Source organism: Athene noctua, chromosome 1 (genome assembly GCF_965140245.1).
Source record: "Athene noctua chromosome 1, bAthNoc1.hap1.1, whole genome shotgun sequence".
Taxonomy (NCBI): domain Eukaryota; kingdom Metazoa; phylum Chordata; class Aves; order Strigiformes; family Strigidae; genus Athene; species Athene noctua.
In genome coordinates, this window is record NC_134037.1 from 22,038,625 (window position 1) to 22,177,686 (window position 139,062).

Below are 139,062 nucleotides of genomic sequence, written 5' to 3' on the forward strand. Positions count from 1 at the left end.
AGTCAACTGAGGACATCACAGCAAGAAGAAGGAAGATAATTTGTACATGACATTGTGCATACAAAATGTGATATATATTTTTTGTAGGTAAGACAGGCAACATTTCAGAAAATCTGATCTCCCTTTTTAGCATCGCATGTAAAATTTTATTCTTAATAATTCATATATGTCCAGATCTATTCTGTTTCTTGTTAGGCTTTTGGCATTGTGATCATGTACTGCCATAGGTGTTTTTTCATGTTAGAACTCGATTCTTCATACTGTGAGACTTTTTCTGAAAGAAACACAACAAAATAACAAAGTTTAAAAAAATAATGAGAAACTGCAAGCAGTGAACAGATTAAAAAAAAGTGAACATGTTTTGGAGGATAGCTGTATTTTTTTTCTTATCTCTAGCAAACAGTAATCCAAAGCATGAGGCCTAAACATACATATATAGGAGACTATTTTGCTACATATATCCACAATATGGGTTATTTTATTGGTATCAGAGTTATGTTAAAGAAAATTAGGAGAACAAGAGAATCTCGAGGCCATGATATGAAGGGAAAATGAAAGAAATTCTGAGAACATTTGAATATGAAAGTACTTCTACACACGCAAAAGAACATTTACAGCCATTCAAAGACATTGCAAACTTTATCACCAGAGGAAGGAACCTACAACAGTCTGGTGACATTAATACCAAATGAAATAATATCATACGGGAGAGAATTGGCAAGCAATTCTCAAATTTTTTTGAGATCTGGAACAGTCAGAATTCAGCTTTTTGTGACAGATGGGCAACAGGTCAAATATGTTTGCATCCTTGCTTTTGGAACCAATAAATCCTCGCTTTTGGAACCAATAAATAAGAAAAAACCTACTCAAATGGAAAGTGAACACAGAAAAGTAATTCAAGATTTCAGTCATGGCAGCTTGTCTGATTTGTCATTCCACTCGCCCCCTCTCTAAAAACCACTTGTTATGTAGAAATTTCTGTACTGGATCAAGATGGTGATCTCCACACCATGGTGCAGTAACCTACCTGGGACAATGGCCAGGGTCAGTCTCTTTGCAGAAAAAGCCACAAACTGCTTACAAAGCAGCTGAGGGATAACATTCCTAAAGAGAAGTTTCCCTCTGAATCTCAATAGATAGTGCTGGCTGGGAAACATAAATACTACAAATCACTTCTTAAGCTGTGATTTTGTATTATTTTATGTATTTATTAGTAAATAATACATAATACATAATTTATTAGTAAAATTCTAGATTTTTCTATGCCCAGATATTTTCAGTCATAGTGTCATTTAGTAGCTCTCATGAGAAAGTCAACAATACATTTTTGCACCACATATACATATATTATTTATAAAATTATTTCTGATACCAGTTCTGAGTACCAGAGCTTTTACTATTAATGCATGACGTGTTCTTGTAATATGAAGAAACATTCGTATGCAGTCCAGAGCTATGGGACAGAAGGATTAAATATTGCAGTGTTTAATCCTGGTAAGCAGGCAAATTGCTCTACATCAAATATAAATAATATATTTACCTGTAAATATAAGCCTTCAATTTTGTCCCTTCATCTCCAGTAAAATGGATCACTATGACCAGACAACAGGTAGATCCACCTAGACCTGACTGAATATGCCAGTGAGCTAGTATGATGCTGAGTATATAAAACCATTGTGTTCTCTACATTATTAGTCATCTGATCAGCGGTAGCTGAAGTAGTTAATGCCCACTCCCCGCTTCCCGCTTCTGTTTCCTGCCAACATTAGTAATTCTTCTGAGAAATCCTTTTGCCAAAGGATCTAAGCCAACTCCTCTGCTCCTCTAAGACTATTTTTCCACTGTTATGATCAACGGGCCCTTCTCTGTGCCTGTGGACTTAATCCTTCTTGAACTTTGACTTAATCCTTCTTGAGACTACTGTTTCTTAACTACCTCTCATGGACTGTTAGGAATGATTTGTGGATTCTCCGGGCTCCACTGACTACATTGAAAATCACTCCTCTCACAAATGCTTCCGAAGAGCACGATAAGCCAAACTGTCTGTGGAAAGGATCAAAACAGAAGAATAAAAAGCTGCAGAACTTGTACACAGAATCAGTAAAAAGTAAAAGAAACAGGACAGAGTCAGACCATCAAAAATGCAGGCATATAAAACAGAGAAAGTTACAAAAAAGATAGGAACCCTTGTTCTGTGATTTCACAACTCTTCCAAGATGAAAAAGGATGCACAATATAGTGGAGCTGAAGGATGCAGGCACGCCCAGGGAAAGTTGCTCAAAAGCTATTTTGGGTTTTCTGAGATTCATGTATTAGCACCTGCACTTATTCCTTGTTTCTGCATTAGTCTCTGGGCCTGCCCTGACTGGAAGTTTTGCTCCTTTTGCTACATGATTGAGGCTGTCAGTGAGAGAAACTTTAATTGTAAATTAGCTTCAGATATGTCCTGCCTTTATGATCTGAAAATAAGAAATTCTTAACATTGAAAAGTCAAACAATGCTTCACTGAAAAAAACCCAACATTCTGTCTCCTACTGCACACCAAAAGTTAGGGTTGCACTTCCCATTGAACACATCTGAGGAGCAACCAACTGTATTGTTGGCATTAGTAATCAAGTTTCTTTTTCCAGCCCTGAAACAGTGTGTGTGGCATGATCTGCATTTGTGGGCACCCATAATTTGCTCAAGCACCCAATATTAATTTGACACTTAAAGGAAGAGTGAGTATCCCCCTGAATAACAGAGCCCTGGGCTAGAGTATCTTTGTCAGATCTTGTAGTCCCACATGAGGATGTGCCTTGCTCCTGACTCCTCTGGTGATGCTTGTCCTGCTATGCCTCACTGATAGCCAGCAGCTGCAGCAGAGGGGTCACTGGGGTGATGACAGTACTAACTGCTTCAAATTACACTTTAGAGAAAACTCTTAGTGTATGGTTATTTGCCATGAAAATGTGACATTAATTTATATGCAGCAATTACTTATAATGGGAACAGTGCAAGTAGCCGCATGTTTTTTTCCATTTTTGAGGTGAACATGAGCTGGCTGTGGTTATTTTAAAACTATTTTGTTACTTGAAATAATGTAAGTAAACGTGTTATATTCAATAGGATCTAAGCAGTGTGCTGTTAGCAAATAATATGGTTTACAAAGAATGAGGTATTCAGTGACCCTCTTAACATGCAGAATTGCTTATACTCCATTCTTCACTGACCACGGCTTTAGTAAAGAGAGAGCAGAAATGCACAAGTTATTACTGGATTTACACATAAAAGAGATGTAGCAAGATGAAAACTATTTTTGAGATTTTCGCATATTTAAATCTTTCTCTGTATGGGCCATGTTGTCCTTGCCTGAGACATCATTCCTAAAGAGATTTATTATCCACATGCATGAAACTTTAGATTTATTTTTTTCTTGTAACATTAGCATAAAAGACTAGTGTGTACATACAGGCACATAATCTTAACTTGCAAAGTGTGCTGCCTCACAAAATCCCTGGCCATGGCCCAGAGCCCTCAGGCTCTGCCTGGGTGGATGCCCAAGATGTGTGAGCCACAGTCAGACCAATATTAACACCTCCACCAATAGACGTGTTTAAGCCTAGGTCTCCACTCTGATATAATATCTAACCTTTATTGCTAAAATAGATGACTCAGCTCTTTTGAATAGACATGAAACCATACCTATTCACGTCTCATGTCTATGTACCCAGACAGATTTTTAGAGTTAATCTCCTCTGATTAAAAATGCTGATACCCCAAAACTTCATGTTTCCTAGGAAAAGATGGATCAGGAGAGCCTTTCTGTGGTATGCTTCTTGGACCAAGGAAGAACTTTATCTTTTAGCTCACATTTCACTAACACTTTCAGTAAACTGCAAAAAGTTCACAGTAAAATCTGCTGCTCCCCACAGGAAACTAGCATGCCAATAGTAATAGAAGCAAATCTAACTGAAGCCTGTTCAGGACAAACTTATTTCTGTCAGGTGTCAATTTTTCTTATTCTCACCTCCTCAGTTATATGTAACTTTCTTAAGAAAAAAAAAAATAATTTTGAAGTTCACTTTCAGTTATTCTTCTCTTTCTCATTTGCACCATCTATGGTTATCAGAATGCATGAGGACAACTTCTGAAAATCACATAAACTGAATTTCCATCCCAGGAGGCAGGTCTGGAATACACTGGAAGACTAACTCATTCCAGGAGAAAGAAAGGAGTGATCTTTTTAAGCAACTGCATTTACTGTAGGACAACTGATGCAAATATTTAAAATTAAGAACAAAATTGTGGTATGTCTAAAACCAGATATCGCATGATTAGCTGAACTGCCATGATTTTGTAGTCATAACTTGTATGACTGCCTACGATTATAAGCAGTTTGGACCTGACTGGGATAAAAAGAGAATCTTTTTCAGGGTAGGTGGGTAAATAAGCAAGAAGCGATAGCAAATATTCATGGCAAAGGTTGTGCCTCTAATCAGACATGCTGATTCAGGTAAGGCTGCTAGCATTGCACATGATGTGACTTTATCTATAGATAGGGATCATGCAAACCATCCCATGGTGCATCTTGCCTACACATGCTCAGAGGCTGTCTGAACAGAGGTGCTCGGCGCTCTGGAAAATTATTGTTCTTTGGTGCGTATTGGCAATAAAAATAGTTTCATTTTTCAGTGAGGACCAAAGACATGAGTTAAAGTTTTGAATTGAAATATGATATATCTTTACTACAAAACATTTCAAATGAATGGAACATTTTAATTGCACTGGATTTTTTAAATATTTGGGGTTTTGATAAAACAAAAAACTAAGTTTAAATAAAACCTTCCTCCCTCATCCTTATTACTGACAGCGGTTTTTAGCTGTTGTCACTTTGCTAGAAGAAAAAGGCAGTGAGTAGAATAGAATGAGAACTGACAGTAAAAGAAAAACAAAACTAGAAAAATCAACAGAAAAAAGAGTAAAATCTGATAATTTTCTGAAATTCTTCCAACTAAATAAAGTTTTGAATGATAAGGACAAATAATAGAACCTTAACACATATAACCCAGCTATATTTTAAAGATATCATCACTTCCAGTCAGAAATGGATGGGATTAAGTTTGCTTTTCACAGGCTGTGCAAAAAGTAACAAAGAAGACCACACCAACCAAAAGTTCGTTTTGTGGATGAGTGTAGGACAGAATGATTAGTAGAAGAGAGTGGAGGATGCACAACAAGGATCGTTGAGAATATAATTACTGTCTGTGCAACTGAAGAGAACTGTACATTACATTGATTTTCATGCTAAAAGTACCAGTATTGCCACAGGGTTTTTCTCCACTTGTTTCTTAAGCAGACTCTGTTATTCTTATCTAAACCTTGCATCTGGAGAGGCTGTTTTCCTCTCTGACAAGTCATTCTAAAATTCAAGGGTCAATAAGAAGAGAGCATATATGGCAGACATGAAATTCTGGTCATGATACAATAACCTGAGTTACAAATGAATACCCCTGATTTCACTGCTACTGTAACTCAGGGTTGGCCACCTGGAACGAAGAACACATTTGTGTTTTGTTCTCTTTCTAGCACTTATTTGTCTGTATTCCCCTCTGCAGGAACATTTTACTGTCTAAAATGACTTAATCCTAACCAGAGATCTGGTAACAAACAAAACCAGAAAGAACATCAAAGGTGACTAAAGGAGGAGGATCAAACAGGAATTAGGCAATCCAGGGAGCAATCAGAGGACATCAAAACTACCCTGAGGGAGAGAACAGGACTGAGCTAGCCCACCCTAGTTGAACAGTCCTATAGACTTTGATCAGCCCAGGAGAACATGGATGAGTCGAGGGAGGTCTGTTTATAGCCCAAATCTCAGACAACCTTAGCTGAACACAGCCTCTTGCTCTAGTGCACTTTGGTATTTGACTTGAAAGTTTGAGGAACTGTATATTTCTAGTTCATTATTTTTAAACACAAAAATTTATGTGGAAAAAAATTTTTTTTTCTTCTGAATGTCCTGTTAAAGTATCACATCACATCTGTTTTTTCAAAGACCTTTGTTTAATTAATCAAACTATGATAAATTGACTGTGCTTCAGAAGCACTGTTGCATTTCACTGGAAGCTAAGGCCATGATGACTAGAGCAGACGATTCCCGTCCCAGATCATGTCAAAGTTGCTCATGACTCACCTTTTAGGCTGGTGAGGCACCTTGCCCAAGCTAGTCACGTAGGCTCACACTATCCTTAATAGCATGATGGGCATTTCCAAAGGGCAAGTCAGCTGATGACAAAACCACAAGAGATGTTGGTTGAGGGAGATGTCTGAAGGCCTCTTGGCCAGACTCCTTCTCAGACAGACTATTGCCAGCACTATCATATCAGCCATGGCTTTGTCTAATCGAATCTTGAGAATCATAGAATAGAATCATAGAAACCTTCAGGTCGGAAAAGACCCTTGGGATCATCAAGTCCAACCACCAGCCCTACTCTACAAAGCTCTCCCCTACACCATATCCCCCAGCCTCTCATCTAAACAACCCTTAAACACATACAGGGATGGTGACTCCACCACCTCCCTGGGCAGCATATTCCCCTGTCTAACCATTCTTTCTATGATTTTTTTTTTTTAATGTCCTAAACCTCCCCTGTTGGAGTTTAAAGCCATTCCCCCTTGTTCTGTCACCAATCACCTGTGAGAAGAGACCAGCACCAACCTCTCTACAATGTCCTTTCAGGTAGCTGTAGAGAGTGATGAGGTCTCCCCTCAGCCTTCTCCTCCTCAAACTAAACAGTCCTAGCTCCTTCAATCGCTCCTCATAGGATTTATTCTCCAGGCCCTTCACCAGCTTCGTTGCCCTCCTCTGGACTCGCTCCAGCACCTCGATATCTCTCTTGTATTGAGGTGCCCAAAACTGGACACAATACTCCAGGTGTGGCCTCACCAGTGCAGAGCACAGGGGGACTATCACCTCCCTACTTCTGCTGGTCACACTATGGCTGACACAAGCCAGGATGCCATTGGCTTTCTTGGCCACCCGGACACACTGCTGCCTCATGTCCAGCTGCTCGTCAATTAGAACCCCCAGATCCTTCTCTTCCAGACAGCTCTCCAGCCACACCTCCCTAAGCCTGTAGCCATGCAGGGGGTTGTTGTGGCCCAAGTGCAGGACCTGGCACTTGCCCTTGTTGAAGCTCATCCCATTAATGTTGTCCCACCGATCCAATCTATCCAAGCCTCCCTGTAGAGCCTCCCTATCCTCATGCAGATCAACATTTCTGCTTAACTTGGTGTCATCTGTGAATTTACTGATGATACACTCTATGTCCTTATCAAGGTCATCAATAAAGATGTTGAACAGAAATGGTGCCAACACCGAGCCCTGAGGAACACCACTTGTGACTGTCCACCAGATGGATTTAGCTCCATTGACCACCACTCTGGGACCGTCCATCCAGCCAGTGCTTGACCCAGCATACCATTCGCTCATCCAGGCCTTGGGCAGCCAGTTCTTCTATGAGAATTCTGTGGGGAACTGTGTCAAATGCTTTTTGGAAATCCAGGTAGTTAATATTGACAGCGTTTCCCTCATCCAATAGTCGGGTCATCTTGTCATAGAAGGAGATCAGGTTTGTTAGGCAGGACCTGCCTTTCACAAACACATGCTGACTAGGCTGCATCCCCTGGTTGTCCGTTATATGACTTTTAATGGCACTTGAGATGACCTGCTCCATGACCTTGCCGGGCACTGAAGTCAGACTGACAGGTCTATAGTTTCCTGGATCGTCCTTTCTGCCTTTCTTGTAGATGGGTGTCACATTTGCCACCCTCCAGTCCAATGGGCCCTCCCCAGTTAGCCATGACTTCAGGTAAATCATGGAAAGCGTCTTGGCGAGAACATCTGCCAAATCCCTCAGCACCCTTGGGTGTAACCCATCTGGTCCCACAGACTTGTATGCATCCAAGTGGTGCAGCAGGTCTCTGACCACCTCCTCTTCAACTGTGCTGACCTCAGTCTGCTGCCCCTACCCATCTCCCAGCTCATGAGCTGGGTGTCCAGGGAACAGCCAGTTCCACTGCTAAACACTGAGGCAAAGTAGGCGTTTTCCTCATCCTTAGTTGACATGTTTCCCTCTGCATCCAGTAAAGGAGGGAGATTTTCCCTAATTCTCCTTTTGCTGTTAATGAATTTATAGAAACACTTTTTATTATCCTTAAAGCTGTAGCCAGGTTGAGCTCTAGCTGTGCCTTGGCTCTCCTAATGTTCTCCCTGCATAACTTCACTACATCTTTATAGTCTTCATGAGAGACCTGGCCCCTCTTCCAAAGGCAATAGATTCTCCTTTTGTTCTTGAGATCCAGCCAAAGGTGCCTGTTTAACCAGGCCAGTCTTCTTTCCCGCCTGCTTGTTTTTCAGCACATGGGAACAGCCTGCTCCTGTGCCTTTAGAACTTCTCTCTTGAAGCATGTCCAGCCTTCCTGGACTCCATATCCTTCAAGGCAGCCTCCCAAGGGATTTTGTTAATCAGTCCTTTGAGCAGGTCAAAGTTAGCCCTGCGGAAGTCTCAGGTGGCAGTTTTACTAACCCCTCTCTTTGTTTCTCCAAGGATCAAAATCTCAATCATCTCACGATCACTGCACCCTAGATGGCCTCCACCCTTTACCTCCCCCACAAGCTCTTCCCTGTTCACAAGCAGCAGGTCCAGGAGGGCACCTTCCCTGGTCGGCTCACTCACCAGCTGTGTGAGGAAGTTATCCTCCACACGTTCCGGGTACCTCCTGGATTGTTCCCTCTCTGCTGTGCTGTGACCCCAGCAGATACCCGGGAGGTTAAAGTCCCCCACAAGAACAATGGCAAGTGACAGTGAGATTTCTCCCAGCTGTTTGCAGAAGGCTACATCCACCTCACTGCTTTGGTTGGGGGATCTATAGCAGACTCTCACAGCAAGATCTGCTTTATTGGCCCTTAACCTAATCCACACACTCTCAACTCCATTATCACTACACTTGATTTCTGAGCTGTCACAGCATTCTCTTACATACAGGGCCACTCCACTGCCTCTCCTTCCCTGTCTATCCCTCCTGAAGAGCCTGTAGCCATTGATTTCAGCACTCCAGTCGTGTGAGGCATCCCACCACGTTTCTGTTATAGCTACTATGTCACAGTTCTCATGCTGCATCATGGCTTCAAGCTCCCCCTGTTTGTTGCTCATACTGCGGGCATTGGTATAGAGATGAGCTAATGAATCCAACACCTTTTTGTGAGTGTGGGCCCCATTCTCTACCAGACCCTTCTCAGGTGCTTCCACTGTTCCTAAACATCTTTCCCTTCTCTCAAATGAAGTGGCAGATGGAGAGCCCTCACCAGTCCACCATCCTTCCAGCTTTGGCATGCTTCCCCTTGAGCTTGTTCCTAACAGGCCCAGTTATCTCCCCGTCCCCCCTCATATCTAGTTTAAAGCCCTGTCAATAAGCTCTGCTAACTCCTGCCCCAGAATCCTTTTCCCCCTCTGGGATAACTGCAGCCAACCTGTCTCATTTGTTGCCATCAGGCCAGGTGCCTTATAAATCTCGCCATGATCAAAGAACCCAAAATTCTGACAGTGGCACCAGTCTCTGAGCCACGTGTTAATCACATATGTTTTCCACCCTCTTCAGTGGTATTCCCTTCCACTTGAGGGATTGATGAAAACACGACCTGAGCTCCTGAACCTTCAATTAGCCACCCCAGTGCCTTGAAGTCCTTGAGAATCTCTCAGAAAGAGGATTCCCAGCATTCCGGCGTAACCCATGGCAGTGCCACACTACCATCCTGTTAAAAAAAATACTTTTATGCAATATCCAACCTAAACTTTTCAAGTCACTTTATTTACAGCCATTGCACTTTGCTATATATATCATCTGCCACTGCGAATAATTGCTTTGCTTTATCAGTTTTTGTAGTTTCTCTTCAAGGTGTTATAGGTTGCTGTCAGACCATAACCTTTTTCGCACTTCACCAGATGAAACAAGCCCAGATCCCTCAGCCTATGCTCATAGGTCATGTACTCAAGGCCCTTGGGCATCTTAGTGGTCCCCATTCCAGTTTCTCATCATTGTCTTTGATCTGGAGAGCCCAGAATGGGATGTGTCCTCCCAGGTGGGACCTCACATGCACCAGCTGAGAAGGAAAGCATCTTCACTTGATTTGCTGACTATGCTTTGCCTGATGATGCTCATTCTTTTAAAATTAAGAATAGAAAACATATACATTGCTCTGCAGAGTTTAGCAGAGCTTGTTCAACACTGCCTCTAGGACCCTTCCTAGGATTTGGTATCCTCATGGCCAGAAGTGGCAGGGGCTCCCTGGGATGGCAGGGCAGGGCCTGGCAGCCAGGGCCTGGCAGCCAGGGCCTGTTCCACCCTGCAGCCAGGAGAAGGAGAGCTGGGGGGCACTGGGGTAGCCCCAGCCCTGGGCATTAGACATCTCCCTGGGGACTGGGAGGAGCCAAGACTGGGACAGGATTTTGAACCATGGGTTTGGATTGGAATCAGGCCCACTGGGGGAACTGGTGTCAGACACAGCCCCAGGATGGCTGGGCAGGGCCCTGGGTATGGGTCTGAGCTGAGGCCAGGCTGGAAATGGAAGTTAGCTTAAAAGCAGGGCTCTTGCCCTCACAGTAGGGCCTGGCTTTCCCCACAGCAGCTCCCTCTCTTACAGGGCCATCTCCGCTCTTTCTGGGCTGGCCCTGTACCCCGGTGGTGAGACCTAGGCTCAAGGTGTTCAGGATCCTGACAGTTCCTATCTGGGAAATGGGCACAGTCCTACTTCATTTGTCTGCCTTCAGAGAAGGCACTGTTTTTTATTTATGTCTGTAAAACATATCTGGGTGGCTTTGATCCTGTCTGAGTCCTCCAGGCACAACTGTAGTACAAATAATAGCCTGGAATCTCTTCTGAGTGAGGTATTTTCTCAGTGTAGGCAAGGGATTAAATTACTAACACCCAATTTCCCGTTATGCTGATATTAAGGAAAAGTACTCTATGGGAAACCAGGAGCTAATTGGTTCAACTACATTTTCCTTTGGTAAAGTCTCTTCAGGGAAGTTTTCTTATTTTCCTTTATCATTACAGGCCAAGTCTTCCACTAGATATGTCAGCCAGCTATTGAGTAAAGGCCTATGTTTTCCTATGTTTTAAGCATCTTGCCAAAGCAGATCTTAATATTATTTTTCATTTTTATTTAATGTTTTTTCTTTGCATATCATTTACAAAAATGGAAGGATAAAAAGCAGGTTATCCTATTGCTATCTACTTTTCAAGCCTTACTTCACTAGCCAATGTAGGTTGATAAGTGTTCAACTCCCACTGTGTTACCTGTGATAGTTTTGTGGGATAAAAAAAATAAAAAGGCAATTAGATCTAATAGATCCATATTGCACAGGCAAGCAGATATCAAAAATGCTTGAATGCTCATGGTCAGAGAATAAATTATATTGACTCTGACTGATCTGACTGAAGAAGCATGAGGTATGTCAAGAAGTATGTATCTGAGTATAGCATAAGCTTTCCTGAATAGTTGAGAAAAGCCTATGAACAAGCATTTACGATGTTAAATAATTTACATAGCTGGTACCCTCAGTCTAGCACATTAGATAACATGCCATCTAGCTACCCCATGACATTCAATTTGCATATCTAATAGAAATAAAAGGAAAGATTATATGCTTTCAAAACCAGTCTAAGTTTTGCTTCTGCCTTTAAAAAATTAAAGTTATGTTTAAGTTTTGGAGTCCTGCATTGATATATTCTAATAAAAACACTTAAAATATGAGTTTCTATGTTGCTTTTTCATCAGTTATTTTGATAATCTGTTCCTCTTAACTGTTACCGCTATTGGCGACCAAAATGGTCCTAAATAATAAACTAGGTCATGGTTCTGTGCTTGCCAAAGTCAATGCAAAGCATTTCCATTGTCAGGTGTCTGAAGACATACTGAAATATCTTGAATGTCTCATTTTATATCCAGAGATAGAATGTTAACATGGAGATATAAACCAAACTGAAGAGGATTTGAGCTTATATTTCTTATATCTGGATTTTTAGCAGAACAAAAGATAAAGGTATTAACTATTTGATCTTTTAGAAAGTGGTTTTTTTATTCCTTCAACACAGCAAGTGCTATAACACTAAATTACTGGTATGGAATAAAACCAGCAAGTGGCAGTATTTGACAAAAATCTGAGAGGAAAGTAGGAAACTTTTAAAAGCAAATGAAGAATTACACTATAACTAACGATAAGGTAAGCACTTCTCCTAGCATTCAAAAAGAAAGATATCTCATTTCCAGCATAAATATCTTAAATTTTTGTTAGGCCAACTGCTCAACTAGAGAAATTAGGGAAGACAGATTTCCCATGGATATTTATATGCAGGGCCAACAAAAATAACCCTACACATTTTATAAAAATTTTTCTATAAAAGAAACTGGCTAAGAATAGAAAGATATATTTAAACCATTTGAAAATCTTATTTATCAGAAACCTTCCCTACCACCAATTTAGAATAGCATGCAATAAACATTAAAATCATAGAATCATAGAGTCATAGAATCGTTTAGATTGGAAAAGACCTTTACAGTCATAGAGTCCAACCATAAACCTAGCACCTCATACTCTACTGGATTCCACGGGGCATGAAAAAAGTCTAACTTTAATGACTTATGAGGCATTAATAATATATTAACCAAGAGCCTGGAGGTTACATGCAATTTAAAGTAAAGGGCAAGAATGCTATACAGCATGTTAAAGTTAAATTGCCCAATTAGAGTGAAAATACCTATGCACTTTTAATCCCACTCAGAATTGCATATGTACAGCATAGATATTTCTAATACACAGTAGTCTAGTAAGTCCCCAAATCCTAAATACTTTTCAGAACAATTTTGATTTCCTATAGAAAACATAACCAATTTTGACTATGTATATTATTTTTAAAGAATCATCATAAAGCACCAAAATGACACAAACTGCCATCATATGTTCCTAAATGCTACTAATATCCCAATTTAGTGATATCTCTGTATTAATGTTTAATTATCTGACCTCAGATGTTCTGCTGCTTGTAGCATGGGTGCTGCAGGATGATAGATTTATAACCACCAAGATACTCTAACATGAGTGGCATTTCCAGGACAAAAACTTATTTGTGCCAACCTTCCATTTTGTAGGTCAAAAGTGCCCAAGCTTTTGCTGGACCAGGAAACAAAACTAATTTTCAGATTAAGACATGCATATATTTCAACACTGACTACAAATGCAGGGAAGGTGATACACATAACAGATGTTTAATAAATCAAAATTGAGGTGATGAACATTTTAACCTGTTTCTTCTCTAAACAATCTTTTACTTCAGACTGGTGTCCTCCAGGGTAAACCAGCTGATGGGTAGGTTTATGAGTTTCTGAGCAACTTAAGTGTGTTGAAATAGCAGACTAAGACCAGATATGCAACAGTATTTAGAAATGTACCCAATTTAGAAGTGTATCTAAATGGTAACAGTCTTATAGGAGTCTCTGACTACAGTAGAAACTCGGTAATCATACTACTGATGGCATGTCAGTAAGCATCCCCTATCTCCAGACACAGACTGAGCCTGCAGCTCCCAGTCAGGCAGCCTCCAGCTCACTGGGAGGTTGAAGGATGTTTTGGAGGATTCAGGACTCCTTAGGACAAGAAAAACACTCCTATACTTCCATGATCTAACTCCTTTTTAAGATATAAGCAGTCATGTCTCACTTTAGAGAAGAGAGACATAGTGATTCAGGAAAAACATAGTCAAATAGCACTTCTGCAGAAAGAAAGTTACAGAGGATGACTCATCTCAGCATATTTTGATTCTGGGCCCATCAGTGAATTCCAGCACTCGTAGCACACTCCCAGGCTCTGATTTCCTACACGAGGTGTTTCACTTGGTGTTTTTTAAAAGAAAAAAGAAAAAAGACATTCCTGACTCGTGCTAAAACCAAGTCTACCCAGGGAGATTCGGAGTAAGAATTACTGTGGTTAAGTTTTAGGCAGTTATGACCTCTACATTGTTCCCTTAAGAAAAAGGCATGCAGGCAACCCTGCAGAAATGCCATGGCTTATTTCTGGGATGGAACTGGGGGTGCTGGCACCCATCATTTGCAAGAGAATATGTTGTTGCTCCACTTAATAGGTTAGTTATGATCACTGTTACTGTCATCATAGAAATAACATTCCAAAGTTTTCACCTGGGACAGTCAAAGTATGGAGAGGGCTGGAGAAAGAGTATATATTAGTTGATAGCTACTTTGGATCTGACATCACTTAAGAAGGACAACATATTCAGGGCAATGTTAGAAATCGCAAACGTAATCAAGTTTTGTGTTCTCACACAAGATTTGTTTTCAGAAAGTGTTGAGATCATGGGAGCTAAGGCTGTGACCATTATTCTTGTAAGGACAGTTAGATTCTGGTGGTCCTCTTACACTTGCCAGTGTACACACCTACCCAAAACCTTCAGCTGAATGTAACTCAGGGCAAATCCGACAGATTTTCCTGGTCCAGCTGAGAAAGTTGCATCACAAAGAGGGGGTAGTCCAAGAGCTGTGGAAGTGAGTCTTTCAGACCAGGGCAGAAACGAGGCTTAGTTTGTTGAACTTGCTTCTTCTTTCCGCTTCCTTTCCCCTTCTTTTCCTTTCTCCACTCCTCTCACTTCCCTGCCTTTCCCCTTCCTTCGCTCCTCTCCCGAGCTGCACGCTCTCGTCCGTCTCTGGGGGTACCTTCGCCCCTTTCCCTTCCCGGGGACGGTAGGCGAGGGCCGGGGAGGCGCTGCGAGCGGGGGGCGGCGGCCGGGCCCCTCTCCCCGGGGCGCGGTGCGTGCGCAGGGCGGCGCGGAGCCCCCGCGGCGGGGCGGCCGCCCAGCCCGCCGCCGGCCGGGGCGGGCCCACCGCCGTCCCCTCCTCCAGCCTGCGCGGGGGGACGGGATCGCCCCGCCGCCGAGCAGAGCGGCAGCCGCGGCCGGGGAGCGGAGCGGACTGCCGGAGCCCCTCTCCTCCTCCTCCTCCTCCTCCTCCTCCTCCTCCTGCCCCGCAGCATGGCCCGGCGCGGAGCGGCGGCCACCCCCGGCCTCTGCCTCCTGCTCCTGCTGCTGCTCCGCAGCGGGGGGCTCGCCCCCCCCGCCGCCGCGCAGCCGCCGCCGCCGCCGCAGCAGCGCGGGAGCGTGTGGTGCCCCAGCCGCTGCCTCTGCTTCCGCACCACGGTGCGCTGCATGCATCTGATGCTGGAGAGCGTCCCCGCCGTGTCCCCCCAGACCACCATCCTGTGAGTAGCCGGGCGGGGGCTGGCGCGGCGCGGCGAGCGGCGGCCCGGCGGGCGGGGAGGGCCGAGCAGGAGGAGGAGATACCTGGGGTGGGAGGCACTTTGGGTGGCGGCGGAGCCTCAGCCCTTTGTCTGCGGCCGGGGGAGGGGGGCTGGACCCGCGGCGGGGGCTCTGCGCGGGCGCCCCCCCCCCCGCAGCTGCTGGCGGGGATCCTCGGTGAGCGGCGCGGCGGGGCGGACCGGGGCTGCCCGCGGCTCGGCGGGGCTGAGCTGGTCTCGCCGCCCCCCGGCCCCGCTGCCCGCTCGGCCCCGCGGCCGGTGCCGGGGGTGGCGGTGCCCCCCGGGCCGTGCCCGGCGTTGGGGGCGGGTGGGGCCTGGCCGGTGCCCCGAGGTCTGCGGGGACGGCCAGGGGTGGATGTGCCGGTGAACCTGCGGGCACTGTGTCCCGGCTTAATCGTCCCTCGAAGGGTTTTGCTGCTCCCTTAGGGCCCTTCTGGAAAGCGTACTCGGTTGGCAGCAGGACCAGCAGGGCTAACAGATGTAGCACTCTGTTCAGGCACGGTGGGCATGCATGAGCAAACCGGGACCCAAAACCTGGACCCACCGAACCCGGTTCCTGCAAAGGACCGAGGACATGTGACTTTACAGGTCTCTGCGCTATTTTTAAATTCAGGCACTAGTGTGTCAGTTGAAGTGCCCGGCCTTTAGGCTGGACCCCGTATATAGGGTCCAGTCACTATTTTGAGTAGGATTGTGTTGGTAATGAAATTCAGTATTGACAAGGATTAAAATTTATTGCATTCACATTGATTTTCCTGAAACAATTACTGTTCTAGCCATAATTGCCTGTAATAAGTGCAAAGATCTAAACGAACATCACACGCTATTTTGTTTCAAGGCTTGCTGTGAGCAAAGGATTTGTTCCACTGACCTGCTTATATGTTACTTGGGCTCAGAATGCTCTTGGCACTAGCCCTGTCCTTCCCTTTACACACACGCAGCCATGGAAGCTGAGCAGAGCTTGAACCTGGGAATTTTCTGCGGGGCCTCCTGTAATAAATTGACTTGTGACTTTGTCAGGTATTTTCGAAAGGGATCTATAAAGCCTTGGTGTGTTTCAGCTTCCAAGTATTATTTAATGTGAAGAGTACAGTCATTTAACATTAACTGAGTCCCTCTTTGGCAAGAAGCGCAGCCCTTTGGCAGAATGGGGTTAGTCCTGCAGTACTTGTAAACCTTTTAGGGAACAATACAGGAAGTGGGTGGTTAATGTTTCTTACATCTGCAACAAAGTACATTTACAGAACACCTTTTGCCTTGACATTACAGGAAACTGTGAAAAGCTAGTTTTGTGAATCGTCTTAAATGTAAAAAAAATAAATAAATCTTTAGAGTATGGTCAAGTCTTAATGGTTGGTTTCATGTTAAAGGTAGAAGGGCCTGCAACAGCAGAAAGAATCAGATTAAACCTAGCCTGGGTGGAGCTCCCCTTATGGTGGGTATTTATAATCTTGCAGTGAGTCAGAGGAGAATGTGTGAACAATGCATCCATTATACTCGTCTAACCCCACTAATATATCAAATTGTCTAGTATCCCAAATCTGAATTATCATTCTGGTATAACAGAAGCTACCATGCACCAGAAGTAATGCAAAAGAAGTTAAAAAACATTTTTTTAGCTTCATTGAGAACAGTAATTCTCAAAATACGCCTGCAGATGACCAGCATTCTTCAAAATAACAGTGGCCTTACTTGTCATCTGGTAATGCATATCCTTGTTCTTCACCAACCAGCTAGGGGAGGACTGTTATAAATAAAAAAAAAATAATTCTATGTCTGTATCTGTAAATGCAGTTACTCCTGCTACAGTTCTGCTGAATGGCTATGAATGGGGAGGAGATGGGCCAGAAGATAGTCAGGCAGTATGAATCTATGGGACAAAGAACAATGGTACAGTTTATTTAGTAATCAGTAGGTTGAAGGTACCAATTACACATAAATATCTTACCTGTTGCATATGAATTGCTTACCTTTAGCTGCAGGATGTACTTTCAGAATAATTATTACATGTCTTGAGGTACTCCTTGAATTACCAGAGGGTTTACCACTGATTCTTTTTTTACTTTACTGCTATGTAGAACTGCAGTTCTTTTTAGGCATGAAAATACAGAGTTATTTAATCTCTGGTTTGACTCTCACAGTTTGTCCTTCATGAGGAGCCTATATATTAAATGTATTTTCTTTAGTAGTAGTGTTGATAACTAGATAATTAGAAATAATGAATTCATTTCAGTTGAACTCCTTCCCCTTTAAAACATGGATTTATTAGATCCTGCAGAGTATGTTGCTGATGGGTTAAGCCCATTTTCACCAGCATTGGTAAATTCCACATTCTTGTCTGTTTTATTTCTTCCTTAGGACACAGATTGACCGTGCAGAGTAATTTTGTAAAAAACCATCACTGTAAGTTCTTTGTTATTTACAAGTATGCAGTTACATTAGTTTTCTGCTGAGCACTGGTTCTGAAAACTGTCCCATTTTGGAAGCTGAGTTGACTTTGCTCTACTTCACATATAATTTGTTACATGGATTAAAACAGCATGGGGCCCAGATCAACAGTGCAGCCAAATGTTTTTCCCCACATATCAAAAATGTCTACTCCTAATCTCAGGCTCTCTTTTGAGAACTGTTCATAACACTGCTAGTTGCTGACCTTGCCAGTGCTACTTCTGGCTGTACATTTTCTCACTCTCTCCTGCTTCCCCCACTTTTTGGCACTTCCTCCTTCCCTGCTGCAGGCTGGGATCCACAGCTTGCATTTCTTCTGCACGGTGGATTCTGCCAGCTTTGAAAGTGCTTGTGGAGCCTTATGTAAACACGTGGTTTTACCCAGTGAGATTATTGCCCAGGGTCTTTGTGAGACTAGGGCATGCATCCCGGTCAGCAGGTCCTGTGCTGACTTCCCTTAAGAATGGACACCCACCTCCAAAGCAGTTTGCAAACCACTTCATGCTTTAAGTACAGTCCTGGAAGTTTCCTTTCATCTCTGACTAAATATAGAGTGCTCATGTATTCACGGAAATTGCTGAAACATAGTTATATTAGACCATTTAAATGGCTGAGGAATGTAAAATTCTGGATGCAGTACTATTGCTCTCCTCTCTTCCCTGAATTGTATCCTCTCTTACATTTATTTAGGGGATTTCTGTGTTTTAAGGCCACTTCAGTTCATGGTGTTTGTAATTCTGACACAGGTCCATTGAGTATTGATGCAATATGTTGCTATTTGTATCTTGCATAAACATGATCAAAATCCAAACCTGTCTACGGAACTAGTTACACATACTCAGACCAATACTAAAATTTGTTCAAAGTTTTTCTTGGCAGCACCTGGATGCTCTCTGACTTTTTGCTAGCTGTACAAGTGTAATTGTACTCACTACTATTGGGTCTCACAGTCTGAATAAGAATATAAACTAAATTTCTGTTATAAGCAGAAAAGGTAAAAATTGTAAAAAAAAAAAAAAATCACAAAAGAAAGTGGACTTGGTTTGCACTAAGAATTACATACCAGTTACTGAGGAAAATAATTATTTTTAAATGTCTCTTGTACTAATATTTGCTATGGGTAGTTATTACTTTGACTCTCCTGGATATCAGTTATGAATAAAACACCTTTTCAATACATGAGTATAAGTTTAAGTGATCAGATCTTAATGGGATTTTTTAAATTACCATCATTCCTGGTGAGTAACTTCTAAAGATAGTCATTGAAATTAAATTGAAGGCAACAGTCTCAGTATTGCTGGTTATGACTTTTGTTTATATGTTTCCAACATATTCTACAAATTGGGTAGTGTACACTGCATACCTATTTATTTATTTATTTTAATTTCTGATTTGTAGTGTAAATGTCAGGGATCCATCCAAAGGGAAAGGGGAAAGCCTTAGTTATCCATGGTGACTTTCTAGACAGCTGTATAAGAAGTACTTGGGAGAACTTTGTAGAGTAGGGGTGATGTTTGAGCTCGATGATCCCAAGCGTCTCTTCCAACCTGAATGATTCTATGATTCTTACAATTTTTTCATAATTCCATAAGAATTATTGTGGAATCTGATGTACACTGCCAGTGCCAGTAAAAAGCATGACTGATGCATTTCAAGAGCATCTATCTTAATACAATTAAAAAAAAAAAAAAGTGAATTACACAAATCACACATCTGTTTGGAGTATACGTGAATTACCAAAGAGAGAGGGGCAATGGAAACATAATGACATTTTACATTTCAGTGTTGATTTGTGATAAAATTATGCCTCTTTACAGAGGCATTTAGGGAAAATAAATGGGTGGTATGTATGAATTCTGTCAGTGCAGGAGTCTCTGGGCTGTCATAGCAGAAGGATGCATGATATTTGCAGATCTGTTTGCAAACGATGCATTATCGGTCAGCAAACCACCAGCTGATTCTCATCTGAAAAAAACAGGATCCTTGCTGTTGATCAGATCTTTGAAACCCTTTTAGAAAACTTTCAGTAGATTAAACAATTAAGACAGCAAATTAATACACCTCGACACAATGAAGGACAAAGGATTGTAGTCTCAAATCTGGACTGTGAGTAAGCTCGATCACTGCTAGGCATCAATTTACATATAGGAGATAGCTGAGAGATATGATACTGATACAAGGTTTTAGTTAAGTTAGAGATTTGTATATACTTAGTGTTCAAAAAAGAACAGATGCTGAAGGTTTACTTGAACTGTTTGAGAATAACTGAATACAGACACAGATCTTGACAGACTCATGGCTGAGCAACAGACCACATTAGATATTTCCCTGCATTACACAAAGCAGGGGGAAAGCATAAGATTATTTAAATAAAAATTATTTTAGGTCTTCCTTCATGGAAATTTTATGACCAAGTGCAGAATTCAATTTAAAATTAAACTACCTACATTTAGGTCTCTATGCACCAGAGTCTACCACCATGTTTTGTGTCTGATCTTCCCTTCTAGTGAGTATCAACTTGCTCCCAACAGATGTCTCAGATAGCCTAGGACACCTAAACCAACAGCAAGCACCACTGTTTGGACAACTGAATTAAGCCGCTACTGTTTGGGAAGTTTATTCGTCCTCCTGCCTTCTCCAGCAGAGTGTGTTGACTAGTCTTCTGTTGACAATGAAAGAAGTTTAAACATCTTTACGTAGATGTTGATATTTGTCTAAACAAAAGCCTAAAATATTTTTCAGAATATAATGTTTTCGTAGTATTTTCGATGGAAAGAAGTTACTTGCAAAAATTGGGCTAAGGAGTCACACACAATACAGAAAGTAACTTTAAAGCATGTTAACTGTTGCTACAAGGAGAGTATTTCTTCTACATTAAGCCCTATTCTCTGAGTACCAACAAATCAAATGGATACTGCAAATGATACCAAACCTCCTCAGCAAAGAAGTGGTGGAGGGTGTGTAGGATGTGGACATTGCTAAAGCCCCATGATGGAATGAGCCAGGACCAAGGTATGAATGTGTAAGGACGCATTTGTAGAGCTTGCAGAATATGCTTGGTTGTTAGCAGGAGGCAGAAGGGCACAATATTGACAAATTGTTTGACATTTAGCAGGAGACATTAGGCAAAGCTGCTGAGGAATGCAGCAGAAGGCCCAAATGAGTCTTCGTTTCAAAGAATGTATCTGCAAGTCACTAGATCCACTAGTGGGAAAGTATTTTTGTTATCTCAGCTGCAAGTTAACCCTCATCATATTCTTTGTTGAAGAATGGGAAAACATGTGGGGCAAAATCATACCCATCCTTTCCTGCAAGTATTGTATCTTACATTCATCAGAGGAATACATTATCTTATGTTTCATTTAATAAATATAATTTCTGGTTTTCATCTTTTTTACTAAGATGTATTTTTGATCAGTAAATACTTAACATTTGAGTGTTAAAATGCTAAATATGTATTTATTTACGGAAAGATGTTTGTAATGCTTAAACCAAAGATCCATTTGACCTAATATCTGTTCTTTGAGGGTGACTGAAAGGGCAGTTTATAAACAAGTAGACAGCATAGAGCAGTAAATAATGGTTCATCTCCATAATAATTTGCATCTGAGGGATTTTGTGGACTAAAGATTATTTCTATATTATATGTAAATCTTGATGGATTTCTCTTCCACATATTGTTTAACCTATCTTTTTCAACTAATTTAGCTGTAACTTACACTGATAACTTTTGGTGACAAGGAGTACCACACAAACTACGTGGTGTAAATTGCTCTCTTCTTTTGTTTGAAGCCTGGAAGTTGCTAGCTTCACTCGGTGTCACCTATTGCTTCTGTTGGAAGAGACAGTGAATATTCGATCCTTCTCTGTCATCTCAATGCCTGCCATGATTTTATGACCTTTGATCCTAAGCTTCTCCATTCATTTCTTTTTAAAGCTGAGGATTTTTCCCACTGAAAGGTTGATGTTCTTAACTTCTCATCATCTGAACTACTCCTTCCTCACTCTGCTGTGTTTTGAGGTGAGGGAATTATAATTTTCCCTAGTATTTACATGGACAGGTGTGGTATGTGGGCTAACTGGGAATTTATACAGCAGTGTTAGGATCATTTCTGTTTTGTTTTTTTTTTTTTTTCTGTTCCTATCCTAATAATTCCCAATATCATATTTTCTTCTCTTGAACTGTTGTTTTACTGGAATTATCAAGGGTAGCTTAAGATCCTGTCCATAAGTAGTAACGATCAGTTCTAGGCCTACCATTTTATTTGTAAAATTTGTTTTTCTCCATATACATTACTTGGTATTGCTATCATAGAATGGTTTGGGTTGGAAGGGACCTTAAATATCATCTAGTTCCAACCCCCCTGCCATGGGCAGGGACACCTTCCACTAGCCCAGGTTGCTCAAAGCCCCGCCCAACCTGGCCTTGAACACTGCCAGGGAGGGGGCAGCCACAGCTTCTCTGGGAAACCTGTGCCAGTGCCTCACCACCCTCACAGTAAACAATTTCTTCCTTATAGCTAATCTAAATTTACCTTCTTTCAGTTTTAAACCATTATTCCTCATCCTGTCACTACACTCCTTGATAAAGGTTCCTCCCCGTCTTTCCTGTAGCCCCCTTTAAGTACTGGAAGGCCGCTATAAGGTCTCCCCAGAGCCTTTTCTTCTCCAGGCTGAACAATCTCAATTCTGAGCCTGTCCTCATATGGGAGGTACTCTAGGCCTCTGATCAACCTTGTGGCCTCCTCTGGACTTGCTCCAACAGGTCCGTGTCCTCCCTATGTTGGGGGCCCCAGAGCTGAACACAGTACTCCAGGTGGGGTCTCACAAGAACGGAGCAGACGGCGAGAATCACCTCCCTTGCATTAGGTCTGCATTTTAATAGCCATTCATGGACTGTTGACAGGTCTTTCTGCTGTTCTTCCTAGTCAGACTTTGTTAAAATAGATTAATATCATAAGCAAAACTTTGTTCTCTCTGTTGTTCATCTCTATTCAATGTATGAATAAATTGAACAACCTCTGTGAAACTACTGGTGACCTTTACCCTCTATGAAAATTTGCCATTTACTACCAACATCTCTTTATATGCTCATCTGGGCTGTGTAGGATATTTGCTCTCTAACTGTTTCAAAAGACAGCTAATTCCCAAAACTGGGAGTATGGGCTGTGGTCAGCACAAGATATTTTCATTTGTTCTACTGAAATGTTTTAGAAAGCTATGAAGATTATATAAGTCAGTGGATCGCTTGGTATTGTTGTCTAGGCCCTCAGTTGAAAATCATAGTTTTAAACATGTTTTTGCCTTCCTGGTTATACTAACAGATAACTCCAGTGCCTCTACTGTTACTCCGTTTTCCCAAACAACAGCAAAATTAAAAGTGACAAGTTATGTCAATTTTCATTGTTACTTTGGGGGATTTAGGGGCATAAGAGACATCAGTTAAGGGATTTCTGAGTAGCAGAGAGAAACATGGGATTACTCACTGGACAGAGTAAGAAGTAGATGCTTGGACATGGGTAAATAAACTTTCTCTCCTAAATCCCATAGAAGGCTGGTGAAAAACTCATCAGGGAGACACCTATCCCTTGCATCATCAGGAGGTTCTGGATCTGAGACACAAGGAGAAGGGTGACTGTCTCATCTAACATTGTGGTAAACACATGCATGCTTAAGAGAAAAATAAGACTAATAAATATTTCAACTCCTCCATTTTTCTGAGTAGCTCTTACTGACCTCTCTCCCAGGTGAGGTCAGTGCTCATTAAGAGATGAGGTGGGGATGTCATTAACCAGCAGAAAACTTGGTCGTTTAGATATTAAATGTTAGGCTGCCAATGTGTAGTTATAGATTGGCTTATAAGTAAACTAAATTAAAAGGCTGAAAGTCCAGCAGAAAAGAAAAATAGAAAGTATAGCCAGAAGAGGACAGAGCTCAGGGTAAAGATAGAAGGAAGCTGTGGGAAGAAAACAAGCTAATAAAATGGAAGAAATTTCTATTGCTATTACGACATGAAAAAATAGCAGACAACTATTCAGAAAATAACAAAAGAACAGAAATAGTGCATGATGTGTAAAAATTGCATAATATTTAATTTTTTTAATCAAAAAAATCCTTTTACAGGAATATTTTTGCCATGTATAATGGGTAAAATGAAAATGCTAGATGAATGTTTTCAGGCCCCAATTCTGTTTTGAACAATTGAAAAACAAAGTGTAAATTTTCACCCATTTTGATTTATCTCTCAAAATGGTGGGTTTTTTCAGTTATTTCCTTCTGGATTCATATTTCTGAGACTTTCAAAGCTTATTGTAGCTTGTTTACAGTATTCTTCCCCACTTCATATATTATTTTGTGATCGAATACTTTGTACACTCTAGATCTCAACTCGCAAATGTGAACTTACACTCAGCTTTGTATACATGAGTAATTCCCAGGCTTATGATTCTTCCCGGGCTTGGACATTTGCTGCGTCCCTTTCCAGCAAGCCAGAGTGTTTATAGCCTTATAGGCTAACACTTCGCTTACGGAAAAGCTCCATTTATAAAGGTGACATTTAAACTCTATATCACATAAGCTAAATATTTATAGTTGCTTGTTCTTTTGGAAAAGTTTATGGATAAAAATAAGGTAATATTTTAAATACTTGTGTGAATGTCTGTATTTATATACACACGCATGCTATACATATTTTGTGTGTGTCTGTGTGTGTGTATACAGTAAAATGGAAACAGAGCCAAATTCTCTTTATCATTTGTTCCATTTGGATTCGATGAAAAAAACCAAAACCAAAACAAAAATAGCTTTACAGGCGTTATTATTGCAAACATGGGCAGAGTTTCAAGACAATCCAAAGAGATGGTGCAATGAGAGCTGGCCGAGATGCAATGGAATGACTCAAATGTTTCCTTTTCCTTCTTATCAGGCTGCCAAATTTCACTTCTTTTTGGTAGGGAATTATTATTGTTGCTATGAGAGTCGAGCAATTATTTTAAAAAGAAAACTGAATGAATGTTTAATTTATTGCAAATAACAAGGATTTTCAAACTTCTTGAGAAAGACACATGAAGGAGAGACCAGTGTAGGATCTCAGTTTCCTGTCTTTTTGCTAATCTGTGTAAATACAGATTAAATAAAAATTAGGACATTGAAGAGTTTGTGCACCAACTGGCACGGTGTCTTGAACCTTGTGAAAGTTTGTAGACTCAAAACTGTGAAGTCTGGTGCAATGTAGTGTTCTCTCTTGTTTTTTTCCCTGTATTTTTTCTGTTTTTCTAAGCAAAATGATGAGCATACGTATTTAACTCTAAAATTAGTTTTAATGACTGTGACATTGCTCCCTTTTCTGTTGTGCTCTGTTGTTCGAACTTTCAGATCTTTTATTCTCTTACCAACTGCCACTCCCCATATCTTTCAGAAACATTTTCTCTCAGCATTCTTTCCCCTTAAATCACTTACTACAACAGTCTGCTCATTGCCTGGCTGGTCTGTGAAAGGAAAAGAATATTACTTTTTACACAGGATTACCTTAACTAGTGACTGGTTTTGGTAAACAGGATGATGACTGCTAAGTGTCAAGTTACTTGCATTGTATTGGCCAGACTGATGGATTTAATAGCCTTTTATTAGCCATATGTCTGCTGGTTTCCTTCCTAGGAGGAAGAATCTAGAAAAAGTGAGTCCATGCTTGCTTTGACTTATCTCCAGGCAATGTGAAGCATAGTTGGGGCAGCATGAAATTCAATACAGACTGCTCAAGAGGAGTTGAATTCTGAGGCATATAGCCTCTGTCCAAGGTCCACTGCACTCTACAGAAGCAGAATGTTTTGTTTTTACATGGTTTTGATTGTCCACTTTGATATAAAATCTCACTCTGATATCTCATGGTTGTTTCTATTTAATGACTGCTTATCATGATAAGCAGATAAATTTAATGATAATCAGATGAAATCTGTCCTCAATATTCAAACCTTTAAAGGGTGTCTGCATCGAAGTCTTACAAGGTTTTAATGGTCGATGAGGAAAGCTTTTTTAAAATTTTTTAAAAATATTTTTGAAAATACATGGGGCAGCATGTGGTCTGATGCACAGGTAACTAGTGAGCCATTCAAATCTCATAATAAATACACATATAGGCCGCTTTACATGCTAAGATAATGTAAACAGCTGGAGCAGCAGTTTGATGGAGTGGCATATAAAAATACACAGTGATTCATTTGCTGCTGGGAAGCTGCCTATCAAAGCAGGATGCCTTCTAAGGGATATTTTGTCTCTCTTCGGGATAATAACTAACTTGGAGTCAAGAAAAAAGTTTTGGTTTGACAGCATTTTGATGAACTGAGAAATTTGAGAGGTTGGGTGTATTTTAAGTTATTTTTTAAAGACATAAACTGAATCATAAAATTCAGATCTTTGACTGAGATAACAGTCTCCAGTAAAAAAGGCCCAGGTGTTTGGTTTAAAGTGCCAGGGAAAGAACAGACTTTCATCAGGCAGGAAGAGCAGCAGAGCTGCAACAGGGCTGCAAAAGCCGATGAGAGCAATTTGATTATGTGAGTAGGTGGTTTGCTCTGGCCAGATTCAAGTCATTAACTTTCTGATTTAATTTTATAGGTCTGGGCAAAGCTTTAGTAAGTGTAATAGTGCCTATGTAGGGGGTAGAATCAGCTACAGTAAATCAATTAATATGTTCGCTAGTTAGCCTTTTATGTATAAATAGAGCATGTTTTATGTGTAGATTGAAGACATAGCTGTCAGGAGTGTAAATAATTGGTACCAGGCAATTATTAAAGATCTGTAAAGACCTTTCTTAGTATAGAAACACCTCCTATACTTTAAAGCAATTTTTAAAACCTAGGCTATTCCTTTTCCCAGGTGCTCAATGAATAAGCTAAATAAAATACCAGAAATAAAATGTCCATTCAGCTCAGCCTTATCTTTAGCCTTATAGTTTAGACATGGGAACGATTTGTCCCCCCTGAGACAAGAGCAAGTGTATAATCTCTGAGAAGAGATTTCAGCCATGACACTACTCTAGTAACCCAACATCTGATGTCTGAGGAAACTTTTACCAGTAGAAATTTATGCACTTAAGAGGTTAAGTGCTGGGTTTGTGTCTTGCACTCCTCCGCTTCTTACATTCTGCTTAAGGTGTCTTAAGTATTTGTGGAAATCCCAGCCATAAATTGGCCTCTGGATCAGAGGGTATATTTGTACTTCTGACCATTCTTACAGCAATGATAGTTTAGTTGTGTGTCCAAGAGGATTCTTTTTCAGGTGAACTTAAAATTTAGTGAATAATATTTATAGGAAAGAGTTTTTTCACTGGCTTTTAAGCCATATATATGACAGTGTTCTTAGTCAAGTGGAATATTCATAGTTTATACATTTCCAAGACATGTAAATATGTATTTTGGGGTAGTAGAAACATTCTAAGAATATGTTATTTAAAGCTGAAAAGTACTTGGTGGATGTATCTGCTTATTGAAATTAAGGTGTTTTTTTTTTTTAACTTCTGACTACAGATAGTACTCCAACTTTTTTTTTTTTTATGACTATTTATACTGAATATTACAAGAAAATGGTAAGTAATGTATATAAGTAGCTGGTTTATTCCGTATATTAATGCTAATATGTAACTACTTGTTTCAATTTTCTGTTTTAATTTCCAAAACAAAGATTGTACCCCTTTGCCGTTAAGAAAAACCCAACTCAGGAACACCCTGTGAGTGGTACTTGGGTTTCTTAGGGCTGCTGGGTGCCAACGGTAGTGGCTTGTTCCTGCCCTGGGTCTTCTCAGTCAGTTCTCAGAGTTAGCTGAAAAATAAACTAGGGAAAATCATTTGGTTTCACTTGAATCATGTCCCTGATTTTGTGGTCTGTGGCCACTCGTGTTAGCGATGGTGAGAACCGTGGCCTGGCAGAAGGGGGGGAACTGCTTCCTGAGGGAACCTGTTAACCTGCCCCTGGGGCCTCACTGAAATAGGTCTGCCCTCAGGGAAATCCTTAAAAATCAGCCGAGCTTGTGATACAATTTAAAGGGCCAGGTTCTGCACACACACAGGACTGTAAATGCCTTCACTGAGACCTCCCTGCAGAAACCCTTCCATTTTCCCTCCTCGCCAGGGAAGCATGAGCCACCTGCCCCCTGCTCTGTGCTTCCCCAGGCATGCTGCTCCTGCCCGGCAGCAAAAGCAAATGTCTGCCTTTGGAAACGTTTAGAATTTGAATTAATTTTTAATTAATCTCACATGTATTGAGTAGTCATGCTAAATATTTATTTTAAAACATCTGATTTCCTAAAAGGCAGGTTTATTTTTTATTTAAAGTTTTAGAGATATTTTTAATATTATTTTTCATTCTACTTTGGCAAGACAAATCAAGTATTTTAACTTTTCCCCATTTTTTGTATACACACGTGGTTGAAAGCATTTTCCTTTCTGTTTGAACACTAGGGAAGTCCCCTTGAGAGTCCATGTTAGGGGTAATGCGTTACTGGGGAGCCTGTGCAATTGCTCTCCACATGGCCCAAAAGGTATTTATATGGCCTGAGTGACAGCTAGTTTGCAACTGATAAGGGGTGATGGAAACAAGGATGTAAGTTGAAATGTGTTCAAAATGGAAAAAACAGATTGAATAATTACTTTTAAAATGTCATTAAACTGTGAAGACTTAGGTAGTACAGAATTGTCTTTGTTTATACTCAGAAATGAACTTTTTGGTCTTAGGAACAACATGTAAGTGTCTAAAAGCGTTTCAGTGCTTCTTTCTGGTATTTTTAGTACTTTGTTAATGTGATGAAGTAGTTACAGAGATAGTAAAAAGTGCTTTCTAATGAATTGTTGACTTAATACTGCTAGGAAGAGGGTGAATGACTTAAAGCAAAGTAGATGTGATGTCCTGAGGCCACTGGAATTTTAAACAACTAACAAACACACAAGACTAGTAACACTTATCTGGAAATTTCAGACACATCCATAATTCACATCAATCCGGTTTTCCAAGCTGTTTTATCTCTCTTTATCCAGATTTACTTTGAGTAAATAAAGAAGAAAATAAATATGCAGGGAAAGAAGTTGTAGGCATTTTATTCAGTTTGGTCCTAGTTTCGGCATGTGAGGTAAAACAAGATGGTTGTTGATTGAATCTACATGTTGTTGGATTATTTTCCCTAATGAGTAGGAATCAGGAGTGGGAAATGAGTAGTAGCTCTAAAATAGCTTTAATTGTTTATTGTTTATAGTTTTGATATTGATGTTAGGATGGAAATAGCAAGAAGAAAAAGGAAGGTTTACTCTCTGCTCCCAGAGATTCCCTTCACTGAAAGTCATTCAGTTGGGTACTTTAAGGTTGAATTTCTTCTTCTAGTGGCAGCTTCCACTGCTCTTTGTAGGCAGAAAGCAGCTTCTCTTCTCCCAGGAGACAGGAACACATAGATGCCTGTCCTAAGGCTGTCTGCACCGCTACGGAATGAGGAGATAAATATCGGAGGAGTCCTAGTGCAGCCCTGTCACTCCAGTTCTGGTTCTGAGTTTGCTTTGCCAGGAGCAGGAGTAGCCGGAGGCAGAGCAAGAAAATAGCTAATTTATCTGCTCTGGCAGCCTGCTGTTAACCTCAGGAAGCAGAAAATACAAGTCCATGAGCTGCAGCCTTTTCAGTGAGATGACCTGGGATTTTCCATAAAGTGGAAGGAAGAGTTGTCATTTTGTCTGAAACCAGGAAGCTGGTCTGCAGCCAAGTGATGGACTACCTGAATTTTTGTTTTTAGTCTTTATGCCAGTCAAGAGCACTTTCCATATTAATAGTAAAATGTCCTCGGCATTCTGTAAGAACAAATATCTAGATAAATTCTACAGACACCTCTGAGTCTGTTTGAATCTAATATGGCAATCTCTGTATTGGAAATAGCTGGGAAGTACATAATGGTTGGAAATACGTTCCGATAAAATCCGCCTAGTAGAGGGGGAAGAGTGACGCATAGATTTACAATGAATAAATGCTTTTGAGTCAAATTTAGATGTTATTTTTAGATGCAGCAATTCCTTCAATTTTCCACATCCTTTGGCTTGTTGTTGATCTTGTACTGTGAGACTTCTTTTTGAACTGAAGGAGACAAAATGGGCATTCTTTAGTAAGGTCATTGCATTGCTAGATGTTATTTACTGGTATAATAAATATAATGCAAGCTTACATGCACTGTATCAATGAGGCTTCTTGCCTCAAGGAAAAAAAAAGCCCCCAGAACTGCACTGATGGAGAAATCACACTTCCGTACTAGTATACTGGTTTACCGGCCCAGTCTGTTATTTCTTTTCCAGCACTCACATTCCTGATTTCAGCTGTAGGATCTTCTGCAGCTGAGAGTTCATTGCCCTCAGCTCTGTGCTGATACTCACCCAGTGTAGGCTGTACGCAGCAGCTGGGTACTCCTGTGGGGGAGACGGGCTGAAGTGTCAGAGCTGGAAGGAGGCTTAGGAAGGGATGTGGTCTCTGTCAGTCCGGCAAAACACAGGTGACTCTTCTGTATCAGTGTGTATTTTCTTTTATGAATATGCACACTCATTTGCTTGCACTGCACCTTCATCCATTTTCCTGACAGTAGAGAAAGGAAGAACTAATCTGCCATAGAACAAAATCAGAAAAATTACAAAGAATTAGCAGTATATTTTTCTTCCCACCCATGTTCGAAGTTTTAGGATTTATGTATTTATTTATTTTTAAATCTTTAAGAACTGCTGCAAAAGAAAATCATGTTTGAACTTCAGTGCATAGCTCCTCTGGATCTATTTTAAGAAAAATGGTCAGTACTACTCACTTAGAGTCATTTACTTCTAGTGATCAGAAACTGAAGATAAACACGCTCAGCCTGGAAGCAGGGTGGAACTATTCCATTTTAACAGTGAATATAGTTAACTACTAGAATGACTAGCAAATAATTTTGTTTTGGTTGATTCGTGGTCTTTCTGAATCTCAGTTTTATGTATCTCTCAAAGGGATGGTTCAGCTCTGACAGCAATAATTACCTTAACAGGAACTTCTCTACTGTTGTGTGACTTGTCCTGTGTGGGAGGTCAGGGGATGATAATGTTTCTTTCTGGCATTCAGTTCTTTCCTCTGAGAATATCAATATTTCCTGGATATAGAGTTTAGACTTAAGCATCCCTGTGAGACAGAGAAGTGCAGAAACATTATTTATTTTGCAAAATGGTAGATAGGGGGGGAAAAGACTAATTTATGGGTATAGCATAAAACCAGTGTTTCTCTGGAGTTTTCACATTAGTAATTCGCATGACTATTAACTACAAAACCAAATAAAACTGTTACTGCAGTTTTAGTGGTTCATGATATGCCATAAACTAGTCAGCTCCCCATTTTGGTGTCTTCTTTAGTCTACTGTAGAGGAGAAACACTTTTTTGATTGAAAAGTACAGTTGAAACCATATTATTGAGAAGAAAACCAAGAAGAGGTTGCACCTCCAACTGTTGCTAATACTTTAAATATTTTGATGTATCAGTGGGTCTTTACAATACAGAATGTGCTAACCATTAGTTCACTCTTTGCTTCATCCAATACGTTAACCATGATGTGTTTGTGTTAGCACAGCACTCATGCACAGCTACCATGACGTATTTTATTGGGCATGGCACAAATGCAGGACAAAAAAGCAGCTCTTTCCCAAGGATGTTTCTGTCAAAAACAATCAGTAATAAATTATATGACCGTACTGTCAACAACCTTTTAATTGTTTGGGTTTAGAAATATATCCCCGAGAGGATTAAAGACAGATTTTGCATTCTCTTGTTATTTTTCAGACTGCACAAATAGCATTATGTCTCTTATAAATCTACCCATACTCTTAAAAGGAGGGGTTTTTGGTTGTGTGTTTTGGTTTTTTTTTCCTGTTAGTTTTCTTTTTTTGTTTGTTTTTGGTTTTGTTATGATAGCATGAAAATTAGAATCAATCATAAAATAAAATTTCTAATTTCAAAATACAGTATTTCTATAGGGGATCGATTTTGGAAGACTCTCAAAGTGGATGAGACAAAGAGCCATGTTCATGCCAGAGTAAAATTTCCATGTGTAATTCTTGACAATTAAGTCTCCATGACTAAAACTGTGAACCAGCAAATCCCGCTCGAGTCTTATTAATGGCACTGCATAGCTGGTTGGAAAAATTGGCAACAAGGGCAGCAGAGGGATCTACAGACTTAGTAAGACAATACTGTATTGCTTTTCATTGAGTTCACATTTAAATGTTTTCCTTTCAACTCTAATGGCAAAATAATTGTTAGTTAAAACAAATCCTTAGCTCTTGGAGAAAGCTATATCATAAGCTTTCCATTCATCAAAGCTGTACCTGATAAATATAATTTTTTAAAGACTTATAAAATCAAAGTCCCTTTTAACAAATCTTACATATTTGTGCAAATCAGTTATTACTTTAATTAGATAAGTGATTAATAGATTTAATTCTCTATATTTTTATAAGCATGGTTTTATGATCAAGGTGAGTACTGCCAAATATTCTGCATCCTGTTCTACAGATGTCAATATTTTTGTGATCCTACCATTTACTTCTTTTAATAAAATTATGGTGTACTAAATATTATTGACTATGATACCATGTAAGAATTATGTTATATTTTCCCATCTAAAAATGCAGTGGTTTCATTTTATATGCTGATGTACAGATAATAAAAATCTCTCAATGTAAATTTGGGAAAATTGCATATTGTATCTAGTAATTAGACTGGGCAAGAATTAATTGGCAAGAAAATTAATTGCCAAGAAAAAGAAAAATGTGATTTTGTTTGTAAAAGAATCACTAGGGCTAAATCTTAAAACTAGTCAAAAAAACCCCCCTCTTGGTTCCTCTGGTATTCTAGAAAATGTTAACGCTGCTAGCAGTGAGGATTACTATAAGTAGTTCTATAGCTGAAAGTGGGGTTTGGTTTTATTTTTTTAAAGTGGTGGCCTTCTCTTTGTTCAACAAAGTGACACATTTTTTTACAGAGCAGTAGTTAAAGCAGCATTAAAGTGCCATTGACATCATCCAGTTACTGCACTGACTTGATTATATAACCTCTTTTGTGCAATTTTCATGCTCTGCTCTGTTTGAATGTTTTTACTATGCTGATGGCTGTTTTTCATTTCCTGCTGGGATGACCTTGAATAAAAAAAGAATAAGAATAAAGTAGACATAAGCAATGTAGTCTTGCTGGCATTTGCAGATCTTTTGTTCTGTGTTGAGAAACATAGTAGTTTGGCATTTATGGTATAGAATATTTCTGCTGGGTAGTATTAATCTTCAAAGGTTAGAAATAATGTTTTTCTCTTATTTTGTTCTTTTGAATTTGTCAGTGGCAAAGTAATCCAGTTATGGCAATTCCTACCTTATTAAAACATTTGAAGAGAGCTAAACAAATTATAAATACAATGGTCATTCTTGAATTTAGATCATTAATTTAACCTAATTTACCTAATTTAAATCTAATAGATCTACAAATATAATACTTACCTATTAAATTGCTTCCTCATTTTTTTAAAGGAAAAGGAGATTAAGTAGTTTACACTTTTCTCCAGATTCAGTATTTATCACACAGCTGAAAGCCTAGTTATTAAGTTTTTCAATTCTTGTTGCCAATCAACATTTCATAACTAGCCTTACAGATCAGTAATATGAATGAGCACATTGTCTTTCACACATACATCTTTTTCAGACTTTTTATGTCTCTCAATATCAGAAAACTATAACAGTGAGAAATCCATCCTTTGAAGGTAGTTTTCATTATTCCTGCTGATTCTTACCAAATCCAAGCCACCGCCTCCTTTTAATTTGTCAAAGTAATAAAGATTATATTACCATACATTTTACAATCACATATAGAGAAAGATTTTTCGCTTTAAATAGTTTTCACTGGACCTTGTAAAAGTGTCTACCTTTGAGGCAGGGGGTTGGGCACAGGGCTTGTTCTTTTATAATCCACATTTAGCATTTGAGAACCTTTCAGTTTTTCAGATACTTAAGACAGTAGTTCCCTTTCAGATATTTCCATTTTGCTGCTGTGGTGATTTTGCTTATTGGAGAAAATATTTCTGAATTTAAGTTTCTTCATGTCCTAAATCAATGCAAAGCAAGGTAATCCTTGAAACAAGGTAATCAGATATTTACCTTCACTGCTAATAAAAAATCAAGATTTGATTTCATTGGTAATGCTTCAGTATTTTTCTTTTTAATGAAGATTCATAACAGAAGTCATCAATGTGTCAACATCATGTTTCAAACATCAGTTTCAACCACATTGTTGGTTTCATCCACATTCCCTTTTTCTTGTGCAAAGCTAAAAGACAGACAAGTATTTTCAATTTAAAGTATGAAATCAGATGACTTCAGTATGATAGGCTAATACAAACGCAAATCTTCTAAACTTGAGTTTAAATGCATTGTTCTAGTTGGCCAATGGTAAATCTGATGCTTTGGTTTTATTCTGTCTTGATGGATACTGGTTTTGGAGGAACTTGCAAGCTCAATTTATTATTTTTTTTTAATTATTTTAATCTTTTTTTTTTCACTTAGTCTGATTTTCATGTAGTATTTCTTAGCATGAATATATGAATGTGATTTATAATCTATTATACCTGAAAGCTGTATGCTGGAAAACAGTCCTCCAGAGCAAACAATAAATGTAAGTATAACATGGTGTTTAGTTTGTTCTGTTGATTGCATCTAACTTTATGAAGTAACTGAATATTTTCATTTTTGGACAAGAAAAATTTGATACATGCTGGGAGATTACCAAATGATTAAAGGGATCTTCTAAAGTTTGGAAATACAGGTGATGTGGAGCAGTAGGTCTACCCAAAAACTACTAAGACATAGTCTCATGTCACAGAATTATTTGGGGTTAGTACAAGCAATGAATGCTTGGCTAGGCTACCTACTTGTCCTCTTCAGCTTCAACAGTGAAAACAGTAAGAGGTAAATGTATTATTTAAAATTTATTATTTAAACTGAGAGGAAGATAGGATTGATAGGCTATTTTTGCATTGATCTTTATCAAAATCAAGAGGGCTATAAACAGAAGATGAAATTACACATCGTGCCTAAAAACTTTCTATTTGCTTATAGAGTTCTCTCAAGCATTTTTTAATAATACAACAAAAAGTGTCCAAAACAAAGTAAGTTATCTCCCTTACTTTAGTCTAAGATTTTGCACATATCATTATTTGGGAGGTATGCTGGTGTTTCTAACTGTTAAGGCTGGAAACTATTTCCTCATGTTACATTTTGTAAATCTTATTGTTATACTCTAGCAAATGAGCCTTCAGTTTTGTTTTTTTTTTTTTATGCCAGGAAGATTGCAGATGGATAACCAGAATTCTGAATGTTTTCAGCTGTCTTTGCTCTTATGAAGTATTTTGTGTTCTGAAAGCTTTTGCATTTGGATTTAAGGGCATTAGAATTAATTTGTAGAAGACTGTGTATAATAAAAAGCTTGCATAACCTTTAAAACTGGCAAGAATACTTGTAGTTGTGGTACAAAGATTTGAAATCTCTGTAATTGCAGCATTTGTGTTAGATTTGAGTGTAACATGTAGAGTTCTTTGCTAATGACCTGACAGTATGCTTTGCATACATACGTTATGTCACAAGATAAATGTTTTTAATTAAACCATCATATGATGTTGTGTTTCTATATCCATGTTAGAACTGGCTAATTATGTGTCTATAGAGAGAGAGACATGGCTAGGTATGAAGCAGTAGCTTAATGTTATTTTTTGGTTTTCCTTTTTTTTAACTAAAGATCTTAATATAATGTTTTTAGTCATGGTAATTTTTTCTGACACAACTTAAAATTGAAAAAAATGGAAAGCCATTTCCTGTATACTCTCTCTATAGCAATGAACAGATCTCAGGGAAATCCTCCAAGCCCTAAGAAGTGCCAGGCTACCAGTCTGGAGGCAGAGATGAGAAGGACATGGCTGAGGTAGAGCAAGAAGAGGAGAAGCCCTGGTGTCCTGTCCTGCTGCTGCTCCAGCGATTCTTCATAAAGAATTTGCCTGTTTGCCCTGCTTAGGACAACACCTTTTGTTTTAGCTGCTGATTAGCGAGTGCTTATTACTTCACATCACATAGGTTATTGTCAGTGGGGTGGTGACTGGGAGTGACATGTTTTGGTGTCAGTATCCACAGTTCATAGTTTTATAAAGCAAGAGAATCTTATGCAAAAAGAAATCTGAATTAAGATTATTGAAGTACACAGAGTCTAATCTTTTGTAAAGGTAATGGAATGTAAACGTTTAACTCTCCTCCCTGTATGTTGTTTTGCAATAATTAGAAAACAAAAGAACAAAGGAAAACTGCACTTAATGTATTCCTAATTAAAAACAAAAAAAGTTTTAATTTCAGGGCATGGTTTGTTCTGAGTTAAACCAGTCCCTTCTCTAAAAGTGATTCCTGTATTTCAAACGGAAGGTGATATGAAACTTTTAAAATTGATTTTTCTTGTAAGTTTCTTGATGTTTAAGGTCAGTGTATTTGAAAGCTGTATTTTTTGTTGTGTATCCTGTGTGCTTTTCATAATCTAAATATTCATTAATGCCTTTTAGTATTTATTACTTTATTCATTTTAGAAACTATTATTTTGTAAGCTTGCAATAAATTTCTATGTCCAAATGTTGCCTTGCCCCATCAGGATGTGTTAACAGAGAACCCACTGTTTGCATTTCTGCTCACTGTCAGAGTAAACTTTAAATAGGGTATTCTGGAGTGCCAGGAGCTGCCATGGGAGCATTGGATTGTACGGGACAGTAACAGCTGTGTGGGGTTTTTTAATAGTTACATATTTAGAAGTTTTCACTGTGTTTAATTAAAAGTACTGTTAAAGGTTAATTTTCAATGCTAAATTAGAAATACTTTACTGTTGTAATGAATGGGCAGTCTAAGGGGGGACACAGGTGGATGCAGTTAGTTCAGATAAATAATTTATTAGGTACAGAGTTTATTTTCATCCAGACAAAAAGTGTCTGCAGCACAGTTCTCATTTGCTTTGTCCCAGAAAAGAAAACATACAAATACTGTATTTATTTATAGGCCATACAGCTGGATCTTACAGAGTTTCATAAAACCTCGTTCACCTAACGGCGCATAGAAAGCCTGCGGAGTGACTGTGTATGTGCACCCTGTTTGGGGCGTACTGCTGGGCACGCTTCCTGACCCACGGCTGCTCGTGGGGCAGTGGGAGCCCGACTGTTCCCAGGCGCTGGAATGCAGCTCTCAGGGGCGTCCAAGTGCTAAATTGTCAGCGTGCTCCCTGGCACAGTCCTGGCCCATGCAGCCTTGCGTTCTGCCGGACGTTTCCTGGCCATGCTCCATGAATTAGCACAGAGCAGATGATGTGGGGCCAGGAAAATAATCCTGAAAGTATTTGGTTTACTAGGAATCATCACCATGTTGTTTTGTTTGTGTTATTCAGGGGAGACATCATGTTTCAAAGTGATAGGCTTTGCTTCTGTGGAAGTCTGTATGACTGAAGTGTATTTTTACAATTTAAATCGTTAAGCTGTGGAGGGTTGCAAGAAGGAGGAAAACGGTAACCATTAGTATTTAGGATGTCTTTGTGAAGTGACAGAAACAAAAATTTTAGGGCTTTATGTAGACCGGAAAGTGAGTTTTCATTGTAATGACTCTTTTTACATACATGTGGCAGTGTTTGAGAACAAGAGCTAACACTATTAGCAAAGTATTTTGGGATGTCAGGCAGAACTTCTCAGAAGGAAAATGCATAGATACAGGACCACAAGCTAAGAGAATTCAATACAAGAAACCAGCAGTAGCATATTCTTCCCGAAAAGTATTATTATGTTGTCTGGATATAATTTCAAGGAGTACATATTTTCACGGTGAAACACATAATAAAGGAGACAATCTGAATTAGGAGCTAGATGTTCTAGATTTTGATTTGAAAAACTAAATGCATCAAATTTAGGTTTGGATTATTATGCAAAAGTTATTATAGTGCCCTAAAATCCCATGCCATCATCACAGGTTTTTCCATAATTTTTATTGGTGGTTTCATTTATTATTTAGAGATTAGGAAGGGGAAAAATGACAGTCAGCAACAGGGGTGGACTCTCTCAGTTTGCTGTTTGTTTTAACCTTTTGGTGCACTCTGGCCGGTCAGTGGAAGTCAGGCTTGCTGAGCCCCAAAGAACAGCATACAGTCAGGATGCAGTCAAAATGAGGAACAATAAAAAAGGTGAAAGAGAAATGAATGGGCAGGGAAGAGGCTTTTGTGAGTAAAAAGTCATGTGGCAGCACGGTTGGCCAGGAACTAGTCTGAAAAAAAAGAGACAAGAAACTTCATCATGCTGATTAACCTTACTTCAGCAACACAAAATGTCTTTGATGATCTGGATCATAATGGCCTGCTCGAGCTATCCTTACTCATTTTTCAGGTTAACACATTCCTGCCATTCACCCTCCAAGGTAATGTTTCCCTGCACTCTGATTGCTGTTAGCTTTTGCTCTGAGCTCTTCTGCTGTCCCCTGATAAACGGTCAGTTCTCATAAGCTGGACATGAGGTCTGTACCATGGGAGGATGACATTTCAAGCCTGAGAAATGGTGCTTCTGTTGAGTGTAGAATACTTTTTTTTCCCTACAATGGTAGGGCAGTGGTGACTGAGACCTTTTAATTTTTTTTTTCATCATCTGTTGAAACCTTAATTTGGTTTGAAAGAACGGGTGGCTGGCTGATTTTTCCCTGTCTCAGTGATGTTCAGTTAATTATTTCCACTTAGAGATTTATAGTTTCAGGCTTGTTTCACTTCTCAAACATCTTCCAGAATAGTTGCAGCCACTCCAAATTTACCACTATCTGCAAACTTCATAAGCTTATTTTGCTTTCTACCAACCTTGTCTTAAAATTTTGAATATCTTATGGCAGATTTCTGCCTGATTCTACCTGATACATACAACCTTTCAGTTCAATAACTAGTCTTTGCTTATCCTCTTTTTCCCTACCAGTTGCACACTTGGTTTACAGAGATTTCTTCTAAACCATATTTCTCTGGTTTGTTTATGTGAATGCCCTATATCAAAAGGGCATTATTAAACTAATGTATGCAATGTATACTCCATTTCCTTTACCCACTTGGTTTATTATACTGTTTTATGAGGAAATTAAGACAGTTTGACAGAATTTCTTCTTGAGAAATCTACAGTGGTTATGGTTTAACAGCTTTTATCTTCTGCGTACAAGAAATAACTTGTGAACTATAATTATATTAATTAAAACAAAAGAAGTTATGTATTTTTTATTTTGAGCTGCATTTGTGATCTGCCTCAATCTTTATTTTGGGGAATTTTGTGCTGAAAAATTAATGACATTTCCTTTTGAAGGAATGTACCAAAATCGTAATCCTACATTTTAGCAAGATTGATGTTGTTTTTTCTCCAATTTTCAAGTAATTGTAGTAATATTTATGAAAGACATGAAAAAGTATTGTTGTCATCATAGTTTTCTATGAAACATTTTAGTCACAGATACCAAATGCACTGGGCTCTAGAGAAAATTTGGATGCTGTGTTTTATTACAGCTCTTTTTCAATACCTTTATGCAGAATGAAAACAAATGGCTACGGTTTTGCACATGATGTATTATTTAGCCGTAACAACTTATTATGAGGAGGGTGATCATGTCAGGAGTTGTGATAAGGTATCACAATATGCAGCAATAATAAAATAATATAAATTATTTTGATTGGTGTTGCTAATCTGTAGTTATCCTAGTGAGTTACTGCAGACTGGATCTGACACATCAAAAGGGTGCTCATTTTGATGATGACTCAGAGGACTGGCTCCTTCATTGCATTCGAGAAAGTTACGTACTTATCAACTTTGCTTCACTGTAGGGAATAGGCTTGCTTTTCTCACAGATTCTTTTATATTTATTTTTATACATATTCTTTTATTTCTAAAGGATATTTGTCTATGCCTCCTTTGGATAAAGATTTATTTTTAATTGTGGAACTTTAAAAATACCCCAACAATCTGAGAAGTCCTGTGTTGTTTAGGAGCTTAATATTGCTAGTTATAATGGTATTTTGAGGTTTTTGAAAAATCCTCAGTTTTCAATATTCCGTGCATGAATATTGGATTTTTTCAGTTTTCATTATTTGAATCAAAATTAAAATGCTTCCTTGAAACACAATAAACTTTCATATAATCTAGAAAAAGCTCTCGGTAAAGTGGAATGTCATGTCCAATGATGCTTTTAGAGAGATCTACTGTATCTTCTCTGTGTGCAGGCTATGACATTCAATGCTTGTTTAGGAAACCTTGGGACCTGAGATTCAGTGCCTCATAGGCACCATCTTTCTCATCAGGGACGTGCGTGTTTCATGTGTGATAAGTGAATATTTCATGTGTGAGCGATAAATAATGCTGTTTAGCTATGACTGAAGGAGGTGCTTTTGTAAAGAACAAATGCAAACTATGATAATTTGTTCTTCTAAATCTGGAAATCCTCTGTTGAGCTGGGAGTTGAGTGAGGGGGCTGTCCTTCTTGTCTACAGGCAGTTTAATGACACATCTAAGTAAGGGATGGCAGTTTGCATCCCTCATTTATTCCAGTCACTGATCAAATATTTTGGTGGAGTGTAACGCAAACAAAACCACATGTCTAATCCTTTTCTTACAATGAACAGTAGGCCACATCCTAAACCACTTGTGTAGAAAAAGTCGTTCAGAGGCCGTTATTCCAGAGTGGAATAAGTCCCGATGGACTGATTAATGAGGAATGATGCTTAAGTATGCTCTTTGCGAAAGACTACAGGCAAATACACCCCTCAAGTAGTACGACCTCAGCCAGTGGTGTTACATGGGATTAGTATTCAGCTGACTTTTTGTCTGCTTTTCTGTATTTCCTTCGACTAAATACCAAATTCCAGAGAGATTTCTTGATGACATATTACGTGTTAAAATTCAGTGCATATTTATGTTTTAATTAGGACTGGGTTTGGTGTAAAGATTGAAGTTATGACATGTTTGTCCTACTTTCTGAAAGCAATTGGTACATGTGTGTTCAAGAAAGGACAGTGCAGTAAGTGTGATCACTGTCTTTCAGATTTTACTTACTTTCTGTTTGCTTCCCTTCTGTTTGATTGCCAGAGACTATAAGGTCCTGGTGTCCTTGATCTGCTGCTAGGGAAGAGGACAGACCTGCTGCTCTCCTTCTTTTCCCTTGGTTTCCTTGCAGTCCCTCTCTCACCTGTGTGGCCTCCCAGGAAGCCCATTCAGGCCTGTTTGCTAGTCAGGCAGAAAATTAGTTCCGTTTTGGTTGTGTTTTTTTTTTTTTTTTCTTTGTTTTGTTTTTTTCTGCATGGGTTTATTGCTTGGTTAAAACAGTTTCTGAGCTGCTGGGAATACAACAGCCAGGGCAAGCAAGGAGCAAGACCATGTGACACAGAGCAGGGGGAGGACAGGAGGCGGGCAGAGGTGGAAAGCGCTGCCGCCTTCTTTCAGCTGGCGAGAGGTGTGAGGCTGGCACAGCTGTGGCATTTCCCCACACCCCTGTGCTGCTGCCAACCTCGCTCCCTGTCCCTGCTCGCTCTGCAGCACCTCACTTTGGGAGATTGGTTTCCTTCTTCCTGGAGAAGTTCTTATTAAGCTATAGATCTAACAAGAAACTGAAGATGATAAAAATATATACAAAAATGAAGAGAAAGTGAAATCAAATAAGAAAATAAATAGGCAGCTGGATTTACAGGTTTTAAAAGCCAGACAGCATAAGGCACTTAAGCCTCCTTACCCAAACCAAAAGAACGGAATAGTGTCAAAGTCTTGAAAGCTGTCTCTTTTTTCTTGAGCTTTTTTTCTGATCCCAATTTTTCTATAACTGTTTATTTACAAGCATTTTTTATATACTGTATTATTTACAAGCAGCTTTTAAAACACAGAGACAATTCAGTTTTGTGAAACACAATTCAACATCCCATTACAAGTTGCTTCACTGTGGAAGAGAACATCCTTCATGACCACGGGTTCAACTTAGATACAGCCTTCAGCATTGACCACTGAGGCTGGATTTGGTCAATCCTCTGCTTAAATTTGTCAAATTTGGATTTATTTTGCCTTGTCCTTTGGTCAAAAGCCAGGGTTTATGGACAGCAGCAGGTCATGGTGGTCACAAAAGACTTGTGCTTGGTTCAGTTTTTCATATGAAAAAATACAGATTTTTTTATAACATGTTTCTTTCTTTATTCTACAGAGACCTAAGATTTAATAGGATTAAAGAAATCCAGCCTGGAGAGTTTAGACGGCTTAAAAATCTGAACACACTGTAAGTCCTTTTTCAACCTTTAGGCCCTTTTCCCTTTTGATTTAATGTGATTAATTTGATAATGTGCCAAATTTGCTCACTTATCATAGGTATGTAGTCTCACAAATTTCAGCTTTAGTATTTACACAGGTGAGGGAATTGGGGTTTAGGCCTAAAGTATTTGAAAGCAAAGCCAGGTATACATCTATTAAAATAAAAAAGGAAATTATTTACATCCTAATGTTTTATTGACATACTTTAATATGAACGATACAGACCTTTACTATATGTTTTCCAAATTGTGCTAAATGACTTTGGTGGAATATCACATAATAAATCATGGAATTACAACAAAGCTGTTCAAAGGCTCTGATGTGCAAATGTGTTGTAGTTGCAAAATGTTTGACAAACTCTAATGTTTTTAACTTTCCTATTCTAATGTGCTTGCCAGGACTGGCAGTAATTGGAAGTTTTTGTTCCTACTGGGCTGCCTTATATAGAGGTCTTTGTTATCATAGATGTTTGCAAAGAAAGTTCATATTTTCTAAGATTTTTTACAAACCACAATGCAAATAATATGCGTATTATAGTTTTAACTTAGTATCTCTTTTGTCATTCCTTCAGACACCACTTTTGAAACCAATACATGCATTCTTCTCTAATAGATTAGCAGACATGAGGAGGAATTAACATGGACAGTTATTTTATTTTTCAGTGTATATAATTTATGATTGCAAATTAGACTGTTTTCTAGAATACAAATAGCATATGAACTGAAATATAGTAGTGATATCACTGAGCTTTGGATCACTATTATGTATTTATCCTGCAAGCACATAGCAATAAATGTATTGAGACGTATTGTATAGTCACACAAGAAGAAATTATTGGACTTTCCCCCAAAATTATATTGTCCAAATCCATGCTACCAAGACATTTTTACTAGCTATTGCTGCTGCCAGTCACCTTTGATCACACCTCTGTTTGTAGTCGATCCCCATTTTGAATTACAATTTCTGTCAGATATCCAGCCTCAAGTTTTAACTGTCCAAATAACTGATCTGTGATCCAGAAATCCCAAATAAAGACAGGATTCATTGTTTGGATTCCATTCTCTTCATAAAAGCACTGCATAAGTTATGAGTGCAAATCTTGAATACAGATAGTTGTGTTCCTGTGTGATGTAAAGGGCCCAGTGCACAGAGTATTGCTAAGAAACATCTAGGAGAAGTCACTTTAATGCACCTCCTAATGACAAATTTGTTAATCTTGATTTTATCAATCTCAAGCTGATGTGTAGACTTGAGACCAAGATTTTTTTCCCTTTCATCATCTTCTCAGACACCTACAAAAAGTCACATTATTTCTTTTTATTTATTTCTGTCTAATTTTTTCAGTTTTCTCCTGCGATGTAGTGACTGAGTAGCTATAAGCACATCACTTTTTTTTTTTTTTTTTTCTTCTAACAGTTACTGTTAGAAGAAGAGTTTTGTTTTGTTATTCTTTAAAGTTTTCCTTTATTGCTACATTACACCAGCTATTACACTTTTTTTCCCCCTACTGTTCCTATATGTTAAAGTAAATGGCTATTTCTTTTAATAGGCTTCTAAACAACAATCAAATCAAAAGAATACCTAGTGGGGCATTTGAAGACCTCGAAAATCTGAAATATCTGTAAGTTAAATGAATGCTACTTTTTGTGTCAATGTGTAACTGAACTTCCTCAATGGGAAAGTGTTTTAATCTGAGGTTGTGTTTTAATCTGACTCACTATATCAGGAGATAAACTGCTTTGGAAATCTGTGAAATTAATTTATGCAGTGGGAGCAACTGTGAATCTTTGTCTAAGTAGATGCTTTGATACTTGCTAATATAACATTGATATTTGTGGGCAGTAGATTTTAAGGGTTTTACTAGTTGCTGTTAACTATATGCATTTAAAAAGATAATTTAAAAAGGGATATGTTGAAAAGTTTAAGAAGTCACGTCTTTAAAGGTTCACTGAAACCTTCATAGAGGTACTTTTTAAGTTTGTGTTTTGAAAAGTGGTTTAAAAGCAGCTAGTCCAAGATTTGTGTCTGCAGAAGCTTGTAATTTACGTAAGCTTTTTAACTACTCCTAAATTGTTCACCGAATGCAGGATAAATTTGTAAGAGAAAAATTAAGTCAAAGACAGAATAGAAAAGTACCTATATGATTTGCCATAATTTCTATGTCTTGAGGCACCTTGTATATTTGAAGACTAATTCCTCCCATTGTTAAAAAACATATCAAGTGCATTAATTATCAAAATAAACAAAAGACATTTAAAAATGCTATTTTATCTGTATAAAAACTAAAGCTGAGTAGTAAGTTGTCATCTTGTCTCTGTAATCCACCTTTTGAGTGTCAAGCAGAAAAGTTTCGCTCCATTGTCTTGGAGTATTGATCATTGCTTGAATGCTGTACAGAAAAAAATGGTCAGTTTGAGATTTCAAATTTTGGAAGCAATTCAGAAGCTTAATTTTCCATTTAGTTTGCAAGAATGAAGCCTGAATAGATCTAAGGAGGTGACAGAAGGGAAGAAAATAAAAATCACATGAATTTGTGCAGACACGTTTCCTGATTTTCCAAGCTGTGTTTGATTACATTTCTGTGTCTGATTTTTGTCTATTGTCTTTCAGTAATTACACTACTTAATCTATATGCAATAGAAGGAAAAAGAGTATTGGAGAGACAATCCCCAGTGAATTAATTAAGTCCATGATGATCATATCTGTTACAAGATGTGTTTGTATGGTGGATCTGGTAGTGGAGTATGTAAGGTTTACTAATTCAGGATGTCTAAGCTTATTTCCATAGTCAGCAGCTGTGCAAAAATACTACTTTGTTCTTATTAGTTGTTTCTTTTCACATGCTTGCCTTTATCTAGCTGTAGTAGACCTGAGATAAAACTCAAAAATGCGCTCTGTTCAGCTCAATTAAAGAGTGAAAAGAGATAACTGAACTATGATTTGTTTTCATATACATATAGTAATGCTTCTCTATGTCTATATTGTTATGAGAAAGATCTTTTCCTTTTCCTCTTCTTTGGAAAATTTGAATATGAAGTTCAATGTGGTAGTTCATTCAATTGCAGAGAGCTCTTCTTTGAAGCTATCCCCTGTTTTGCTAAAATAAACTTTAAAAATATTTTTTTGCCTGTTTCAGTGACTGGGATATAAATGTCTAACTTTAAACTGTACATCCTTAAAGTTATGAAAATGCTGGTACTGGTCAGATAGTCAATACAGAAGGCTTGAATGTACCAAATAAATACAGTTCAGCTGTGAAAATTTCAGCTGAGTAAGTACATGCTACCTGTATTCTGTGGAACAAAGGGGACAAAACTGACCATTTTTCTCCCAGTTGGATCAACTGAAGTAGAAATTAGGGGGGAGAGTTTGTACAAAAGTTCAAAATATTCCGAATTTAATATTATAAAGCCAAATCATCTGGAATAATTGAGGTTTTCTATGGCCTGATCTTATGCATATTTGCAAACCTGATTTGTCATGTTTCATAAAATGAGATCATTGGACCATGATGTTACTTGTGTTCTCGTGAGAACGCAAGTACTGGATTGCATATGTTTCCAAAGATGTATAATTCACTGAGTAGTTTTAGAAAATCTGTCATTTCTCAGTGACTTTGATTTAGCAAAATATATATAAATATAAAATGTATAACTATTATTAATATGAAAATATAACTATAAAAATACTTGTAACTATATAGTTATATATAAAATATGTAAGTGTAAAACAAAATACAGCACATTTATTAAAAAAAAAAAAGCCACTGTCTGAGAGAGATGTCAAGGCCCATTCATGTATATCAGTTTTTGTGCTTTCAGACAAAACTTTTCTAGCAAGTGTCAAAGAAGCCCTAGAATTTTCAAATGCTTCTTGTACTATTTATAAAACTGAGCTTATAGTTTTATGAGGTATATATGTTTTCAGAATTGTCTGTCTGAAGAAAAAATTTTGACAAAGAGTAATGATATTTTCTCAAATTTCTGTACATTAAAAGTATTTGTAATTTTAAAAGTTGGTCTTTACATTATAAAAATAGAATTATACACATGATTTTTGAAACTTATTTTTTAGGAATACATGTTCTTTATGTAATTGAAATTTTGACAGCGCTACAAACAGTTTTGCGTGATCTTACTGTACTGTTTGTGGAAATAATTTGCCTATGAATTCATATACTAAAAGTTGGAAAGAAAGAAATGTAATTATTATTGTTTTGCTATGAAACCAAGAGGATACTTTTTTTCCTGCCTTTCTGCCTGTCTGTCTTTATTCATATACCTTAGTGTTGGCAATATGGTTCTATACTAAGGATCAAAGAGAAGATCATTAGTAGCTTGGACCCCATCCATCATACAGTTTCTTTCTGCACTTCAGTGATTCTGTATAATTTTTGGGTCTTATGTTCCCCCTTCTGCAAAGGATACTGTAAACACTCCTGTCTAAAATAGACTGTAAAAGTTGTCTTCATATGAGCAAAATAATTGGTAACATGTTTGTAATTTATTGCTCCTGATACAAGATGTATATGTGTACATGATGTATGTGGTACACTGAATATATTTAATTGACTTCCTATGAGTTAATCAGTTTACTGACTGGAGGTGATAGTACAGAAGGATGAGAAAGAAAAGCTTCCCAACCTTATATATTGTAGATACAGGTAGATTTGTGGAAGCTGGGTAGGATAATACTTCCTGATCCTGAAAGTCAACACTTTATTCTCCAAGAGAGAAAATTGGGAATTTAAGGTAGACACATGCTACCACTTCAATATGTAGGATACTAAATATTCGGGATCAGCAGTGGAAAAAAAAGAAGTTAAGTTATAAAGAAAGAATTTAGGGAGGAGATATATAAATATATAAAATACAGATTAGTGATTAAAACCCACTTTCCAGATAAAGAGTAGGTACTTGGTATTTACAGAGCAGTAAACTAAAAGCTAGCATGAAGAAGTGAAGGAAATAAAAATGAATAATGAAAATAATTTTGGCAAAAATACTGATATATGTTCATGTAGTAAGAAACGGAAAGATGAGGAATAAGACATTGTGGTAAGCATATGATAAATTGAAATTAAGACTGTATGACATGTATCAGTTCTGGAAGTACTAAAAGGGAACATATGAGGCTTGTTTTGCCTTTGGTGAATGACATAATGGTGGTAGAAGAGTTGCTAACCTCACCCTTCCAGAAATGGGATTAGTTCATGTTTCCTTCTGTGCCTTCTGCCACTGTTGGTGTCATAGTCATGTTACTTTGTCCGTTGAACACCTCCAGTGATTCTGGATCTCATTTCTTTTCAGTTCATGTTGCTAAGTCCACTGTCTCCTTTATGTTTCTATAGAAATCTCTCTTTGCTGTATTTATTTACTTGTCAGGTTTAACTCTACAATGCCTGATGTTGCTATTACTTTAAAACTTTTTTTTCCCTCCAGTTCCAACCAAATATATCTGGATCTTACTTCCCTTAAATCACATAACTACTTTTAACACGATCCATAACAAAAAGAAACAAAAATTATCCTCATAAGGGTTCTAACAAACTTTTAATTAAAACTACTTTTTTTTTTTTTTTTTTTCCTAATTTTCTGATAACTGGTTAACGATTTGTTTGTTCATTTGTCAAGTACATAACAGGTACCTCTGGCCTCTATCAACCTTGCTTGCATTTCTGGAAAAATGCTATTTTTTTGACTCTTCTGAAAACAATTAGTAGTAATAGTCTCAACAGAACATATCCCTTGTCATCTTAATGCACTGCTTATTTATTCTTCATATAATTCTAATGGTTCAGTTCTGTAAGAGAGCTTTTATGTAAATTAAATGATAAATTACTTTTTCCCTAATTATAGTAAAAATCTGTTATCTGCTAATGTATCTGGGAAAAATTTCGAGAATGTTTTTGTTAAAGATTAGTGTAGTGTTTATAAAGTTTTACTTGTTAGGCACAGTAGCATTTTAGAAAGACAAATATTTTTTGAGTGCTACTTATTTGTATTTTGCATTCTGTCATCTCTTCATTAGGTAAATATTTATATCTTTTTCTTTCTGTTAATATTCTCACGGAAACATCTACACAATTAAATGAAAGTCTGGTTAACACATCTGTCATAGAACATACGTTTTTGTAGCCTTGGGGTGGCTGGGGTTTCTCTGTGGAGGGGAGATGTAATAGGCTGAGGTCAGTTGAGGCTCCTGCAGCTGAGGGTTTTCTGATCAAAATGGAAAAAGCTGTAGTTTAAAGCTGAATCCCAATTAAAGTCCCACTACAGTGGCTTGGTAAGAGCTCCAAAAGGGGTATGAAACTCTTCTGCCTTCCCTGCAGTATGGTGGTAAAAGTCTGCAAAACTACAGAGTCATCCAGCTTTGGTTTTCTCTCTGCCTTTGTCTGCAGAAAGTAAATAAAAGTTACATGAGTGATTCTTGTAAAACTTTTTTCTTAAAATTGGATTAATTCAGATTTCTTGAATAAAATTATTTAAAAGCCCACAAGAGATATTTAATTGAGGTTAGTTTTTAAAACCATCTTAGCCCACTCTGGTTCACTGGTCTGATCAGAAGTTTAGTACTCAGAGGAATAAGAGGAATTTCCATGCTGCCAAGTGGAGTGTATTAAGAAAGGTAGATAACACTTTAGGTGTTCAGTCCTTGAAATTTTCTAAGGAGTGAGAAGAAATGGTGCATTTAAAATTTTTGCTGGAAAATAAGATAGGAATTTAATATACAGAGAGGAAAATTAAGGAGAGACAAAATTGTAATGACAATAATCCTCAAAGGAATTGGTAAATCTAAGTCAAAACAAATATTTGAATACTCATGAAATGTTTTTTTCAAATAGAATAAAAAACAATGCCACATTCAAAATATTTAATACATCTATTTTCTCTTCAAATTATTTGAAAAGTTTTTACAATAATTTCACATGACAGTGTTTTTTTCAGTTTAATTTGTTCATAATTTTGAGCATTTTAAAAACCTCAGAAATTTTTGCTTCCTTGTTATTCTGTTATTGAAGAAACTCTGCTTTTTGTTCAGATTCATATCTATGTTAATTAAGCACACCCAAGTCTCTGCATATTAATGTATTGGAATCTCAGCAAATGATTCACTGGAAAACTAAATTTAGACTCAAGAGAAGGATACTACTCCATATTGCCTCCCAAAGTTGTCATGAGTTGAACATCAGATATCTACAACTTTTTTCCTTGTTAGCGCCTATTGTGAAATGTTGCCCGTTGTCAAGGCAGTGTTAAAACTGCAGCCAACTCCAGCTGATCCGGTATTTTATCTGTTGCATCAAAAGATGTTTGCAATATTTCCAGTAACTTACTGAAAGCTGTAATGATAAAAAAGCCCAAACCACTACTAATAAAATGCCTGCTAATAAAGCCATTTGTGGTCCGAAGTCTCTTCATTCCTTTTTCATAGAAATCCATGCCTGATTAACTGAGTTTAAAATCATGTGTCAAATAATTGTGAGAAAGTTCTTAACTGCAAACCTGTTCCTAACCTAACACAAAAAGAGAGTGACTGACACTGAACCCCAAAAGTGTTTTGCTGCCTCCATGCAGAAACTGAAGTCACCAGCTGAACTGTGTGATTTTTCTCCAACGCCCTCTCACTAAACCATCCTTGCTGTTAAAAGCATGATGAACGTGAGCACATACACTGATCCATCTTGATTATTTTAATTATGTAGAAAAGGTAGAGGCAACATGTGAACATACTGGTACTCTGGATATGTTTATTCTGTTTATACTGTAGAGTATCAATGTGGACCTAATGTCGGTCTTCTACACAGTGATAAATATACAATGGTGTTTTATGGGTACAATACCAATATTCTAACTTGTATTTTTTTTGTAAATATTCAAAAGGTGGCAGAGTTAAATAAATTCTCACTATTTGTTCTCCAAGTCCAGTAAAAAGACTTATTCCATCGTAATTTGAATATTTGTACCAGTATGCAGATGAGATATTTTAAAGAAAGCAAGAGGCCAATGTCATCCCCGGTGTGTTCTGGCAAAGGCACTTCAGATACAATTCTGTCCCACTGAGTTAAATTTATTTTGACTTTTGGCAAGCCCATCAAGAAACTGAGGGGCAAAGAAAGAGTAAGTAATAACAGTGAGCACTGGGAAGCCCAAGACCATCCGGGTGACAGCCTCAGGGCCTACAAGGCCCCAGACTTTTGTCCTTCCTGGCAAACGTTTGGGATGGAATCTAGAGGACAAAGTATTTTTATGTGTATGTGTTTATTTTTGTTTTGTATTTTTTTCCTAATATTTAGTTGAAAAACTGTCTTCACGTGTCAACTTAATTCTTCTTTTCCACCTTCATGTAGCTCTTGTTTGTGTACTAATATTACTGATTGTTTCTTGTTTCAGCTATTTGTACAAGAATGAAATCCAGTCAATTGACAGGCAAGCATTTAAAGGACTTGCCTCTCTAGAACAACTGTAAGTGCCTTTTCTCTTCTGTGCTGTCATCTCCATGGTTCCCCTGCAGAGGAAAAGTGCACGCCTTGATCCGTACACCTGCCTGCATGCTCTGCATGTCTGCACTCCCTGGGTTGTTAGGCAGAGCCCCCATAATCATTTGCATGTGAAAAAACACAGTTGGTCTCTGTGTCAAATTCCTCATTTCTGTGTTTGTCTTTTATTTGTGATTTGCATTCCCGGTGTCCCTATACATTGTTACATAGCTTTGATGGAGAAGCAGCATTATTGTGGAAAATGTTGAAAACTAATGTGTACTGCTTAGAGAGAGACTCTGATTTAATTTCTGTAGGTTTTATAACACTGCAATTCCTTTGACTGCAGCAGTTACTTTGTTTTATGCAGCATAACTAAAGATGAATTAGTCTGTTGAAGTTTAACCCAGTTTTGTTATATTTTAAATCAAGATTTTAACATTAAAACCTTACTATTATTGATGTGTTAATCGTTGCCATATACAGATGTTTAAAAAGTAAGAAAGTTCATTGTGTGTAATGTAGATGTTTCAGTAATGTCTTCTAAAAGACTGATTAAAATCAAGCTCCTTTTCCTGTGTAATGACTGAAGAATAATTTCTGTTGAAAAAGAATGAAAAATGCAGTCCTTAGCATGACAGAAACTGATTGTATTGATTCAATTAATTTTAACTATATTTTGGTTTATGATCAGAAAGCATTGCTATACAGTCATTGTGGTGATGTTTAGAAAAACAGAAAGAGTTACAAATGCATAGCTATTTCACAGTTTGACTGCCAAATAACAGTACTAGATAAATGAGTAGACCATTTTGTAGCACATAGGGGGCTGAACATCTTTCTTCTAGGACCAATGTAAATTTTGAAACTCTTGATAGTTATCAAAGTATTACAAATTTTCTATGATATATACCAATTTCCTGGTTACTATAAACCTCTAGTGGATGCTAGTGGACACAGTGTGTATCTGAAATAAAATGATATTTCGAATGGGTACAAAATCATACAAGCTCATTTTAGAGGGCAATAGATGCCTATTGAAGGAAGAGCTTCTATATAAAACAAGTGATGATTATAAAACATATATAAATGTCATTTTTTTCCTTAATGCCTTTGTCTTCCTCTTCCTCCCACTCTAGCAATGATTACTGCAGTATATTGACAGAAACTGGTAGGGCTTACTTGCAGGCTAATAGTAATTCTTATTTTCTGTGTAGAATTTTAAATAGAGGCCTGTTTATTGAATTACTGAAGCTTCCAAAATAACATTCTTACTCATACCACAAGTCTGATATGCTGCAAGTGGCATAATTTGTCCTTTTTTCTTTTGTTCTATTTCCTGTTGATCTGTGTTATGACTGAAAAACATAAATTGCTTTGTAATATTAAAACCTTCTGAGTGTACGTTTCAACTAAGTTGTAGTTAAGCCTCTCTGCCTGTAGTAATATCCCACTGTAAGCTCAGACTTGAGACATCAACATTATTCTGTTTGAAATTGAGTTTTAAACAGGCTTTGAGTCTCACCTCTATCTGGGAAGTATGGAAACGGAGCCTGGCACAGTCAGTGCTCAGTGACTGCCCTCGTGTCATGGCATCAGTTGCTGCAAGCAGTGCTTGTGGCTGGTCTGCTGAGTTGCTGGAGGGTTTACTGCCCTGCTGGGTGCACACCAGAAAGCTCACTTCTTTCAGAACCCTTCTCCTGGGCAGATCTTAAATAGAAGGCTTGCCAGGTGGGAAAATGGGAGCACAGAAAGCCAGTGGCAAGCCTGGAAATAGATTTAATGAATGGTATTAACTGAGATTTGTAGTTTATGACAGATGTCATTTATATATCTTTAGCATAAAAATAGGTTTAGCATAAAAATAGGGTCTGACTCTACAAGGTCTGTTCTGTCACATTATTTTTTGAGAAAGACTGTGTTCACAAGACAAAAGTCAGTCTTTGTGAACAAGTTCCCAAGTCCTCTAACTTCAGTTGGGGACTGTATCAACTGCTCAGTTGATGTTTTTGTATTTGAGGCTTCCATGGCCTCAAGTTCTCAAAAATCTTTTGCTACTGGATGTGTTGACTCAGCCAAATGCTTTTCTCAGTGCTCGGCAGAGTTCTTGGAGTTAGATGCTGTGGTCTATGTCTCGGGGAAAGACTCAATTCATAGTAATTTCTTCTACTCCAATGAAGCAAAATGAAATTGATAGTTGCTTTTTTAAAAGAAACTGAACAGCAAAGCAAACACTTTTCTGTTTTGTTGTTGTCGTTGTTGTTCTTTGAGAGAGTATAGTTTGATTTAGAAGGCCTGTTGTTGTATGTATAAGGGAATAAAAACCCGATGGTATTTACTGATGCTGGCAGGATCCTTCCTAAACCTCTGCATCACAATTCTTAGCTGCCGATGTAGTAGAATCTCTTATTCTTTGGAGATTTCTGCCAAGAGAGTAAGATCTTTGAATCAGATCTTGAAACTCACTTGTGCTAGAGTAAATTCTGAAAAAAATTGGCAGTTTTAGATACTCGAACATACTGAGCCATACATATTTCGTCACCTAACTCTTCAGTCATGACAGGGCACAAAGGGAGAAAGTCAACTGATGAAAAGTAACCGCTTAGTACCAGTTTAGACCAGTTTAGACCCTGCAAGACATATGTTTGGGTCTGGCAAATGTGACAGAAAGCTGCAGGAAACTTGCATTTTTTTTGAGCAGCAGATGGAAGGCAGCCGGAGCACCCAAAAGGCAATGAAAGCTGCCTCTATATGCTTGCACTTAGACAACCGCTATATGTTTCTCTATGCCTGTGCTTAGACAACTGAATCCCACCTGAAATATCACAAATACCTCCTGTCTTGAGAGGTCATGAGTTTGCTATCTCTGGATCCCAAGATCGAGCTCTAAATGCAGTCTATTTCCAGATGTGTGTAGATTGATTTTCTTTCAATTACCTACTATATTTTTTGAGATACTATCCTAAGAGCTGTAGGTATCAGGTCCAAAAAGTGTTCTCTGTAGTTCTTAACTAGTGGGATCCCCAGATACTAATGGAATTATTTAAATCCATTTACTTAATCTTAGTGGAATACTAATTACGCATTTTCTTTTGACTTTCATATTAACATACTAAATTTGCTCTTTATAAGCTGTTATTAGAGTTATGCTCTAGTTTGTATACACATATACATATTTTTTTTGGAAATTAATAGATAAAAATGTTACCTTGCGTACAGTGATGCAGCTTGTTATATTCATTTAATTTCCCTTAATTCCATTTTCAGTAGCTTTGAAACTTTACTATGAATTTCTTAACGTTTTGTATTACAAAGAGGTCCTGGTTTTTGCATAACTGTATGTGAGCAGTTATGCACATTTAACACAGCGAAGCCTGATTGAAGTCTCAGTGCTGCTAAAAATACCTATGGTAAGGAATAATGAAAGAGAATTAATTAATAAACAAACAAACAAACCAACCCAAACGGTATGAAAGGGAACTTAAGAAGTACATCATTACTATTCCAAAACAAGATCAGCTAGGGACAACAGACCCAGATGACTGGAAACATATTTATCTAGCTTTATTTTAAAAGTCTTTAAAGAGAGGATTCCATAATCTGCTTAAGTATCCTCTTCTAGTATTTTATATTGTTACTGTGACATCTTATTTAAATCTCTTTCCTTGTGGTTTAAGCCTGTTACTTCTTGTCATACCCCAGGGCAGGGAAAGCTCTTTGATAAATGTGAGAGAAATATGTTTGTTCATTCTCTTTCAAATAATCAAAATGGCAAACATGCTATTTAAATATTCAGAACATAGATTATACTCAACTAATGGATTTTAAGTACTTCCCCAAAGATGTGGAGATACTATTAGAAATGAACAATCGACATATGTGATAAAAGTAATCCTCTACAAAAATATTATGCTACAGAAGATATAATCCTAAATGTAGTGCTGTGAAAAACGCCACTGGGACTGAATTTTACTGTAAATGCTTATCCTTCAAGACTGATAATAACAAAGATAAAATCTGTACCATGCTTATTTGATCAAATTTTTATCTTTCTCTAGTGTTTGGTTTGGACTTTTTTTCCTTTAAGAATTTCCTTTCCTTGTGTTTCATCCTTGATAGTGAATTCGGAATTAAAAAAGGAAGACACAGAGGTATTTAAAAATCACTCTTGTGTGCTTTTTCTTTAAATTTCCATTTTGAAAGTATTTTTAATATCAAATTCATTACATCATAGTACTATTTTAAGTGTTTTATATTATGAACCTAAAAGGTATCTATAAAGACATGTAAGTGTGGGATTATTTCCTGAATATGATTACCTTTACAGTGAATTTCCAGTCCCAATACATTCTCCTATTAATTAAAATATTAAAAATCCTTTTAAAAATCATTAATGTGGTACATAAAAGAAATGCATATATGTGAAAAACCTAAGTGATAAAATGTGATTAAAGTGTAGGTAGTAAAGCCAAGGAATTTTTATTCTTTTTATTGTAGATTTACAATGCAATCTGGTTTCTGCATCTATTTTTTTTTTTTTTTTAGAATTACACTTGTTGCTAATTACTTTGTCCAGATATTTAACACTTTGTTCTGTTCATAAATTTCCTGACAAGTTGCTCAGGAGTTTTTTGAGGTTATAATTTAAAGACCTGCAAAATCCACTAGCTTGTCATATGAAGCAGTTAAGAGTATTTTCCAGCTGGACTACATGATTTATTTTTTTGATCTACTTTAGGCAGCATGATTTCTGATGAGGTGAAGTTAGCTGTGATAATGTGCTTCAGTTACTTAATTATTGTAGTTGTATCTGTGATGATTTGAGGTTGTAAACAAGGCAAGGTTTATAACAGAAGTATTGTTACGATTAGACTGATTAATTTGGTTGGAAAAACAAGATGAGTTTTCAGGCACATAAAGTGTTCTTCACATCTGTAATTATAGTAGTCTTGAATAGTAAACAGCAGCTATGAGCTGTTGCTTTGTGTTTAATGATGTATATACATCACTTTAACCATCTGAGAAGGTGTCCTTTCTTTTTCTCTCTTTGCTAATCTCACCTGTGATCCATGGACCTGAAGGAGGGGTTGTGTGCCTCAGTGTGACTGCTTTTCCCAACATTATTTGTTTTTCTAGTAAGAAGTATTACTTGTACCTACAAATCTTGCCTTGTCAATGCTAAAGAAGTACAAGAGGATAATTTATTGGGAAGATAAGGAGATGCATTTGTAAGGTGCTCATGAATCATAAAAATGCAAGCAAAATTAACAAAGTTCAAAAGGAAAAAAATCCCTGTTGGCTGCACAAGGAGTGTATGTAATTTTTTCCAAAATCAAAGCTGCTTCAGAAGAAGTAGCAAACCCTATAGTTATGCCTGGTTTTTCTCTTCATCCTCTTTCACTGCGGTGATCCCCACCTTGCCTTGCCCCCTCCCGAATGCTGCTGATGCTGGGGAGGTGGGCGAGCTGAGCCACAGGGCAGATACCGGCCCGTCCTGCTGGTCCTTCCTCAGGGCTGGATGCAACTGAACTCTTCTCTTCGCTGGTGATTTGAAAGAACTTTGCAGGAAGTATCTGCCTTTGAGATGTCTGTCTTCTTAGTTTAGATGAAATTGGCCTGTATTTTCAAAAGGGAGATAAAGACTGGCAGGCATAGCATGATTACGCACTTCTTGTTTCCTTATGCAAACAGGATCATACTCTGTGCCCACTACAATATGTGGCCACGCGTTGCTCTGACAGTAAGCAGGCTTGACACTCCGATGTGCCTGATCACATCCATGCTGATTTATTGGCTTTTTCTGTGGTCCCCATTCACTGCTCCCTGGCATGGCTCGCTGGCTCGCGCTGGGGCTGTGCTGCTGCTGGCGGGGGATCTGGGAGGCTGCCAGGCACGTGCCTGGCTTCCCTGCCGCACGCGCCTTCCAGCGCTCGCTGCAACCACTCTGCCCTACTCGCCTCTTGTTCCCGCATCCCTCTCCCCGCGGCGACCGTTCGGCTCAGGTCAGGGAGTAGAGCACGTGTGGTGTTTCAGCACAAGGGAGTTTCTGTGTCATTTTACTTTTCATGCTGAAGGATTGATTTCTCAGGAGATTTTTGGGGCCTGAGATTTTCTCTTCGGTTTAGATGAGGGGTTTTTTTGTTCTTTAGCCCACAATGTTTTCTGTATATGCACATTCTCCAGGTGTTCCTGAGTTTGCCAGAGGTCAAAAAGGAAACTGTAGGAGGTTTGGATACATTTGGATATAATCAGGATCCAAAGTCTATAAATCATTTTCACAGGTCCTTGTGCAAATCTTCTCAATTACTTCCTGTTTTCTCATCTGCAAGGTTATCCACAGCATAGTCAAGACTGGAGGGATGCTGCCTTTGAAGTCCATTTTCACAGCAGTTGCAGATTATTAATCTGGTTAATTATCTCGTTATGTTAGACTCAGTTTTACAGGATTAACAGCTGCGTAATATTTGTTGCTGTGTAATATTAATCATTTACACAAGCATCAACAGCATCAAACAGAGCACTGCTGTGGTCGTTAATTGCACACCATTTGCTGGGAAGCCCTTTGTGTAAAAGCAATTAAATCAAACTTGGTTTTTATATTATGCATTTGTTTGGCTTTTGAGGGCATTCATAGCTTTAAATGCCAGTATTCATGGACTAGAGCAGGTTACTTCTCAGCATCTTGAAATTTTCACTCAATGTGATAGCAATGAAAATAACTGTCCACTTCAAATGTTATTCTGTTGGAAACTGCCAATACTTCCTAAACAACCTGCAACATTTTGCTGTTAAAAATATATATATATATATTTTCCGTATATATTTATTCAAGTATGTATACTAATGAAAATTAGACTTGGCAAAAGAGTGTTCAAGGTAGTATCTCCAAAATCTCCAAAGTAATGGTTCTCAAACGATTTTTTTTTTGCACATATACATACAGACACATTCATAGACTGTATAGTGGTCTGCAAACTCTTCTTGTTAGTCATATCTTGTATTTCTCAGATTCAAGTACAGGATTCAGACGGTAACAGAAGAAAGTTAAGCCACTGCATCACTGTCACCATTTAGATGGGTAAACAGTGTGTAAACAATAACAATTGCTTTATAATATTTCAGCTTCATTAAGAAAACTGTTTCAGCATTTTTCTTTTTGTTTAACATATTTTCAGGTATCTGCACTTTAATCAAATAGAAACGTTGGAACCTGAATCCTTTACCCATCTTCCAAAACTTGAAAGGCTGTAAGTTTGTTTTTCTTGGGGTAAGATTCAGAAGTCAGCTTGCTTCTTTGTTTGAATTAAATTCAATGTGTGAAACTGGAAAATAATACTTTAATCATTCCCATAGAATATTTTTAATCTACATTTTTTATTGTAACTCCTACATAGTCTTTGCCAAGAACACTTTGGTCAGGCTGACCTTAGAGGCATGCAGAAGTGAGCATTGCCCGTGGTATATTTTTCTGTTGCAAAACTATTTCCCATAGAGCTGTGATCAATATTTGGCCTAAAATAAATGTTATGAATGAGGAAGTAGAACATTTATATTATGACTTTGCTTTTTTTATTTCTCATTTGAATGCTTATGAACTCCCTTTCTTTTGGTTACTCTGTCTTTTTATGGCTTCTTTTTCCCCATATGGACACACCAAATACACCTTGGAGGCCACTTAGCAGCCAATGAATTGCTGAATAAGGTTCAGTTGATTTTGTATTTTGTAAAATTACTTTCTCTTAAAGACCTTTCAGAAGAATGTAAATGAGAGGAGTACATCTCAATGTCTGAATTATTACATGCATATTTCTGTGCTTTTTAACAGATTTTTGCATAACAACAGAATAGCTCATTTGATTCCTGGAACATTTAGTCACTTAGAATCTATGAAGAGACTGTAAGTAAATTGAATTATTATTGAACAAACGAAAGTTTTAATAACCTAGTTATACTGCATCTCATCTTGCAATATTTATTTTTCTTGTAAATGCCATTCATTGTGTAATTATTTTAAACATTAAATAATTTATCCTAAGATGTGTTCCAGTTGTTTGCATCCATAGATTGAGACCATTGCTTCATATCCTACTGTCTTTACTGACTAAATCCTTTTGTTTGTTTCCTGCCTTAGAATTATTTGTAATACAGTCTTGTTTTGTAGACTAAATAATATCCATGGATCCTTCTTTGTTGTATTTTTGTAAATTGTATTTTTATGTGGTGCTTTTCCCCCCCTCTTGTCTGTCTTACTGGGTGATCCTTCTGTGATGTCTTTCAATATTTGATTATTCCATTACTTTATTTTAATTGTTTTACATATCCTTATCTGATGATAGAAACATGTTTATAAAAAGGTACTCGATGGTTTAAGATTATAAGTATTACTTTCAAAAGCAACTCCAGAAGCCATTTCTTCTTGAAATGCCATTAACTTGGAAAATTAGAGGCTTCTTAGCCCCTCAGTAGTGTTTGAAAATTTAAACTCAGTAAGAGTACCATAGTAAGGTGATTTTCAGAGGGTTTTCTATCCCTCACTTTGGATCTCCACTGATCTAGGATAAATATTTTTTAAATTATCCAAGACTGCCATTTTGAGAAAGGCAGTCTTGCATTCATACGCTGCTTCCTGGGAGGAATGCTGAGGGTGTGCTGAGCAGTGAGTCACAGCACTAGCTCTGCTGGGAAAAGAGATCACAAGGGACTTAACAGGAAGATGCTGGTTTAGGACAGTTGTGAAACCATACCTTTAACTGTGGGTGAAAGGCAGAATAAAGTACATTTTGATGATATATGCACCGTCCAATAGTAGCTGCTTCACTCATACCTCCCTTAAATTCTTGTGGAGTTCAAATGAACAGAAAGGGATGCTTCTTCACATAATTCCTAGATAAAGGGCAATTTTAATAGTGGCTATTAGTGGAACAGGACACTGTGCTAGACTGACCTGGTATTCTCTGACCTGGGACAGCTTATCCCTAAAGGTCACATCATAACTTTCGTGTTCTGGATTTAAATTCTACCAGTAACATCTGATATACTGGGAGACATTTGTATAGTAACTTCTAAAATAGTTTTGCTTGTTCTTACCTGTTTTTCATAGGAGAACAGGGAAGAAATAATATATGAGCATTTGTACAAGAGGTTAAAAAAAAAATTAAAAGAAACTATGATCAAAAAGTTTACTACCCCCAAAGATACATCAAACTGAGCTTGCTTTGCCATGCAGTTTTATTTCCAATCTATAGATAGATATTTTTAACGGTACAGATGTCTGTACTTAACGTTGGGGTTTTTTCCTACAAGGCCCTCCACCAGAAAGTACAGTGCTCCATGTAGTAACAGGGCCCTTTGCTACTGGGAAGAAAGTCAACAGAATTTATGGGCTCTCCTTATCTGCAATAGGGAGGTGTTTTACGAAGTTACTGACCGACTGAACTCAGTGAGAGCTTAATGCTTAAATAAAACTGTGGGTCTTTGTCTCAGTTGCCTGACCAGCAAAACTGGAAGTTGTAAAAATGTCAGGTTAGCTGTGAAGTTACTACAATAACAAATATTAATCAGAAGAAAATGTGGGGAGAATGGTATAAGTTCCTTACTTAAGCAATGTTTGTATAACTTCTAAACAAAACCTAATTTATTCACTGAATGCTAGGGTTAAAAAAGAAACATTTAAATGCTTGCTATGTTGAACACTGTCCTGCCTGCGCAGTAAAAATAATATGTATTTTTTGTAATAAAGACTACCAGAATGCATATAAGCAAGTGACCGTCACCTGTATTCCATATCGTTGTCTGTATTCACAGATAAACGTGCTGCTGGCGTTGCAGAACCATTTTGATCTTAGCAAAATAGTCAAAGCTTGCTAACAGGTGTTGTGGCTGCTTCTTGTTTTGTGCAGGCGTTTGGATTCAAACGCTCTTCACTGTGACTGTGAAATCCTGTGGCTGGCAGAGCTGCTGAAGACATACGCGGAGTCGGGTAATGCTCAAGCAGCAGCTACCTGTGAGTATCCACGAAGGATCCAGGGAAGATCAGTGGCCACGATAACACCAGAAGAACTTAATTGTGGTGGGTTTGTCACTTCCTGGTGGCTTCTTTACTGTGTTAAATGTACACAAACTATTATTTGTTTTGTTTTGTTAGAATTTGTTTTTCTGTTCTCTTTGATAACACTGACTTCCTCTGGTCAATATTGGTTATTTCCAGAAATGTCCCTGTGTTCCTTCTCAGTTTTTGTCTGCTTCTGACAGAACTGATTGCTTTTACCCCTCAGCCTGTCTTTAATTAAACAAATATAGCTGTGTTTGAAATTTCTCCTCGAGGAACTAAATGTGATATCTGGAAAGAGTTTATTTTTCCTTTTCATATTTCAGTTTTGATCATAAAAGGATAGTCAACTAGGGTCTTTGGTGTTATGTTAATATAATTTGGTGTCCTTTATTCCCTTCTGTACAAGGGAAAGTGGAGAAAGAAGCTGTACAGAATTGCTCCTGATTTCACAGATTTTACTCTTAAAACTCTGATTGATATTATTGGAGATGGGGTTGGGCCACTGGATTTCTTTTTTACACAGCCATACTTACAAGGTGTACCCTGAACAGACACTGAAATCCTTTGTCACTGAAGGATTAATGGATAAGCACTTTCATTATAATCCTCTTGTTTGTCTGCATTCCTTCAGCCTAGGGGTGCAAAGGCTTGGCCCTGTGGGTACCCTGGGACTTGGCCCTGTACCTCTTCTGTTCCGAAATAAAAATGCAGATTTCTCATCAAGCTATGGGCATTTGCCTGCTGAGCCATGTGATGAGGCCAAGATACAAAATAAGTACATCATCCTTTTGATTATGTGTTGGGTATAACTCTGATCATGAGAATTATGACCCTAAGCATCTACAAGGTTCTTGAAAAAGATAGTAAAAAGGGGATTTGGTGCCAGAATAATTCACATGGCATCCTCCCAGCTCTCTGCACATCTAAGGATCCTGAATATGGAAACTGCAGGAAGCAAACTGGACAAATTTTTCTGTAGGAGGCAGGTTAGGCACTGATACTTATCTCGAGGAAGTTATTTTAAATGGCACTTGTGCTTGCTGCTTTAAAGTTTTTCCTTCATAAGCAAATTGAGCCTTTGTTCAAATAAATAAAACAGCTACTTTAGAACCCGATACAAATTTACAAAATCCATTTCCAGTCTGTCAAAAGGTCCTAAGGAACAATGGAGGAGGTCAGAAAGCCTGCAGTCACTTTTGTGTAGGGAAAAGTGTGTTTAATCTTGATTAAGAGTATAAATATTTTAAGTTAAAATATTTATGAAAAATATTTTTCTACAGGGTGTATGGAAATTTTTTTATTTACCATTCTTTAGTAGTTTTAAAACAAGTAGAAGTTCCTTATATGTTATATTGTTGATGCAGAGAGGCCAAGAATTACGTCAGAGCCTCAGGATGCGGATGTTACCTCAGGGAATACAGTGTACTTCACTTGCAGAGCTGAAGGCAATCCTAAACCAGAAATTATCTGGCTTCGAAACAAGTAAGTTTAAAAAAGGAAGAGAGAAATTTGATCTAAGTATGTTTGTCTGGTTGTGTATAGATTTCTGGGTGTGTGTCCACACGCATTTCATGCTAAGATATGGAATAGTTACAGCAGAAACACACTGTAATTAAAAGTATATAGAGTAATAGTGGCTTAAATCTGTTCCATTTGTAATTCTAAACACTTAAGAGCTGATAACTTTAGAAAATATTAATTTATTACTATGATATTATTGGTAAGCTTTTCAAATGTAGTTATACCTGCAAAGTTGCTCAAACCTGCAAAACTAATCATTTATATATAAGTACCAAGCAATCCAATATGGACTCATTGCACATGCAGTTTATGGGTTAGCTAGTGTTTGCATGCATTTCGAGGCAGAGCAAAAACTACCTTTTTTAAAGACTCTAGCTGCATAAGTTAGGTTTCAGAGAAGGTCTTCCTTGAGCCGCAGCTCCTTGGAGACAGTTTTCTTCCAAGGTGTAGCTCCATTCCAGGACAGGAGAGAGACATCAATTTCCTGTCTCCCCCAACCAGTTCGGGGAGGGCACACAAGTCCTTATGTCATAGGATGGCAGGGTAATTGAGGTTGGAGGGGATCTCAGCAGGTCTTCAGTGCTGTCTTCGGCTCAAAGCAGGATTATACCAGGTTGCTTTATCCAGCTGGGTCTTAAAAGCCTCCAAGGTTGGAGGCAGCCCAAGCTCTCTGGGCAACCTGCTGCATTGCTTCTCCTCACTGCTTAGGGCATGGAGGGAAGGGCCTATAAAGGACAAGTGTCTTTCATCAGCCCAAGGCCAACCTGCTGCAGAGTCGTGGCTCAAGCTCTGCCCCAGCGGCTGGCTCCCTGGGCACAACATGGCTGAACCAGCCACGTTGCAGCACATCGCCCCCCTTAAAACTGATGTGAATGTACAATGGACACCTGAATTGTGAGTTTACCACTAGCTTAATCAGACTTTGGCTTAATAATGCTCTTATACAAATGGAGAACCTGATCTGGAGAATAAATTCCCTCACATTTTATATTAGCAAATGAACCATTTTAGTTTGTAAGTTGCTGATAAAATGGAACAACATAGAGTCCTGGTTCTGTAGCTTTTGGCTGAGGTCAGTGAGAACCCCACATGCTGCAAGGGTACAGCGTTTATGGAGTATGTCAAGAACAGAGCCTTGAACTCGGATGGTATAATTGTTTCATTAAAATTTTCTTTGGCTCATGCACTTTTTATAATAAACAAAGAAAACATGTATTCAGAATACACATGTGAAAGAGTTTTAAGAAGAAATTTGAGCTTGGGGTGTGGGATTATTGACTCTGGCTTGTTTCCTGACTGCATGAATGAGAGCAAAGCTCTTTGCAAGGTAGTTGAATATGGCAAGATTTCCGTCAAAAGCCATTGATCTGTTGAGCATTATGTTGAATAGATCAGCATTCAGGCTGGGTTTTGTACACAGGGGGTGAGATCTCATCCCTCCTCTGTGCTTTCTCTATCATATAGTAAGGGATGGAGTGAGAAACAGTTCCTTTAATTAAAATCCCTAACCATTCTTAGTTAATATCACAGAAATGCATCCATGACATAGCCTGAAGACCTGATCCTAACTTATGTTTCAAGCCAGTACAAATTATAATCAGGTTCACTACTGCTCCATGAGTAATCAAGCCAGAGGTTGGCACAAAGATGGTTTTATAGCAACTAACCCCTCTCCTAGTATCTTTAGGTTTAATTTACATGATATACTTTCAATGGAAACATTTTAAACTGGTTTGCCAGTTAGAACAGCCTTAAAGGAAAATGAGCTCAGGTATGTCTATTCTGTTTACTTTCTTCCCCTGTAAGTTTTTAGTCATGAAAGTATTTTGGCTTTTAATTTTGAAGATGTAATAGTTTCATAAGCAAAATTGGTTGATTTTTTTTTTCCTCCTCTTATTCTCTTTAGGAGAAAATTAAAAGTTCTATTATTTTATTTAACATAGTAAAACTCCTTTTTCCCCAAAAACTATTTTGTATAATGTATTTTGAGGTTTATTATTTGGCAGCTTTCTGTGCTTGTGATTTAAAGGTTTAACTCCAGCAGATTATTTTCTTCACAGTAATGAACTTAGTATGAAAGAAGATTCCCGTCTGAACTTGCTAGATGATGGCACATTAATGATTCAGAATACTCAAGAAACAGACCAAGGCATTTACCAGTGCATGGCAAAAAATGTGGCTGGAGAAGTGAAAACTCAGGAAGTTACTCTTAGATACTTTGAGTCACCAGGTAAAGAACATCAGGTCTGAATTTTGTGTTTAGATAGACAATTGTTTTGTTAATAAGACTGCTAAAAATAAGAAGCTTTGGCTCTTGTATGTTCTTGGCATGTAGATTTCTTGTCCTTGGGCATCTTAAGAACTAGATCATGAAGTTATAATATCTGTAGAACAAAAATGCAAATCACATAGTTAATTAATATATTTATCGTAATATGTAATTCTAATGATATCATGTAGGCTGTTTGTAGAAGGCTTAGGAAAAGTGGCTGTTGCATTGCAACATTGCTTAATGCAATAATGTTCTCTCTGGATACCTGAAAACTGTGAGCTTCTGAACAGGCCACTCATGAAAGCTTTGGTATGCCCTGTGCAGCCATCCTTGCTCAGGAGCTTTTTAGCCTGAATCTCTGTCTAGCCAGGGGTTCGTGTTTGCAAGTACTAATTTCCTGTCCAGGACTGTAATATTTTTAAATTCCAGACTTTGCTGTAAGAAAATTTTGTTTTGACACTCAGTACCAGGTAAACTTAAAATGTCATTGCGAAGCTGACATGTAGTTGGGAAAAGTTACTAACATGTAGCTTTTCAGTTTTGTCTTTTTGTGCACTTCTGACAATTTTTAACGAGTTTGTTTTCTGGGTCTTACTGTCTATGTGTCTAAAGAGAACTTTATACAGATCAGTAAATGAGAAGATATTTGAAAATTGTTTTAATGGGAGTTAAGAAAAAAATCAGTGCAATTATATAAGCTTTTATTTTTTAATCTATTGATATTTATAAATATCTGCAGCTAGGTTAGACTTAAAGCAAGGCAGAGGTTGCACCAAGAGTAGAAGTATGTTGGAACAGAGCTATTAAAAACCCCTAGATTCCCTGAATTATTGCAATATTCAGCTAAATTAATGCTATGTGAGCTAAAAGTCATATTTAGGCATCACTCTTTTCTCACAGCACGACCAAGTTTTGTGATTCATCCACAAAATACCGAAGTGCTAGTTGGAGAGAGTGTTACCCTGGAGTGCAGTGCAACTGGGCACCCTCAGCCGCGAATTACCTGGACCAAAGGCGACAGAACCCCTTTACCAAGTGACCCTCGTGTCACAATAACTCCGTCAGGAGGACTTTACATACAAAATGTGAAGCAAGAAGATAGTGGCGAGTATACCTGTTTTGCTACTAACAGCATAGACAATATCCATGCGACGGCGTACATCATAGTCCAAGGTGAGTAACGTTAAACTAGGAGTGACATGCTGTAAAACATATTAGGAAGAGTATATTACTTTCAATTGTGCAGGTTTGGCTTCTTTTCTGAATTGTCAGGACTGAACTAAAACCAGAAGAGTTTTTCCTTTTAATCACACTATTCTAGTGTAGAACATAGGAAAGTCCATGGGTAAGATACTTTATACTCAATCTCTGAAAGTTAAGTTTCATTGATTATTCTTGGAAGCTAATGATGGGTATTTTGAAATATGTACTTCTAATTATGTTTTGTTTGCTTGTAGGAATGAACATGGCAGTGTCAAATTTCTCGGGGCTTACATTTTTTCTGTAACAGGCAGGAATCTTAGAGATTAGAATTTGTGCCTGGAGTAGTAGAAATGGAGTTTTGAGTACAGCTCTGTGCTGCCTTTCTTTTGTAGACACCTCAGTGAGTATGGGAATATATTCTTCTGAGTTTCATGGAAACTGTCACTCTGCCAGCTTGAGGTGTTAGCAGAGCTTTTCTGCAAACCAAAGTCCAAATACTCTAATTTATTATGGTTGCAATAATTTTGGTATTGTGTGTCAAAAGGATGAATATAAAGTATTTCAAGAACAATATATCAAAATCCTCCTATATAGAGAGAGAATATTTTTTGCTAGTGTTTTCATGTTGGAACTTTTATTTACAAAATGTTTTGAGTAACCTTTAAATTTAAGTTTGTTTCTGTTCTCATGTTAAGATCTTTAGTTGGCGAACAGTTTAGGTTGCAAATGCTTTGTTAATCAGTTCAGTTTTTAAAGCTAGACATAACAACTTGTCCATGGGGTTTGCTCACCAATGGATTATTGTGTTTTGAGAGATGGACAAATTCCTTCTCAGACTGATAATGCCATGATGTTACTGCAGAAACTGGCCCATGCTCCATCCACTGCTTTCCTTTTGTGCAAAGAAGAAAACAGCTAGCTCAGGATGGTTTTGACTGCATTGCATTTTCTTCACAATTTAGCTGAGGATTTTTTGAGAGAAAGAGAAGAAGACATTTTTAACCCACGGAACACTATGTGTTTGATTCTACAGGTCTTACGATACCTCTTATTTTAGATAAGGCCTTCAATGACACCGGGGCCAGGTTGTGAGGCAGATGTTCCTGTTGCACAAGCAGCTGCCCTAGTGGCTGCCCTATAGAGGTCACAATATAAAAGTGTCCCATTAACATCTCTTTTCCCACCAATATGAGCTATTCAAGTCACACAGGAAATGGTACATAGTTTCTCACAGTCATGCATTTTTCAGGTTTTTTTTCAAAACCAGTTTATTTTCTCTTCTGTAGCTCTACCTCAGTTTACTGTCACTCCTCAAGACAAAACAGTGATCGAGGGACAAACCGTTGACTTCCCTTGTGAAGCACAAGGTTATCCTCAGCCTGTTATTGCCTGGACTAAAGGAGGTAAGTGTGTTTTGTTTTTACTTTTAAACTACCAGAATAGTTTAATTGTCATTGTGGAATCAATTACGCATTGAAAGGATTTACATGTATTTGTTTAGATGCTTCAGTCTCTGAAAGAAACAGGGTTCATTTCTTTCAGCTTCAGTTAGAAAAGGCAAAGTGTCCCACAGAAGTTAGCTGCCCAACCATTTTTCATTGTTCAGTAAAAAAGAGTCACTGAAATATATGTCTCCATAATAGTTTCTTAATAATAATTGTTTAAGAAATATGAAACAAATCACATGTGGTAATGCCTATCACTGTCAGGTTACTGCAGAAGAAATAAAGATGACTGTTACTAACTGGAAATCTGAAATTAGGTGGAATGTGCTCTTCAAAAACCAAACAATCCAACCTGTAACTGGCATCAGCGTAGTTGTATTTCTGTCACTTAATGCACGTTGACAGGAACACTGGGCTGCACTCTGCTGACTGTTTTATCAGATTGTCATTGTAAAGGCATTAAGCCAAATCCAGTGGGAAGAAATACTATAGTGGATGCTTTACCAATAAGTAAGTATTCCATCTGAATCAAATGAAATAGCTTTAGCAGGCAAAACAACTCTTAGAACATTCTAAACTGTGGTAGATAAAGCAGATTTTTAACAAACTCTTGATCATTTTGATGCTAATAATGTACCTGTTTCTCCCTCTACCAAGACTGCTCCAGTCAGATGAAATGTCAGAAAGGAAGAATAGGGTACAGACACTGATGAGCTTTTTATTTCATTTTTATTATATTAATTTTTTTCAAAGCTGTATGTATTTTTCTATGGATTCTCTAGATGGCCTAGGCAAATGAGATGAATTGTGTCTTACACACATAGAACCATAGAATCATAGAATATCTCAAATTGGAAGGGACCCATAACAGTCATCGAGTCCAACTCCCTGCTCCTCACAGGACTACCTACAAAACTAAAATCATATAACTGAGACCATCATGTTCATCATGCTTCATGGCAGCGTCCTTCTGTACATGATACATGGCAATAATATGAAATGAACAGTAATACCCGTTGATGTTCTTCTTATGGTGCCTTCTCATTTGGATGCTTTCTCATGCTCCTTAAATGAAAATATCATTTTTATCACAAACAGAGAAGACTTTGGGATTCTAATGGTGTGCATATGTATGTTTAATTGCTTTATTTACATGTTTATCTTCTGAGGATTAAAGGTTTCAAACTTTTTTTTTTTTAAGAAACTAATTTTTTCCAATGTATTATCAAATTTAAAATCTTCTGGATTTTCTTTTTTCTGACACAAGAGGACTTTTTTCTTTATTGCTATAAATAGCAAATGCTGTTGCTCTGTGTTTCAGGAGGCCAGTTGTCTGTTGACAGAAGACACTTAGTTCTATCCTCTGGAACCCTAAGGATTTCCAGGGTTGCTTTGCATGACCAGGGACAGTATGAATGCCAAGCTGTCAACATTATCGGATCCCAACGAATTGTTGTATACCTGACTGTACAGCCTAGAGGTATGTTCTCCGTGTACAGGTGCCGAAAAATAAACCGAGATTTAAGCTTACACTAAAATACTGTGCTTGATTTTTTTTTCTCCCTAAAATGTAAGATTGAAAATTCTTTTTAATGGCACAGAATGCTAATATGAAGTAGTTTTTCTCTGTTTAGAATTAAAAAAGCTTTTGAAACAGAGCTTGAATAGTGCTCAGGTTTTTCTTCAGGACTTTTGGTGCATTTTGCAATTATTCTAAGTTGCTGGGTTTGAATTATAAGGTGTTTTATTAGTTTTTATAAATTGAGCATGTGGAACAGTGTTCCCTGATAGACTGTATTCAAAGCCACTTGCAGACTACATAAGCTTACAACTAAACATGGCCCTTTTTGATTAAAAGCTTGTTAGAATGAGGCTATATCTTGTTGTTTAAAAAACTTACTGTTAAGTGTATTGTTAACATTTGAAATTTTTCTGATATTATTTCTATCTATTTTAGGTTCCAGGTGTTTTTTAATAAATAACATGTATGGATACTTATCAGCATTTGTACAGAATATCATTCCTTTAGAACAGTCTGTCTTCTGTTTATGTGATGAAAGAGATTTATGTGATTTAGTCTTTTTTGTAAAGAATGGATGTCTGCTTTGAGGTTGACAGTATTCTTATGCTTGGGAAAATATTTTGTTTGTGAAGAGACTAGTTTCTTATAACACTCTATGCTGTTAACTAAATAGTGTTATTAACATAATATTTTGATGTCCAGAAACAAAACACTTTGTTTTACAACAGCAGAATGACCTTCACGATAAACATCATTCCTTATAATAAGCTGACGCAGAAAAAAAAAAACCACTCCATTTTTATTATGCTTTTCTTCAAATAAATTCTAAGTAAGCTACCTCTAGGATTAATTAGAATCATATTAATATTTATAATTTAGTTAAGTATTTTGGTGTTTAACTAAATTCAAGGAGATTAAACATTTAATTCAAAGCATTTCTTGTTAGTGACCTCATTTTAAACCGTATTTTAGTGAAAGAGACTCAAATGTCTAATCCTGAGTTTAGATGTTGGTCAGAAAAAAATTCCACTGATTTTTTTTTAGTTAAGAGTAGTAGTGGGAGACTGATTTGTCAAAATTGAGATTTTTTCTTTTTCCCAGCTATATAAAATTGTTGACTAAAATTCCATAAAACAAAACTTAATTTTAAAAAGTTTTATAACCTTCCAGCTGTGTTAAACTTCACTGAGCTTGAATAAAGTTTAATAATGATTTTTATGTAACTAGGGTTGCAAAATCCAGTCACCAAAAGGTAGTAAATACAAGAATGAAGGCTGCATATGCAGCCTGAAATTGAGCTTTCCATACATTTATTGCAATGCTGGTTTCAGTTGTGCAAGAAGAAAAAACTTTTTCTTCTGGGCTTCTAACAAAAGGACTGTTCATGTGAAGAATGTCTAGTCACTGTTCACTGTGGCTAAATTTGCATTAATGAATACAAATTAATGGTCCAACTCTGTTTGCTGGCATGATATGGCTCACATCCACAGAGCCATACTCTCTTACCTCCCACTGCTGGATGCCTGCCTCTGGATGCCGTATTTGAAATGGTTTCTGGTCCTTGACAGCCATTTACGTACAAACAATTTAACTCCAGGGCCAGATTTTGTTGGTAGTATAAATGTATGCTGTGTGGCCAAATACTTTTCTGTAAAAGCACAGCCCCCTCCAATTTCCTCAAAAATACTGGTATGTCACAGCAGAAATACAGTTCTTAGTGTCTTTATAATGTCGTGTGTTCTTCTCATGATGACATCTGAGCACTGGATGTCAATCTCAATTCGAAGGAAATTAGGATTAAAAAATGCATTGTTTTTCTTCACACTGGTTTAGGTAACTGTGTGGCCTGTGTCCTTAAAACTGAAGGTGATCTTTTGATGTTTTAAGGCCTAAGGCTCATTGGTGTCAGGGAGTTAGGAGCTCTGTGAAGGTTTAGCATCTCAGCAAGCTGCGCCAAGGGAATCACAGTTGAATGAGTTGTGAAAAGTTTTGCTTTTATCATCTAAGAAATCTCTGTAGTTGCTATTTAAAAAATTAAAAAAAAATACAGAAGTTGATGGGATATTCATTCTGGTGACTTTTTCCAGATTTAGCTATTCAACAAAAATTTTTTTCAGACTTTTAAATTTACAGAACTTTAATCTTTTTGACAACTACTAGCCTGTTTTGTTAGAAGTTAAGAGTACTTAAAAATCAGCCTGGAGCAGACATCAGGAATAAGGAATTTTATCTCCAAGACAAACACATAAGCAACTTGCAGACAGAATAGGGTTACAGATTAAGAAATGTTGGGTAACCGAAAAAAATAAACAGTGCTTATCTCTTTTTAGATCATCTTTTGCACAAATTGTATTTCAAACTTTGTCAATGTATTGTTTGCTTTTTTAGTGACTCCTGTATTTGCCAGTGTTCCCAGTGACATGACAGTGGAGGTTGGCACAAATGTGCAGATCCCATGCAGTGCTCAAGGAGAGCCGGAGCCAGTAATTACATGGAATAAGGTACTAGTTATTTGTTTGTTAGTTGAAGAAAGGCAGTGGCCTTTCCATCTCTTTATAGCTAAATATTTAAAGCGCACATTGTCAAATTATTGCTTGCTCTGGTGTCTGAGAATGTTACCTGAAGTTCAATCAGCAAATCTTCTTTAACGCAGAGCATGTATATAGCTACCAAACCTGGATTTCATGTATATAAATATGTATATGGTTATGAAAGTCATTGTACAGGCCAGCCTGTGTATTTTAGTGACAGTTCTGCATGAATATCCTACTAATATTCACACTTTTAAAGATATTATAGATACAAAGCTATAAAAAATACTGTATTACTGAGACCTTTGAAACTGTTAGGTTGACACTTCAACCAGGACATGTTTCAGTAACTCTTCAGTAACTCTGTGGCTTTGATTTCCATTGGTGCAGTAACTGTTATATCAAGCTATTAGAGTTATTAGCAGCATTACTGGTGAAGTAATGGGTTGCTAATATTGATCTTCAATTTTCCTGATTATCTTCTCTTCAATTAGTAGGCATTAGAAAATATACTTTAATGTACCTTAAAGAGCTTCTAAGTGCATAGCACATGGAGAATTGATACTTATAAAACCCTTGAGATATTTTTTAGTTTTGGTTAGTTTTGAGTGAAATCAAATATATCTATGTTCTCAAGAACTGCTATTTTAATTTTGGGTCTGAAATTTTATGTGGTGAGGACCTATAACTGTTAAAATACTTTGATTTATAGTTATGAGTACTATTAGAAGTAAATAATACACTGTAGAATTTAGAAGTACATACAAGTCCTCCTGCCAACATTACACTGTGTGAGTTTTTTATATAAGTATCTAAATCTATTTGATTATTATCTTGGCATACAAAACAGAAATATAAAATAAAATGCAAAAGTAAAAGAGAAAAAGAATTCAGTTTTGGAAACAAAGAGTGTTTAGAATAACTAAATGTTGTGCTTTGCTGCAGGATGGAGTACAGGTAACTGAGAGTGGAAAATTTCATGTTAGTCCAGAGGGATTTCTTACCATTCGGGATGTTGGAACTGCTGATGAAGGTCGATATGAATGTGTTGCACGGAATACTATAGGATACTCTTCTGTTAGTATGGTGCTCAGTGTTAACGGTAAGGTGCATGAATCAGAGGTATGAGTTAGAATATTAGTTTTATCCTAATTGCTTCATTGGTAGGATGCAAAAAAGTTAGTCAAATGTTAAATTCTTTCTTTTATTTGTATTTTTATTTTCTCCTATCATCCTCTATTTTTTCCCCCCCTTCATTGAATTGAGGCAACTATCTGCACAGATGTGAGTAAGATGGGAATATATCAGCCAAAATGTCTCTAGAAGTTAAGCTTCAAAACAAACAAAGCTTTGGGCTCCTGTTAGTCATGCTACTTTCCTCTTGAGATATTATTTGGACCTATTAGAATTTGCTAGCCGAATACACAGTCTAATCTTTAGGGATAACTTAACAAAACGTCGTGTGGCATCTTTAAAGGGACACTGACAGCACTTGGTTGAAAATTAGGCTTCAACCGTTGTGAAAGAATTCAGGAAAGTCATAATGATCTTAAGCTAAAGCAGGAAACGGAAGGACAAGGAGACTATTTGAGCTCATTCTAATTATTTAAAAGTAATAATGGCAAATAATAGTTATCAATTATTAATACATAATAATTGATAATAAAGCAGCCAAAGAGGCTAAGGAAATAGCTGTGTTACACAGACTGACCCTAATGCTTTTCTGACTTACTGAGTAAAACTGCTGATTTTTCAGATTTTTTTTTTTGGTGGAAAATATTAAGGAAACTGATATCTTTTCTTATTTCAGTAGAAAATATTTTTGTATAATTTTAAAATGAGTATTGGATATTGTTTCCCAGTATTAAGTCTGATGTTCTGTATTTTTTTTACTAAATTCATAAATATCTATCAGTGATTTTTCTAATGTATTGGTTATGATGATATTAATCACTTGGTATTAATAAAACTATGATGGTCCCTGGCCTAAGTTGCTTTTAGTAGACTATCAGTCTATCCCCTCCTCTATCAAAAATAGTATTTCTTCAATCTGTAAAGAAGATTTCTAAGAGAAAAATTGCAGGACTGGGAATCATTCAGTGATAAGGTTTCATCTACATATATATGAAGTCTGCAAATGAAAGAAAGTTTGTAAGTATCAGTTAGTCTTGATTAATGGAGCTTGGCGATGCACAGAAAAAGGTTGGGTTTTTTTTTTAATATTAGCCAGATCTCAAATCAATTAGAGCTCTGAAAAATGAAACCATGAATTGAAATATAACCCCAATGAAAACTAGTTTCATTCACTTAGTGCTGGTGTCAACTGCTCATTCTTACCTGCTGAAATTAGCAAACTACAAAACTTGGTGCTAGCTGATCTGCAGTATTTAATTGGAATGTGGCTATTTTTCTGTAAATAACTGTAAACTGTAGCATCAATAAACCTAAAATTAGTGAAACTACTCTTAATTAATCTGCATTCAGTCTGAAACTGTACACGGTGTTTCTTCTTAAAGCTAGTGGGATATCAGATACTGTTTCTTTATGGTAGCTATAAAAATGAAGCTATTAGAGAAGCAAGAAGGACAAGTGAACAGATTATGAGTATTGGATACTTGCTATCTGCATAGTATTAATAATAGCATAGCCAGAAATACCTAAAAACTTGCATGTCAACATTTCCTTTAAACAAAGTTAATGTTTTATGAATGTTCGTAATGCATAAAAATCTTTCCTTAACAGTGAGACAGAAGAAAACGAAGTGTATAGAAGCTGGGGGGGGGGGGGGCAGGTTTTGCTGGCCATGTTTCATAATATTTTAAGATGCTTGTCTTTTACCATTTTATTCTGTCTTTTTCTGTTTTGTAAAAGTCTCTGCCTTAAGTGTTAAGACAGGATGTGCGTGGATTATGCTTTTGTTGCTTAAAAAAATTGCCATTGTTCTTCCCCTGCCCCCTCCCTCCAAAAAAGTTATTGTCTGAAAGGCTTGTAAGGAGCTTTAACTTTTAATATTTATTAGCCTGAAAAGAGAACTACTGGCAGCAAATAATCTAAACAAAAAGTACAGTATAGATAACATTTGACCAAAGTTTATGATTCATCCCACAAGTACCATTAATCAGAAAGCCAGCTCTGCAAAACACGTCTCTAAAGTGAGCACTGAGATTACATCTACCATAGGCAGCACAAGGGAAGGTAACCAGCAACTGGATTTTTACAGTCTGCAATGTTGCAGTGTTAAGATGGTTCATGGCACGCAAGCACTCTCAGAAACAAATGAAATGAGGGTAGCAAACCTGAAAATGGTATTTCTTCTTAAAGTAAGTATCTTATCTGATAATCTTTCTCTATTGTTGCTATGAAAATGAAGCTGTCAATCAAGAGGACAGTTGATAATTAGGACAGATCAGGAGCCACTGCCATTAGGCACTGTGGAAAGGATCAGCTCGTACTGTATGCTGGGAGCATGTTGTCAGCAGCCCAAGGCAGTTGGCCTCAGGGCAGATAAAGGAGCTTCAGCCACAGGTATAAAGTGCCCAGGACTGTTTTATTTGACAGTTAAGTTTGATTACCCAGGTCTAGACTCTGAAACTCATATAGACACAGCCTAAGCTGGCAGTTATGAAGGAATAGTGAAATACTGCCTAGAAAAAAAAAAAAAATGAAAAAAAAAAAAGAAAAAAGTAATAAAAAGCTTGCAAACAACGATTTTTATGTCAACTGATTTTGTACATCTGATTTTATTCCAGTGTATTTGCTTTGGACTTTCTCCCTACTTTACCCTTCTTCCTGTGTGACTTTTCCAATCTAAACACACTCTGGAAATTGTTAGCTGTTGCCCCTGGATCTGGTAGTTCTTGGTTTAGAGTGAAAGGAAGGTTATTGGCCTTAGATATGCTGTACAAACATCCAGCTGCAACTGAGTACTGTATAAAAAGGCAGATGCATGGGCCTATGCATTAGTGAGTTTCCAGTACTATGTAGAGTCGTTAAATAGCTTTTAAGCATGTGATTTTTAACATAGTATTGAAAACATAGATAATTTTAAAGTAAAAAACAAAGTAGTGCTCAAACTAAATAAAATGTTGATAAACCTTTAAAATTAATATATATTGCTTACTAAACTAAGCTCAGGAGAGGAGCAATGTTAATTTACTGTAGCTATTTGGGAATATATACAATTTGGTGGGGTTTTAAAATTTTTTTTGTGTTTTATTCTTTTTGTGAAATCTCTTTGAATTTGTGATACATGTGTTCTAAAAGGCAAATTAAGTCTGTCAGTATTTTTCACTTGTAACACATTCCTGTAAAGCCTTTAAATTCTTGTACTGAATTCAGTACTAATTCAGTGCTAAATGAAATCAAAGGGAATACTTGCATTGATTTCAGTGTATATAGGTCAGCCTCTTGACATCAACACCTGAAAACTGATAGCATATCACACCAGGAAAAAACCCTTAATAATTCTTTTTTTCTTTGGTCATTTTTACTTGCAATTGTGGGACTAATTAATGGACACTTAAACACTGCATGCATTTATCTTCACTTTATTTTGTTTAAGGGTTATAAGCAAGCTGACTTTTAGAGTTACGTTATCTTCTCTTTTAAGTGAATTTTGCTCTATTGTAATATGCTTTGACAGAATTTAAAAATTATTAAGAATTTTATGTTTGGATGAACTTATGCTTAAAGAACAGGCATTTACTTTGTACAACCGAAATGATGTCATGTCTAGGTTCTGTTTTATAGAAGTATCTTTTCATGTGTGGCCATTTTTGTAATAACCTGAATTCCTCTTTCTGTAGTGCCTAATGTCAGCCGAAATGGAGATCCTTTTGTACAAACATCAATTGTGGAAGCAATTGCAACGGTTGACAGAGCAATAAATTCAACACGTACACATCTGTTTGACAGGTATCCCCATTTTTTTAATATTGAGAATTCAAAATTAATTTTGTATATACTGGAAATAATGGAATATTTATTAAATGAGAGACCATTTTGTTATTTAAATAACGTTGTTAACATCTGGTTACTTCTGGGACTACTAACAGATTAACACATAATGATTCCTGGTTTTTAAACACTCTTGTTGAGTTCTCTATTTGCTGCAACAGTTTTTCTGCTGAAATAATGTGTGTTCAAAGACTACTAAATGTTTAATTGCTGCTATATGTTTAATATTTTATCATTTTATTAAATTTTTTTGTTTGCCTTCCATTTTGAGATGAGTAGCAAAGGTATGTACTAATCATGTTGCTGAATGTTTACATGATTTATGTGGTATTGTTATGTTGTAACTCCTGTGTACACTTACTATTTTTTTCAAATTATCTATCAGTCGTCCTCGTTCTCCAAATGATTTGCTAGCCTTATTTCGATACCCAAGGGATCCATACACTGTTGAGCAAGCAAGAGCTGGGGAAATATTTGAAAGGACATTACAGCTTATTCAAGATCATGTACAAGATGGTCTAATGGTTGACCTGAATGGAACAAGTCAGTACTTTTTCCTTATTTTCTGTGTTGAAGTGTATTTGCCTTCCTAAATCATCATACTTCAAGAGACATATATTTTCCAAATCTGGGCCCCAACTGCAGAACCTTTACATTGAAATCAGTGAAGTGTTTGACTTTGCAAAACTTTACCAAAGATATGTGTTTGCCCAGTTCAGTCCTTGGTTTGCATATTGCTACATTATGGTGTAACTGTTTGAGCTCTCTTGAGTAGAGTGTTTTTATTTTTCCTCACATTAATGCATTAAGAAAAAAAATTCATGTTCAGATTCTTCTACTGATCAAATCTGTTGTAATGGAAGTGCATAATGCATCCTGTTTGTTAACTCGCCATGTGTTAATTCATTGTGACCATTGTTTCACAGCAGAACAGACTTTTCTGTTATGTATTAAAAGTAATCACTATTTTATTCATGTTTCTTTAAGTAAAACTTAGTGCTGGCATGCCTTGGCAAGGAAAAAAGATGATATAACAAGAAGTATTTGTATACTTTACAAATCAAGATTTCTGCATGTACCACAATAGTATTCAAAGAATTATTTGCCACACATTCTTTAAGAGCATGTCAAACTAAGCTAATTGTTTCCTTTAACACTGCTCTGATGTAATGAGAAATACAATTTTTACTGCTTTTTATAAAAAGCAGAAAAATGCAAGGTTTAACATTTCTACCTTTTAGTTACTGAAGCCCAAGTTCATGAAATCCAGCTGGAGCATATACAACTAATGTGTGTGGATATGTGTGTGGATAGGCTTAAGATGTAGGACTGAAGCATTTGGAAATAATGATGGAGTTTTAGGAGAGCTTTTGAGACTTGAGACATAGCCAAAAGCTACACTGAAAATCTAGGGGAAATATTTTTACTTATTATACTCTTTTTGATGTTTATAATTGAGTATTTATTGTAACTTCCGAAAACCTTAACTCTGACTGTGAACTAGGCAAGTATTTATAAGACCAAAGACTGCAAGCTTTGTGGAGTACTGTAACATTTGCTACTAAAAGAAGCTTGTTACTCTTTAGAAGAGCTGAGTAAATAATTTGTGATGAATAATTTACCAGAAAAACTTATTCAAAATTCTTTGAAGTCTTGTGTTTTGTAAGAGCAACCCTATTTGATTTGGTTCTCTGATTAGATGCATATGCAAGCATATAAAATATAATACTAGGAATATATGAAATCTGATGTGTGAAAATTACTTGACTACTTTTCACTAGGATTTGTAATAGTGAAATTCAGTTACCTAAAGTTTAACAAAAATTGGTATTAAAGCATACAATAGAAATTAATGAACACAAAATAGGGCAACTTTCTGTGATACTGGAAATTCTGTGCACAACCAGAGCCTGCTTCTTAGCCCTACAAAATCCATAGAAACCTGCCTTTTTAGGGAAACTTGAATAGTAAAAGAAATCTGGTTTCATTTAATAGTGTAATGCTCAGATTTTAATATTCATATTTGTCCTTATTTGGTTTTATTTCAAAATGCAGAGCCCAATAAAAGGTGTTATTTAGCACTTTTGCGTTGGGAACAGTTGAGAAACTTGACAATTTCCCATTAGGAGACTTTTTAAAATGTAAAATCTTGGAATATCCCAAGGAAAGACTATGGAGCCAAATTCTCCTCTGCAGTGCCAGACTGTATAACAAGGGGAATGGCCACAAATTGCTGCTTGGGAGGTTCAGATTGGATGCTAGGAAACTCTTTCTCACCAGGAGGCCAGTGCAGCACTGGAACAACTTATCCGGAAAGGCTGAGGAGTCTCAGTCTTTGGAGGTTTTCAAGCCAGCCAGACAGGGATACGGTTTAGCTGATCCAGTACTGGAGACAGCTTTGCTTCAAGCTGGAGTTTGGTCTGGGTAAGAGGTCCCTTCTAATCAAAATTTCTATGGTTCTGAAACATCTTCCTTGCAGTCTGAAAAAAATATAGCTAATATTATGTGAATTGAGCTAGTCGGCTTTTAAGCACTGGAAATGCTCAGCATCCAGCCTTACAGAAAGCAGAGCCAGAGTTAGTGCCTACAACGTGAGGGGTAACTGAGGGTCTGAGACTGGCATTTATGGCAAACTCCACTCTTCTCAGAAAGCCATCAAATCTAACCTAAAGATGAGACGTTGCCTCCCACTTGAACTTCTAAATGCAGAAGCTTGAACCTTTTAATTTAAATTGGTAATGAAGGTCATTCCACCCAAAACATTCATAGTCGAGTTTTGCTCACAACTTGGTTTCAGAAATGTGAATGGCAACCAGGATAACAACAGCAGACAAATATTTATGTAAAGACTGCATGAATAATGATCATAAGAAATCCATCATGAATTAAGATCATTTTAAAAGGAGTGTTATTATAAAGAAGATACATTTTCTGGGTGTAGTTTTACAATTAAACTGCCCTAGTAGCCAGTAGATTATAGTATGTTTTCAGTAATATCCTCCAAGAGTGTATTTTGCTGCATTACCCAGTGACACTTACTGGGTTTGCTCTGTGGTTTCTTTTTCTTTTTCCTAGTAGGGAGTCATCTGTACAATAATTTCTGTATGTCTCCAAGAACAGGTTAGTTTTGCCTAATGCAAGCACTAGGTCTCTAATTTCTTTGCCTTGACTTGTAAACCACTTGAAGTGCATGTAGCCTGAGGCTGAGAAAACATAGATCCCCTGACTGAGCACAGGTTCTGTCCCTGCTGAGCAGCTAGAAGCGATCCAGTTCCTTTCAAGGCAAAGACAAAGAGGGGCTTTAGGTGGTTTGTTTGAAATTGCCCTTCGTTGTAGAAATTGGCAGAGAGCCAACGTGCCTAGCACACATTTTTGTGTTGAATACAGATGAAGGTCTTTGCAGGCACTGTGGGACTAAGCTCAGGACTAAAAGGAAAATTTCTGTGTGCAATTAGCCTGCACTGACCTCTTGCAAAACTGCATTCAGTTCATATTCTTGAGTGATTACCATCATGGTGGGAACTCCTTGAGCCTGTGGGAACACAGTACCACTGTATACTCACTCATTTCCTTTTTTCCATCTGCCTTTATTCTCCTTGTTTGGTTTTACTCCTGACAACAAGCTTTTCAGATCAAGAACCATGATGGTATGATGGTTCCTACTTGGCTAAAAGTACATCTACCCTGCCACACATCCTACCTCCTGGGCTCTCTTCTGGATCCTGGAACCTTGCTCATCCACACTGTATATCCATTAATCACTCAAGGTGTGCCTATGCTCTGGATCAGCAGGGCCCATTTGAAGTGAATCTCCCAGTTGTCCCCAATTTACTGTGCTTTGGTGTGAGTTGTGGCATGATCTTGAACAGTGTGGATTCTCTTAAAATGAAGTGAAAAATGTGGTCCAGGGCCACTTTCAGCTGAGGGAAACCTGCTCCTATTGCATGATGGACACAGTAGGGATGTCTTTCTCGGCATCAAAAATTTCACTCTACAGACATTTCTGTTGGTCTACACAAGTTGATTATGTAGATATAGTCCCAAATTAATGACTTTTTTCCTGTAATGAAGCTTGAATATTTCTAAGAAAAAAATCACTTTTAGAATGACTCCTAATAGACAGCCTAGACAAGGTGCAGCCTGACTGTTTTGTTGAAGTCACCAAACACTGTACTAGGAGGCCTTATGTCTTCAGTCCTTCCACATGCCATCATATCACAGCAGAGATCACGCAACACATAACCTTAGCTTGAAGTTACAAAAGCGTAATTCTAATGAATCACCATGTACATTTTGTATATATTATTTTTCTATAAAATGTGAAAAAATACAGGAAAACAGTAAGTATGTTGTAATCCCAGATGTGAATGGTGTGGATTGCAGAGGAAACCTGTGCCAGGTGTTATGCAAGCACCAATTTTCTTCAGAAACTAGTCCTGGGTAATATGAATGTGAGTTACTCCACACCACTTGACCTAGAGATCACTCCTCTGTTTAGCTGGATTGCCTGTGGACATTTTCTTTGTGGTTTTTGTTGATTTTTTTTTTTGCCTTAAAATTCTAGAACTTCATCTGTAATAAAGCAAAACAAAATAGTAATGTTCAGTGAATTATCAAGTCTCAAAAGATAAAGTCTTGAAATCCATGTAAATGTTACTGTCGGGTTTTAAAATGCTTTTACTAACATGGGGAAAATTTCCTGTTTGGCTCAATATGAGGCTTTTATTTCTGAAAATATCTGTTTTCTTAAGTGACCAAATAAGTAATGAGCTGCTTTTGTGAACATTTTGTAAAAGTTGTACTTGAATTGGCATTTTACAAACTTCTCTCCTGACCTAATAGTGGTTGTTGCTCAACTGACCCAATGCTCTAATATACATATGTAATTATTATTGTTCTTTTTAAACAATAGGGATATTTAATTTAATGGGAAACGCAATATAATAATTAACATTTCAAATAAATTTGTGATCTATGGGGACCATGAGTCTATTTAGTCTTTGATTTTCTTTCTGTCTCTCTTCTGGTTTTAGGTTATCACTATAATGACCTTGTATCCCCACAGTATTTGAATCTGATAGCTAATCTCTCAGGCTGTACAGCCCATCGACGAGTGAACAACTGCTCAGATATGTGCTTCCACCAGAAGTACAGGACACATGATGGAACCTGCAACAACCTTCAGCATCCCATGTGGGGTGCTTCTCTGACAGCCTTTGAACGTCTGTTAAAGTCAGTCTACGAAAATGGATTTAATTTGCCTCGGGGAATTGAACCCAAGAGACTCTCTAATGGCTATGCCCTCCCAATGCCTCGCTTGGTTTCAACAACTCTGATCGGAACAGAAACAATAACTCCTGATGACCAGTACACTCACATGCTTATGCAGTGGGGTCAGTTTCTTGACCACGACCTTGACCTCACTGTGGCTGCCCTAAGTGAGGCCAGGTTTTCGGATGGTCAGCATTGCAGTTCAGTTTGTACAAATGATCCTCCGTGCTTTTCGATCATGATACCACCAAATGATCCCAGAGTTCGAAACGGTGCACGCTGCATGTTTTTTGTGCGCTCCAGTCCGGTTTGTGGAAGTGGCATGACATCTCTCCTGATGAATTCTGTGTACCCACGAGAACAGATCAACCAGCTGACTTCATACATTGATGCATCCAATGTGTATGGCAGTTCAGACCATGAAGCACTAGAAATCAGAGACTTGGCGAGTCAAAGGGGTCTTCTGAGACAGGGCATCGTACAGAGGTCTGGCAAGCCCCTTCTTCCATTCGCTACTGGCCCACCAACAGAATGTATGAGAGATGAAAATGAGAGCCCAATTCCCTGCTTTTTAGCTGGTGATCAGCGTTCTAATGAACAGCTGGGTCTTACCAGCATCCACACGTTGTGGTTTAGAGAACACAACAGAATTGCCACAGAGCTACTGAAACTCAATCCACACTGGGATGGTGACACAATATATCACGAAACACGCAAAATTGTTGGTGCAGAAATGCAACACATAACATTTAGCCACTGGCTACCTAAGATCTTTGGAGAGGTAGGCATGAAGATGCTTGGCGAATATAAGGGTTATGATCCCAGTGTTAATTCTGGCATAACTAATGAGTTTGCAACTGCCGCTTTTAGGTTTGGTCACACACTCATTAATCCTTTTCTGTATCGACTGGATGAAAACTTTGAACCTATTCCACAAGGCCATCTACCTCTTCATAAGGCATTCTTCTCTCCATTTCGGATTGTAAATGAAGGAGGCATTGATCCACTTCTAAGGGGATTGTTTGGTGTTGCTGGTAAGATGCGTGTCCCATCACAATTACTCAATACAGAATTAACAGAAAGACTCTTCTCCATGGCACGTACTGTGGCTTTAGATCTGGCAGCTATGAATATTCAGAGAGGCAGAGATCATGGAATTCCTCCCTACCATGATTTTAGAGTTTACTGTAATCTTTCTTCAGCTCAGACTTTTGAAGATCTGAAAAATGAAATTAAGAATCCTGAAATCAGGGAGAAACTTAGCAGGTGAGCCTGAGGTGAAGAAAAACAATCAATTATCTAAATGTGCATGCAAACTGAATAGCTAAGTGTCTTATTTAGAAGAAAATATTTGTTAAGAAAGGGGTAAAGGGATTTTTTAAGAAACTTCCATCCATATCAGGAAATAGATGTGGAAGATTCCCACATGCAGATAATTTCTCCACTTCTACATCTTGGTGAATAATAAGAAGTTAATATATACTGTATGTGTCCATGAAATTATTAGTTTGAAATGTCTGATTTTTTAAATACTGTAAAATATGAATGTTATTTCAATGTAAGATCAAATTTAATGCCAGTCTCATGCAAGTATTTACATGTTCATTTCTATCCATTCCATACACTAAGTAAAATGGGAATATTGTTCATTGTATTTTCATGTGGAATCCTTCACTACAAGTAATCTGTTTTTCTTTAGAGCTTTACTGTTTGAAACTAAGTCTTCAGCTACCTGCCACCCCTACCTTACCTACACAAAATCAAAGAGAGAATTAATCTCAGCTACAGTAAAATAAAAAATGTACAGAGGGACAGGAAATAGAAGCTATTGAAAAAGAAACAATTCCAAGAATTCAGAAAAAAGTTACTAGGAAAAGGAAATTGTGGGCTAGACATGCAGACCCGTGATGTTACTCATATATAAAACCTACGTTGCAGGATTTCTTGCATATGCACCCACAGGTTGTTCATAAAAGTTGTAGCACTGTCATTTTTACTGTGAGTTGTTCATATCTCTTGCCCTTAGCTTTACCACATACACGTTATTTTGTAAATGTAAAATACTTGATATTAAATATTTGTGTTTTTCTATTTATAGGTTGTATGGTTCCCCACTGAACATAGACTTGTTTCCTGCTCTAATGGTAGAAGACTTAGTTCCAGGGAGCCGACTGGGGCCAACTTTGATGTGTCTGTTAAGCACACAGTTTAGGCGTATTCGGGATGGAGACAGGTAAACTGAAATAACATGGAAACTAAACTTAGTTTTAAACAGAGGATGATTAATAACAGTCGCAATGTCTTTTTTCCAAACCAAACTCCATTTTACACTTACGATTTTAATGCATAATTGAAAAGATGAAGAATACAGGTTTTAAAACTTTATTTTTTAAATCTGTTACTTTCTATGTCATATTGACCTCCAAAAACCACAACAGCCAATACATGATGAGTTTCCTTTTACCACTTATTCAAGTCACTTACCTTTCTGAAAAGGGGATGTTACTCATCTCCTTTCATTGTTATTTAATTATTTTATTGGCAAAGGAGTTGTGGTGGTTGAGACACTTTAACCATCTCCGTTACTTAAGCATAGGTTGGAAAAGTATCACTCTCTGTATAAAATCCCTATACATATTTCAAAGCAAGCAGTGTATGCACCAGAAGAGTCTCAAAAGAAGATGAGTTATCCCAAAGAATTCAATTTGGTAATTGTTCTTAAATCACTTTACATGCATATTATAAGCAATTTCTCATTTTCAGTTTGTACAGTACCTGAAATAGGAAAATAGTGATTGCTGTTGTTACAGCAGCCAGATCTCCTTTGCATACTTTCAACACACTTGTTCAGAATCTGAAAATAAACATTTCTCTCATTTTAACGTTATTTGTGACTTATTAGTTGCATGGCATGAAGGTAGAAAGACTTATGCTGATTAGTCCCATCCTAGTGAAAGGAAAACAGAGGAAGAATGAGGAAATTAGATTTGATTCACTTTATCTAATGTTATTTGCTTTATGTAAGTTATAAAATTGCCACTTAAGATAGTATAAAGGCTTTTTTATTTCTGTAGTCAATAACACAAGCCTTTTTGTATGTTTTTTTAAAAACAACTTTCGTACATAAAATCTGTTTTAAAATTAAGCTGTGAAACATAAATGTCTCTTGCCTGGAGGCAGAGGGAATAGAACAAGAAATATATGCTGTATGAGCTCCAGATTGCTGGTGACAAGTACCTATTTGTGTCAAAACAGGATAATGATACTGCCTTTTTGTGTATGCCTGTGTGCATTTATCCAGCAAAGGCTTTTTTTTTTTTTTTTTCCCTGAAACAACATTTAGAAGCTGTAGGAAAACATTGAATATTTAGGAAATGGGATTCTGCTGTCCAAAGAATACAAATGTTTTGAAACAACATGCCAGCAAATAGTAAAATATTATTAGACATAATGAAAGCAACTCTAACTTCTTTGAAAAGCGTTTACAATGGGCAGAGGATCAAAGCTGCCAGCACCATGCAAAACAAATGTGCCTGTGCAGGGAAAAGGAGTGATGTTTGAAGGGAGCCTAACTTCACGTCAAGATGGAAATTTCAGAATCTGTTTTTCTGATCCCAGTACTTGGAAATTAATTGACCGCTGTCCAATGCTTTATGAAAATGATACAATAACTAGGTAAAATGAAATTTGTTGACCATTCTTCTAAGTTTAGTATAAATATGATGTTGATTTTCATAAAGTTTAAAGAGCTTCCTACTTATTTTTGGTTGAAATAGGTAGAAAAAAGTATCAATATAGAATTATAACTTTACAGTTTTGTGAGATGTAAACGGTATCAGAGTGAGCATTTCTTACATGTTAAAATAGTGTAAAATGTGTTCAACTCCTGGACAGTAACTTAAAACACTTTCTTTTCCAAGGGCTGGCTTGCTTTTCGTAGTAATGTATTATTTATATTTTAACTGATAACAGGCTTTTAGCACTTTATGTATGAAAAATAAATTATTCAAAACCACAATGTTTCCTCCTTGAAAATAATGAATTAACAGCATATATTAATAAGTCCCTGAATTAGTATAGTCATCAAAATAGTTTTATGGAAGAAAAAGTCCTTACTAAATTAAACAATTTCATTTGTCTTCATTTATCTTCATTCTTCTAGATCTAGATTAACCATTCTTCTACTCTCAGCAATTCTATCAAACTTTTTCATACCCATAGGGAAGTTGCCTGGAGAAAGAAGTTTGTGGTAATTTAAGCCTCTGCATTAAGAAAACCCTAAACTTGGTAGTCTAGTGCCATTTTAGATGTCCAAAGATACCCAAGTCATCAAAATGGGACTAGAAGAGAGAGCAAAGGATTTGCTGAAGACTTCAGCCCTGTCATGGTTTAAAGCCCAGCAGGCAGAAAAGCACCACACAGCCGCTTGCTCACACTTCTCACCTGGTGGGATGGGGAGGAGAAAATAACAAAAGTCTCAGGGGTTCAGGCAAGGACAGGGAAGGCTCATTCACAGGCAAAAGACAGGTTCAGTTTGGAGAACAAAACATCAATTTAATTTGTACAGCACAGCCACTACTAATTTACCAATCAAAATAGAGTAGGACAGTAAGAAGTGTAACTACATCTTAAAAACACCTTCCCTCCATCCCTCCCTTCTTCCTGGGCTCAGCTTTACTCCTGATTTCTCGACCTCCTCCCGTTGAGTGGCACAGGGGGACAGGGAATGAAGGTTACAGTCAGTTCATCACCCATTGTCTCTGCTGCTCCTTCCTCCTCAGGGGGAGGACACCTCACACTCTTCCCCTGCTCTAGCATGGGGTCCTTCTCACAGGGCTGCAGCTCTTCACAAACTGCTCTTCTTTCTTCTCTTTCTTCACTGACCTTGGTGTCTGCACAGGTGTTTCCTTCACTCCAACTCTTACCTCTGCTGCAGGTTCCCCTTATTAAATACATTATGACAGAGGTGCAGCCACCATCACTAATGGTCTCAGCCTTGGCCAGAGATGGGTCTGACTTGGAGCTGGAGATGCTTCTAGCAGCTCCTCACAGGAGCCTCCTCAGTATCCCCCTCCTCCGCTACCAAAAACCCTGCCATACAAACCCAGAGTGTCAGCATGAGAGCAGTTAGGGCTGAAGTGACACCAAGAGCTTATGTTTTGGCGTATGGATCACTCCCTCAGATACAATGTAAAGTTGAGAACAGGATTTATGGAATAATTAATTCTGAATACAGTGTTGCAATATCTCTAGAAAACTGTGTGTTTTGTTTTTTCACTAGCAAACTTGTCTTTTCTGTGAGATTACAGGTTATGGTATGAGAACCCAGGTGTGTTCACGCCTGCTCAACTTACTCAGATCAAGCAGACTTCTCTTGCCAGAGTTTTGTGTGATAATGGTGACAACATAACCAGGGTACAACATGATGTCTTTAAGGTAGCTGAATTCCCACATGGATATAGTAGCTGTGAAGATATTCCTAAACTGGACCTCAGGATGTGGCAAGATTGCTGTGAAGGTCTGTATACTGGTGGATATGGGTGTATTAATGTGTGCTTTGTTTAGTGTCCATTTTATTTTAAGAAGACATTTGTTCAGTTTTTGTTAAGATGTTATAAACTCAAATCTGGACTACAACCCTTGTTAAGTGAGTGATTATTCCCTTTTTATATTAAACAGACACATTCTAAACATAGCTTAGATTTGAGCATTGTGTTTCCCTGTTTTCTTCCTTTTGTGGATTCTTGTTCGTTGCCATCTCCTTCAAAAGTTAGGACAGTGGGGTGTTTTGTTTTTCTTCAGAAATATTCAGAAATAAACTTTTTGTCTCCAGAAACAGGGTTTACTTAGCTGCATGAAATACAGGACACTCAGAATCCCATGTTGCTTTGTGGCATGTATGTTGGCTTCTATATCATATACAGATTTTCTGCATAGCTTCTCTTTATCCATCATCACATCAGACTTCACTGCATCTGTAACATAGTTAGAAGGTCTCTTCCCAAGAGAATCTCTGCATCACACAGATTTGCAGAATGGTTTGCAGTAGCATCAACAACAAAATGCTTCAGAGGACAATGACTTCTCTTTATTGAGATCTTCTTGACAGTGTTTTAATTTTCTTTTGACAAAAGGTGAATTATGTGCCCCGGCTGAAAAAGTATATTCGGGAATTTTTGGAAATTCTCTGTGGAACTCTGATTATCTAGAAATTTCTGTGAAACAAATTACTAACTGGAAAAAACTTATTAGAGAGGGTAATGGTACTATCAGTTGATGATCATTAGAATCTTACAATTTACCTAGTAAGAACCTAGCTTTCAATACCAGTATCTTGTACATTTGCTGACAAAAGGTGTCTGGATCTGAGTTCTTTATCTCTTCTACTGCTGTTTCTCTTGAGTTTACTACTGCTGTGTAGGCTGTTCTGTATTCTGACAAAAGGTATGCAAATAAGGAACCATTGGATTGTATTTCTGAGAGAGGTCATGCTCTTCCACTAGTGTTCATTTAACTCTTTTGTTAAAATATAATTGTCCCTGATGACTGAGAGTCCTTTGGTGATATAGTTGAGAATTTAAGGCACTAGGTAAAGGGTAAACTGATGATGTCCTTTCAACCTGGTACAAATACAGTAGATACTGAGGAAGGATTACAACTAGGGTGACTTTGCCATGAGAACAAACTCAGGTACCATTAAAAATGAAAAAAGTAAATAGAGATTTACTATTCAAAGATATTGTACCATTAGCTTTAAACTGACTACTGTATTGTCTTGTCCAGTAAAAAACTCTTTAAATAATAAATCACTGTCTAAAAAAATTCTTCCATGGAAGACTTGGTTCAAAATGTCAGTTATCTGTGTTAGACTAGGAAAAATAAATACTGTAGATTTCAAAGAAATCTTGTACAATTTCCCCCAGTTTTTTTTTTTTTTAGGTTATTCAGATTATTTAAACAATATTTACCATGTTTGCCATTCCCAAATAGATAATAGCTTATAAAACTCTAGATATGGTTGACACATTTTAATGCAAAGGCTTCCAGGATCTCTTCAAAATAACTCTGACGTATGCCAGAAGCACTGAGAGCAGATCAATTATCACTCTTCAAATGCTTTATCATAAGCAAATAAATAATATTCTACCAGTTCAGGGTAAGTTCATTTTGCCATGGTTCATGAAGTTTGACAGACAGTTTCACAAATACATTAATTATATAAATTTTGAAAAATTGTAAAGCTGTTCTGAGAAATTATGTGTTGATTTTCTAAATGTTATGTTATCGCTGAGCCTTCTAGAGCAGATGTTATCTTTGGAAGGTCTTTAGAGTATTCAGCCATTCACTAGCCTAGTTTGTATTTTCATTCAAGAATGTTACTACCAGAGAATACTACTGGATGTAGTACAGTTAGACAACTGCCAAGTAAAAGAAAGGGTAGATAACTAATGTTCTTTAAAAAATTGTCTATCTGTATCCCCTTCTTCTGAACTCTTTTGAAGTCTGTGCAGAAGTTAATGAATTGCAAACAGAGGATGCATGGCTTGAACTGCTTTCTTGCATGGATGAATAGGTGTAACGTTTTCTGTGGGAATCCAGGTTTAAGCAATTAATTTTAAAAATTTATTTCATTCTGTAGCACTAGGGACTTAGCACTGCTCTGAGGTGGGGGGCATACACAGCATACATTCAGGAACAGCATTTACTTTAAGTTAAACACATTCTGGGTTCTTCTTTCTTTGAATTTATTATTGTTTATTATTTAAAAGAAAAAGTAAACCGTTTTCTACATTTAAAATACTTCTGATTATTTTATAATTAAAATTATTGTCAGTTAAAATTTAGAATACAGAATACTGTTCACTGCACTTTATGTATGTTTAAAAAGTGACCCATAAGTTCAGCTCTTTCAGCCTGGTTAAAAAACACATCTGTTTCTGTTACCCTTCCTGTTTTGTTCAAGTCAAAATACTTTTCCACATGAAGAATAGAAAAACTTAGTTACAAAAAGCTACTACTTAGATTTCTTGAATAAAACTAGTATTTATTTCTTACAAAGCAAAGCATTATTGCTTTTTATAATAACAATATCAGATTATCTTTAGAATTCAGTTAACAAATCATACAACAGAATTACTAGTTTATGGTGGGAATAAGGAGTTCCACATAAGTTTTTCTTATGGTTTCCTTCACTTTCTAACTTTTGTTGTCTTGTCAGAGACAGTGAGGAATTACTGCAGATTTACTGCAGCTCTTTATTTGAGCAAAAAGCATTCAAGCTCCAGATTTTCCAAACAAGAAACTTCCAGTGCTTTTTTTAGGCTCTCTAGTGAAAATAAAAAACTTTTTTTTTTTAAAGTACTCAGTGTATACTTCCATGATTACTCTTACTGACTTTGTATCTCAGTTCTGAACCCAAAATACAGAAAGGGTAAACCTCTTCCCTTAAATATAAGCATACTCTTATGTTTATGCCAAATATTTTTTGTGAGACAAATTATGTAAAAGACTAGAAATTAGGTGCTAAGACATACTGGCTCAAATGGTAACACGGTTTTACTTAAATATGTAAATTTGAAACGCATTCCATTGTGAGCCTTTAAAAGTTTCACTTTTTTTTTTTTAATTGAAATGAAAAATATCGTTAGCCTTTTGCTCTATGTCAAACAATGACCCAGGAGGAAGTGATTCAGACAAGATGCAAGTCATCCTCATAAGCATAAACTGATTTAGGAAGATTATTTTTCTTAACTAGTTCTTAGTTTGCCACCAACATATCTCCTGTATCAGATACTGTTATTTTTTGTTTAATTCAGGAAAGCAGCCTTATACAAATTATTATTAAACATGTTCACTGAATTTCATTAGAAGAGTTAAGACACATTCTTAATGTGGGTACATTTATACATGGTCTTCTGGTAGGACAGATCTATATTTATGAACTCGTGCATTTTAAGACCAGACCAACAAATATGCCATCTGTTGCTTCTGTTCTGACCACATTAATCTTTTAAGCATTGCTTCTAGAAAGGCATCTACTATTTGTTTTAATGATTGTGCTTTATTCCAAGTTAAAAATTGTCTGCCTTTTACTTCTAGTATTATATCTTATTATGCACTTCTCATTATTCCCTTTCATCTTCAGTGAAAATACTGAGCAACTCTAGACTAAGCACTAAATGCTGTAGAAGACTGACATTTTAACATGTTAACAGAAGTCACAGTGTGAGATTGCAAGATGCTTTGTGACAATAGATCAAGAACTCTTCAAAATACTGAAATGAGCAATTTATGCCTAAATATGTTTTCTCTTTACGCAGATCTTGTGGTTTGCTTCTGTCATGTCATATATATTTTTGCTTTCTACAATCAAATGTATATTTTTACATTTAAATTTATACTTAAAGACAGTGTATATTAGCTTAATAACAATTCAGACTATGCCAGGCTACTAAAATAAAGTTCCATGGTCTGTAATTTTAAGGATTACATCCTTTTTTCTTTGAATAGAAATACATTTAATATCATCCAGCATTTCTATATGATTACATATTTTTTGAGAGAGAATCAGTATTTTTGCTTCATCCAAACCAAGAATATTTTATCTTTTTCAGGTATCCATAATCAGTAAAATACAGTTCTAATTCATAAACTTAAAATAAGGAGACTTAATCTGTGACACTGCTTTGTCTTTGCTACCAGGGGTTTCATGTCAGTAGTTGCCATCCTTACTGAAAAGCAGGAGAGAAGCATTAGGCTGTCATTCATTGTGTTTAAACCCAAACTCCTGAGTGAGCCCCCAGATCTAAGATCCCACCCTGTTGAAGTCCTGCTGCATGCAGTAGAGAAAGAGATGCCTCTAAAGGATAATTTAGTCTTCACTCTCTGTGCATCAGTGTCCATTGACTGAAAAGGAAACTTGTGTGGGAAAGAGTCCTAATGAAGGTGTCTTAGTGATGTCTGCAAAACTAGGCAGTTGAAGAATTTCCATCTTTCCTTTGGACTGTTGTTGCCTTTCTAAGACACTGACACCTTTACAGTCTAATGGACAGGTCAGTTCTTAGCATCCTTACTTTTCAAATTTCCAAATTGCTATGGATTTTCAGTCTGACTGAAATTATTTTTTCTCACGGATCTTTGATACTTATGTTCCAAAAGATGCATGGTTCTGATTTGCAGAACTTTTTAACTAGTCTTGTTTAATTTTTCTTCTGGGGAGATTGTATTTGCTTTGGTTTGGTGTCAAGAACCTAACGGTTCTCCTTTATCTTCCTGCAGGCCATCCAAAACCTATTCAGATCACAAAGTTATGATGTGTTTTTAAATGTCTTTAGGCTATCATTAGCCATATATTAACAATTTATATAGTCATCTTCAGTGAATTATCTGGATATTTGCTTTCCCAATGATGTCTGAGTCTTGCAGTTTTGGTAGCATCAGTCTGTGAGCTTTGAGGTAGACTACAGAGAGCATCCTTTATTATTAGAATTCCCCAGTGTTTCAGCTGAGATATGATAGTCTGGGTTGTCACTTCATCTGCTACCTTCTATACCATTATTTTTGTCCAGATGTTTAAATACTGCCTATGCAAAATACATCTGTTCTAATCTGAGCAGATCACTGTTGAATTTTAGACCAATAAATTACAATTTTGCTGCTATTTAATTTCTTATTCATTAGAAAGTCTGATTCAAAAGAAGAAATTAAAAAGTGCAGTGTAATGTTGAAGGGTTGTGGCCTATTTAGCAATAACAAAACAAAGGTATTTTGGGTTAGGTCTTCATTTGGGGTGAAAAGTCCTTTTCCTGTGTTGTGTATTTTTAAGCAGCTGCTTTGTGAAAACATCTACTCAAAAAAATCTTCCAACATTTCAGACATTTTCAGTGTTTCTCCTCCCTTTTACTGCTCCCACTGGCATGACTATGATTTCTTAGATACATTCAAATCCTTATAGTAATAGCAACTTAGTTCACTACAATAAATCTCAGAGAATTGAAGTGTAATCAAATAGAAGTAATAGTTACAGTATATGTGCTTTTGTGCACATTCTCTAAGTCTCCCAAGTTGTTTTGGTTTAATGTAATGTTAGATTAATTCTCCTTGACCCAGATTTTGAGAGGTGATTCACTGGGAATTACGAGTGCTCAATGCTTCTAAATATCAGGGGTTTTTCTGTCCAATTTGCATTATAGGTGCATTTTTAAAACCTTGTAGGATTTTCTAAAGATGTGAACATGGTTTCCATATACAAATGGATTATCTTGACACTTTCAGTGTAACAATACCTAGTTTCTGGAAGAAAACATTGTCCACAGAAAAAAAGAATGCTTAGGTTGCTTTTAAACATTCAGCTTTTGTGCATAAAATGAATTGGACTGGGTATGGCTAATATGGGGAAATTTTAGGTAGACTGAAATAAGCAGAATTTTAGGCTCATTTTTCACATTTACTACTACTGCTTCATTTAAAAAGGAAAAAAAAAAAGAGAGGGAGAAACTTCTTGGTTTAGGCTTTCTGAAAGCTAGAGCATTCTGTCCTGAACCACTCAGCAATGGCAATCCTCTTCCTCATACCCGGAACAGAAACCAAGAACGAGGGTTGTTCATTTGTCAAGTTGACATATTAGAGTCTTTAAAAACTACAGAAATGTCAGGTCTGTATACTCGAAGCTGCCACTGAGCATATGGTTCTCATATTTACCAGCCTAAGGTGATAAAACCTTCCCAGGATTTCAGACCTTTGTTTTTAAAAATCAGCCTAGGAATAAAAAAACAATGGGCCATTGTATTACTGTACCAGAAAAAAAGGTCTATATTATGTGAGAAGACCTTAGCAGTTACTAAACAAAAGAGGATAGCAGAAACCTTTCACAAATTGCTTCCAAAAGAAACTATTTCTATGACACTCAGGAAAACTAAGCAGCAGATTGCTTTAAGAAAAAAAATTCCTCTGACCAAAACTAGTTCTTTCTCCAGTGGCCCTTCAGAGCGTGACCTCTTTTCTCATCATACTAAATACAGCAGTATTTAAGGGTGATCAAAAATGCCTTCATACCAAGCATCTTACCGACACAGTGATCTGTTCCCGTCTGAACAAGCTTAGTTTCTGAGTGGGCAGCAAAAAGATTGTGTGAGAAACAGCAGAACACACAAGAAGAATGAACAATATGTCAGCAGTAAATATTGTCTGGTTCTTTGGTGCTGCTGTTATTATAGGAGGAAGGTAATAAACTTACTCAAGAATGGGACAAGCTGCAAGGAAAGAAAAGGGAAGGAGAATTGTGGATAAACTGTTCAAGAATGATCTGTAGGTATTGGTTTTGAACTGAAAATCAATCAGTACTTTTTTTTTGTGAGGTTCTTTTCTATCTTAATTGATATTAAACCATAGACAAACTAATTTTTTCCTAACAGGGAAACTGTAATAGTCTAATTTAAGTAAAAGTCCAATACAATTAAAAGTAGTCCAAGATACTTATTTTTGTATAATCACAGAGCAACTTTACATTTGTTTCTCAAGTTGCTCTGTTCAACAGTGTTTTGAGGCTCTTCTTACTGACTTGAAACTCGTGCAATTATTTGTGTTAATACTTTAGGTATTTGATCTACCTACTGCTAAATTCCAGAAAAATACTTTCTAAAATGTTATTGACTTTCTGAATAAGTTTGTTCTGGTGCAAGTTAAGAGAAACACTCAGGGAAATTACTTCTTCCCCTGTTCAGTCGCGTTCATGGCTCATTCTGCTAATGCCAGATTTAGCTGGGATAACTCCATGGGATTCTGTATCTCAGCTTTCCCTTCTGTTTTCTTAGCAGGCTCTTTCTGCTTACAGTTGGACATGCTGTTGGTTTCTGCTGCAGCTTGGCCCATTATAACTTTTGTTTTAAAGCTTCTGTGAACAGAAATGAGAAAGCTTCTATTTTCTCATTGTCTCTTCTCCAAAGCACTGTTCCAGTTTTGTTTTCTTTTCTTTTTTAAATGGGACTCCTTCCAAATGCTCACTGGGTTTGGAAGGCTAAGTCACATGAAATAAAATTTATCCTGTGAAGACATCCTCAAGATCTTAGATTTCTGTCATGATTCTCAGGCTTGAGATTTTCACTCTGTGGTGAAAAGTGTCTTAGGGTCTATGGGACAGGTGATGCCTTCAAGTCTCTCAAATTTGGAAATAGGACTGATCAACCAATAAATTGTGTCTGTAAATGTTCTCCAGGATTTAATGAAAGATTCTCTTTCAAATGCCAAAAAATCCAAATAATAATGCCTGGAATAGATGAGAAAGCAACAGGCTGGTTTTTTCTGTCATTGGTTTCCTCCATATGTAACTACCCCATTCCAAAAGCAGAAAATAATTAATGGAAATTTCAGAAGTGAAAAGAATAAAGTAGCACTGATATATTTGTGAAAATAATCTATATTCCCTTGTTTCATATGAAAAAGCTGGTCTGTGAATAACCAAATTCTCTATATCCAACTGGCTTAAATTTTGTATCTCTGAGACGTATTTAATTGCCATCAAACTGATTCCAGAGGGATCAGTCTGAGTGTATGATTTACCGTGGTCAATTAAAAAGACACTGTAAAACCATATTAATATTATAGCTGCTGAATTATACCATAGTTTATGTGTAATTTCTTGTTTAATTTCAGACTGCAGAACTAGAGGACAGTTTAATGCATTCTCATATCACTTTCGGGGAAGACGTTCTCTTGATTACAGCTTTAAGGAGGACAAGCCCTTGAAGAAAATGAAAATATCCAAAACAGTAAGGTGAGATTTTAATATTTTTTTAAAGTATGAAAATACATGTGTTTTCAAAGTGGAAAGAAATGGAATGATTTCCTTGTAAGTGCATACCACACAAGTGTCTGCTTTCTCAAGTTAATGATTGATGTATTTCATTCTGACACTGCATATCTGCTAACAGCAAACCTTTTTTTTTCAAGCTCAAAGTTGAGTAAGACTCTCTGTGAGTGACACAGTGTAGTGCTTTTTTTCTTCCTGTGCATTTCACAGAAAACCTTGGTAATGAAGCATAATGTGGGGGATTTGGAATCCCACATTCCTACTGTGCCTGAAGTAACCAAACAAAACTATTTTCTTTCCTCCTTGGAGCTGCTATGTCTTCTTGTAGAAATAGGAGGAAAACAATTGTTGACAATACTAGCACAAAAATTTGTGATAATGGTAGGTATTGCTCCTAGAGAAGGAATGAAGAACAGTACTGCTACAGTCTTGCTTATAACTCCCTAATCCTCAAAATACTCTAGCGAGGGAGTAAATAAAATTAACAAGAAAGTCAGTCAGAAATGATCACAGGGTCCATACAATTTCCAGGGAATCAAAACTTAGAGCTAGCCGAATGAAATGAGTTCTGCTTGGACCAAACATTTCTTGTGAAGATCCTTCAGGCCAGGTCTTCTAACATAGCATGTGTTCTTTTGACAAATAAAATCATCTACTCTACCGAGACTACCAGGCAGAGTTTACCCGCTCTGGCAAGGAAAGCAGCTAGACAGATATGTAGACAGCTAAATTTCTTTCAGCAGTTTCAAATACTCCTGCAGATGTTATAGCACTGAAGAAACACCACCATTATATTTCACTTAATTGATAGGAAACTCTCCTGAATTAACAGAGCCTTTAGATCTTTAGGATTTTAGACAAGAGAAGACAGCAACTAAGTATAAGCTTACTCATAGACAATAGAAAAAGAAAGGTTCCTTTAAAGTATTCCTTGAAGAAGGCTGTTTTGTCTGTCTTTGTAAGTGAATTGTTAGAAGTTTTTAAATTTACAAAACAGCAATTCACTTTTTAAAGATGCTAATCCCATAATTCTAAAACTTTAGAGGGGGTTAAATTAAATAAAAATGAAAGCAAGAAAAAAGAAATACTTATATCTGAGAAGTAGCTTATTCTCATTAGCTTGCTGTTTGACTCTGTTTCAGAAATTAAGCTCAAAAGGCTATAACAGTCCAATTACTAATTAGGACTGCAAAATAGTAAATGTACAATATTTATATCATAAATAAATCTAAAGTAACCTCAGCAAGCTCAGTCCTTTAACAGTCTCATCAGTTCTCATGCTCTTTGTATTTAAATTGCATTCATGGTGAGATTTTTTTCTCCATTTTTTTCTTTCTCATTTTCAATAACTTGAGCAGGTGGGGAAGATTAAAGTTTTTATTATACAGTAGCAGCTGGTTTACTTGAATTTTGGCATGTTATGTTGTTTGAAGTTCTTTTTATTTAATTTAGATGAAAAACTATGGGAAACTAAGTAGCTTAAACACCTGCCAATAAGTGCTGGTTTAGTTTATACAGGAAGATTATAAATCATGACCCCTATTATATGAGAGAGGATTTCTTTACCAGTTCATGCTTTGGGTATCCCTTAGTTCTGGAGAAGATATGCTAACAAAGTAGGAATGCTTGTATGGATTCAAGGATCTTAATGTAATAAGTGACTTAATAATTACTGTTATCTTTGGTTTTGAATACATGTTTTCCTAAGTGGTGCCAAGTAATATTATTATTGGATATGGAAAATTCCTTTGATAAATGTTTCCCATCAACAGATTAACACAATTTAGTGTTGTACATCTCTTGTACATCAGGTGTCAGCTGAAAAGAGCTATAGACAAAAGACTCCAGATTTTATGTACAATAATCAGTATTGATTTCAAATGTTAGTTGAAATGGAACACATGGATATGTTCATATCTAAAAGTACTTATCATATATTTATGAAAACCAACTTTTTCCTTTCTAAAGTTGTATTTTTTTAAATATGCACTTTGCTAATAAGCATATAGAGGCAGAAACTATGAATCTGAATGCAAAATGTGAATTTCATGTTGGGAAGTAAAAATTTTTAAGATTCTTTCACTGTTGTCTGCTTTCATATTGGAAGCTCAAGAGGTTTCCCAGAGAATTTAAGGTGAAGCCCTACAGTGTCAATGATGACAACTTTGTGTCCCCCTGCATGAAATACATTATTTTTCTAAATAGAAGAAATACCCTATTGCTAGTGATATGAACAGTAATCCACAGCTCACCTGCCCTGAGGCTGCCTTCAGCACCAGTGCGTCTTTGTGTGCCGTTGTGGTTCATACAGTTCCTACATTTGTTGATTGCTCTTCTTTTACATTTTTGCTAAGTGTCCTAAAATATCTAGCCGAACAAAAATCAGTTAGATGAATATCCTGACTTGGCATTCATTTGTTGCAGTTCCGTGAAACAGAGCAAATATTTTCATAATGCCACATCAGCATCTAATGAAAATACAAACATGCCCGCAGTGAATGACTTCAAAGAATTTGTTTTGGAAATGCAAAAAACTATTTCAAGCCTCAGAAACCAGGTAAGGTACTATTATGGATAGTTTCTAATTGTAGATTTAATTTATAATGTTTTCCTAACATTAATCCTCTTATGTTTTCAATATTTAGACATCCACTGCAGCCAAAACTCGCCACATAGTATCTCAAAGAAAACACAACACATAACATGGTGTGTCGTTATTCTTTATTTCTATGTTCTTTTGAAATCAGACTCAAATATTCTCCAATTAGACCCTTTTGACTTCTGAATATGAAGTTTTGTGTAACCTTTGTATACTAAACATGAAATTAGTCTTTCTCTAAAAATCTGCCTGTAGAATTGATAATTTTTTTTTCCTATCTGAAATGCATAGAATCTATGTAAAGGTATGATTAAAATGTAGACTTCATAAGTAATATTCCAGAGTACAGCTATAAACACAGTTAAGAACTAAATTACTTAGAGAAGACTTTTACAATGTGGCATAAATAAATTATTCAGGAAATCACAGCCATAGTGGAATTCAGGTTTAAAAATATGTACCATACAGGACAGACAAATCCAAAGTGTGCTAGAATGTTTACCTGGATTAATTAAGTCCATCCAGAGCAGCTTTTCCATGTAGTCTATAGGTATGAATCGTGTATTTATTCACATAGTAAGATGATTCTATCTTTGATTATATTATTTAATCATTGCTGTACTGCAGCTTCAGTGCTCCCATTTTGACATCAGAAATACTATGTTAAGACTTATTACATATCAGTCAGTTCTGGGGTTTTTGGGATGTAAAAAAGACTGAGGGACTGAGAAAAATTGTGTCTTCCTAATTACTGTTTCCAAGAAAAACACAATCAGCAAGATAAACTAATCATTATAACCTCTTTTTTTACATCATTAAAAAAAATTGAGATCCAAGAATTTTTAATTGGTTGGGGTTTTTTTTTCCCCTCCTTTTCATTCACACATTTTTGAAAGTTTAGATTTGTCTTTCCATATATGTCACATGTAGTTTGTTCCTCTTTGTATGCTCTAATTGTATATTCCAGTGGTAAGAAAGATGTATCTTCTGTTACTTTTCTTTTGAAAGACTGTTTCCATACATATTACCTGTTTCCAGTGTTTAGCATTATCTCACTAAGTAGTGAGAAGAAAAACCCAGTCAAGTATTTATCATAGATTATGTAGCATAAGAGAAAAAACTGATATGTTGCACAAATAAAAACCTTTCTTTGATTCAGTTATTAACTTTTTTTTTTTATGTTTTCAGATAAAAAAACTTGAATCACGCCTCAGTAAAACTGATTGCACTGATGAAAAGGGTAAATCATATTCCAGCAATGAAACCTGGAAAAGGGACCCTTGTACTGTGTGTGAATGCAAAGTAAGTATGTGGAAATCCACTCTGAGACAGAAATTACATTAGATTCTGCTTCTAAAACAGTTTTGTTCCCAATAATGTCTGGTTAATAGTTGCTAATTGGTTTTTCATGGATCTTCAGTTATTTTGTGCAAAAAAATTATATTGTTCAGATATCCCTGCCCTTGACACTGGTTTTCAATCCAGCCTTTATACACTTTTATTATATTTCCATTTTCATTGATGTATAGTTGTACTGGCAAAATTAACTGCAAAGTGAGAGACTTCTTGAAAAAGTCTACTAAAATGCATAAAAATCAATAAAAGCTCATCTAACTTAGTGCTAGATTTTAATTTTCTTTCATCATGTTGAAATTTTTAAAAAGATAGTAATAGAAATATGTTAGTACTTGGTATCCCAGAGTTTCATGCCTGAACATTGGATAAAATGGTATACTGCTCCATTAAAGATGGTTTAAAATAGCGAGCCTTCTCAGATGTAAGTTTATGCTGGAATAAACTATGTGGACTTGGTCATAGTAGCCAAGATCTTAGAGAGGATGAGTTAGAACATGTTTTTCAATAATATAAAAATGTATTTCTTGTTTGGAACATGTAGCTAAGTAGGTTTTATTACTTTTTTCCTGTCACAGGTTGGTCAGATTACCTGTTTTGTAGAATCATGCCCACCGGCTGACTGCGAAGCACCTGTGAAGGTTAAAGGAGATTGCTGTCCAGTCTGCTTAAAACAAAATATTAATAAAAAGAAGCCATAAGTCTGTTTTTTAAGGATTTAGGGTGCATACTCCTCAGATCATATCAATGCCTGCTGATGGCAAAAACAGGTAACTACAGTCTAAATAACAACAGCAAGAAATCAAGATTTACAATATTCTAATGGTGCTGTAACAGTATATCATAATGTATCATTTTATTTTCTGCCCATGAAGGTAATCACAATGCAAAAATTAATGAAAGGGAAATTAGCAAACAGGTCAAAGTTAATTGTGTGTTAAACTTCTCAGGTTAGACAAACTCAAACTGGTGCTACTTTAAAAGAACACTGTCAGGTAGTTTTAGGTACCCAAAATGACTGGGCTTAAGACTTACTCTAAAACAAACACTTTGTTTCCTATCTTTAATTAGCAAAATTCAAAGTTTACTATCCCTTTTCAGTACCAGTCTGACTTGATATATAGGTCTTTGTTATTATTTAGTAAATGCAGGGAAAAGGAAAACTGTCACTGTCCCCAAAGAGATGCCATAGAGGGCCAGTTTCTACAAACACCTATGCATGGAAATTCCGTTGAATCACACGATCATTTCTGTGTCTAGACCAGCAAGGAAATAAAGTACACTACAACTTTCAACATCCTTTCATTAATTCAAGGAGTTAAATTAATCAAAATTTTCAAACCAAAAAAGATAGAATTAGTAAGAAAATATAAACAATTTTAATTGGAAGATATAAAAAGCAACAATGTATAATACAGATCTAATTGACAGTGTTCCTCATTCTACGAAAACATACGTGACAAAGTAGCATTTGATCTTAAAATGAACATAATCCTTTTTGTCAAAACATATGTAATTGCTTGGCAACTTTTTTTTTTGTTTGTTTCATTTATTTTAAACCATTGTAACAAGACCATTCAGTCCGGTTTTAAAGCATGCTTCTTTTGATCTCAGATCAGCTCACGTATTTGTATGGCCCTGTTTTGAAAATGTGAAAAGATGTCACATGCCATTTTGTATACAAAGATTCCTACTGATTCATTGTGCATACTGTCAATAGACATATGTTCCTGATTATATTGTGGCACTGTTTGTTGAAAAAAAGAACAATCAAAATCAAGCATCATGATTAATTGTGGATTGACTACTTTTTCTGACAAGGTATTTGATTTTTTAATATTTTTTTTTCCAGTTTCATCTAATGCGTATGTATTTTTACCTCAGTATTTTTATCATTCATGTTAAAAATGGTCTGCCAATGGACTTTATTTCCCATTTAATAAATGTTTAACGTTATAGAGTATATGTCTACACTAGCATTTCAAAGTTGTGTAGTTTTTAGAAACAAAATGCATATTTCTGACCAGGAATTATATATTATATTCAGTGAAGGACAACTATCATACCTCATTTTACAGCCTTTTTGTGTTTATTCAGAATTGATTCTCTCCCTGAATACTTAATATGTTAGAGTTTATGGCTCTGTCCTTAAATCCTAAATCAGGACTCACAAGAACCAGAGCTCTTCTTTAGTTATATAGTTCACTGACTTCTGAGTTTATTGTTCAAATTTAGGGAACAGAGATTTGGTTATCAAATAAATCTGCACAAAATTAACATTCTCATTTTGAACATTTCAGATTATGCAGACTGAATACTTAAATATTGTATGGTAGATCAAATACCTGTCTAATAACTAACCTAGCACAGCAATATGAGTTCCACTACAATATCTTGGCACATAATTTCTCTGATTACTAACGTTAATAATTTCTAAATTGATAAACTGATACCGTGACATACATCAAAACTTTGGTGTATCTTTAAAGCTTACTACAGAAACTTGTTTCATATTATGGTAGGAGCAATATGTACATGTGAGTGGTGTGTTAAAGGTGTGTGGTAGAGGTACACATGGAACTACAGTTTATATTTTTAAGAATATTTTAATTGATTTTATATACAATGTTTTGACTTATGTAATTTTCTATGTTAATACTTGTAGAAATTGTGTGTGGCGAGCATGTTTGAGTATCATATGGTTCTTAGAGGTTGTCATTCCTGTATTTCTTTGATACTCCGGTATTTTGTTGACTTTTGTTGAGAGTCCAAACCACATGTCTCGTCCTGTAATTCCAACTCAGATGGAACTCCCATTGACCTATAGCAGGAATTCCTCAAAGAGGAAGGATTGCAGAGCTAAACCAAATATTATTTAACTGTCTAAACAGTTAAATAAGGCAGTAATACATCCAGCTGGTTACTACTTGCATTCTTTTATTCCAATTTTATATTAAATAAACTTTCTCAAGATTTCCGCTTATAGGAGAAGAGAGTTTCCATTTATACATTATAAAATAATACCTTATATCTGATTGTTCCTTTTCTCCAGCCTCCAGAGTAAAGTGGGAGGTTTTCTTTGTTGTTCACTGTTTATTCATATGGTATATAAAATGGGCTTAGGAGTCTGGATATGCTTAAACAAGTGTAATAGTGAGTTATTTTCTTCCATCCATCTGATTATAAACCATTCAGGAAAAACAGGTCTTCATCCACAGTTTAAAATGTAATCAGTCATGGGTTGTACTAACTCAGTTTTATTGCAGTGTCTGCAGAATCAGCATTGATTTTAACATTTCTGAAACAGTGGCCAATGGCTAGATGACTATTTCCTCAGTATCCACTGTGAGAATATTGCTGTAATATGTTGCAAATTTTACATATTTATTTTCTTTTTTAATGTTACCTAAAACAAAGTCTTTGTTGTTTTTATTTTAATCAGTAAATTTACCAAAGAACTGTTTGCACTGTATAATGAATGCCTTTCAGTTAAAATAAAATGGGCCACATTTCCAAGTAAATTCCAAGTGATTTCTTCTTGTTACACGTGTCATTTAGATTATTTTCTGGACATTCCAGTGTGTAGACTTTTATCAAAGATCTGTATTACTTATCTTATGCAGGTTTGTCATGATCAAGACTCCATTTTTGAGAACTAAGCAACCAGCTAATGAATCATGTAGATTCAGTAGGTTCTTTAATATTATGACACATAGAGTTAAAGTATCTATTCACTATTCTCTTCTAGGTGGGAAAAACTACATGTAGACTCAGAAAGGATATTTAAAAATACGCTTATTTCTTAACACAAATATGTATTTGAAAACTCTTAGTGCTGAACAATTTTTCCCCATTTTTTACGGGAATGTTGTAATACATACCGCGCATTTCTTCACTTCCTCATGACTTCAAATAGATCCGGTCATGACTTGCCTTCCAGGGCCCCTGATTCTACATTCATTCTTTATACACATAATTTCACAAATGGATATCCAGGTTCATTCAGTATCATCTCAAAAGGAGTCTTCTTTGCAAAAGACCTCATCTTGGTTTTCCATCACAGAATAAGAATTGCTGATGAACACATGAGTTTCATCCTTTGGTGAGATGTTAGGGTATTTAGGCCACTGAGTCAGTTCCTTTGTTATATCCACCTGAGATTCCTCTGTTTCTTCATACAGTAAAGCATTTTGTCATACAATGTCATTGCAGTTAACATAATTCTAAGTTGCTTTACAGTGAAATTAGAGAAGTTAAAAGATGGACTCCAAGACACAGAGTTAAAAAATAATTTTTAGGTTGCATCTGACTGTGCTTAACTATAGTTTGACTTTGAGTATTGCATAAGGCAGATCTAGAAAAGCAGAACTGCAATAGGTTTATTTATGTGTTTTCCAGCAGACTGCTGAAATATCCTGTTGATTTTCCAAAATGTTGATGAGTAGTGTTTCGTCGCTATCCTAGAAAAAAAATTAGGGCAATCAGATTTTTTTTCTCCAGATAAAATTAGTTTGGCAAAGTACTGGTATACATTTTTCAGCTTTTTTTTTTTTTTTTTTTTTTTTTTAACCGTGAGACTAAAACAGGCAGAGACTTGAGGAGGTTTTGTTTCAGTAAATAACTTTGTGTTAGTCCAAGCAAGACAACAGTCAGAGTTCAACACAGTTAATTGCCAAGAAATCTGCTAACACGCATTAAAAAAAAAACACAAACTGTAGACATTTACAATAAAACTCTTGGACTGATACTGATCTATTTTGAGAAAGATTCAATTATATTTGAAATAAACTGAGTAAATTGACTTTATTCCTTTTGACTGATTACGGCTAAGAATCATTTGGCCACAGTGTGATTAAAGTTGTCTTTATAGAGAATGACCTCCCATACTCAGTAACCTTGTTTTGTAAGATAATATTTTGCTGCCATAGTGTATGTCATTATATGATCTAAAATATTTTTCCTTATGTTTTCTTTTTAATTCCCTACTGGTTTCATGCTTTTTTCTAATAGTATTTACTGAATCAGTGGTCTTTGCAGTGAGATTTTTAGACATGGTGGGACTGTTCCATGGCTTTAGTTTGGAAACTAGAATAAGGTATCAAAAGCTGGTATATTTGACTAATTTTCTTGAAACTTCTGCATTAATCTGTTGTCGTATTGCTAAAACACGTTAAATGTTTTGCTTATACAGGATCATACAATTATAAAATTATTGGTAGAAAGACAGTTTACTGTCCTCTCATGGTCTCTCATCTGCAGTGTGGGGTTCAGTGAAGTATATTTCAGAATTCACTACACTAATTTTTATTATGTACAAGAAAAACTGAGATTCCATAGGTGACAAAAAGCTTGTTAGGTAGCATATGTCAACAAAAAATACCAATATGAGCATGTGCACATATCTCGTTCATGCTGAAAGTTTGTCAGACTCCCAGTGGAATGAAACAACATTATCCTTATTTAAACTAAGGGGAACCAATTAATTACCAAATGTGTAATAAATTTGCTAGATACTAATGCTGTCCTAACCAGCTTCACATTATGAAATTAGGAGACTGAGTCATGAAAAGGCAGCATTGTCAGCTAATAGTGTGCTTTAAAACAGACATCCTAGCAATATCAGACTGTTATTTTGCAGTTATCCTGGCTGCTTAGTTTCATGTGATAGTTCCTTTTCTTTCTTTTTTTCACACTTAGCCTGGCAAAGAAACCTCTGTACCTCCAACATACTTTTCCTTTTCTTTTCTGCCCAACATCTTCGCTGTCCACCTGACAGTGTTATGAATGGTCCTTTCACTGTGCTTTAGCATTCCAGCCTGGTGACAAACCTAGCAGAGTACACATCAGATATGTCTAAGTCATGAGAAGATCTGGCCAGCTGTGTTTAGCTGAAAAGCTATGAACTGAGTATCTCTGTTTAGATTCAGAAATGGAACAGAACAGCAATTCCTGCAATAAAGGTGTAAACCTAATTGTTGCATTCAGTAAAGATGTTTGTATATATCTGATGCCTCCCTCAGTGATACAGCTTTACATTCTCACAAGTCACATGCTTTAAAAATGTTGCTGTGTTGCCAAAATAAATCCCATTACCTCACATCTTTATGAGATGTTGTCTGTTAACCTGTCCCACAGCCATTCCAAGGATCAGCACAGTAGAGCACTTCATGTCTCTTTTCATAGAGGTTAGTGTGACAGAAGTACACAGAGGGAAAAAAGTAATCAGGAATTGTCCTGAAAAAGGAAAAGAAACTATTGTTTTGGTGCGGAATAAAAAAAAGAAAGCTTCCATTAAGTACTCTGAATTTTTCAGGCAGAATGCAACAGTTCATCAGGAGCTGATTAAATACACCAAAGAAACACATATACTAGACTGTAATAGAGAGTCCCCAGGCACTGGGAATCAATTTCACCATTTATTGGACCAGCTACTAGAGTGGTAGTAAGGCAGGCTTTTAGTCCTCTATCTCCACTCTGAGGCACTGCCTCTCTTTCAATGAAGATCACCTTTTCATTTTTCTCCTCTCATCACAGTTAAGGGACTTAAATATGAGTTTAGGACTACAAGCTGAAAGGTTTACGGGGGCAAATCATCTGCCTGACCCCTCAGAATGGCAGGTCCTAGCTGGTGAACAATGACTTAGAGGCCTGAATGGGATGCTTTGGAGAAGGGTTCAAAGTCAGCCAGTTAGAAGTGTTAACCAAAGGGACATACTAGGGTTCCTGTCCTTCTCCTGTACTTAGGTGCTGGATTTGGCACTGTTACGAATTTCCTTAATATGTGTTTTACACTTCCAAGGAATTCTCCTATGAGACACCAACTGAGAGCTTGCTCTCTCCTGTCACTCTTACTGCAGAAAGCCATATTCTTGCTACACGAGAGGCAAGTGTGACAGCTTTCACATATAGAGAACAATCCCAATTGCTGAAGGACTACTCAAGCTGTTTTAGTCAAGGGTTTTCTTTCCCTCTGGGTGAAATTGAGTAATTTAGCAATCTATGCTTTTATTTAAAACCTTAAATGCTGTCACAGAAAATGAAGACTTTTTTTTTAAATTATTATTAATTAGGCTTTGTAGAAAGGGCCCTGTTGAATACAGTACAGCAGACTGGACACATTGTAGGAGCAGAATAAATGTTTTCATTTAGCTGAACTGGCTTGGTATAGTTGCATACAGCCTTACTTGTTGCCAGGCTATTCTCTTATGCTGAGAGCATTTAAAAATTGCCATGGGATTATTTGGATTTTCTTTTATATCAACAATCAATTCAGGCAATAACAAACAATAGCTGCCTTGAGTCAGAAAATGACAGCTTGTTTCTGTACTAGCAAATGTTAATGTGGATTTTACAACTTTCATCTTATGTTCTTTCTTTATTTCTGTGGTGGAATGCTGTTGTTACCTCAATCACAAACAGCTAATATTTTCCATTTGAACTGCAGATGTATTCAGTAAACACGTCACCTTACTTTTTTAAGATCAAGGATTTTGCACATTGGGAATGATAAAAAGGGCCACAGCTCCTACCTATTCATTTAGATTAATAGACTTCTAAAGCCCAGAGAATTCACTGCAGTCTTGATTAGCATCTGCACAGAGCATTAAACTCAATCCATCCAGTGTTTCTTACATTAAGATACTGTTTTGTGTTTGAGTAGGGTCGTTAAAAAGACATACATTCTTGATGGAAAATTTTAAAATGTTACTTCTGCATCACCATAATGTAAACTGTAATAGTGGGTTACTTTCACGAAGAATTTCAGCCTACAATAATTTATGTGTGTATGTGCAGGTATTCAGCTACTGTACTGCTCATCCTGACCCTTAGTTTCACTTTTATTTGCAAAACAGATCATGCTTCTTATTTTTTAAAAACCTACAAGTTTTTATGGGTGCATATTCACAGTTTAAGATGACTCTTATTCCCTAAATCACACCAAGAACTTATGTCCAGCGAGGTCCAAAAGCTGCTTTTAGCTATTTTATAGACTCCAATTTTGGTTTTAGGAGTTACGTTCTTTATTCCTCTGTGCATGATTTAGCATTTAACTGTGTTACACTAAACAGATAAACTCAGTCTAGAAAGCAATCAGATTTATCTGTAATTATTTTAATTTTCATTAGAGAAAGTAATTTATTTAAGGTTTCAAGTTATTTAATCTGGTATAGACATTCACATGCAGCTACAGGTGAATCCCTCTCTTAATTCCTTGTAGCAAAAATCAGCCAAGTATGACTGATCACACTTGAGAGAGCAAGAAAGTAAAAGAAAAATAAAGAAAGGCTGAGCTGGCTCCTTCCTTTTTGTGGTGAGAAGTTGTTCACAAAAGGAAAAAGGCTGGTGACAGTCACTGTTGTTTTTTCCCCATCTGCTGCTGTTTGCTTCACTCTTGATGCACTATTGAAAAGTATAAAAGCTTTGAGAGAGAGGCTTTGAAGGGAAAGTAAGGATTTACACTTTAGTAACCTACTGCGTACACTGTGTGTTCCTAGTCATAATCTCATCTCTCCTTTCCCTTTCAGGCCGCAAGCTTGTCTGTATTGCAGCCTGTAGTTCTGTCTTTAATTTAAATTAAATTAAAATAAGAATAGCCCACAGTTATGAAAGAGCAGAAAAATATGGTTGGGGAAAATGTTTATATTAGAAGTTTAAAGAGTTTGGGCTACATTAAGCTATAGCTGTGGTCAGGAATTTTGCATATTTTAGTGTTGGATTTGCATCACTGGAAAATAAAATGCCTTGTTGGCCTACTGAACAGCCATGGTTTGCAGATGTGAGAACTTTCCAGTGCCAGCAAACTGCACCACAGCTCTGGAAAATTATTCAGACACAGATGAAGACAAGAGTTCATTCAGGCCTTGGTGTCTCTGTTGAGACTAACATTGCAAGTAAGTACCAGTCTTGGTGAGTTTTGTGATAATTACTTGTTTGCAAGGGTGTAGAAGGGATTATCTCTTTGTTCTGTGCAGAATTATTGATAATGGGTTTGCTTCTCCATTGGAAACACTGCAAACCATTTTACCTGTCTTCTAGAAGCATTCAGATTAGCAGTAGTATGTGACTATGGGCACCTTAAAATCAATAATATTTATTATTTGAAATATTGGAATATTTATACACCGAAAAGTTGCTTGCATAGTATTTTTTGTTATTCATTACTACCTTAAATCGTCAAAATGAAAGGGATATTTTAGAACACAAAAAGAAAATGCAAATACCACAACAATCACACATTTATTTTATAAACCAAACACTGAATGGTTGACTTCTTATTACTGCAATATGAACTAGAGTGTTCATCCCAGATTGTACAGAAAATGGCATAATGATACTTTCACAGATTCTTGCAAAGCAAACAAGAGAGTAGTACTAAGTCTGCTCTAAAGAAAGCTGATAGCAATGACTGTGCCAGCTCGTTTCAGCTGTTTTAAAATCATGTTGTTTAATTTTCCTATGGGATTATGGAAAATTTAAGCAGTTACGATTTAAGATTTCGTAAGGTATGATTTTACAAAAGTGCTTGTAGAAACTGTTTACCTAAATGGACCGTTGTTTTTCTAGTTTGCCTTCCTATCTTCAGCCAGTCAGGTGGCTTTTTTTCATTCTGAAATCCCATGAAAATCTATTAACAGAAGATAAAAGACAGGGCTGGAATCTTGTCTCTGCTAAGCAGACATGTAATATCATCAAGACTGCGTGGTCAGTCCTGGTAGGGACCCTCATTGTGCCAGGATTTCACCCCAAATAATCTAATAATATTGCTGCAGTTCTGGATTTTGTATGTTAAGTGGGAGAAGGAATTTGGTGTCTAAGATACAAGATCAGGAGATCAGTTTCAATTATGTCAGTCTACTACAGGTCAGTAGGAGATCACTGAACAGTATATTTTTATTAGGAAGAAATCTTATCATCTGTAACATTACAGGTCCGTGTCCTGACTCTTGCTTGTTTACACATGTGCCCAATACAAGAGACTGAATAAACAGAAAATTTACAGTTGCAAGTCCTGAAAAGAAGTATCCCAAGAAGCATTTATAACCAGTTTACCTACAAAACTTTCCTAATTAGACTGCTAGGAATAGTATGTGACTACAGTTTAAGAACAGGATTTCACTACAGGAATTAATTTTGCAGGAGACCATCAGGTTTGTAATTTTCTAATAAAAGCCTTGGTGAAATTATCCTATAAAATATTTAAAAATCTTTTTCTAGGTCGATTTTATTAGACAAGGTCCATTGCTGTGAGTGCTACAAATGAAATTGAAATCCGTGTAAAAACTAACTTATGGCTTTTTGGCCAGATTTCAGGAAATCATTCACTCTTTAGAGAATATCTGTAACGCTCTCAGCAGATACAGCGAATTCTCCTAGGCAGCTTGCCAGACTGTCAGGATGATGGCTGCTATCTTGGATCTCCGTTAACACATTTTGGTCTTCAGTGAAGATTCCCAAAGCTTGTTACATCAGTCTTGGCACAGCACACTAAGGAAGCATGCACTGGATCATGACTTACATGAAGACATTTTTCTCTCAGGCCCTGAATAAAATCTCTGGCAATCAGGCAGAAAAAACATACTTCCCTTTTGTCTTGTAAACTTGAGAGCCAATTAGTTAAAATATCTCTATGGAATACATGAATCTGCAGCTGTAGGCAAGAAGGAAACTTCCACTGAATATGATATTCCTTTACTGAACGTATTTTATTTTAATTATGAAATATATTATTATGAGTTAAAGTCTTCTGTGACTGTAGTAGTTACATGTACTTCTACAATGCATAGGATATTTCTTGTGCCTATCTAGTGACATCTATAGTTCACATGCCTCTCTCTTGCATGACACTGGTGACCCTGCACCTAAAAAAAGGATGCTTTTGTCAAAGGGGTGGATCTAACATTTATGGTACCGCAGGGACTGATTTCATGAGGGAGGTTAAAAGAGCTTTTGCCAAATGACCATCATGAATTGACCAAATAAGACAACAATTCACAGTTATTTTCAAGGAAATATTTGGAAAAATAGAAGGAAGAGGTTATCTGAGGTGGTTTCAATAGAATGCCGTTTTGAAGGAGGAAAAGGGTTACTGAGCACTGAGCAACTCTAGTCAGATCCTCCAAGTGTGAAATAAGCCCTGTTGAGTTCATGGTAAAATTTCCACAAAACATATATGCAGCGTGCACAAAAATAAACAAACAAATAAATAATAAATTGCTTATTTGCAAGAATTGCAATATATCTAAACACATCATACCTGCTTTTATTTATATGCTGATTTATTCATCAGTATCTACAAAGTTTCGTTCTTTGTGAAAGGAATAGCATGATATAAGAACTATGTGTGGTGTTTGAAATGGGGATTTTTTGAGTCATACGTTGCTCTTGCTATGTTAATAAATCGTGTACTCCTTTGCTAATGAGATTAACATGACAATGTTATCCTAATTAGGAGTCTCATTCCTAGTATCTGATATTAACTTAAGTATTTTTTACATATAGATCCATATTTTAGTTGCTTTTCGGTAACTGGCTTTTCTGTTCTCTCTTACAATTCTGTTTCCCTGACCTGAAGGCAGCACAGACCTGTGTACTGAGAATTTGAAATGTACTATTTAGGAGTACTCCGCAGTCTGTATACAATATCCTGTATTTTACGTGTTTTATATAAATAACTAAAATAAAACTTTCTCTTTTTTTTTTTTTTTTTTTTGGTCAGAGGTAGAATTAATCGTTCAAAATAGAATAAGAGAAAGAGGAAATGGTTTTCAGCCCTTCCTGTCAAGCTGTGAGTTAGCCCAAGAAGTTAAATGGAATTTAGAGGAGGACGTTTTGCTGTTAAACATGTCAAAATGGGTTGTGTTTTGAATGGGTAATTTAAAAGGGTTTGGCTGCAACATATTTGTAGAGATTGTTTATCTGAAGTGCTCTAAAGAAACCATCTGGACTGCTGGATGGTTAGAAAGGATGCGTAGCTAACGGAGCTGCTGGCCCTCCTGTCTCCAGGGTTGCTGGATTCTACATTAATACTTGTTTGTCATCTTGGTCCTAAAAAAATATTTTAGACCAAGTCAGAATAAGGGAAAAATATTTCTTAACCATTGTCTGGCTAAATCTTGGACAGTAAATGGAAGGCAGGATGGCCTTGAAGATAAGAAATAGTGTGGGTTTATTCTTGGTTTAGCTCTTAGTATGCTTGGGCAGTTCATTTAATCTCTCAATGTTTAAGTCTCCAATCTGTAAAAATGACATAATAATACAGGCCTCTATAAAGTCTTAAAATCTTCTGAAACTCACTAGTGGTATTTTGTGTCTCATAGAAAGTTTACTGTTGTTCCTTCTTCTATATTTTTTCCCTTTCCTGTTTGTTTTTTCATTTTTACTGTCTTTGTCTTTATTTCAAATAGGCATTTAGTTGACCAAATTAAGAATCTTGTATCTACGATTTACAACACTTCTGTGAACTTTTAACCAGAATGGGAAGCTTTATCTTAGATGATCTGATTTTCATAGTTTTCCAGATCTGACAGTGGTTGATATAGCCGTTGTGGTGCCATTTCCCACCAGCTGCTCTGCAGGGGACATTAAGGGTTAGAAGTGGTATTCTCTGTCCTTTCTTTCTTCCTTTCATGTACATGGAATTAGGCATGTGAAGAATTAGTAACAGTGAGACCATACTTATGCATATCTAATTCCTGTCAGATAGCCTATAGCCTTAAAAATAAATCCTCAGTTCACTTGAACCTCAGATTACCCACCCAAAATTAAACTGAAAAAATAAAAAGGTCCATTAATATAGTTTGAAAATAATCGTAGAACATCCCAGAATTTCACTGAACCCCAGTGAACTTAAAATCATCATTGTCAGCTAAGACATACACAAGCATGTTGACACTGCTAGCAGATAGAATTTTCATCAGTTTAACTTTCTGAGATGTTGAATGAGTATTCAAGCCTATCCTTCATCAGAATTTCTATTTTTTCAGATAACCTTAGGCCTGAATTTATGTGTAAGCCATTGAATTCTCAGCCTATTGTCATCCTTTCCTTAAATTTTCCCAAGCAGCCATGGGATCAGACAAGACATGCTTTCCCTTTCTTAACATGCTAGAGCATTCACAGCCAATCTTCCTCAGTAGAGAGTTTATTTATTCCAAGTTCTGCATCACACAGAGATCATGTTTCTAGTAGCCTCACGCCAGAACTGAACTGTCTTTCTCTTAACACCGGGCTCTGCTCAGAGACCAAGAAAGAACAATCTACAGGAGACCGGGTTAAGGTGGGTTTTTTGGTGTTGGGTTTTTTTGTTCTGTTTAGGTGAAATATGTCTTACACACATAACTAACAGTATACAAGAGTCTAGGAGTGATATTTCAGTCTTGCTCAGTGTGCATTTTACATTTAAGTACCCTATGGTGGAATAAACATGCTGTTGTTATAACAGGATTCATGAGGCAGAAGCAGTACAACTATTTAATCTTTTTTAAAACTTCTTTAATTGTCACTGTGCTGGTCTACCTTTCTAAAGGTGAAGCACATTGCATGGCTGGGTTTCCACCATTCCCATTTCCATGCCACAGAACAGTGTTTTATAAGACATCCCTACGTGAAAACCAGCATTAATGTCCTAATTTGCATTAGCCATGTAGTAGTCCCCACTGACTTTCCCAAAGTGCATCATAGGCAATTATTTTACAACACTACTGTTGTTCTGCAAAAATATAAACCCCCAATATAAATAAGAGTTTATTATTCATGCATGTTGCATTTAAGGTAATGAATTAATCTGGTAAGAGATTAATCCCCTTGTGTTCTTGCTGGTCCTCAGAGATTAGAGGGGCTAGGGGTGGCTGGACTTTTCTCTTAATAGGTATGTCAACTATGGCTGTAACTATAGGCCTGACACCAAATGCATGAACAGCCCATATGCTGTAGGTCCAGTTGCATTCAAGAGAAGCTGTCAGGTTCACGAATAGTACGGTTTATTCTATGCAACCTCTACAGATTCTTTGATATTGACTACAATAAATGCACAAACTGCAGGTTGGCTGTATAGCACTACACACAAAAAACCCGATTGCAATCACACACTATTCCTGGGTAATCACTCAGTGTAGCCGAGGGCTCAAATCTTACCAAAAGGTGTCCCTTTTGGGAAGGGGCGAGGAGAACAAACCTGTTGATCTGTCCCTCCAATTTGGTATCGGATTATCGTCCCTCTAAATTAGATACAAACTCAGGGTAGTATATGTGTGAGTGAGTGAGTCTATGGTCAAGCCATTGTTTCTGAGTAATGACATGGCACATTCCTTGATGCAAGGTGCACACTGTTTTTGTAGGAAAAGAGGAAGAATGAGAGATAAAGTCCGCAGAGTACTGCAAAACAGTCCTCGATAGAAGGGGAAGAGGAGGAGATAAATCCACATAGTCATGTCAAATGTTCCTTGAGATAAGTGGAAGAACAGGACCGAGCAGCCTCCACCTCACTTCACATTCCTCCTTGGTGCCACCGCAACACAAATCCCTGAATCTCTATCCTGTCCTGTGTTTGTTCTGGGCACCATGTGTTAAGGAAATCTGTGTTTTGCAGATTTTTCGCTGCTTTGCTTTTCCCACACTTCCAACAATACAGGATAATAATTTCTGTAGATAAGTACTGAAACCATCAGTGGGACCTTGCAAAAGAAATGTGTGTCCCTGACTCTCGCCGAGGAACAGGATGTCTTTGAAAATGAATAGACCTTTGCATGTAGATAGCTGGTCTAAATCTGCTGTTTAAGAAGGAAGAGGAGCATGCGGAAGAGGGTTATTAGATAAAGGGATGTTGTCTTTCAAGCAAATAATTTGGATATTTGAATACAAATTAATATCACAAGATCTTCCAGCCTTTTCAAAGGTAGCAACTTTTCTGGTTTTGATCACTCCATTAAGCTGCTAAATGTGCTATTTGATTTTATATGATAGTATGAATAACCCATATCCGCTCTTTGAGGAGCTGTCTAACATAACTTGACACTGAACTCTCTTAGTAGTGCTTGCAAACACTGGATACTATAATATAAATAGTATCTTCACAGATTAAAGACAGTAGTGAAAATTCCTTTCCTGGGAGTTGATCAGGCAAATCTGACTTAACAGTTGTCAAACTGATTTACTTCTATCTGTAGAAATCATGAACCTAGGTTGGGTTTAGATTCTGCCAAAGTAAAGGAAAAGCTGAAAATAGGCTGCTGCTGCTAGTATATAAGCCGTACTCATTGTATCAAGTGTTTGGTCACAGAATCACAGAACGGTTGAGATTGGAAGTGACGTCTGCTCCAACCCTGCTCAAGCAGGGCTACCTAGAGCTAGTTTCTCAGGACCATGTCCAGATGGCTTTTGAACATCTCCAAGGAGGGAGACTCCATAACCGATCTGGGTAACCTCTTCCAGTGCTCAGTCACCCTCTGTTTCCTTATGCTCAGAGGGAACATCCTGTGTTTCAGTTTGTGCCCATTGCTGCTGATCCTGTCACTGGACACCACTGAAAAGAGTCTGGCTCTGTCCTCTTTTCATCCTTCCTTCAGGTGTTTATATACATGGATAAGATACCCCTGTGCTTTCTCTTCTCTAGGCTGAACAGTCCTGGTTCTCTCAGTCTTTCCTCATAGGAGAGATGCTCCAGTCCCTTAATTCTGGCTCAATGGTCAACTTGGTGTCTACCAGGACCCCCGAGGTCCTCTTCTTCAAAGCTGCTTTCCAGCTGGGTAGTCCCCAACATGTACTAGTGCCTGGGATTGTTCCTCCCCAGATGTGCAAGATTTAACACTTCTCCTTGTTGAACTTCATGAGGTTCCTGTTGGCTCATTTCTCCAGCCTGTCGAGGTCTCTCTATATGGCAGCATAACCCCCTGGTGTATCAGCCACTCCTCCCATTTTTGTGTCATCTGAAAACTTGCTGAGGGTACACACTGCCCCATCACCCAGATCATTAATGACATTAAACAGTATCCACCTATCGTCCACCTATGTTCATTTATACTGAAAGTGATTGGTCACAGGGTACTGTAACTTTTTGGTGTGTAGGTAAAAAAGAGGCCCGAATTGCAAGTGTGAAGATGCTAGGAATCTACAGGTGTCAACACATCAGCTGGCTAATAATTTAAAAATATTCAAAAGTAACTGTCTTAAAATGGAAGAACTTCCTTAAGTAAATATTTATCTTTAAGGTACTCAAGCAAAAATGTCTGAAATCTAAGTGTTGGATATTAATCTTACTATAAAGCATAATGAGAGTTAAGAAACTGAAAATGGGATGTATGAAAAAGAATATGCTGAACATGAGCAACCTACACAAACCTGAAGGAACACCCTGAGCATAAGGTTATGTATTAAATATCACCCCTCTCTGGACTTTATATTCTGTTTGCCGTGGAGTCCAAAGAACCATGCCTTGTTCCAAGGAACAGCACTGAGCATACACTTTAGCCATCCTTTTAAAACAATCACTTCTGTGAACTCACATTTTCCTTCATATATAGCTGAAAAAAGCTATGCTACTGCTAATTTTCAGCTACTTGCTAACACTTAATTTAAAAGTCTACTGAGACTTTATTTTTTAGTGCTTTTGCAGTAATTGATGACTTGTAGTGGCAGAGAAGTACTTGAGAGGCTGAGAACTAGGTCTTGTCTACTATTAAATGTTCATGGAATGAACAAAGAGAAAATTCACAGCAAAATCCTGTAGTGACTTGAGAACAAGTTTATCCCAAGGCCAGGATGCTCTAAATGCAAGAACAGCTGATCGTAAGCCAGGGTGGTGATGCCGACATGCAGCTGACCCCAAGAGATCAGTATGACAAAGCTCTGTATGACAGTAAATAAAACAATGCCAGGCTCCATACCTGCAAACTTTAGTGTTTCGTTAGAAAAAACCTACACGCTTTCAGCTATTTCAACTACCACTTTCCAAAACCAGCACAATCAGGCTAATCAGTTTTCAAGGGTGGAAATTTTTAGACATTTAAAAACCAATAGACTAGATGATGCCCGGGTTAAGTGGTAATTATGTGAGCTGCTTGAGGGCTACAATTCTATGTAATTCCTACGTTAGCTGACAATCCTTATTTGAATCTAGCCCTGCTGTCACTTCTCTGATACACCCTTCATCTTGCCTTCTCTACAGCTCTGCCACCTTGGTTGCTTGTTCTTTCCCCCCTCCTTATATCCTTAACTTCTCATCTTAATCCTTCTACTCCCATTAGCTTTTTATCCAAGACTGCTCATCTCACTCCCACTTTGGCTCCAAGATGGGCTTAGCTGGAGAATCAAGCATGTCAACAAGCCCCAGCAGAGCAATTTTGAATCTAACATAAGCAGACATTTCCTGTAAACCTGATACCTGGATTATTTCCATGTTACAAGTATGACAAATGGCTCACTAAATAATAGACTTCATAAATACATTATTCTTTCAATGAAATGTTTCATAGCATTTCTGAAAAGGTAATAAGAAGTGAACTAGAGTGCAATTCCTTGCTGAGCTTCACAGCCACCCCTAGTTCTAGGTCCATGTAAGATGATGGAAAACAACCTGGGACGTGATATCATCACCAGATGCTGGATATATAACTTGATGTATTTCTTGTGGTTAGTGGGCTGAGGAGCAGATCGAACCATTATTCCCCTTTCTGGAAGAGCAGCAACACATCTGTTAGAAATTGCACTAAGACCTTTGGGATTTTCAAATGCAGTAATGCAGTTTTGCAGCTGTAGCTAATTATACATTGCTAGATAATAAAGATTTAGATTTTGGGGGGTAAAGGGAGAGGAATGTATTCAGTATTTTATTTTCTTAATGCTATAACTAAAAATCTCTTTATATTCTAACTCCTTTTGCAGAGAACAGGCTTGAAAAAGAAACATTTTATTTGGTTTATTTTTAAAGAAATGTCAGCTATTTCTCTCACATTGGTCCCTTTACATGGCACTTGACATGTAAATCAAAGATGAGATGAACTGACTGGTAGAGTTCATCTTACTCAATGGCTAACACACAAGGACAATGCAAGAATTTTGTTAGTTTAATCAGTGCCATTCAATCTCTAAAATGCAGAGAAAAAACTTTAGCTAAACTTGATCTCTCTTGACAATAGATAAAGATTTTTTTCTTTGAAATTTCATAGTTTCTTCATAAAGAAATGCAAAAAATCATTTCAGTAGAAGATACAGCTCTAAAACCTAGTTCTTTGAAAATCCTGGCGTATATGCCTTGGAGCTGAGCTGTAGCATGTAAAGGAGAGGTAGTTTCAGGGTTGTAAAGCCTGAAAACACAGCTGGTCAGAGAGTTGTCTCTTTTAGAGTTTGGTGAGGCAATTGTTTTTTTACATTTGCTGCTGAAATGTGTATGTTGTGGAAAAAATCTCTTGTCTCTGACAAGTGTTTTTGCTGTATATACTATCTCCCCCGTATTCCCAGCAGTAGTTAAGAAACACTTTACCCCACTTACCTAACAGTGGTAAAGTTTTGGGTCAATATGTGAAATAAATTCAGACAATACCTTGTATATCTTAATGTGAGACAGCTCTGGCCAGCCTGTGAAGACATTTTAAAGACTTTTTTTAAAGTAGTGTTTCCCCTTGACCTTGAGAAACCCTGAAGTCAGCTAGACAAAAATATTTTCAATTTTTGTCAACAAAAGAGAAGGCAAAGATCAGTCATTTTCTCAAAAAGCTCTTCTCACCTGATTGCTAATCTCATATTATGGGGGTGTAATGCAGTAACTCAGCTGTACATAGCTTATCGATGCAAAAGACAAAAGTAAGTCAGACAGCAGGTTTGTCTCTTGCAGTCCCCAGTTCCACAGAATGGGATAGTTTGCTTGATGATAACATAGTGGCTGTGCATGTCCAGCCTCAGTCCTCCAGGGTAGTGTCCTTGGGAGGCTTTGTGGCTGAAAGTTTGGGGGTTTTTTTAACCACAGTCATGAAGATTTACTGCAAGACAGAGGAATAAGAGCAATCTGAGATAAAGGAATAAAGCAGGTATTTGATATGTGCTATAGCATAGGCAAAACTGAGGGGCACTAAAGAGCTGAGGTTCTTTAATGCAGGTTCTGTAGAATGGCCTATAACAACCCATGGCCTCTGCATACAGGAAGATTCATTATTCACAGTCCTCAAGAAATGATAGCTACATAAGAGAGGCTCCATCTTGAGCCAACTTTGACATTTCTTGTTCTGGAGGCCACCACTGACTGTCTGAGGCTGCGCAACTCTTTGTGAGCAGAACAGAGACTCAAGCCCTGTGAGTCCTCTGCAGCTTGGCCGGATCTCCTCAGGCTCTTCCGATCCCTGTTTGAGGCTCTGCTCCAACTACAAAGTCACCATCGGCAGGTGAAGTCCACTGAGTCTGCTCACAGGCTCAGGGTTGAGGGGGACAGGGTCCCTTTTTTTCAGCCTAAAGATTTAAGTCAGACACCTATCTTTCAAAAGAGGGAATAGGGATTGCAAACTATTTTTCCACATTTGATTGTATTGAGGGGAAGCAAAGGAAAACTTCGGCAAATGATATGGCTAGTGATGTTTGTGTATGGGAAGTAGTTTGCCTGTTAATTTCAAGGACATTTGCACAAGCCGAACATCCTTCTCTCTGGATAAAAACCCATTATCTGGGCTATTATTTGAAATTTTTTTGCAGAGGTCTTTTCTCTCAACCTCAAGTGTATACTTCAAATGTGTCTTTTTCCCAGTAAAAAGAATTTAAGAACTTAAAACAACCTCCCGAATTTACTTTAAGTCCTGCTAAAGCTTACACTAAATTGCACACTAGTTTGAGGTTTTTCTCTCTTCATTTTCCGGTTTTCAGGACAGGTCTGAAAAATACATTCCCCAGTCCTTAATGTCACCCCAAAACAGGACACTAGGCAAGCTACTGTGATTTGATTTTAAGCCTTGCAAGTCTCCTGACATTTTTATTTTCCTGAAAGAAAGAAGCAATTGTATGTTTAGCCATTTGTTTTGCAGTTGAAAAAAATCAGAAATATTTTCTCTCTTACTAACCAGACCAGTTTGTGGACACCAGGGAGTCCTTATGAACCAGCTTTTCTCAATATTTTACTTTCTTCCAGGTGGCTGAGGAAAATAATGCATCTGTTCCAAATCTCAGCAGACCCACACATTACAGACGTCACTAGAGCCCTAAAACAAACATGTGTAAAGCTGGAAATGTTTCAATAGTTCCCACAATTATGAATTCATCTGATATTTGCTTGAGATACCTAACAGCTTGGAACGAATTATCTTTTCTAAACTAGCTAGTTGTAGTTAGATTTTCCTCTGTGTGTATGTGTATGCAAAGGGTAAGAAGGAGGTGGGGTAGACAGATGGGTTGAACAGTGCCCTGTGCTGAGCCAAAAAGGGACAGAGGAGGTTCCTGGCAGCCCAAGATCTGTGGCTGGGATGAGGTAATAAGTTACCAGTCCCATGTTTTACTCTTCTCTGGTGGTTTGAGTTGTAATATCCATTGACTTAAATTGTCAGCGAAAGATACATGAGGAGAAAGTTCTCAATAACTCAAAGCAGATCCCTTCTGCCAGAATTAACTCCCTTGCTTTCTTTATTGAAGCTATTTATACATTATTTCATCAGGAAAATCCCCCTTGTGACACACTTCACATTTTCAAGGAGGTCCTAGGAAATTGTCATGACCTTACAGTGGGTATTTTAACTTGTTTCTACCTGGGACATAGCCAACATCATTCATGTTTTCTGTGACAGGGCACTTTATAAAAGTTTTTTTTTAAAGAATTTCCAACGACATTTTATCCCCATTTAAACAACAAAAAAAAGTTCCCCTTAAAGGTACTGTTTTATCATTATCATAGTAACCTCATTTTTGTATGTTAGTTTTTCTTATTTGTTCATCTTTACAGATGGCAATATTTAAGCATTTTTATCTTTGGAGAAGTGTCTATACTTTCAATTTCCTTGTTATTATTTTGATACAGTAAAAAAATCATGTCAAATAATTATATTGTATTAACTTAGTATTTAAAAATGTTACCTTTTGTCAAAGGTCCAGAACAATACAATTTCTTATCAGTATAATTAAAAAACCTGTTTTAAAGTAGTCTAAATAATACCTTTCAGAACATGAGGAAAATTATCTCTGAAGGATAGGACCTGAGGGAAATGACAAGACACATGAGAAAACAGAGAATATAAGGGAAAGAAAGAAAGAGAAACAGAGATTTTACTATATAATAGGGCTTAAGTTGCTGATACAGCCAAGACATTTTTATGACTTCTTTTTAAAGGTGACTGTCTAAATTATTTAAAGTCCCATAGCTTGAACTGATGCCAGCCTGTCTGTAGACTGTTTCTTGTTTTTAACTTATGTCTGTTTCCAATTTCTGTTTTATTGTAACCTCTTTTCACTCTTTTTGTGTTTTTTTTCCCCTTATTTATATTCTTCACTAGAAACCCTCCTATTTTTGGCCAGAAGTGCGTGGCATGGTACAGCAGTGATTTTCAATCTGCCTTTGGACAACTTCCTTAAGGCTCTCCCTCAGCACATTCAGGAGTGAAAAACAGCCCTTCAGTTGGATATCTGAACTGGGTGCCCAGCCCAGGATGTTATCAATATTTGCAGTCTTCATGTTGATTAACAGTGAGCTCTCATAATCCAGAGACCTTGCTCTTTCTCTTCTTTTGTTATGCTCTCCCAAGTCTGTCAGAAGTGATAAAGTCCGGCATAACTGGAGAAACAGTTCAACTTTGTGAGCCTAGAACTTTTTTACAGTCTGATTAATTACGTGTTCATGTGATTGAAGTGACACTATACATTCCCCCATGACCCTGCAGACCTAGAGACTTTCACTGATTTTATAAGGTATACTGAGAGACATCATGCTATTTGGGATGCCCTGGAGCATCCTGTTAAGGGTAGTGAGAGATGAGTTTTGATAAAGGGGAAGAAATATAAAAGAGTGACAAGAATGCGTATGTCCTTACTTTGTGAAGCTTTGTCATAAATGATCTTCCATCCATCTTCTTCCTGATGCTGCTAACAGTGTTTCATGGCCATGACTTTTCTGAGGTTTGTGTTCTTCAGTGAGAGAGAAGAGCTATTGCCAATATGGGGGATTTGGGTTCCTTGTGTCAAGGTAAGAGTGAGAGTAACAAAAATGACTAATAATTTCTGCTTCTTGAGATATAAGAGATGAAAGATATATTTTCTGGTTTTGGAGAGCAAATTGGTACATGCTCCCTAGAAGTACAGTTCTTTACCAGGTGGACATCAGCATGTCCTGGACACATCCTCTTTTTCACCTGAATGGAATCTGAGGATAATGGGGATCTGTGAGAATGATTTGTCTTATGTTAGCCACTAATTATAGCTAGTGAAATGGAGGCTAGGAGTCCATTATGTATACTGGGACTGCTGTATTCATTGTGCATAATGTGCAAGGTGGGTGTTGGTCACTTTTCCCAAGTAACAAGCAGTAGAACAAGAGAAAATGGCCTCAAATTGTGCCAGGGGAGGTTTAGACTGGATATTAGGAACAATTTATTTGCCAAAAGGGTTATCAAACATTGAAAGAGGCTGCCCAGGGAAGTGGTGGAGTCATCATCGCTGGATGTATTAAAAGACATGGAGACTTGGCACTTAGGGACATGGTTTAGTGGTGGACTTGGCAGTGTTAGGTTTACGGTTGGACTCCATGATCTCAAAGGTCTTTTCCAACCTAAATGATTCTATGATTCAATGATTCTACAGAGTTCACTGATAGCTCATGTTTTGGATGGACCAGACCTACTGCTACGCAGTACACTCCTGCTCAGAGAGGTCAATCTCTGCATTGCCTATGTAGTAGATTCCATGTGTCCTGGATCTGTGTCCAGCTCATTCTGTTTGTGTTGTGGAGCACATGTGCATGCATTTCTGCCTAAGAGATATCAGTCAATAAGTGCCCAGACAACAGCTTACCTCACCTAGTGCAGGAGGAAGGGAATTTGCAACCCTTGTGGTGTCAGAAGCTTTGGTAGTTCAGTTATACCTGTTGCTGAAATTCTGGAAGTGGTATACAGGAAGGAAGACTGTATTTTCTCTATTTAACAAACTTAAACGTGTTGGATCTTTTCTTCCTCTTTGTCAAGTAATGGGAGAGAGATATTTCAAGGGGCAATGGCTGCTAGAATGATGAGGTGAAGAATTTCTAAATATGTATTTAGAGCAAGTGTTTCCTAGATCATAGGCATAATGTGAAGGGTCCCTTTCAGTGGCAGTCAGTGCTGCAGGAGAGAGCTCTTTGATCTTTAGAGTGAAATGCAAGAAAGTACATTTAGGCAATCATGTATTTGGTAGAAAAGACTATTTTGCTAGTTTAAGCATTGTGGGATGCTCAGTTAGTTATTTAGACAATTATTAAAATGAGGTATAATATTTATCTGTCTATGAACTCTTCAAGATTACAGTTATTAATATATTGATGTATGCTAGCAACATTTTAATATGTTTTGGAGTATAGATGTAAGGTTTTAGAAACTGTATTTAACATACACATTTTTAAATGTTTGGTACAGATAAGATGTTCAAAAGCAGAATCGTGTTATAAACTTCAATTATTATACCAGGTGTTCATCTTCCCCAGCTAGTTCCTCCAATTCTCTGCTGAAAATTTATGCTCCAGATCCTCTTCTTTTCTCCATGTTCCTCAGAAACATTTCCTTCCTGCTCTCTGGGATCTCTACAGCAGAAACAGTTTGATTCCCTATTTTCAGTATGCCAAACCGATCTTTTATACATTCAATTATGAGCAATTCATATTTATCACTTTTGAAAATTCACATAAGATGTTGCTGTGACAATTCATCTTAGTGATCTCTGGCAGGAATGCTGCAGAGTGTTCTGCTGATGGTAATAGGTGTTTCTGCCCTGAAGTAAGGAAATCCTCTTCATGCCTGACAGTGGCTTGGATGTACTTCTGAAGTTGATTGATGTTGGGCGCTGAGTAAAATGATGAGATGGTCATGGGAGAAAGTGAGAATTTAGGAAATGAAGGAACAACAGCAGAGCCACTTACAGTGCTTAGGAAATATTTGGAGAACTGCTACTATGTGGTAATTTTATGGTGATCATTGTATTACTTAGAGCCATGGGACTTTGTTGAGAGGATATCCAATTAGAAACTCTGAAAGAGGAGAGATTAGTCTGTGGAAGACTTGGCAGTAGCAGGGAAATATTAATTACAGGCTGAAAATTACCTCTGTACCTCAAGCCCCATCATAAAAACAGAGGGCGTTGGGCCAGCTCTTTATTTTTCATCCCCTTTGTGACACTTGAATCTCTCTCTGCATACTTGAAGTTAAATCACAGTGTATGTTATTGCTAGGAGGCTGCAGAGATCATGCCTTTTCCTTGCCGTAGTCAGGAAGGGTCTGTTTTTCTCATCGCATTTTTTTCCACTTGTCCTCAGAACAACTTACTGCTCCAGTGGTTACCATAGGGACTAGAAAGACATTCAGCATATTCTTCCTCAGTGTTTTTGCAGGCTGCTCTATGAGCTTGCACAATTCCAGTAGTGTGACACCATGTTATCTTTTGTATTTAAGACTTTATCTCCTCTCTTAAGGAAAAATGCATTATGAATTCTAGACCAGTTTACAAGAAGCAACAAGTAGCTTTGACCATCTCATTGGGTTAACTTTGTTGTTGTTGTTGTTGTTTGTTGTTGTTTGGTGTTTTTTTTTTTTTTTTCCCATTTCTTCATTCTCTGTTTTTAAAGAAACTTTAAAAAAATTTTTTTAAAAAGTCACTTCAACTCTTTTTAAAATTTCTGGATCCAAACCCAGAGATTGTCCTTAAGCTAACAGAACTATAGTTACTTTTGTCTCACTCTCTTAGACCTACGAGATATACAGATGCAATCAAGATTAGAGAAAGTTATCACAAAGGCCATTTCATTTGTGCTCTGAGAGTAATAGAACAAGAATCCTTCCTTGTTATTAGTCATTAGATCAAAGCTGCATTATGCGGGAATGTTGTATTTATGTTCTAAACTTGGATTTCACTCAGCAAAGTGGAGGTGATTAAATTAGGTACTTAAATTCTGATTAAGCACTTTAATGAAAAAAAAATTAAAAATACTTGACCCATGGTTCACATTTATTTCTGCCCCTATTTTACTGCAAAAAATTAGTTTTTTCAAAAGTACTCTAGTGGAATATTGTCCTGTTTATTTTTCAGTGCACCTAATCATTTTTGTGTCAAGTGACTTTGGATGTTTCAGTGCTCGGGCAAAGATGCAAATCTCTTTAAACTACTCTTTGCTTGGCCTACAAAATTTCAAGAATCTTAAATCACTCTGCAGTTTAGAGACTTACCCTGTTTTTAAAATAGTGCCCTCTTTAAGTGGAAGCCTGTTGTAAAATTGTCCTATGACTCAACCAGTAAAACCTCTATCCCTAGCACTGGGATATAAATGGTATTCTTATCCTTTTGGAAACAAAGGGAAATTGAAAAAGCTCCAGAAAAGTTCTAGTCCAAACTTCCTCCTTTCTCTGAAGTTCACTTTCTTATGTGAATAACTGTATGTCTCAAACTAGACATTATCTGAAGCTGACTTTCCCTGCGTGTTCTTTGTAAAGCTGACCCTGTTGTTTTCTGCTGTGAAGGCACTTAAATGCTGTTTGTCAGATGGTCACGCCAAGAAACAAGGCTTCATTTCTGGCATGGGTCAGGACACTACAGTAGACTCAGCAGAAATCTTGTATTTACAGAAAATTCCCCTAAGAAAGAAACAACTTCAGTATGCTCACAAAAGACATGTGGCTCTCTACTGTGTACTGAATGTCCAGCTTTCCCCATGCAGTCTCTATGCTAATGAATTTTAGCTCTGCGCTGTAGAGCTATGCCATTCCCAAGCTACCATAACCTTTCCTGCTTCTCTCCGATTCTTACAGCATATTTTTCCCCTGGATTGTAATATGCAGCATGTGTTTGTGTGGAAATCTTCACATCTTCAATATTTGCTAGACACTCAGCAAGAACCAAGTTGTGTGCTTAATCTGATAAGCCCTCACATCCCTGACTCTGTGAGCTGTTCGCACTATGAGGTTACGTGAGAATTCATGCATACTTGGATGTGATGGGCTTCTAAAAATATCGCACTCCAATGTACATGCACACTGACAGCAGAAATGCCAGACATTCCTCACTGCTCAAGGCTTTTCTACTGAATGTATATGTGTATGAAAAAGAACCCAGTTCGAGGAATTAAACCACCTCCCAGTAAGGCAGTACTCTAAGAATTCTTTTAACAGAGTTTCTTTGCTAATTTTTCATAGATTCTTTGTCTCAAATAATCAGCAGATGTAGTCCAAAGTACTGTAGATCTTCTTCTGCCCTTGACTATTGAGTCCACTTGACTGTGAAAAAAATCAAAGGAGTGACTGAGGGAGGGCTGCATTCAAAGGAAATTTGCTATTGAAACAAAAGTGAATCTGCTTCCCTGCCAGACTTTCCATGGACAAAAGGCTATTTGTTTTCCCTTTGGTACCACGGTGGCATGGCTTTCATTAGAAAGGTAGCAGGCCAAGGTTACAGCTGTACAGGATTGCCAGCCAGCTTTTGCAGCCAAATGGTCTAAAGCAATCCATGAGAGCACAGCTGTCTCACAGTGCAATGAGGTGAGGAACACATGATGAATAGCTAAGTCTGTGTCTGTGGGTGAAGTGGGGAAGGAGAAGAGATCACCGAGGCTATTGCAGAATGCAAGTAATACAAATTATTCTGAGAATTTGCTGTCAGTTAAATGAGCTAGGCATCTGAGAGTGCCTGAAAGAACAGATGGATTGAAACTAGGATGTCACATCCAACTCATTTTATCTGTGGCCAAGAAGGGCGGGGAAACATCTGAATTTCCAGCTTCAACATCACTTGTATGCTTATGGTTTCCAGTAAGATCCCAAAGCTTGAAGAGCCTGTTTCCCATTTAAGATGTAGCCAGATTCTCAAAATGCAGCAATCCTCAGGAGACTCCATGAGATTTCTGCCAAAACCACATAACTGTTAAAAACGATGTTGGCATGGTCAGTTCTGCCACCAACCCAAACTGTACTTCTGGTAATCTTAAACCTTCAAGCTTATGCCAAGATGAAAAATCTTTCCCTCAGCCCATATTTACTTGCAAATATATCTGATGTTTTGATATTTGTAGAATTGTCTATATTTGAATTCAATATTAGTGAACAAATTATTGCATTTATTGAATTTCATCTGTCATCTTTAGGACTTACAAGTGATACGTGGAGTCAACTATTTTGAAGTACACATATCCTTAAAATCAGACAGTTGTGTGTTAAATCAAGAGTATGTTGGTTTTTGTTCCTTTGAAACTTCTCAGGGCCCTGAGAGCACCAACAGACCTTATTGGCCCTGCCCAGCTTCCACTGGGCCTCCCCCCTTCTTTGCCTTTAGGCCCAGGACCCCATTTCAATTCAGTCCAGAGTTCTCTGTCCATAGACAATTTTTTTTCTACTATGTCTGTCTGCAACCATATCCCTGGCTCCATCTCCTTTTGCTACTGATGGGATCCCTGGCACCAACTGTGGACCTGGGTCTGGGGCTGCTGATGGACCCTGCTACCAGCCCATCCATGACTCTGCCTGCCATGCTCAGCCCCTGTGGGACTGTGTGCTCTTAGTGAGGGAATGGCTTGTGCTGAATCACCTTCAACTCCCATGTCCTTAGGCAGCAGCTGGTCCTTACTGCTCTTTGACATCAGGTTTTGATCAATGGATTTATTTTTTTGTTTGCATTTTTTAAAAATAAAAGTACAGTTTGTGTAGAAATCTGCAGTATCGTTTAAACCTCAGCTGGTAGTTACAGTCTGATTCCACCTTTAAAGAAACAGATACATGGTCAAGCTTCTTCATGAAATTGTGTGGCTTGCCTGTTTCTGACTCAGGCAGCTCTTTATGTGGTGTAAACAGTCTTTGTACAAATGCAAGATAATACCTAGCATAGGGGAAAAAAGGTTACAAGATTGTACAGTCCTCAGTATTTGGCAGTATCTCCACATTTCCAGAGAGCCTTCTCCTGCCAAAAGCCTAGCTCATGAGGATGAGCTAAGAAGTAGTGATGGATGAACTGGCTGCATGGACCCTGCTCCTGATGCACATGCATGGGAGAAATAAATCATAGTGGCCAAAAGTCTTTAGTAGGGATCAGCACCAGAAATGGCCTTGTGTCTTTCTCTCATCCTTATTCTCTTCATTACTCTTAAAGACAGAAAAGATTAAGTCATGCCAAGTTTTCTCCCCTCAGCTCTATCTAGATTACCCAATCCTGATTCCTTCAACCTTAATGGGCCATGTTTTTAAGACCTTCAGTCATTCTTGTTGCTTGTATGGACTGACCCACATTCTTGATCTGCACAGCCCTAAAACGGACACAGTACTCCCCCTGTGGTTGAACAAAAGAGTTACTTCATGAGTTTTGCAGACAAAACTATTGTTTATCTATCCCAGTATGGTATGTTCTGTTTTTTGTAGCAGCTTAACATTGAATCATTTTCAACTTGTGACTCACTGTAGTTCAGAGACCCTTTTCTGTAGCACCAGAGATCATAATTATTCATCCTGTTGTTATACAGCTGATTGCTCTTACTTATGTGCAGAACTTGACATTCATTCTTGTTGAATTGCATTGTATTCTTCCCCAGACAATTTCTCTAAAATTGCTCAGTGGTCCTGCTGTAAGCCTATTTTTAGAACCACTCTTGTTAGTGGAAAGTGGCTAAAGCCACTGTCACTGATGCCTCATTACCACAGGTAATGTCTGCAGTGTTACTTCTGTCACTCTACATTAGGGTAGCCCAGACACTGATGGCACTAAAGATACCTCCATTTAGATGCTTGGGGATAGATACCTACAGGCATTTTAAGTGCTTAAACTTCCATTGCAGGCAACTTTCACTACAGGCAATGAAAATAAAGTTCAGAGTGATTTCTGAGTATTTGAGGATTATTTACTTAACCAGCCCATCAGCATAGTGGTTCCTGAGTGCCATTTGAGATTCTCTAGGCTGACCCAGACATCCACAACAGAACGACAGAGGGTGTACAGGAACTTGGGGATGTCTGTGCCATACTGGATGGCAGCAAGGTGTTAAACAGGAGATCCTAGGACATTACAAATGGCACTGGATCCCTCTGATAAATTAAAGAAACTCCTATGCATTTTGTAGAGGGTGAACTGAAGTGCTCTCCAGGCTCCATTGACAGCACACTTTAGCACTCCATACACTGTAATTGGAAATTAGCCTGTCATGCTGATAGATACTTACGTGTTCTAATTGCAAATTTAAGCCCTTAATATAACCTAGCAGGAGGAGGAACTCTATTGATGAGAGGGGAATGCTCTGGATGTAATGTAAAGGGTTTTCTCACAGTTCCTCCCTTCTCTGAAAAGAGAAAATTGGATACTGAGATTACAAAGGAAAAGGCAGAGGTTTCACCATAATCCTAGGACATGCTGTCTTAGGTGATGGACTTTCTCCCTGTTATGGAGAAAAATTAAAATCCACAGTTAATTGTGACTTGAATTTCCTTGTGAGCAGCATGTAACAGTGCAAGATGATTGCACACATATGGTGAGGGATACACAACCTCATTTTTGCTCAGTTGAGTTACTTGCCAAAGTCTACATAATGACAGGGAATTTCTGTTCAAGTTCAATGTTCTTTCACAATCCAAGTTTAATGAGGTCTTCACTTGGTGGAGAACCCCAGGAATGCTCAGTGGTCTCTAACATTAAACATTATAACAAATTCTGAACTGAAGTTTTTGAACTTTTTTAACATCTCTTTCATGCCTTTTTTTTTTTTTTTTCCGAGAAATATTTTATGATATGCAAATGAAACAAAAAAAAAATCAAATTTTGTTTCAACATATAGAGTAGGGGAGTTGTACTCTTAGATTTCAGTTGTTATTTTTTATTCTAAATGAGAAAACTGCAATCCATTTCTGGATCATCAATATCTCAAAAAAAATCTTGTAGTATTTCAGTTTCAGGGATGATGGTTGTAAGCTCCATACTTTTCTGGGTATTGCTTTCAGGGTGTCTATTATATATAATTATTTGCTCACCCAGTTCTTCAGACTCATTATCAAAATATCTTAATCCTGATCACTAACTTCAGAATGTCCCCAGGATGGGCAGCAGTATCAAGGTGTCTGGCATGTGCAAAGCTCATATAAAGATTAACTTTAAGCTTTGCTAATCACCCTGTATTGTCTTTTGTACCATTTCATCAACAATGAAATTAATTTCACCTGTCGTCGAACCTTTTTGTCGCAGTCCTTAAAACTGAAGGAAAAATAATTTTTCTGAGGCAAAGCATGGAGTTCATAGAAACAAAGTTTAGTTCCAGATCAGTAAGAATTCATCTTCCATAAGAAATGTTCCAGGCTATCTGAGGGAGATGCCATAGCTGGCCGTGCCTGGTTTGAGGGTAGAACCTATGTTGCAGACTGAGCAGTGGGTGACAGTGGTCAGACTGCCCTCTGTGGAGAACGGCAGCACCTATCTGCTGACCAGACCTGCTGTCTTGGGAGTTTCACTGCTTGCCAGAGGCCTGGATCTAGAAAGTTGCAGAAAAATTACTGAGGCTCGTCTGGCAGTAAAATAACTTGTCTTTGCTACAGTGGATGTTTAATTCGATTTTAGCTAGGCTTTAAATTCAATCTCTCATTCCTATAAAATTGTTGTATGGACTGAATGGATGGATTTCTTTGATCAAAGGACAGTGATCAGTGATTTACAATCTAACTTGTGGCTAATTGCAAACGGTGTTCCTGTGTGGCTGATGCTGGTGTCAGCGCTGTTTACTATCTTCATGAACAACCTGAGGAATAAGACAAAGACACCCTTAGCAAATTCATAAAACTGAGCAGTCAATATGTGATATATCGGTGCTGTCATCAACAGTGACCTTGACAAAGTGTAGCAATGGGCTAACGGGTACCTCATGAAGTTCAGAAAAGACAAATACAAAGTCCTGCTCCTGGGAAAGAACAGCTCCAGGCAATGGTATATACTGGGAATTGACCAGCAAGACAGCATCTCTGCTAGAAAGGACTTGGGCATCCTGGGAGATAGCAAGCTGTACAAATCATCTGTGCATGCTTACAATGCAGGGCCACCACATGCTGGACTGCATTAGCCAGAGTGTAGTCAGCAGGTTAAAGGAAATGAATATTCTTCTTTACCTTTCATTAACCAAAACTGCATGTGGAATATTGGGTCCAGGCTGGGGCCTTTCAGTACAAAAGAAATATTAAAAAGTCCAGCAGACATCCACAAAGACAGATAGTGGTCTGACACATAAAGTTTAAGAGAATTTAAGAAAGATGGGTTTATTCTCTTATCTGAGTGAAGAGAAGGAAAATAAAATATATCTAATGGTAATCTTCAGCCACCTAAGTGGGGGAAGACAGATTTAAACTCTTCTTAGATACAGTCAGTGAAAGGAGGCAACAGCCACAAGTTGCAGCAAGGGAAATTCCAGCTGGATACGAGTATAAAATTTTCATTATGACAGTGGTTCAGCACTGGAGGAGGTTGCCTAGAAAGGCTGTGGGTTCTTCATCCTTAAGACAGTCAAAACCCAACTTGGCAAGGCCCTGAACAACCTGACCTGGCTTGGTAGCTGGCCCTGGTTTGAGGAGAGGATTGGACTAGATGGCCTCCAGAGATACCTACCAACCAAAATTATTTGGTTCTAAATGACATGCAAACCAAGCAGGGATGGATTTTAATTTCTTTTTAGGAAACACTAGTAACTGAAGCTATTTCCTTTTTTGAATTGAGAAAAAAACCAAAAGTCCATGGCAACAACTGACATTTACTTAAATCAAACACGCTTAATTAAAATTAATATCATTTTTTAATCAAGACTCTTTATCAAGTTGATGGTGTATTTGTTTCTTATATGACACTTCATTACTGTCAGCCATGACCTGAGAAGCTTGACAGATAGAGAAAGAACAGCAGTTCACTGGCAGAACTGGGAACAAAATGCATTCCTCCCAGAGCAGTGTTCAAAGCTGTAGATAATTTTGCCTGCTTCCTGTTGGGAAAGGTCTTTTTTTATCTGCTGTCAGTTTAAATGGATATTCAAAACTAGGTGAATGCTGTGTGTGTTCACACTTGGACAAAACATAGCTTGCTAGGTCATGTTAGAAAGCAGTTCACTGGCAAGCATCTCTGCTGATGTAACTTCTGATTTGTCTTAAATGACATTCATCTCATGTGAGACCCTATATTCCAGTGAATCTCTGAACAATTAAAAGGGAAGGCATACATGGAGTCTGTTTTTTATCCCAAGATCCCAGCATAAAATAGAAATGTGAAGAAATAGCCACCATAGGAAAAGTCTCTTCTGTTCCAGCTGTTCTATTATGACAGCTTGAGCCCTTGAATGTTCTGTCTCCTGTTGAGCTACTCCTTTTCCTGTCTTGTTTTCTCCAGTCTGACAGCTAATTTGCTGGCTCCCTGTTCACTTCTGCCTTCCTTCAGACTTTTTTCACAGCCTGTTTTGTAGCTTTGCTATCCTTTCTGCTCTCATTTTTGGATCATGATGGTGTGGATACTCCTGGCAAGTCATAATTAATCATGTGCATGCGTCCAATCTGCTTTTCCATAAGATCTCTCTGAGGAAAACATACAGTTGGATTTCAGTTTTCCTGGAAATTTTTACTGTTTGAGCTTTAGTGGATTCTCAGTAAGTTTTGACAGGACTGGATATCTTACTATTTGACTGTACTTTTTCATTTGGCAGTCAAAGAGAGAAACCCAAAAGTCAGCCACTGTTGCTGGACTTGCAAAGTTTGCATGACTTATCTCGATTTATTTTTCTCTCCTGTTGGTTAAATACATTTCTTATAATTTCTCATAGACTTTCTGACTTGGATGCAAACACCAACTTGTTTCCCACTTTTTTTCATATGCATTCCTTTGTATGGACATACATGATGAAAGATGATAATAAACAATAGGTATGACACTAGCAAATTCACTATGATAAAACTGAATAATTGTGGGAAATGTTTGTGAAGAATATTAATAATGGTGAAAGAAACAAAATATATTAATTATTGTCAGGCAACTATGTGTATATTTCAGTTCAGCAGTGTCTGGAAGCAGTTATTTCAGCTTGTAACAGTCTGCTGTGGCAGATACAACCTATGGGGAAGTTCCTTCTCCTTCAGCAGTTGGAAGCTGGTTCATACCTTAAAACCTGAGGATTTATATCAAAGAAAAGTTCTCTGAATCTCTCCTATTCTCTGGATAATTTTACTATTCATACAAACGTCCAATACTTTTTGGAAAACAGCTAAGCTATTTGGCTTCGGTAATGTCATGTCTGAATCTTGTCAAAATGTATTCATTCTTCACAGCCCATAAAACATATGGGAATATCTCATGACACAGAGTAAATTCAAGTTACCAAAATTCATGCACTGAAAACAGAATAAAATGCAGTGTTTAGAGCAGAGAGAAATTCTGCTAAAATTGTGAGCTGGAATTGAAGGAAGATCTGGAATTTTCAGTTCAGGACACAGTCAATGAACAGCATTGGAGCAAATGTGATGATTCAGTGTTGTTATACGGAAGTATTAACATCAGTCCCCAAAGGAAATAGCTTGGTTATTTCCCAGTTATAACAATAACAGCTGCAAATGAAGATCCAGGGTAATAGAAGGATGTAGATGTGTTAAAATGACTGCTTCCTGGAAAATTGGAAAGCATGTGCACTGTGGATAATGTAAATCTTTGTTCTAACAATATTGATCATACAACCATAGAACCAGTTAAGGAGCATGGGCTCCACTAATTAAACATAAAAGTAATGTATGCATTTGTGGAGGAAAACAGAGAAGAAAAACAGCTGGTAAAATACAGTACTTTGCTGAAGATTGTTTTAGATATAGAACTGTGATAATTTTGGATGAGATCCATTCAACCTAAAGCATTTATAGTAATAAATTAAACAGTACTATAATAATTCATTTGCAGTTTGGATGAAGCCATCCTGCTTTGGAGGGGTAAAAACATTTATTATTAATGACGCAGGCTGTTTCATGCCAGGTTGTCTTGGTGCCAAAAGCAGTTCCTGGACATTTTTAACTTAGTAGAACAGGCACAGCCCTAACATCCCTCTTCCTTCCCAAGTTAGAATTGGAATTCCTTTAACTTATTGAGATTTCAGACAGGAGTCTTAACAACCTTGACATCAGCATGTCTTAAAATTCTGGACATCAATATTCACTAGGCACATCCTAACTAAGCTTGGAAATTCCCATGACACTTCTCAGGCATTTTCATTCATCTGAAGAGCGGCTGTTCCAGGGAGTGGTTTGCTTTTGTCCATATTTCAACAGACATCTGTAGCACGCACTTCTTTTGCAAGATGCCCAGGTGGTTAAAGTGCCAATTCAGAAAGTGGGAGGGACAGGTTTCAAAGTGAAGATATTGAAGTCCCCTCACTAGATGGCTACTTAATTCATAAGTTATGAGTGTGAAGGAGAATATTATTGTGCAGTTCAGTCTACAAACTGCTTTGTGTGAAAAAAGAGTAGGGAAGAGGTACCTAAATGTTGTCAAATGGCTATTCTGGGACAGTTTAGGTTCTCAGATCTTGTTTCTTGGAAGGTGCATATGTTTTATTTTAGACTATTAACAAAACAAATAAAACCTTCCTGCAAGCAGACACCAGATTTCTTTCTCTGCTTTGTGTCACCTGATTATTTGAGCAGCAGCATAGGGAAGTGGTGCCTTCTTGCTTATTGTCCCAGCACAAAATCTGCTCCCTTCAGAGCTCAGCATTTTGCCTTCAAAACAGAATGAAAGGCAAGAAGCTTCCACCCAGCTACTCCATGTTTGTGTGCTTAAAGATCTCTTGAACAAAATTGAGCCAAGAACTCAAATTTCTTCCTTGCTGCTTGAATTCTCTTATCATTAATCTGTTAGGACAAAGAAAATTATGTCCACTGAATACAGTTACATGGCCTTATCAAGAAAAAAACAAGAATAGGCTCCATCCTTGTTCTGTGTACTTTTAAAGGCAGATGTAGACTTCTAAATTACCCAAAGTCTTAAGATGAATGTCAGCTTGGTGTATACCACTGGAGCTGCAGAAGGTGCTTCTGCTGTGCAGAATGGCTGTCGCTTTTCTGGTTTAGGGAGGTGTCTCCATCCACTAAACAGGGAACTTGGGCAATGATTTTAGACAGGCAGACTATTCTACTTTAACTGTTATTCAGGTAGACTGTGCCATGAGTTCATGAAATGCTCATTTCATACCTGTACTACTTCAGCAGATACAAGTTCAAGGAACCCTGGCAGATACAAGTCAGCAGTTCCCTGCCTAGAACGTTCTAAGCTTGAAAGACAATATAAAATATTACAAGTTTCAAGGTTTTTGCATACTGTCCTTTAGAAAGCTACTAGATTTGGTTTGCAGTTCTGGGAACCAAAGAAGCCTGGGGAAAAAAAAAAAAAAACCAACATGGAAAACAGATTAAAATGACTGAGAAACATTCAAGGCCCACTCTGAACTAAACCTGGTTTTTACAAAGAAAAGATTTGGCTAATAAAACTGTTTACAGGAAACTTACTTTATCAGGATCTCAATATGAAAAGTGGACAGAAAACTGGGGCTTATATTACCAAGATAATTAAACCCAAAATAAAGCTTAAAAATGGTCAAATAAAGTCACTTCCTCTGGGAACAGTTAAAACTCATGCTCAGAAATGAGAGGGGACATTGGTTCAGGATCTGAGACATTGATTCTGAATCTGTCTTTATTTGACCTGACACAAAAGGCTGCGTATTTACAAGGAAACTATGTGCCTGGGACTATCCTTTAGCACTGAGGCCAAGTGGTATGGAAGAGAATCCATCATCATCTTAGCCACAAAGTCAGGGTGTACATCCCTTGAGATCAGTTGATAGATTGCACTAACACTCAGGCCATGCCTGGAAATTGTTTGATAGAGCAATCTTTGACCCAGGAAAAAGGGTGCCAGGGAATGTTCTAAGAATTTAACATGTTTAAGTGTCAGTGCCCAGGAAAGTTCCCTGGCACTGCTTTGATTTGTTAACACAGAAGTAGCCAAAATCCTTTTGTTTTAGACACTTCGGATAACACCCGAGGCACAACTAGCAAAGCTCTGCAAAGAATTGAAGTATTTATAGGAGTAAAATAACATGGAGGGATGGAGGTGATGGATGAGGGGAAATATGAAAACTGCAGTTAAAATTGTAATTTTTTTGGATAAAACACTGAAAAAATAGATACTGGTTAATCTCATTTGATTTAAAATGCTGAGACAAAGAATGAGAGTATGTTTTTAGAATTATCCTTCTGATGGTATTATGCTTGTCCATTTTGAAGCATTACTGTGATTCCTTCTACATTCAAACAATACTGACCATCTTTTTCTTTTTTTTTCTTTTTTTTTTTTTTCAATTTCTTCATCATTTTATGGATGTAATAGACCCATCCAACTTTAATTCTTAGGTACTGAAGTGTTACTTCTCATTGTCCTTACCGGGATAAATTTTTGTTTCTTTTCCTTCCCATTTTCCAAATTCTAATTTATATTTGTTGGTATCAGTTTTCCCAATTTTCTAGACACCACTCTGGTTTTATAGCTGTCTTCTTATTTTGTTTGTTGGGTGGTTTTTAGCCAGATTTCTTTCTTACTTATAGGATTATGACTTCTGGGGCATGAAGCAAAATGATCATAACTGATTCCCAATTGCCATATGATTTTTCTGCTTAAATTATTTCTTCTAGATGACTTGGCTCATAATTATTTTCAGCTTTGGGAAATGTCTCCTTTCAAAGCACTGGTTACATATGTTAGTACTTCAGACTTTATTGTACTTGATGTGTCAAGTGTGATCAAACTTATTTTTTGTATGTACACTATCGTATTTTTTACTTATAGAACCAATTCCTCTTCTTCCCTTACAATGGGATTTCACATTCCTGTGTATACACTCCCATGGAATGAGAGAACTACTGTACAATACATGCTGAAATTTCAAGGATGTTTAAGTAATGTCAGCATCACGTTGTATTTAATTCATATTTATTTCTGCATATAAGAGATTTCCTGATTCATTTGGCTGATGTTTCCAGAGCTGCTCATCCTATTCTATAGACTAAGTAAGAGATTTTCAAAATACAGCAAGTATTACCTCATCTTGTACTCTACCTTCTAAATCATTGATCCTTAAACCTTTAAGAATATTTTTGGTGAAAGGAGTTACTGTGTCAGACAATGATTCCCATATAGATTATTTAAGACCAACTTTAAGATTCTAATAACTGATTAAATTAATTTCATATCCAAGACATTTCATATCCAAGACATTTCATATCCAAGACATTTCTTCTGGTTCCAGGTAGGAAAGAAAACAGAATCTAGTTCCAGTTCACGTTCCACAGATATTTACCATGAGCATGAATTTAAAAAGAGAATTTCTCCTCTTTTCAGTTTCCATATTTAGAGAAGCTGAGTAAATCTGTTTAATTATTTGGGCTTCTTTATTATAAGGTTTAGAGCTCAGCTGTGTTTCCATTAAGTCAACTCTCTGTTGACTTCATGGCAGCTGTATTTCACCTATAATTTTTCATTTGGCTTTTCAATTTTATTTTTCCCACTTCTCTATATTTTATTTATGAGCACTGTTAAGTGCTACTGATGTGAAAATATTCACATCTTTTTTTTTTTTTTTTTTTTTTTTTCTCTGTTCTGACATATATATTCTTAAAGATGTATGAAAACAGAGATGAAGGGAGCTATTTTTGTACCCATAAGTAATGGTTGACAACACAGAAAGGAATCTGAATGAAACCTCATGGACAATCTGGGGGTTTTTTTGGCAGCCTGTTGCAATAAGTAATAGGAAGATGAGTGTGAACACATGCACTGTCCATTGCCATAATAATTACTTAAATTCAGATAACATGAATGTACCCTAATCTAGGGTACCAATCACAGGCTGTAAGAAAATTGAAACTGTTCTAGGGAAGAAAGTAAAGCTTCATCTGGGGAATTTCTCTGCCAACTGAGGGCAAATAGAAGAACTTTTCTGAAAGCTCCATCAATTGAGCTGGAAGAGAATAGGAAACTCATCTCATTCCTTGGGTGGGGAAACAAGGGTTTTGTAGAAAAAAATCAATAAGTTCTATGGGTTCTTTTAGTTCTGTGGAGCAATCCTCAAGACTTTGTCCATTCTAATTGCATTTTTATCTTGATTAAAAGTTTCTGTTACATTTTTTTATTCTTTTCCTAGAGTACCAGCAGGATTATTGCTTTTACAGTGTAAATATCACATCCTGCCCCATAAATATCAAGGTGCTGAAAGAATACAAAAATCACAGGTGTTTCTGAATGATTTTAGCTTTCAGTAAGGAAATATCATAAGCAATCCAATTTGGAAATGTTGCAGGTATGAGAACAAGAGTCATGTTGGTCAGAAACACTGCTAAAGAAATTTAATTTAGATATTTAGAAAAATCAGAACAACCACACAAAAAAAACCTATGAATTAATTGTGAGCTATATTCATAGTCAGACCAGGAGAATTAAGCTAATAAATTCGTTCTCTTAGTGTATAAAACTTCCTGTGCCCTGGAAAGCCTCAGACTATAATTTGCTTCATAATATCTGCTTAATTGATACCTCCCATTAACATACTAATTCTTTGTGAATGTTTTTTGGTGCAAAGACTCAAGATATTCAGTCTTGAAAAGGCTCAGGCCTCAAAGCACAGTTTGTCGTTCCCTCTCACACATATTCCAACAAGTTATGGTTTTGGTTTTTTTTTACTAAACAATACCTTTCTCACTGTGAAATTTACTGCTCCTTAAAAATATCTGACGGTTAACTTTGGCAGTCATTTTATTGCAGGAGGACACAAGAAAAATTTGTAAAAGTTCTGGGACTCTGCTCATCTGGCAGCTAAAGGATTCCAGCAAAGTCTTGCTTGGCCTCAGGCTGAGAGTATGGAAGTTTTAATTGTTCATGTGAATACCCTAAAGCAAAGAGGAGCCTGAATATTGAGAGACATATGCCAGTATATCTGACTGAGAAAATATATATGAGAGCTTAGCTTCTCTTATGAATGTTTCACACTATTTCAGTTGTAAAAAATGTATTGTACTAATTTTTTGAGTACAGTAACTCATGATTATTCATGCAAATCAGGCAGTCTTTCCCATTCATTATTTTCCCAAAAATTCTAAGTCATATAATTCAGTAATATGATTAATATGATTTATTATTTATATGATAATCCAATAATATGATTCCTGATACAATTTCTAATTATTTACAACGTATTTACAAACTGATGAACACTGATGTTACTGGGAGTATTTCCATTCACCACAGTAGGCTGTGAATCAGGCACATACCAGTATATATAACATTCTCAAGAAGTATTTCTGGAAGTTTTTGAAAACATACAAACCAGTCTCAAAGCTGGGAAATTATAATTTGTGGCAATAAGCTTTTTAATAAGATAAAGTTGCAGTAGGAGTCACTCAGTGATAGTTCCAGAGAAGTCAATGGACAATTAATTTTAAAGTTCTTTTTAATGGGATTTTTAATGTCCTGACCTTTGGTGGGTTTTTTTGTTTGTTTGTTTGTTTTGTTGTTGTTTTTTTTTTTAAAAAAAAGATAATTCATGAAGCACTTGTTTTCCTGGCATTTTCTCAGGAACTCTATACAGACAAGCTTGTTATAGTGCTATTATAATCCTTTTCTGCCATGAATGCCCTTATATCCACAAATATTTGTGG

The 139,062-nt window shown here is 37.1% G+C and overlaps 1 protein-coding gene across 1 annotated transcript; it reads left to right on the forward strand.

The window, feature by feature from the left end:
* The first annotated feature begins 15,081 nt into the window (after nucleotides 1–15,081).
* PXDN (peroxidasin) lies at nucleotides 15,082–102,720 on the forward strand. Its single transcript, XM_074895707.1, has 23 exons — nucleotides 15,082–15,308; nucleotides 42,086–42,157; nucleotides 43,739–43,810; nucleotides 50,583–50,654; nucleotides 57,844–57,915; nucleotides 58,494–58,565; nucleotides 60,568–60,737; nucleotides 62,084–62,201; nucleotides 64,301–64,470; nucleotides 65,413–65,685; nucleotides 67,002–67,118; nucleotides 68,482–68,640; nucleotides 71,071–71,183; nucleotides 72,159–72,315; nucleotides 76,019–76,127; nucleotides 76,555–76,712; nucleotides 81,203–82,706; nucleotides 83,539–83,673; nucleotides 86,750–86,958; nucleotides 95,091–95,211; nucleotides 97,672–97,804; nucleotides 99,035–99,148; nucleotides 99,778–102,720. Exons 1-23 carry the CDS (start codon nucleotides 15,082–15,084, stop codon nucleotides 99,898–99,900), a joined length of 4,470 nt encoding a protein of 1,489 aa, XP_074751808.1. The 3' UTR covers nucleotides 99,901–102,720.
* Nucleotides 102,721–139,062: the final 36,342 nt, after the last annotated feature.

Excerpts from the sequence above, each read along its gene's own strand:
- PXDN (XM_074895707.1), top strand. The coding sequence starts at position 15,082 with ATGGCCCGGCGCGGAGCGGCGGCCACCCCCGGCCTCTGCCTCCTGCTC. Across the intron at positions 15,309-42,085 it reads TCCCCCCAGACCACCATCCT|AGACCTAAGATTTAATAGGA; the intron begins GTGAGTAGCCGG and ends TTTATTCTACAG. Across the intron at positions 68,641-71,070 it reads CCTGACTGTACAGCCTAGAG|TGACTCCTGTATTTGCCAGT; the intron begins GTATGTTCTCCG and ends TTGCTTTTTTAG.